General features: G+C 39.9%; 16 protein-coding genes and 1 long non-coding RNA gene across 51 annotated transcripts in view; 6 read left to right on the plus strand and 11 right to left on the minus strand.

Annotated features, from left to right (window-relative positions):
• Positions 1–523, minus strand: part of LOC108045875 (fibrinogen-like protein 1) — a 1460-nt gene extending 937 nt beyond the window's left edge. Inside the window, exon 1 of the mRNA XM_017125328.2 lies at positions 1–523. This exon is cut by the window's left edge and continues 458 nt beyond it. Coding sequence (XP_016980817.2) covers positions 1–504 — 504 coding nt within the window. The 5' untranslated portion in view covers positions 505–523.
• A 24210-nt stretch (positions 524–24733) lies between these two features.
• Positions 24734–29011, minus strand: LOC108052266 (neutral alpha-glucosidase AB). Of its 2 annotated transcripts, none has more exons than XM_017134631.2 (5): positions 28905–29011; positions 28351–28479; positions 27053–27802; positions 25481–26966; positions 24734–25415 (listed from the first exon to the last, which is right to left on the minus strand). In XM_017134631.2, exons 2-5 carry the CDS (start codon positions 28455–28457, stop codon positions 24984–24986), a joined length of 2775 nt encoding a protein of 924 aa, XP_016990120.2. In that variant the 5' UTR covers positions 28458–28479; positions 28905–29011; the 3' UTR covers positions 24734–24983. The 2 variants fall into 2 exon arrangements, with proteins under 2 accessions (XP_016990120.2, XP_016990129.2); XM_017134640.2 differs by having other exon boundaries at positions 28927–29007.
• A 566-nt stretch (positions 29012–29577) lies between these two features.
• On the minus strand, positions 29578–33934 carry LOC123037995 (tektin-3-like). The gene is made up of 4 exons (XM_044461248.1): positions 33190–33934; positions 31952–32304; positions 30829–31416; positions 29578–30293 (listed from the first exon to the last, which is right to left on the minus strand). Exons 1-4 carry the CDS (start codon positions 33496–33498, stop codon positions 29756–29758), a joined length of 1788 nt encoding a protein of 595 aa, XP_044317183.1. The 5' UTR covers positions 33499–33934; the 3' UTR covers positions 29578–29755.
• A 113-nt stretch (positions 33935–34047) lies between these two features.
• On the minus strand, positions 34048–35951 carry LOC108041740 (NFU1 iron-sulfur cluster scaffold homolog, mitochondrial). Its single transcript, XM_017119746.2, has 3 exons — positions 35822–35951; positions 35506–35762; positions 34048–34675 (listed from the first exon to the last, which is right to left on the minus strand). The coding sequence occupies exons 1-3, from the start codon at positions 35887–35889 to the stop codon at positions 34149–34151; spliced, it is 852 nt and encodes a 283-aa protein (XP_016975235.2). The 5' UTR covers positions 35890–35951; the 3' UTR covers positions 34048–34148.
• Positions 35952–36329: 378 nt separating this feature from the next.
• Positions 36330–39962, minus strand: LOC108041742 (double-stranded RNA-specific editase 1). Its single transcript, XM_017119752.2, has 4 exons — positions 39840–39962; positions 38014–38368; positions 37141–37727; positions 36330–37084 (listed from the first exon to the last, which is right to left on the minus strand). The coding sequence occupies exons 1-4, from the start codon at positions 39900–39902 to the stop codon at positions 36890–36892; spliced, it is 1200 nt and encodes a 399-aa protein (XP_016975241.2). The 5' UTR covers positions 39903–39962; the 3' UTR covers positions 36330–36889.
• A 331-nt stretch (positions 39963–40293) lies between these two features.
• LOC108041744 (double-stranded RNA-specific editase 1-like) lies at positions 40294–43772 on the minus strand. Of its 5 annotated transcripts, XM_044461438.1 has the most exons (5): positions 43625–43735; positions 43171–43186; positions 41983–42265; positions 41067–41671; positions 40294–40742 (listed from the first exon to the last, which is right to left on the minus strand). In XM_044461438.1, exons 3-5 carry the CDS (start codon positions 42203–42205, stop codon positions 40548–40550), a joined length of 1023 nt encoding a protein of 340 aa, XP_044317373.1. In that variant the 5' UTR covers positions 42206–42265; positions 43171–43186; positions 43625–43735; the 3' UTR covers positions 40294–40547. The 5 variants fall into 5 exon arrangements, with proteins under 5 accessions (XP_044317373.1, XP_044317372.1, XP_044317374.1 ...); XM_044461437.1 differs by lacking the exon at positions 43171–43186 and having other exon boundaries at positions 43625–43772; XM_044461439.1 differs by lacking the exons at positions 43171–43186; positions 43625–43735 and adding an exon at positions 42384–43147.
• Positions 43773–44467: 695 nt separating this feature from the next.
• On the plus strand, positions 44468–48353 carry LOC108041749 (solute carrier family 35 member E1 homolog). Its single transcript, XM_017119762.2, has 4 exons — positions 44468–45046; positions 45511–45719; positions 45790–45915; positions 47083–48353. The coding sequence occupies exons 1-4, from the start codon at positions 44716–44718 to the stop codon at positions 47539–47541; spliced, it is 1125 nt and encodes a 374-aa protein (XP_016975251.1). The 5' UTR covers positions 44468–44715; the 3' UTR covers positions 47542–48353.
• Positions 48246–50100, minus strand: LOC108041750. The gene is made up of 2 exons (XM_017119763.2): positions 49262–50100; positions 48246–48645 (listed from the first exon to the last, which is right to left on the minus strand). The coding sequence occupies exons 1-2, from the start codon at positions 49963–49965 to the stop codon at positions 48435–48437; spliced, it is 915 nt and encodes a 304-aa protein (XP_016975252.1). The 5' UTR covers positions 49966–50100; the 3' UTR covers positions 48246–48434.
• Positions 50101–51473: 1373 nt separating this feature from the next.
• On the plus strand, positions 51474–53425 carry LOC108041747 (protein tilB). The gene is made up of 4 exons (XM_017119759.2): positions 51474–51521; positions 51577–52423; positions 52834–53046; positions 53296–53425. Exons 1-4 carry the CDS (start codon positions 51512–51514, stop codon positions 53408–53410), a joined length of 1185 nt encoding a protein of 394 aa, XP_016975248.1. The 5' UTR covers positions 51474–51511; the 3' UTR covers positions 53411–53425.
• A 1299-nt stretch (positions 53426–54724) lies between these two features.
• On the minus strand, positions 54725–57860 carry LOC108041748 (DDB1- and CUL4-associated factor 7). 2 transcript variants are annotated; one of them, XM_017119760.2, is made up of 5 exons: positions 57074–57860; positions 56803–56995; positions 55806–56265; positions 55504–55685; positions 54725–55440 (listed from the first exon to the last, which is right to left on the minus strand). In XM_017119760.2, exons 2-5 carry the CDS (start codon positions 56991–56993, stop codon positions 55242–55244), a joined length of 1032 nt encoding a protein of 343 aa, XP_016975249.1. In that variant the 5' UTR covers positions 56994–56995; positions 57074–57860; the 3' UTR covers positions 54725–55241. The 2 variants fall into 2 exon arrangements, with proteins under 2 accessions (XP_016975249.1, XP_016975250.1); XM_017119761.2 differs by having other exon boundaries at positions 56803–57012.
• Positions 57861–58397: 537 nt separating this feature from the next.
• LOC108041741 (ubiquitin carboxyl-terminal hydrolase Usp2) lies at positions 58398–71512 on the plus strand. 5 transcript variants are annotated; one of them, XM_017119748.2, is made up of 11 exons: positions 58398–58472; positions 60330–60446; positions 60514–61168; positions 64743–65621; positions 69013–69229; positions 69859–70005; positions 70071–70284; positions 70348–70670; positions 70788–70937; positions 71018–71096; positions 71341–71512. In XM_017119748.2, the coding sequence occupies exons 3-11, from the start codon at positions 60659–60661 to the stop codon at positions 71411–71413; spliced, it is 2592 nt and encodes an 863-aa protein (XP_016975237.2). In that variant the 5' UTR covers positions 58398–58472; positions 60330–60446; positions 60514–60658; the 3' UTR covers positions 71414–71512. The 5 variants fall into 5 exon arrangements, with proteins under 5 accessions (XP_016975237.2, XP_016975239.2, XP_016975238.2 ...); XM_017119750.2 differs by lacking the exon at positions 64743–65621; XM_017119749.2 differs by lacking the exons at positions 58398–58472; positions 60330–60446 and having other exon boundaries at positions 61034–61168; positions 65057–65621.
• A 2839-nt stretch (positions 71513–74351) lies between these two features.
• On the minus strand, positions 74352–76319 carry LOC108041753 (uncharacterized protein C18orf19 homolog A). The gene is made up of 3 exons (XM_017119765.2): positions 75682–76319; positions 75476–75621; positions 74352–75159 (listed from the first exon to the last, which is right to left on the minus strand). Exons 1-3 carry the CDS (start codon positions 76095–76097, stop codon positions 75008–75010), a joined length of 714 nt encoding a protein of 237 aa, XP_016975254.1. The 5' UTR covers positions 76098–76319; the 3' UTR covers positions 74352–75007.
• A 490-nt stretch (positions 76320–76809) lies between these two features.
• Positions 76810–79360, plus strand: LOC108041746 (tRNA methyltransferase 10 homolog A). Its single transcript, XM_017119758.2, has 2 exons — positions 76810–77634; positions 78098–79360. Exons 1-2 carry the CDS (start codon positions 76899–76901, stop codon positions 78355–78357), a joined length of 996 nt encoding a protein of 331 aa, XP_016975247.2. The 5' UTR covers positions 76810–76898; the 3' UTR covers positions 78358–79360.
• Positions 79299–87973, minus strand: LOC108041745. 2 transcript variants are annotated; one of them, XM_017119756.2, is made up of 4 exons: positions 87859–87973; positions 86415–86791; positions 80620–80924; positions 79299–80026 (listed from the first exon to the last, which is right to left on the minus strand). In XM_017119756.2, exons 2-4 carry the CDS (start codon positions 86495–86497, stop codon positions 79299–79301), a joined length of 1116 nt encoding a protein of 371 aa, XP_016975245.1. In that variant the 5' UTR covers positions 86498–86791; positions 87859–87973. The 2 variants fall into 2 exon arrangements, with proteins under 2 accessions (XP_016975245.1, XP_016975244.1); XM_017119755.2 differs by having other exon boundaries at positions 86415–86794.
• Positions 87974–88872: 899 nt separating this feature from the next.
• On the plus strand, positions 88873–92044 carry LOC108041751. Of its 3 annotated transcripts, XM_044461293.1 has the most exons (5): positions 88873–89020; positions 89093–89276; positions 89341–90711; positions 91197–91430; positions 91694–92044. In XM_044461293.1, exons 1-5 carry the CDS (start codon positions 89007–89009, stop codon positions 91814–91816), a joined length of 1926 nt encoding a protein of 641 aa, XP_044317228.1. In that variant the 5' UTR covers positions 88873–89006; the 3' UTR covers positions 91817–92044. The 3 variants fall into 3 exon arrangements, with proteins under 3 accessions (XP_044317228.1, XP_044317229.1, XP_044317230.1); XM_044461294.1 differs by lacking the exon at positions 91694–92044 and having other exon boundaries at positions 91026–91314; XM_044461295.1 differs by lacking the exon at positions 91694–92044 and having other exon boundaries at positions 91029–91314.
• A 555-nt stretch (positions 92045–92599) lies between these two features.
• LOC108043780 (inositol hexakisphosphate and diphosphoinositol-pentakisphosphate kinase) lies at positions 92600–121199 on the plus strand. 22 transcript variants are annotated; one of them, XM_044461400.1, is made up of 16 exons: positions 92600–93197; positions 102010–102442; positions 102519–102761; positions 103606–104092; positions 104154–104425; positions 104480–104660; positions 104939–105136; positions 107721–108741; positions 108813–109128; positions 111734–113092; positions 113480–113713; positions 115647–116006; positions 118302–118374; positions 118449–118683; positions 119127–119706; positions 120617–121199. In XM_044461400.1, exons 1-16 carry the CDS (start codon positions 93078–93080, stop codon positions 120961–120963), a joined length of 6459 nt encoding a protein of 2152 aa, XP_044317335.1. In that variant the 5' UTR covers positions 92600–93077; the 3' UTR covers positions 120964–121199. The 22 variants fall into 22 exon arrangements, with proteins under 22 accessions (XP_044317335.1, XP_044317323.1, XP_044317331.1 ...); XM_044461387.1 differs by lacking the exon at positions 92600–93197 and adding exons at positions 94007–94109; positions 94833–94891 and having other exon boundaries at positions 103594–104092; positions 111734–113713; XM_044461391.1 differs by lacking the exon at positions 92600–93197 and adding an exon at positions 99896–101152 and having other exon boundaries at positions 103594–104092.
• Positions 95801–96744, minus strand: LOC108039139. Its single transcript, XR_006417715.1, has 2 exons — positions 96143–96744; positions 95801–96084 (listed from the first exon to the last, which is right to left on the minus strand). It is a non-coding gene; the product is annotated as an uncharacterized LOC108039139 (long non-coding RNA).
• Positions 121200–121896: the final 697 nt, after the last annotated feature.

A 121896-nucleotide genomic window follows, 5' to 3' on the forward strand; every position in this document is an offset into this window, starting at 1 on the left:
TATTTGATAAGTGTCGTTTGCTAGGTCTCTTCTACACGAACTGGGCAAAATAACATTGGATTCCGAGAGCTCAACTGATTCGGTCTGAATCTCAAGATCAAGAGGTGTTGAATTTGGTTCATTGGAGCTTTCATTTTCGAAATTTGTATTTGGCTCTTTCGCTTGTTCAACTATTTCCCTTATGAGATCATCAGTGGTCTTGATTTCTTCACCCTTTTTATTTGCAGGCACTTCTTTGATTTTTTTTTCAGTCTCAGCAATGGACAACATACTTTGCAGAGCTTTTAACGATTCTGCCAAGGTATTTGATTTGCCAATCACTTCCATATTCAGCTGCAAAAGACGGTCGAGAAGAGGCTTGACACTCGAATATTCAAAGCAGGGATTTTTAATACTCGAATTTGATGGCTCCAGATGAACATTTTGAACTGGGCCTGCTCCTGTTAGTGATAGCCCCTCCAAAATCCACAGTGACAGAAAAATCATTAAAAAACCCGACTTCATTATGTTGTACAACCGAATGGTGCAGCGACCGTTAAAAAACTAAATAAAGCAAACAAGAATACTTGATATAAATATGCACTATTTTACCCTCTATAGTCGAAGTCCACAGATTATATACATTGTACAGATATTCTTGTTTCCGGTGTTTGATAAGTTGAGAATGGCTTTGAGAAACGAAATAATAAAACAAATTTTAACGGCGAGTTTGTAAGCAGCATTATATACAATCATTAAAATACCGAATTTTATTATGAAAAGCTGGCTGTCACTGATAACAAAAAATTCTACATTTCCACTTCTATAGTTTTCAGCACTGAAAAAGAAAAGTACGCCTTAAGTGTTACCTTCAATACAATAAATTGAAGATTATAAATAAGCATTTCAAAATCAATTTTTGAAAATGCACTTAAAAACAATAACGACGATAATAAGTAGGACATTAACTTGTTGGAGCACTTACTTACAAGTAAAATTTATAAACTATTGTTTTTATAGGCCGAGTATAAGCTTTGAACTGTGTTCAAAAAAAAAGGCAAAGGTGTTGAAAATTAAGTATCATTATTTACGAGAAATGGTACTCGCCCACACCCACACTGTGTATTCAAAATATATATAATTTGAAACTGGCATTCTTGTGGTTTTGGCAGTGCGTTTGAGTATTTTCAATTAGGGAACCGCTGGCATAAGGAGTGCGTGGTGCCATGAGGTGAGCGGAATTGATATACACCTAATTGGCTGCTAATTAATTAAGTGTTTCGGTGGGTTGAGTTGTGGAAATGCCTCGGCAAATGTCTGACAATGCAACCGTTTGGGGTAAATATAACCGCGACGAGTGGGCTGAAAAGGGGTGAACTTTCCAACCACCCGGCTTTTGCGCCCTCTCCTTCTCCATATTTATGTTTCTGAAGAAAAACTTGCAACATCCTTTGACTTAATATTTATTGCAGTTGACTGCATGTCGCACAATACAAGCCAAACATGAGAATGCAACTGCAGCATAGGAATATCGAATGGAAAACTACGAATGCCCTTATTGAAATACATTCAATTTAATTCTTCTTAATAAAAAGCACTTAAACTTATAATGAAGTAATTGATTAGAAAGGAGGTAGAACACTGTAAAATAATAATCGTTTAAATTATAATAGTTAATATATTTAAATGATCAAATATTAGAAAGTAACTAACGAACAAAAATTGGCAACTCCTATGAATATGATTCAAATGATGGGTTTCCATTTGATTATTTTAAATGCTAAAAGTAAGTATAAATGTGTATTAGAAGAGAGTCAATAATAAACATTACAAAAATCTTTTGCTTACCAAAAAATAACTAAAATATTTAATTTTTGGTTTTTTCAGCGGAAATCCCCCCAAATAGCTATTGTACCCTAAATCTTTGAAATCGGGCAGATAACAAATGCATGCGAATTCGAATACAAGTGCATGTGACTGACATCTGTGTGCGTTACTCTGTTTACACGCGTGTGTGTGTGTGTGTGTGTTCGTGTTGCCAACTGAAATGACAAATGACTTTTGCTTTTGCTTTGGCTTCTTGTAGCTGTTGTTGCTGCCCCAAGTGAAGTTAAGCCAACAAGAAAGTTAAACACTGACAATGAGATTTATGAGAGAACTGGCTCACATATATATATATATTTAGAAATGTGTATGTAGAGGGGGAAATGTCCTGCCTGGCTGCACGTATGTTGATGTGCATTAAAGCATGACTAACCTAATTCAATTGTGCTCCAGGATATGCACACAGTGATGTGGTATCTCCTCCTCCTTTTCCCCCACCCACCGTATAAATACACATCCGAACGTTTGTGTTGGCGTCGTTTAAATAACGTCTAACCCCAATCAGGGCTAGCTGCCGTGCTCCTTCGTCCTTCGGGCCACATCCTTCATCTATCCTTAATGGCCGCTGGCAGTTGCCACATTAACCGCCTAGTGTCCTGCACAGGAATAATTTTAGCCTCCTGAAGTGACAGTACTTATGTAGAATCAATTGTTTCACATTTTTCCATTTCGCACTTTAACGGATTACACCGCTTAAATGGTGTATATATCACATTATTTGAGTCTTATAAAGGAATAAATATATGAATTCTTTATTCAACAAAAACTTGCCAAATAATTTAATAAAAAAATTCCAAGGCCAAAAAACCAACAAAGTAAAATATTGTATATTGTCTACAGCTTAGTTTGTTATTTTCGAGTTATATATTTTCTTAGAACATTATTAATTTTTAAATTCATCAAGAATTTTAAAACCCACAAATAGATCTTAATTACTTTATATGACATGGTCTACCGAAACGTCGGCTTAAACCCAGTCTTATTTATCTCTTAATGTATTTTTTTAAATAATTATACTATTTAGGCAGCTAGACAGAGTCAATGAAATGTCAGAAACCATTTGCACGATTAAGAACTATAGTTCAGATTCCCGACAATTAGACACCCACAACAAAACTTTACCGCAAATGTTATAAAAAGGGTAAGTTGAATAATTTTCATTGGGTTAAAAAAAATAGAAGTACCAAAAATAATTTATTTTAAGACCAAACTATTAAAAACGTAATTTTTGTATCAACCAACTGGAAAAACATTGGTGAAGTTCAAATGTCAATTTTTGTTTATACAATTGTTTGGTGAAAAAGTCTTGTTCATATGTAAGTAAAAAATGCAAATTCGAAAAAGTGGAAAAATAAAATGTGTTCAAATGTGACATAAGCAAAAGTAATAAGTTTTAATTTTTTTGTGGCACAAAAAAACAGACAAATACATAATGACATAAATCAGGATTTTACAGCAAAATGAATCTCTAAAAAAAGATATTTTTCTAAGTAAGTAATATAATTTCGATAGGCACATTGTTTACCATATATTAGTCATTGAGCTCCAAATTGTCTTGAATAAAACCGTCAACCCAAACGTGCTTTAGTCATTGTTTCGTGGTTGATTTGTTCCGATCGTGTTGGCTCTGTTTTTCTGTCCAACTCCCACAATATGTAGACGCTTGTAGTATATTGTCTGGCACTCAATCAATTGTTCAATCATATTTTCAGCAATCCCAGAGGCGCTCGAATAATCGACTTCATTTAACTGAAAAACAGTGGGCCACAGCTGAGCCACTCGGGTGCTTTTGGTGGGCGGACTCCCGCCGGAGTGGTTCCTTGCTGAATGGCATTACGATGTAATATTGCATTAGATGATAGATTTATTCCCAGCTCAATTTTAACTGCCACTTTTGCTGTTTGCCGTTATTTCCGATTCCCAATTCAGTATCCCCTTACTCCTTTCCCTTTTCTCCTTTCCCCTTTCTTCTTTTCCCCTACTTTCCACCAATACTTGGGCTTCGTTGCCGACTTCCTTCTTTGGCAGTTTACAACGTCCGCACAGTTTTTGGCCCAATGGCCGATTATGTCCTTTGGGTGCCTTTTGCCATTATTCCCCAATCCCTCACGCCTTTCCTCATTTCTCGCCGGGAGTTTCTCTCGTTTGGCTAACGTTTCCCACTTCGCCAGTTGGTTATTTCGGTTTTATTTTTACATTCTTTTTCCTTTTTTTTCGTTGCTTTATTTTTGCTACTACCACTTTATCTACTGGCCAAATCTGTATGCAGAAAATATTTTGTCCATCACCGACAACGTCTCGCCTTTTTTGCCTCGCTGGAAAAACTTTCGGAGTGAAAATGATAAACATCTTTGTGAAAATTCTGTGATTTTTTCCTTCATTCTCTTCAGTGATTTTAATACACTTGCGAAGGGTATTAGACAATAAACGAACCGATTTGAAATCGCTGATTATAAAATATATAAGAGCACACTTATACACAGCGTTATTTTTATACAGCATACTTTTAGGCACCATTTTAAGTGGCTTCAAATCTAAAGAGATTTCTATTTCACGGAATTAACATATATCAAGCAAGTATACCCAAAGAGTATTTGAAATTTCATAGCCTAAAATAAGCCTTATTTTTTTTAACAGTATCTGACATAGATTTAAAAAAAAAGTTTTTTTTGTGGGCTTCACAAAACATATAGCCATCTCGCTCGGCTTGTACATTCTGCGGCTTGTTTCTTCCTCTTGCGCCCCACTTCCGTTTCCCATCCTTTCGTCATCTGCTTTTTGGTCGCTTCATCAATGTTTTGGTGTGAAATGTAACAGCCACTTATTGTGATTGTTCGGGTGTGGGTGTGGGTGTAAGTGTGGGTGTGCTGCTGTGTGTGGAGAATAAGAGATGGAACGTCAAGCGTATCAGATGGCAAAGTCCCCCATCCAAAAATCGCCGCCTGAAAACCCTCTTCCACCCACATGATGATGATTCTGTTGGGTTGTAATTTTTGGTGTCCTTTTCTTCGATTGCAACATCATTTACACGCTCTGCCGTATTTATCAATCAAATTGAAATCTGTTTGTTGTTACCAACCAACCAACCAACCAACCAATGAATCCCTCCCGCCCACCATAAAATAATTGAAAAAACGAAGCAAAAGCTGATGAAGTTGAAAGCAGGGCGGATTTTATATAAAAAGAAACATGTGTGTTGCTCTGGCCAGCCGAATGAAAAAACGGAAATGGAATTGCCAAAGTGATTGTCATTTTTTAGGCTAGTACTCGGAGTTTCTTCGTCACTGAAGTGAAGTCCTTAAGATATGGATTCACAATGAATATTTCGTTCCAAAATAATAGTAGTTTACAGAGACTTCTTATTAATAATATATCAAGAAAGAGGACAAATATTTGTACGAATAGTAAGAATATAACATATATGTACATTAATTGTCTGGTGTTTAAAACTTAAAAAGTCTAGTTACGTATTTCTTAATATTCAAAAATCTCAGCATTCTTTTGGCCCTATGACCAGGATTTCCAATTACAAACAGAAAACCAAAAAACACAGAGCTTGCATATATGTATTAAAATTTAAATAAATTTTCAAAGCGCAATAGAAAATGTTGTTTTTTAGCTCTATAATTGCTTAAGCCTTATTAAATGTTATTCATGGCGATTTTTCGAATCCCTCAATTGAGTGTTGTATTTATAATTCTTTGGATTCACTGCAGATCCGTCCGTTCATTTATCTGTTTATTTATTATATATTTATTTATTCATGGTTTGTTTCATTTGAAATTCGTTTCTGGCTTTTGTGTGCCAATACCCCGCACCCTCCCTAGCCACGCCCCCAGTATATCTATGAGCAGGAGTGTGCGTGTGTGTGTGGGAGGGGGAGGTGGAGGTGTGTGCTTTCATTTGATTTTCCAAGCTGGCGCTTTCAGTTTTCATTTCTTTGTCAAACACGTTACGCAAATATTGTTCCAGTTCCCACGGCGACGGCCGTGCAAACATCTGGCGCTTTTACCGTTACCTGACCGGGGAAACGAATGGGATGGGACGGGGAACGGGAACGGAAATGGACATGGACATGGGGCGGGTGTACGTAGAACTGCGGACTGTGCCTAAGCCAATTGTTTACACAGTGTCCACGCTCGGCGCTGAATATTCTGGCTCGCTTTTTCCTACTCCCCAAAATGTAAAACAACGTAACGCAACTGTCATTGGGTATAGATATCTTTGACTGCGGCTCTATAGAATTTAAGCGCTTAGGTCCATTCGTATTTTACAAAACAGTGGTCTTTAACATTGTCAATTGCTAATTTAGCAGATTTCAATCTAATTATTTATATATCTGTTGATATGCACTTTATTACTATTATTTTTTTTTGTCTGTATCGCATGGCAGCGGACTGTTCTGCTTCAAGAATAATTGAAATCGTAAGCTGAAAAAAACCCGGTTTTCGAGATAAATAAAAATGGATTAAAGCCCTATGGCGGTTCTGGACAAGATAAAGCCTAAAACACCTATTATCATAACTGTTTTTTGTATACTTATTGTACAATTTTTCAGCACTTTTAACCTTAACCCTAAACTCGGTTAAGGTTAAAAGTGCGGCAATTTTAAATCCCAGTTTCACCTTGTCTACTCCGATTTCGATCGATTCTCCGGAGAATTCTCGTTTTGTGGCACTCGGCGTAGGCAAATTACATGGATGCCTTCGTACTGGGAGTTAAGGCTAGCCAGGTGCCCTCGAAATGCACTCCATTCGCGGCCAGACTTTTCCGCTTTTCCCGTTTGCTGTCGCTTTTCCCACAACGCGGTTTTTCGGCACGTTCCACGTTCCTCTCCCACTCGTTTCCGTCGTGCGCAGAAATGCCCGTTGGCATTTCTTTCTCTCTCCATTCCCCCGTTCCCCGTTCCTCGTCCTCCGTTCCAGGATCCCTCCATAAATTATTCCAACGCCCCAAATTAAGCGAACGTCATCGCCTTTTGATGGGCTTCTCGTTTTTTTGTAATACCTGGTACTCATAGTGTCCAAGGGTATATTGCCTTCGTGAAAATATTTGTAACAGATCCTCAGAAGAATATTTATTTTTATAAGCCTCTTGCTTACATGTAAAACATGAGTATGAACTAAAAATGTATTCTTTATTTATTATATTCGATCTTATAAAACAAGTGACTTTCAGATAACCTTGCTTCTTGAACTCAGAACTAAGCTTTTATTAAAAATGTATTTTTAATTATAATTATAAAATGTTGATTATAACAATGCGTTTCAAACAAAAGTACAAATTTATTTGAGCATGTGTCTGCCTGTTTAAGTTGTTTAAATGCAAAAATGTTTTAAAATAAATTCTAAATACCTTTATATTTTATTGTCCCTTAAAGTTCTAAATGATATCGAAAAGAATGAAAGAAAATGAGATTCTTTCAGGATTTGCGCAGCTATATAAGTTTGAAGCTCAAACAAGCACTTGCGGGGTATTAAATGGTCCCACCAATGTATTTTGTTTTCGTTTCTTTACCGAGTTTATTCTTATTTTGTGTGTGTGCTCGCCTGACCCCCTGGACATTCAACAATTTGATTTTTTACACCCACTCCAGACCCCCGTGTTGTCCATTGATTTTACATGCTGTGAATAAATAATGAATGAGCATGATGTGGTAAATTGAATATGGCGTGAAATTAGCTTAAGTAAATGGAATTAAGTGGATTTCACAGCCGACTGAGTGTCACACCCCGGTATCCAGAAAACAAAAAGCAAAAAAGTCAGGGGAGAAGGGAATCTGTTGAATGGACAGCGGTAGCAGTGATTTAGTGGCCTACAACGGCAACAGCCCTGACCTAAAGCCCCAACCAATCTTTAAAAAAAAGGAAACTCCCAGTGGAAGTCGTAAAAGTTTCGGCATGAGTATATCGTGTCAGTTGTCGTGTCATGTCATGACCTCCTGAAACATTTTATGGTGACTCCGGAAACGAGAAAAAGGGGCTGTCTTAAAATCCGCTCAGGCAAATCGCATCGTATTAACCTTCAACGTTTTCATTTTGAACATTTCCAGTGACAGGAATTCAATTCCCACCCCCTCACGAGCTCTCGTGCCACTTGATCCCCATTTGATTTGTCAAATGCCCCAGACATCAGAGACGTTGGTATGCAAACGCAAAAAAAAAAACACACAAAAACTCACACAAGTTGGAGTAAAGCAAAAAAAAAATTGAAAAAATAAAAAAAAAGGGTTCCCACATCGGCCTCACGAGCAATGACACTTGTAGCAGACGAAAAGGACGACTTCTGGGCGGGAACTTCGGATACACTCACCCTAAAAAAACCCCATTGAATATGCGAATTTGCTAAGCATTTAAATTAACTCCAAGCTAACATAATAATTAAAAATGTTAACGAAATAATTATATATATATATATAACAAAATAATACAAATTTGTCGTGCTTTTATTTGCATTGGGATTTTTTTTGTTGTTTTATTAAAATAAAGATTTTTAATAATTTTGAAAAAATATTGTTTCAAAAGGGATTAATTTAATATTTTTAGCAAAAAATAAAATGTTATTTGGTTAAAACGCTTAAAAAATCGTTTTCAAATATGCAATTAAAATTTTAAATAAAATACACTTACGCTTTAAATAAAATTCACCTACAAATGTGTATGAAGGTCAAATCTTTTATCTGAACTTAATCCAACAATTAATCCATCTTCAGTTAAATTCTTAACCTTGTAACTTACCTTTTTATATAGCTTTAATGAATTTAAACAATGCGTCTATTATTACATCTTAAAATAGTAGTTCTTGGAAGCATAGCTCACATTACCATGGCCCCTTTTTAAATTTCAATATTCTTTTAAAGGACATTTCCTTTTCGTTGTGCTGCAAATTTAATAATCTTACTTTAAGACCATCAAGCCAGATGATCCGACTTGTCGTGGAGCAGGATATGAGGGCTTTGGGGGTGCGGTGTCTGGATTCCGACCATCTAAGGATCCCTCTCCGCCTGCGACTCCGACGAAGCTAAAATGACATTCACTGACACTGAGCACTCGTCGCCTGGGAGTCTTGCAATAAAAATAAAACGTTTCTCAAATAAGCGCTCGGGGAGTTTGCCACCGGAGCTGTCTTTTCCCTGCCGAAAAGGCTCGCATATCCTTTTTGTCGGCTTCACCTGCATACATAGATACACCGGAAGTTATAATGAAAATAAGTTGAAAATTTTAACTTTTTATTATTAAATTACCAATTTTACTGGCCCATCTGTGGAATACCTAAATTTGAAGACATAACAAATATTTGAACTCCTTTTTATTAAATAATGTAATTTTCACATCAAGTTAATATTCCAAATTAAATGTATTCTTCATCAATTACACTTTTCTTTCATTTTTAACTTTGCCGTACTTTTCAAGACGATTTCATAATATGAGCAAAACAAATTGGGAAGAATTTGTACTATCTTTCCTTTTAGGCTTTGTATTTTAAAATCATGATTCATTTTTAATTAGACAAATAGCTGTCTAATGTATATATTATCTGCATATCATGTTTTATATTTTTGAATATTTTAAAAACCTTCTGGGAAAAGATAGCTACATAGTCAAACCCAACCAACATGACGAAGCTGTCAACTAGCTCAAAATTAAACGTTACAAATTTTAGAGTTTTTGTTGACGAATTACTTATAAAATTCATTAAGTACAAAAAGAAAGTGAATTTAAAACAAGAAAGGAAAGCTAACTTCGGGCGGAGCCGAAGTTGATATACCCTTGCAGAATATTCCATAAATTATATTCTCCAAAATTATTCATATGATGCATTCTTAATACTCATAAAAAGTCCCAACTTCCTAACTTTAAAAACACCAAAGTTATGACATTTCCAATCGTTCAGTTATATGGCAGCTATAAGATATAGTCGGCCGATCCTTATGAAATTTGGTGGGTCGGATTGATTGGCCAAAAATAAAACCGATAGAAAATCCCAACTTCCTAACTTTACAAACACCAAAGTTATGGCATTTCCGATCAATCAGTTATATGGCGGCTATAGGATATAGTCGTCCGATCCTTATGAAATTCGGTAGGTCAGAATGATTAGCCAAAAATAAAACCCATAGAAAATCTCAACTTCCTAACTTTAAAAACACCAAAGTTATGGCTTTTCCGATCGTTCAGTTATATGGCAGCTATATGATATAGTCGCCCGATCCGGCTCGTTCCGACTTATATACTACCTGCAATAGAAAGACAACTTTTGGGAAAGTTTCAAGCAGATAGCTTTGAAACTGAGGGACTAGTTTGCGTAGAAACGGACGGACGGACGGACAGACGGACAGACGGACAGACGGACATGGCTAGATCGACTCTCCTGGTGATGCTGATCAAGAATATATATACTTTATAGGGTCGGAAATGTCTCCTTCACTGCGTTGCAAACTTTTGACTGAAATTATAATACCCTCTGCAAGGGTATAATAATGCACCATATTAAGTTGGTTAGTGCCACCTTTAGTGTTATCCTTTCTTTAATGAGCTAAGCAATTTAGTACCAGCTAAGCTATTAGAATTGACCCTAGCTGTAGTTTTATTTTAAGGCTATGACGTTAATAAAGTATTTTTTAAAGATTCATAAAACAGAAAATTATTCTGGTCTCGACGGTCCAAAGTTTATATACCCTTTCGGCTATAACGAAAATGTATTAGTCATTATGACTCTCAGATGTAAAGTATAGATGAAAAGAATTACGAACTATTTTCATGACATTAAAAACTTATTTATGAATTGTTATTATAAATCAACAAAGTTACTTATGTCGTCCATCCCAGTCGCATCAAACTATTATAACTGTGAAAATTCTTAATAAAAAGTTAAAAACCTCGTTCATGAGGTGAATTTCGTGTTGCCAAAGTAGCACATCAAAATAGGATTTCTTTGGCGATCTTGGTCAGTTATTATCCAGGCTAAGAAGTCCGCCTCTACAAACTTTGCCACGCCCCTTAGCCCCAACACTTCATGTGTGAAAACGGGCGGAAAAGTGGGAAGAAAAGCGGTGGGGGGCTTGGCGCGCTTAAAATGCTAATTATTAAAACAATTTTCAGCTGATGGCGGGATGCAGGATTTGGCCGGTCTCGTTGCTATGCATGCGCTTTTCCGCTTTTAACAAGTTTCTTTAGCTAATTTGTCAAACACTTTGCATAATTTGGGCTCCAAGCCCCCCGCTTCTCACCCCGTTGCCGCACTCTTTGGCCAGGATAACGATGTGGCATAAGGAGCCTGGGAGCCTGACAACCCGAGATCCTGGGAGCTTTTCCCTGACAGCAGCGTCTTGTGTTTGTTAATTAATAATTTCCACAGCGCAATTTGCAGTTTGCTTTAACCCATATTAGACACCTTACCTTTAACACTTTTTATAGCTAACCACTTTAAGGGGACGCCCATTAAAGGATTTGTTAATTTAATTTTGGCCTTCAACTGACCATTCCAAAAAGTCTGAAAAATATAGCTTTAAACTTTAAGGCGTTTTTATTAAAACTGTTTTTTGTTAACAGCTGGCTGGTGTGTTAAATACAAATTAAACTAAATTATTAAAAATATGCAAAAACAACATATTAAAAAAATATGAGTACTATTTGTTGTTCTTCTTTAAATATTTATATTAAATTTTATGAAAAGTTTCAAGACTCTTGTGTTTATTTAAAAGACCATTGAAAATCTTACAAATTTTAAATCAAGAATGAAACTATATTTATAATTTATAGCAATTTTTTGATCTTAAACATTGATCTTTATTCGCCTGAAATATCTTTTAAGCGATCAATTTGTATAATAATTTCTGAAATATTTTATTAGCTATTAAACTCCATTTCCTTTGAAGCAATAAATAACCATATTAAACGAACTTACGTTAGCAATTAATTTAACCATTTATCTGAAATACCTTCAAGTAATTCCGCACCATCTATAGCCGCAATTCCTTATTAAAACGTTGATTTTTCCACTTCGAAAGCAATTTAAAAGAAAAATCGTTAAACTAACCTTCGTTAGAAATTCAATTTGGCATTAATCTGAAATACCAGCAAGTAATTCCGAACCATGTCTTTCTAGCCATAGCCGCAATTCCTTAATGAAACGTTGATTTTTCCACTTCCACCGAAAAGAGTTATGCCTCAAATATGCGGACAACAGTGGAAATGGAAAAGTGGGTGCCGAAAAGCCGCGCTTTACGTGTTAATGTGTGCAATGCCAGAACATTTTCCACTCATAAATTAGCGTGCGCGTGAACATTTATTTTGTTATTAAATTTAACAAGTGCCGGTTCACAGGCACCCCGTTTTTCACCACCCACCCTCCACGCCACACTCATTTTCCGGGAGTCTGTTATTAATTTGCAGTTGCCTTGTTGCCATCTTGGCTCAAAAGTTTCTGTCTTAAATTGTTCCCGCTCGTTTCGTTACTTTTCGCACTTGAATACAAAGTTGCCGCCCTGCGACCTTACACCCAGACCCCCCGAGCCTCTCTCCCCCCGGCACGCACCTCCCCCCGGAAGGGGTAATTGCCACTGTGTGTGTGTGTGTGTGGTAGGTGCGGAGTGCGGGGTGCGGGGAAGTAAGGTAGTCCCTTTGGCGTTATTAAGCAATTTACAAGATACTTAAACAAGAATTATGTGCAACATTTTCCAACAAAATGATTCGAGGAGCTGAATTTTAAAATAAACAAAACTGACTCCTGACAAGCCCCCTTTTCCACCTTATTTTCCATGTATGATGGTCTGGTTAGGTGAACGGAAAAATAAAAATAAATTCCTGCGCTTTTCATTTGACTCTTGGGTAAGCCGTTTTAAAGTCACTTAATTAGTCGCACACAAATTTGCAACGTCAACGAATATATTCCGAAAACTTTAAAAGCCTACGTTTTATTGGATAATATGCATGTAAGTTCTTTCAAAAAGCTAACTTCAGTATTATTTGCTCTATGTGAAGGCGATAAATAACATAAAATGTTATCAGAGCCAAATTTAAAATAATTATTACATTCTGCATCTAATATTTTATCCGAAAGCATGTGCTACGATATGGTGCATAGAAAAACAAATTAAAAGGAAATAATCGCTGAATTAAGTTAATAGGAAAAAATTACAGCTGTGTCATAAAATGATCTATAACAAAAAATGCTATCAATTATAGTTATTTTATTATTTCCTGTAAAACGACCTATAAAATGTATAATATTTTGTTATTGTTCATTGTGGTAGGAATTAAAAATGGATACCACTCGTAGCAGAACTCCTTGATTTCCAGGCCAAAAAGCAAAGGGAAATCTCTCAAGTGCGCTCCACAACATCCATCGCTGCACGATGAATCAATTACTTTTCTGAAGGCCCACAGAAGGTACAGCTGGCAGGTGTGTGCATGCATATGAACATGGCCATGTGTTTGAGCTATAAACAAGAAAAGAAGCTAACTGAAAGCCGAAGTTTATATACCCTTGCAGTTATTTCAAATCGACTACATTTCGATTTCTATGCCTATATTACTAAAAACAATGATGCTATGCGATTTTGCGCTGCATTTTGCCATCGTTTCTATGGCAGCTATATGATATAGTTGTCCTATTTAAATTTAATTAAAACCGTAATTCTATAATATTTAAATATTACCAAATCCCAAACAAAAAAAAAAAAAAAGGAAAAAAAAACAGCAAAGTTATAATTGTTTTAATTTTTTTTCCGATTGTTCCTATATGAGCTATATGATATAGTCGCCCGATCCGGCTTGTTCCGACTTATATACTACCTGCAATAGAAAGACAACTTTTGGGAAAGTTTCAAGCAGATAGCTTTAAAACTGAGGGACTAGTTTGCGTAGAAACGGACGGACGGATAGACGGACATGGCTAGATCGACTCTCCTGGTGATGCTGATCAAGAATATATATACTTTATAGGGTCAGAAATGTCTCCTTCACAACCTTTTGACTGAAATTATTATACCCTCTGCAAGGGTATAAAAATTGCGTGACAAAGGCTTAAAAAATCCACTTCTGGCTCCATAATCAAACTTCAGGCCAATTGTATATTCAAAAGCCGGAATCGCTTTGCGTATTTCATATTAAATGAAAGAAAATTCTCAGCCAATGCTGTTCGTTCCCGTTCACCCCCTTTCGGGGGCGCCACTGCTCTTCGCTTTTTTGCCGGACTTTACAGCGGCAATAAACCAACAATTCCCAGGTGAAGTGTACGTGGGCAACAATGGGTTAGGGTGAGCGAAAGGACCAAACTGTTGCATTCAACTTTGCCAACAAGGCAACTAGGATAATGTCCCATAAATTTAAATTTTATATTCGTGAGACATTTTGTGAGACACATGAAAACGCAGCTTATTATTCCATGTGAATTTATTTTAATTTCATTGTTTTTGGATTTAATAATTGATTTATTTAAAAGATAAACCAATAATTTCAATTTTGTAATTTTTATAAAACTACCTGATATCGATTTATATTTCTGTCAGATCGAAACTCGATCTACCTATATTTATACCTTATTTAAAATAAATAAAATAACTTAATCCAACAATTTTAATACTAAATGTTCATTATTTTTTAATTATCTAAATATTAAAATTTTTGACTGGTCTAATTGAATTTAATGTCAATTGTCTTTGGGGACCTACTCGTTCAATCTTGAAAAATAAATGCAACAAAAAAATGTTAAGAGTGTTTACCAAACCGAAGGTTCGAATTATTCACGAAATCACCATACCTAAAAAGAGTTGAGACCCAGAAACAATATATCTGGCATACGACGCGTTGTCTGCCAGCTTAAAGGTGTCCTTGTCGCCTGGCAGGACATCCAGGCACTTTGACAAAGTGCAGTAAGATGTGCAAATTCAATTTTGCCCTCGTCTCGAATGGGTGGAAGGGGGAAGAGCAGGGGCAAAAGGGCAGGACTTAAGGTGCAGACTTTAATGCCATGCCAAGTCAAACAAAGCCAGCAACAGTTCCAGCTGGAAACTCCGCAGCCGGGGCTCCATTTCCAACTCCAGCCAGACTGGGGCCATAACTCACATGAAATCTGTAAGGACACACGCATCCTGCAGCGCCCGGGCAGCGCATTAACATTAACCCGAAATGAACTCCGCCCGGATCCCGTCCTTAACCCTGCCCTCGTCCCTGCGGCAGCTCCAAATCACGCGAAACATCTTTTGCCTGACTTAGCCGGCTGGATAAACATTATGCTTCAGGAGTAAAGCAAGGAAAGAGGTACAGCACTCAGAGCAATTTCGTCCTGAATTCCAAAAATATTCCATCTTATAAACAAAAAAAAAATATGGGACTACAATTTGTTTTCTACACCACAAAAACGTTCTCAGAACAAAATTTAATTGTCATTAAATTAAAGAAACTATCAGAATCTCAAATCGCAAGTTTTTCCTCTCTTATGCGTAATATTTACGAAATTTAGCATAAATGTGTAACTTTCTTAAAACTCGTTGTGATCGAAAACCTTTTATCTGCTTTATTAAATAATGGTGTCAAAGAGTTTTAAATCATATGCATCGTATTATTAGTTAGTAAATATTTCGCATTACTTAAACTAATATTTTTATAAGCTTACGAAATATACATTTTATAATAATTTATATTTTTTACATACAATTTATAATAATTTGAAATTAAATCTAATTAACGTTTGAAAGCTATTTAATTTGCGAAAGTGACGCCTGCAATTGGGAAACTTGCCTTTACACAGCTCTCCCTATTTTTTTGTAGTGTGCCTGATTTTGTGATTTTGAGGGAGGCGGGGGGAAGTGGCTGCTTGGAGGATCCCGGCATCGACTTGACATGTTTGCTTATGCATAAAACGATGTCAGGCGACGACGAGCGTGAAGCTTGCCAGCTTGCCACTCGCGGCAAGGCGGCGACCAAGTTATCATCCGTGGCCCAGGCATCGGCATCGGCATCGGCATCCCCGGACATTTTTCGGGACCATGGGAACCACGAGCATCTGGAAGCCGCGAGCAGCCAGTTTATTGCATGTCGCCCCGTTGTTTGGCTTTCAATTTTTATTTTAGTTTTATTTATACATTATTTTTTTACTGACGCCAGCGAAAGAGATAAGGGAAGCGTCAGGCATGCTCTGCCATGGGGTGGTTTTTGCTTGGCCTTAAACTAAAGCCCTACTTCTAAATTTCACCAGAACAGTTTATAATATGGCGTACAAATTTAAAAAGTATTGACCTTAAAATCAAAGATCTACAAGAAGTTACAATAATTTAAACTTCACAAATAATTAATTTAATCCTTACACGCAGAGAAAATTTGGGATAGAAATTACTGAATTTTTAAATTATACCATTCTTATCAAATAACATTAAAGTCTTTACCTAACAACGAAATTTTAAATTTAACAAAATTGTACGGACAAAAAATTGCATTGAGAAAAAAACATTAAAATAGACCCTTCAGAAAATAAGATAATAACTAAAATACATTGAGTTTAAATACATAGTAAATACATAGTCAAAACATATTAAATTTTTAAATTGAATATTTATGGCATTGAAAATAGAAAATAAAAAGTCTGTGCTTACCTTAACAAAAATCCAACTTTTAATTTTCACATCCTCCCTTTACTTATTTATTTAGCCATTTTTCTTTAAACAATCATTGTAGACCCCATATCAAGGCATTTAAACTGAGAGCAGCAAATATCTTTATTTTCTCTTCCACTTCTCAATAACACTTCCAGTGAAAAAATACCAACCATTCAACTCACCGCCTGAAATTCAGCACTCCTCCACCCTACTTGCTCTGCAATTAATCAGAGTCGAGATCGAGCGGATATCAATAAATATTATTGCAAGGTTCGACTTTGGCTCCGTCTAAAGTGCAGTCTAAACAAAAGCCAAATGCTGCATAAACACGCCGCGCTCAAAGCGAAAGGTATGATTCCATGCCCCGTGTTGTCCGTTCCAGTTCCCCGTTCCCGTTCCACGTTCCCGTTCCCGATCCCCTGATCCTCTTCAGCGTCAGGGAAACTTTAGCATTTGAGTGGCAGCTCCACTGAACCATAAGGCAAAATATCGAGGGTATTAGACAGACAGGTTGACACACACAGAAAAAGTAAAATATTATTTCAGAATTATATTTATTACATACTTAATTCGCTAATTAATACGTTTACTATTGACATAAGTTTTTCAAAATTATATATGTTTAATACTTTGGGCGAAAGATTTATTTAATATTTATTTTCATATTTCAATAACCATTTCACAATAATTTAGAGAACTAAATTTTGATAAATTACCTTACACGTAATAAAATTTTTACTGTAAAAATATATACTAACTTATTTAGTTACTTATCAAGTGTTTTTTTTTCTGTGTATAGTAAAAGTACATCTGAATTACCTTATTGTTCTGCGTTTACATGGAGCATTTGTTTAAATTGGTCACTGATCGGATCACATCTTCATTATCTGCCGACTGAAGCCCCCTCCCCCCTTACAACCACATCCATGGGATGTTAACTTGGACAAATTTCATTCAAGTTAGTGCTCGGCAATAACAACATAAAGAGAGAGAGAGCTTCAATTAAAATAAATGCAACACAAGCGTAAAAAAAGAAAAAAATAAAACACAAAACTAAAGAGGAATGAGGGGACTGCAAAAAGAAAACAAAAAAAAAAGAGTGAAACAATAAACTTTGACTTGCTGACGGTGGCATTTGCGTGATGGTCCCGGGTTTCGAGTTCCGTGTCCCGTTTCCCCGTGTCCCATGTCCCATGTCCCGTGTCCCATATGTCCTGTGTGCTATCCTATTCTGGCCCTGTGTCTATTTGCACCTGCATCACAGATCAAAGTGACGGGTCCGCCCGCAGTCCCCTCCTTCAGCACGCCCCTGGTCAAGTGCTGCACTTGTGTGCGTGGACCCGTAATGAAAAAGCGCGACGTGAGTACTTCAACGGGGGATGGGGGTTGGGGGAGAGGGGTCGGCAAGGGCTACAGCAGGGGGTAAATAGGTGAAAAGGGGTCCATGAAGGCGGTAGGTAAGGGGGAGTAAGATGAGTGTTTGCCCGCTACTTGCCTTCCCCTTTATTTCCCACTTTTTGTTGCCACAATTTCATTTTCAATTTCAATTGCCAAATCCGGCCCCTCCGCCTGGCCATCATGTATAGTATAATATTTGTATTGCATCTCGCCAAGCGATGACCAAGTGCGCACCCCTTTACCCTGCGCCCCTTTGACCAATTGCAATGCAATTTGTGGGCTTTGTTTAATATAGAGCAAAGTCGCTTACATTTATTTACCGAGCCATTCGTAACCAATTTGCGGACAGCTTCAAATGAAATGAGCCAAGGCAAGAACAAATATTTCTGTTGTCTTTTTATTTTTTTAAATACAGATTTGAAGAGGTCAAGATACGACTGTTGCCAACTAATAAGCGATTTTATTTTTGGAGCAACATCTGATCTTTTGCAGCATTAATCTCCTGATCTACTCTACAAAGTTAAACCGATCACTTGTTAATGTTGCTCACCTAAAAAATGGTAAGAGCACGATTTGATTATGATTGTACGTGTTTAATGTTTTTTCTTTCCATACAATTTGATTATTTTTCGAAGGAAATTGGGTTCCGCCTAAAAGTAAACTGTTTAATATCGTTGTGATATACAACATGTAAGTAAATACATGTAAATATACAACAAATCAATTGATTTCATCAATTATAGCACATTATTTGTAAAATAGTGATATTTATGTCAATGTTTATATAATTGCTTAAAACCTTATTCCTTAAATAAGAATTTGGTATAAATATTATAACACAGTATATGTAAATAAAATTTAAAACAAATGATGATAGAAACATGAGAAAGAATCCCACATTTTTTCCCCATTTTCTTCCCCCAAATTGAGACTGCATATGCGGAATTCTGAAACTAATGATGGCCATATCCGACGCCTTCTAACAATTTTTCTTGTTATGCATTTGGTTGCCATTTTTACGCTTTTTTATCTATCTCTGTCTGCGTTACGTTATTTTTTCTTCGCCTCTGTTTTTCCATAAGAATTTTTTAATTTAACGCTCAATAAGCTTTTGCCGCGTTTCGTTTTGGTTTTCCATTCTTTGTTTTTGTTTAATGCGTTTTTTTTTTGTTTTTGGTTCTACTAGTTCTTCCTCTGCTTTTGGGATGCGCGTAATTTTTTTTTGCTGTCTGAAAACGCAGAAAAGACGGGGCAGACTTACTATACATGGGTTACAAGAGAGGGCAGCTACATTTAGTTGAGTGTGGCCCACACTGAAAGAAAATACCCCCTAAAGTGATTACCGAAGCAGATTTTCTTCGAAATTAATGAAATCAGTGAATCATTTATAAATATTTATTTTTAATGATATATGTAAATATAAGCAGGAGATGACTTCCGCTAAGTCAAAACTACTAAAGTTTTAGAAGTAACATTTTTATAAGGATTTCGAAAAAATTCCGTTATGAGACAAATTATCATTTTAATTACTTTAACATACTTTTATACTACGTCGGATAAATTAGTAAAAAACCAAAAGAAAATGAAAACATTATGACTTAGGTTTTTCTAAGTGCTGATGAAAATTGTGTGAGTAGAGGGAAAATCCCAAAATCCAAATCCCGAACGTGTACGTGTACGCATCTGCTGTGTGCGAGTGTTAGTGTGTGTGGCATTCTACCAAGATTGATGGGAATTTAAATTGAGCATTTCGTTATAAATATGCGCGCGTTTTACTGTGTTTTGCGGCAGGTCCTTCCGAAACTAACGTCCCTCCCGCCGCTTCAGCCACCCAATTTCCACAGGCTTAAAAATGGGTGGAAAAGGGGGTGGTGGGTAGGTCCCACTACGTGTGTGCATCCGCACTTAACTTGACAGTCAGCAAGTCAGCCAAGTGCTGTCGTCAGTCAGTCAGTCACATCCATCCCCCCCTGTCCCCCAATGCCTCCTGATCTTTCTCTCAGCATATCCCCCTCTCTCTAGCTCTGACTGCCCACACTTGGCCAAAATCAAACTGCACAGTGGTCAAAACATAGTCCTAAAAGAAAGAAGGTAAATATGGGCCATTTATTATATTAATTCCACAATTTTTAATTCAGCACAACAATTGCTACTGCAAAACAATATATTTTTTCTGTATATTTTATTAGTCCCCAAAAAAACTGCCAACGACGTCAATTTATAATAACATTACTCTAAGTAGTTTTTAATAAAAGCTAAGTATAGAAAATTAACGTGTAACAAAATTAATTTAAAAAAATTAAGTAATTCATCTTTAGCAAATGACAATACATATATTTTTAAATCAAGACCAAACTAAGTGCGTAAGGACATTTGCTTTTGGCTGCCACTGTGCCGGTGACGCAAATTGCACATGAGCATGACGCCTATAATTCCCAAGCCGCAGACATATGTACCACGTCCAGTTATTTCACCAAAGCCCCTAATACACAGAGATAAAAATCCCCACAATCACTATATTTACAATGTAATTTCAATACAACTAACTTGTATAAATCGGCTATATGATTCTTAAGAAAAATAATGGTTTTTATTAACAAGAATTAAATCCTGATGTATTGTATATATTGCTTATTTCTATTATTGATATTTTTCCATTTAAAAAAACATTTAAAAAAACATTTAACAAAATATTTATAAAAATTGTAGTATTAAGTAATTTAATACAATTAAATTTCTATTTACTTAAATAAATATCCATATATTACATAAAAATAAAGTGTAACAAATTCACAAACAGAATTTAACTAAAAACAATTTATATTTGTTTGGTATTTTAAATTGTTGATAATGCCAAAGATAATTTGCAGTTATTTTTCTCTGTGCAGCCACCTCTTTTCGGATCCACCCATTCCTGGTCGGGTGGGTTACTGCTGTCGGAAATCGGGGATTGGGAAGAAATAGGGGGGAAGGGTCCTGAAATAATGGGAGGCGAGACATTGCCGCTGACATTTGTTCTATTGCTGACGTTGCATTCAATGTTGCACACACAAAAACTGGATTGGTTAGGCCGTGACAGTTTCAAACACCGCAATATGGGAGCAACAACTGCGCTAAATAAACTCTAATCCAAATACTCGTATAATTAAAAACAAACATGCTAAAAAGTTAAAATAACCAAAATAAAAAGTCTGACACTGAAAAGTTAAGACCATGTTTTACTGTTTCCAAGATCACTTAACTAACTATTTCAATACGTAGGAACTTACCTTAGAGCAACTGTTTTCATTGATACATTTTCGAAAAACGGCTTTGCAGAAATGTTACCTAAGACCTGCTTTTTTAAACCTATAACTTTTTTTACAGACACCTGATTTTAAAGTGGCATATGTACATCTAAGTGATTGTGGTTTAATTCTCTAAAAAGCTGCAAGGAATTTCAGATTCGGCTTATCGGAGTTTGCTTCCTTTGGTTTAATTTACGAGTAATGGTATAAAACAATGTCACATTCGCAGATGTATTTTTTTTTTATATTTTAGCTTTTTGAGTTAAATACATCAAAAAGATACACCTTAAACTTTTCTCTCCAATCACTCTTCTCCCTCATATTGAAAACTCTCCAAAATCGAATGTGATAGAGCAAGAATATTTGCACTATAGGTGAGAGCGAGATACCCTGAAAAGTTTTTGCAGATCCATAATTATAGGAAAAATCAGATCATAAAACAGAGGTCTTTAGGCTGGGATAATATAATTTTTTAGAACAAGGGTTCAAAGCCTAGCCTAAGCCAGATTTTGTCTATTGCAGTCAAATAATATGTTTCACCATAAGCTATTTTTTCGGTTTTTATTAAGAGTCAATGGAAAAGCCATATCATGGAAATTTAAATCCTCGACTTATGATTAAAAGAGTGAAAAAAATATATACCTATCAGTCAAGCAAAATATAACAACTTGCATTTCTGTGGACTTCACTTTCAAAATAGAAAAAAAAAAAACTATGCCATCTCTTAATTTAATTCCACCTGTTTTGCATTGTACTTATACTAAAACAATTAAGAATTTTTGCCGTCTTGAATGGGTTTTCGGGTCAGTTTTATTATTTCCTTTGAGCTTTCTTTTTCGTATTTGTTCCTCAGGGTTGAGGATACAATCGGGGCGGGAAGTATGGACTGAGAGCTTAGCTAATTTTCTAATTTCGCAACGTAATGCTCGGTTTTTATTGGGGTGGCGACGGGGATTTAGCAGGACATGGAAAAGCCAAGGATGCCAGAAATGCCAAGGATGTGCTTGTTGCTATTATTGTTTTTGGCTCACTCGCGCACCCCTTTTCAAATTCTTGCAGAGCGCATTAAAAATAATTATGCTTATGCTGCTGGAAAATTTGCTGACTTCCATACAAGTGCTCACATGACCAAATGGGTAGCACCCCATCCGTTTAAATATACACACGCGTACCCATATAAACTATATATATGGCGAAATGACCGCAGAGAGAAAGTGCGAGTGGAAGGGAACTGGAGCCAAGCTGCAAAATATTTTTACAACATTCTTAAGCTCAACCGAAACGAAAAGTTATGAAAAATTTTATGAAAATTCATCTAAGGCTTTCGGGGGTCAGAGGTCAGCGAGTGGGCGACGCCACATCGCATTTTCTCGCCCTCCGACTTGGGGGCAAATTTTAATTGAAATAACTTTGATAATGTTGCCAACAACTGAACAACAAGAAAGAATAAGTTCGGGAAAACAAAACTAACATACCAACAAAATAAATTAATATTATTATTTATTAATAAACTAATATTATTAATGATTAAGTACAAACTTATTACAATTAGCCATAATTCCTTTACTCATAAGATCTACTAACTATATCAAACAAACATTTCGTCAAGGGAGAATATCAAAAAATAAACCTATGTCAATTTTGGAACACAATTTCGAATTGCAACATGAAGTCGAGTGCCTCGACTATGGGATACCCGTTACTCTGTTAACCAATTTTAGAATATATACGAATTATTCTCAACAGAAGGTGTCACTTTTAATTAATTAATAAAGATATGACTCTATCTGCAAGTATTTATACCCGTTACTCGTAGAGTAAAAGGGTATATTGTATTCGTGCAAAAGTATGTAACAGCTAGAAGGAAGCGTTTCCGACCCTATAAAGTATATATATTCTTGATCAGGGTCACTAGCCGAGTCGATATAGCCATGTCCGTCTGTCCGTCTGTCTGTCTGTCCGTATGAACGCTGAGATCTCGGAAACTATAAAAGCTAGAAGATTGGCATTTTGCATGCAGATTCTAGGAGTTCCTACGCAGCGCAAGTTTGTTTCAAAAAGGTGTCACGCCCCCTTTAACGCCCACAATCGCTTATATACGATTTTAAAAATTTAAATATTTCGGAAAAGTAAAAATGCAGTTTTATTGTGTTTATCAATACCTATCGAAATGTAGAAGAAATTTTTCAAATCGAACCATTAGTTAAAAAGTTATGCGTGATCAAAGTTTCTATCTCCATCTCCCTCGCACTCCCTTTACCTGAGTAACGGGTATCTGATAGTCGGGGCACCCGACTATAGCGTTCTCTCTTGTTTTATGATGTTTTTGACCATATTAAACTTAATTTCTTATTAATAGCTGAAACAAATTTTTCGATTTATAAAATTGTCGATGAGACGATAAATATTGACGGAATAAATAAATATGTCGACCAAAAACTTGTCTCTACGATGCCTCTACAGAATTTCTTTAATTATGGGCTTCATAAGTTTTTTAATATTTCTTTTCTATGGCAGATGTCTTTAACTGAAAGACGACTATATTTTGAATTTATAATTTGTTTCCATTATTTTTTCTAGTGTTCCAATGGGAGCTATTATAGTCGTCCGGTCTGGCCTGTTTGACTATAGGTGAAATATATACCTATTGCAGGTAAAGAAAACTTTGGGATAGTTTCATCCAAATAAATTTAAATCTGTGAAACTAGTTTGCGTAGAAACGTACGCTTACTTTCTACAAGTGTATACAAATTAAAAACAAGAATGGAAAGCTAGCTTCGGGCGGAGCCGAAGTTGATATACCATTGCAGAATATTATGTACATTATATTCTCCAAAATTATTCATATGATGCATTCTTAAGAGTATTAAGAACGCATCATATGAATAATCCCAACTTCCTAACTTTAAAAACACCAAAGTTATGGCATTTCCAATCGTTCAGTTATATGGCAGTTATAGGATATAGTCGGTCGATCCTTATGACATTTGGTAAGTCAGATTGATTGGCCAAATATAAAGCCCATAGAAAATCCCAACTTCCTAACTTTACAAACACGAAAGTTATGGCATTTCCGATCAATCAGTTATATGGCAGCTATAGGATATAGTCGGCCGATCCCGGCCGTTCCGACTTATATACTGCGTGCAAAGAAAAGAAGGGTGTGTGCAAAGTTTCAATTCGAAAGCTTTAAAACTGAGAGACTAGTTTGCGTAGAAACAGACAGCCGGACATGGCTATATTAACTCAGGAGGTGATCCTGATCAAGAATATATATACTTTATAGGGTCGGAGATGTCTCCTTCACTGCGTTGCACACTTTTGACCAAAATTATAATACCCTCTGCAAGGGTATAAATTAAATTAAATTAAACAAAATGTTTGGCTTAAATGGCTTAAATTATGTTTCGTTATTTATTATGCTATGTAAATGTACTGTAATTCATGTTATGTTTAAAATGTTTTTACATTAAATCAAAAATTGCCTGTTTTCTTACTTAAAAATAAATGTAATTCATAATATTTTATATATAATATTATGTCCGTTGTTAATCTAATTTTTTGCTAATTACCCAATTAAAAGAAACCCTTTTTACTTAAAAAATCGTCTATTTATTGAAACATTAATTAAACTCAACTCGAGTTGCACTCTTCGAATGTTGAGTTGCTGGAATTGGCGGATGAGAAGGGAGAAGGTGAACTTATCGAAGCCAGCTACATTCTGCCTGCAATTGGAGGTTAAGTGTGGAGCTGCGCTTAAACATTTTAATAGCAATTTCAAAGGTGTGCATATATATAGATATAGCAAAACATTAATACGTTGTGCCGGCGACTACAGACTACACATAGTTGAGTTTGATGGCGAAGTCGACGTCCATCTTGACGCCCGGCTTACGCACGACGACGGATAGGTCATGCTGTAACACCTCCAGTTGCTGGCTGACGCCATTCACCGTGACGCTGGCACTGCTTGGCACCTTCTCCAGTCCGGCGATTACGATCCGCTCGATCCAGGCATTGGTCTTGTACTTGGGCTTGCCCACAAAGTGGTTGACCAGCTGGCCGTTGCCGAACTCGTATTTCACATGGATGCGCTTGCCCTGGCGGTAGGCGTAGGACTTCTCATCGTCCAGGTAGAGGGAACCGGCTGCCTTGCCCTGCCTGTCCAGACAGATGATCAGGGTGTACGGATCGTGCAGCATCAAGGTGGAGGCTCGACGTTGGCGCTCCTTCTTCGGAACAATGCTGCCGCCACGCTGCCACACGGGAATCTGTAAAGATCATATTGAAGACATGATACGATTGTCCAATATAAAATTGTCCTAAGGCCTCTTACCTTGTTGTCATCTACTGGAACCGACACATAGCCGGAACGTTCCTGGCGCTGATAGGTGTCCACATCGTACCACCAGTCACCGTTCTTCTTATCATCAATGGTCGGGAAGTATACGTCCACCTTGCTGACGCCCTGCTGCATCACGGGCCTGACAAGCAGGCGATCCTGCACCAGCAGTTGGTTGTCCACGGCGAATGCCTCCTTATCCTGCGGGTAGTGGGTCAGCAATGGCCGGATCACCGGCTCACCTGTCAGCTCCAGCTCGTAGAAAGCGGTGTACCACAACGGCAGATAGGAGTAACGCTTGAGTACCGCATTCTGGATCACCTGGCGAGTTCGTTCTGGGAAAAGCCACGGCTCCCTGCGCTTTGTGTCGATGTGGGCATGAGCCCGGAAGAAGGGTAGGAAAATACCAGTCTGATACCAGCGCTCCAACAGCTCGCTATCTGGGTTTCCAAAGAACCCACCGACATCGGCGCCACAGAAAGAGAATCCGGCCACAGCCTCCGTAAGGCACATCTTAATTGAGTGCTGTAGATGCGACCAATCTGCCAAGTTGTCACCCGTCCAAATGGCAGCATAACGCTGGGACCCGGCAAAGTGGGAACGGGTGAGGATGAAGGGCCGCTGGTTGGGGTCGCGCTGCAACAAACCGGCAAATGAGCCCATCAGATGCATGTGACCGTACAGATTGTGCACATCGCGGTGCTCCCAATTGCCATAGTGCACCAGGTCCTTGGGCGCCGTAATCTCTGGGCCATTGAAGACAGACGGTTCGTTCATGTCATTCCACAGCATTACATCTGCGGTGACCGTTTGGAACTTGTCCAGTGCATACTGGCTGGCGTAGTAATCTCTGACCACGGGATTGAAGAAATCCGGATAACTGGCCGCTCCCGGCCAGCACCATCCCTCGTAGTCGTTACCGTCGCGCGTCTTTACATAGTAACCACGTTCCGTGCACTCCTGGTGGAAAAAGTAACCATTATCCCGCTTGATGTGCGGGTCGATGATCACCACCAAATGGCGACCCAGCTCTGTGAGGTTCTTGATCATCGTCAGCGGCTGCGGGAACTTGAACTTGTCCCAGGTGAAGTAGCGTTTTCCATCGGTGTACTCAATATCCAGCCACATGGTGTCCATGGGTATGTTAAACTCATCAAATTTGGCTGACACGGAGGTCACATCCCTTTCGTCATTGTAGTTCCAGCGGCTCTGGTGGTAGGCCAGTGAAAATAGCTGTGGCAACTCGTGGGTACCCGTCAGAGCAGCGTATTGCTTAAAGGTGTCCATGGGCTTAGGACCCAGCAGGATAAAGGCGTCCACTATGCCCGACTCGGACATGAAGTGGGCAGCCGGCGGAGGAGTGTTTCGCGAGCCGGACACAAAGTTCACCAGCGAAGAGACCACATTGGTTTCCGAGGTTTGGATGTCCACCCAGGTTTCGGCGGCATTTTGCCAGTAAACGCCGGCAGTGTGCTGTTGTCTGAAATGTATTGAAAATGATCGTTTAAACATGTGTTTACAGCCTAAATTAACAACTTATTTTACAAGATATAAGACATAACTCACCCATGACCGTAGATCACAGGCACTGCGCCATAAAGGGCCATCTTGCTGTCCACAACATACTCAAACACATCCAAGTTGTACAGACGATATGGATCCGTGCCGGAAGTGGACTTCAGTACGAAGCTATCAGCATGCTCTGGAATGCCAAAAAGAATTTCGGCGGCGGGGAACGAGAAGTCCAGAGCCACTGCTTCTGGACCGTAGGGTTTAGAGTCATGGTGGGACTTGAAGTTCTCCTCCCATGCACCGGGATCATCGATGGCATCGGCTGCCTTGGGAGTTTCCACAGCGGCATCCTGTTCCTGCTGGTTCTCGTTTCCCTCGGGCTCAGGAGTCTGCTCCTGGGCCTTCTGGCGCAAATGCTCGAAATACAGCCAGTTTTTGGCATTCACCGAGACCACCAGGACATCGTTCTCATAGAAATCGATGCGGAAGGGGTCGCCGTGGATTACGGCCTTGTTTTTCTCCGATGTGATGACGATCTCTCCGTCGGTTTCCCGCTGGACACGAATGCTTCCGGCCCGGGGTTGTCCCTTGAGTGCGTGTTCCACGCGATATCGCGGTCGGAGTGGCTGCTTCTCATCGATCTGCAGGCGGAAAGTGCTGCCCTCCAGTGCCTCCAGCTTAAAGGCAAACTGGTGGTGGTTCTCCTTATTTACCAGATCGGCGGTCAGCGAATCCGCATAGGTGTTCAGAGTGCCCGGAATCAAGGCGTACTTGCTGCCCGAACTCTGTACCTTTCGGGAGCGTCTAAAAAAGCGTAAAGACTTTATTTAATTATTCACAATAGATTGACTTACTTCGAAATATACTATGGACTCAAAAGTTTTGAAAATTAGATCTAGAAAATATATTGGCTGCATTCATAATGTAATTTTTATATAAAAGAGAGAGTTATTTTATGAAAAATGTAAATTCATATATATAAATGAAGAAAAGAAAGAAAGTTAATGATTGTTAATCATATACTTGTAGACGAATATAATGATAATTATAGAAGTTCAAATAAAATAAAATATAAAAAAAATTATAAATTATATGGACAGTGATTTTATAGAAAATAAAAAAGAAGTATAACTTCCATAAGCAGCTTACAAGAAACTTCGACTACCACTAAATACAGATTGCCATGGGTAGGAGCCCAATAATGGCTTCCTAGGTAAGCTTAAAAACGCTTTTAAATGCAGATTTGTACTTAGTTAGAGACCTACCGTTACCCTTGAGTACCTAAAACCGGTACCTAGCGATGTATTTAAATACATAGGTACAACCGAATTTATTAGGACAGTAAAACTCACCGGCAAAAACTGCTCTGTTCGCAGGTCTTGAAGTTCCCGGGATCCACTCCATCGGCCAGGACAAATAATGCCCAGATAATGGCCACAGTGCAAAGAGCAAATCGCATGGCTCCTTGACCTTTTTCGTACCTTAAACGGAAAATTTCCAGACAAAAATTAGGTATCAAGTTTTCCCACTGGTTTCTACTTTTTGTTTTTGTTGCTCCTAATGTCGGTGCCTACTCCAACTGTAAAGTTAATGTACACGTCAGTCGTGGCCCAAAAAAGATTGCAGCCAATCAAAAAGCTTTGGGGATGCAATTTGAATGCATTTAAATAACACAATTACCCTTTAATTAACCCCTGGCCCCGTATACTGCTGCAAATGCAGTGAAAATATCAGATGGTATCTATATTTTGCCTTTCAGCTGCTTTCTTTGGGAAAATGTTTGGGATATGGTCGTAAAAATATGCCGCCGGTTATTAATGCACTTTATGCTGACACTGCACTTTCGGGGAATTCCTCGGCTTCATACTACCATTCTCTATACATAAGTTTTTCGAATATAACAAACCTTTACTTTTTAAACAGCTTACTTTCGGTTAATTTATTGCTAATAAGATTTATTAAAAATTTTGCAAGGTATCCGCAGTGTGACCGCCGCTCGACCGTTAAAATATACCGTCTATATTATAAAATGTATAGGGTAAAATATACTTTTTAATACCATGGTTATCAAAGATCCTAACCCAAAAATGGTTGACGTCTCTAATACATATCAGCGCCATTTCACATTTTTAAAATTTAGTTCCACTTTATTTTATTTGTGTTTAGAGATGTTTTTACTTTAAATGGTATTTTATACAATTTTATAATTTTAAATGTAAGAAAGTAAATGTGTAACATGTGTCAACATTTCCTCAATTAAATTTTCTTCACTTCGACAATAGGAAAATGTTTTGTATTATTTTATTTTATATTTTCTCTCAAAAAGGCACTTTTCAAACATTATAAAGTGTTAATAAATGTATATTCTCGTGAACCATGATAAGTAGGTAAATCCTAACTCTGTAAAACCCAGGCTAGCAAATATTGGCGTAGTTTCCTAGATAATCCAAATTTTGTATTTAACCAAATGTACCATTTTTGAATTTTTTATTACCAATTTTTATGTACTTTTACGTACTAACCAATGCCTATAGGACGGAACCCCTTAAACTATTTAAAACTACAATTTTATCTTGAAGTGAAACTACCTTTTTTACTAGTTAAGATCGAGATTAAAATAATATTATAATTTTACTCCTTGGAGTGGACAAACAGAGACCGATTTATTGGGACCTCGTAACGACAATGTCTGGCGGGCAAAAGAGGGTGCAACGGTGCAAAGGCCCGCCCCACGTGTTTCCAGAGTCCGGACTGGGATCAGTACTTGATCAGATTGCTGACCGGGAAGGAGCGCCTCAGGCTCATGCACTTCTCCCGATCGATGAACAGTGCGTTGACCTTGTTGCGCAGATCCACCTCCAAGGTGCAACGCGTCTTCAGCAGACCCTGGTGCGTGGCCTCCGCCTCCTGCAGCTTGTGGTGCAGCGTCTCCACGGCGCCCTGGATGTCCTGCACCTCCAGGACGAGTCGCTCCTGGGCGTGATCCTTGCACAGCTCGACACCCTCCCTGTGGGATCGGGCCTCCAGCCGCGTCTGGGCCACCTTCAGCGGTCCGGACTTGTCCTGGATGGCCTTCTGCAGCAGGAACAGGTGCTTCTCCATGTCGAACAGCTCCTGCTGCACCTTCTGCAGGTGCAGCTGCACACGGTTCTTCGCCTCGGCCATCTCCTGCGACCGCCGATCGAAGGCGTTGTTGGTGTTGCTCCAGAAGTCCCACACGGTGGTGGCCACCGAGTTGACCACGCTCTGGGCATCGCTCCGCAGCTGGGAGAGCTTCGCCCGCTCCGCTTGGGAACTGGAGAGACGGAGGGTTAGGGTTACCGATTAGAATTGCAAATAAGAAGAGACAATAATATCTACTAGTGGATTTCATTTTTTGAACCCAAGCTGAATGGGTTTTGAATGTTTGTGTACCAAATACATATATAAACATTTATTTTCCAATATTGGTGTTATATATTCGAGTTATATACCGGTGCAGTTAACAAAAATTTAATATTCTATAAAACGATTTATTTAGATTTCTTTCTATCATTTCAATAACAGCCATAAGATATGGTTTCTTATTTTGACTGAAATTGTAATATCTGCTGGAGTATAAAAATATAGTAATAATATTGGGGTCACCGCAAAATTTGTGAGAAAGTGTGTTTAAAAGTATCTAAAGGTACTCATACTTTTCAAAGACTACTGGTAAGTTTTCTTCTTTGTTTTCAATTTGGCTGATTTGTATATAAAGTTGGTAATTAAAAAATAGAGTACCTTAGGTATACTACAAAATATAAGCATACTCAGATCCATAATGAGTTTGACCCTGGCACAGGACTCACCGGCGGACGTGCTCACTGCTGGCCTGGGCCCAGGATTCCTGGGTGCTGACCGAGGGATCGAACTTCTCGATGCCGCCGTAGTAGGTGATGCCACGGCTGTGGTTGTTCAGCTGGTGGCACATGGAGTCGATGCCCAAGGAGGACTCCTTGTGGGCCACGTCGTCCTCGAGGAGATGCTGGGCGCCGCGGCAGTCGAGTGCCTGCTTCGAGATCTTCTCGTGCAGTCCGCCCAGGCGGTCGCGCGAGTTCCTCAGATTGTTGATCTCCACGAGGAGGGCCTTCTCGACGATGTCGTGCACCTTCTCGGTGCCCTGGCGCGACTCCCGGTGGAAGAGGCACTCCTGGGCGATGTGCAGTGGGATCTCCAGATCGAGGAGCGCCTTGCCGCACTGCCGCTGCAGCTCGTTGATGTCCGACATCTCGGCGATCAGCTTCTCCAGCTCCGCGTTCAGTTCGTTCCGCCAGAAGGTCAGGTCGGTGATCCGCTCGCCCAACCTGCGACCCGCATCCCTCTGCCCCGAGGTCGCCTTCTCATCCGTCTCCCGCATCAGACGCACTGCATCATTGCGCATGCGCTCAGACAGGTTGCTAAAGCACAGGACAAAATATATCAAATTGTTTACTATTTAGGAAATGTATGGAGAAGGGTAAAACGGAAACCTTTTCAACCTAATTCGGTCGCAATTTTATTTATGCCATTGGTGCAAAGGCAGTAAAACAATATTAGCTATTAAATTAATTATAAAATTATACCATTAAGAGTATAGAGGAAAATGGGATAAATAAAAAAAAAGTGTATTTATTTATTTTTCTCCATTAAAATATCAGCATATTAGATAAAGAAAAATAGCCTTTAAGTTCAACATGCTTGTTATGCCAATAATTAAGTTCGTCACTGCATGTACATTCTAATAGAATTTGATTGGAAGTGAAACTATAATAAAAAATACAAAATGGCGGATTCATAACTATTTTCTATTCTTTAGTTACTTTTTCAAATTTTGAATATTCAATTAAAGGTATAGTAACGTTAGATTTCATTTTAAATTAATTAGGCATACTGGTGAATAATACTAAATACTTAATTTACTTAGATTGTTATGAATGAGACTAGGCCACTTACCGGTTCATGTTGGACTCGGAGTACTTGGTCATGTTGTTGTTGTACCACTCGTTGCTAGTGTACCGCGTGTAGAGGGCGGCCCGGGCGGCATGCTGGGGATTGCGATCGAACCCGGTGACCAGGTTGGGGAAGATCATCCCGTCCGTCTTCATGCCCTTGGGCAGGAAGCACTGCTTGGTCAGCTGGTTGGTCACCGGCTGCTCCGGCAGGTGCTTCACCTGGATCAGCTCGTAGGCCATCGCCGGTCTCCATGGGTGCTTCGTGGGCGTCTCGTAGGCGGCGCCAACTCTCGGCGGGATCGAGGGTCCCATGACGGGCTCCATGCAGGGCGGAGCGCCCGCCTGGCTCCATGGCTGCAATTGGGAATACATGACCGTGGTTTTCGGAATTCCGGATCCCCCGGCTCCGCCACCCGCCCCATTGTGACTCATAGTGTTTGGTGGCTTCGTGTGTAGTGTAGTGTAGCTTAGTGTATTCTAGTGCGTGCAACTGGAAATTGTGCCACTTTGAATTTTGAATTGCTGGAAATTTATAGAGAAAATCTCAAAAAAACACTGATATCGACGTAGATACGTGCCCTTTCACGGAGCGGAAAAACTTAACTGAGCTCGGTTTCAGAATCAGGTGACAGGTCCTAAATTTCGGTATAGCCTACTGGGATTGCTCATTGAAATGTGCAAAGTAAGTTAGAGGATGGATCGATTTTTGAACCAAAAACAACGAAATTACTTAAGATTTGCCTTTAAAAAGTTGACAAAAAAAATCCGATCTATCCTGATAAAAATGATAATTCTTGAAATTTGATCCTAAATTATTATAATGATATGGGTTATGTAAAACCAAATATAACGCTAAAGTCGAGTGCCGACTTTGAGATACCCGGTACTAGTTTCCCCTAATATAAATACATGTTTCACACCTAACAAGAGTTTATATTAAATGATTTTCCCACCATCAAAACTTAACGATTTTGAGTTAGTTCTTAGTTCCCGGAGTTCAAGCTTTCCCAAATCGACTTTCTTTTTCTGGTTCTCTATGCCAAAACCAAAGACCAATATAATTATATTGGTCTTTGGCCATATATGCACTACGAGCACCGGGTATAATTAAGTGATATTATGGTATGATATATGCTCTTGGGTGGTAATATTGCAGATGATGTGCTGTGAAACAAAGCTATGCATTATGTTATAGCAGTTATAGTGTATTGAGATAATGATATGGACTGTGGCCGGTACATAGGACTCCATGAGGTTGCGGTGGTCCTTGCGCTCGTTGTACTCGTTCATGTCGGCGGTGGGCCACTTGTCCAGCAGGTTGTCCTTGACCAGGCGGTGATCGAAGATGCGGTTCTCGAGATATGCGTGCTTGTGGAACTTGAGCACTTCCTGCCCTTTGAGTGGTGCCATGGTGCCGGCGGGATTCGAAGCACTCACTATCGGTACACTGGATCGCAAGAGCAGGTTCTTGAGCGTTTCGGGCGCCTTTTGCTGCGGATTCGGGTAGCGTTGGCTCAAATAGTGATCCTCGTTGGCCCAGCAGAGCATTGGTCGATGGACAGTTTATATTAGCAACTTGATTGCCTTGGAACTCCGTTCACTTTAGGTCTGTTCGGTCCTACGGCTCCTGTTAGAGTGGTCTTGGGCCTCCTGGTTCGGGCTCTTCTCCAACTAGTTTATTGATTAAACTCGGTAGCCTGGCAGCGGCATCGCTTGGCAATGGATTTCCTTCAACGACTTGTGAAATCAATGGCAATGACACGGGTTTATTGACCCACTTGCCAATGGGGTAAAACTGGGCCGAATTCATTCCCGAATTTTTGACCTTGCTCAGTGCGGAATTAATTATGCTTAGAATTGTTAGTTGACAATGTTGAAGGCCAGACTTTTTTCCATAAGAGGAACTTCAGTTGCTCTGCAACAGTTAACAAAATTCTAATCACAAGCTAAGTATTAGACATTGCATTCTACCAAAGAAATTATTATCATTAAATACAAAATGTTTAAGAAACACTCTTTATATAGCTTTAAAATAACCTTGTGAATAATTCCGAAAACAAATGGCTTAAGCTGGTTAGCCAATCAATGCATTAAGAGTTAAGCTTAAAGCCGTAGATTTAATAACACAATCAACTACATATACAACTATTGGTTTCACTAGAGAATTAGCAACGCAAACAGGAGAAAAGAACATCACACTAATTAGGGCCACCGCCCGTCGGCTCCTGCTGCTTGAGCGTCTTGAGGTTCTTCTCGAAACGCTCAAACTCGCTGTCGATCATCCTGTCCGCATCGTCGAAGACCTGCTCCACGGACTCCACCTCCGGGATGTAGAACTGCAGCATGTTCTGCACGCCGTTCTTCAGCGTCACAATGGAGCTGGGACATGAGGAACAGGAGCCCTGCATCTTTAGCTTGACAACGCCGGCCTCGTAGCCCATGAATACGATGTCGCCACCATCCTCCTGGACAGTAGGCCGGATGCGCGTGTCGAGCAGCTCCTTGATCATCATCACCGTCTCGTCATCGTCCTCGAGGATCTCGGTGTCCGCATTGGGCTGGGCGTCATGTAGGACGGGCAAGCCGCTGGCAAAGAAGTCCATGATGACGGCAAAAACCTCGGGCTTTATCAGACTCCACTCGGCGCCCTCCTGTTTCGAAATGGTGACAAAGTCGGCGCCAAAGAACACTCCTCGAACTCCCTCCACGCGGAACAGCAATTTTGCTGAGGAGAATTAAATATTTAAAGAGAATTTATCAATAAAAGGCAACTGTTCTTTAAAATGCATACATGAGGAAAGGAAACTTAATTCAACAAGCTGTATTCTGTCTTAGTTATAACAAAATTGAATTAGTCAATATACCAAGTTGCCAGTTTTTTTAAAATCCTTAGGATATAGATGTCTGATAATCTTATAAAACAGCTTTATCAATATTAGTTTGAGGATATGTATTTTAAAGCAAGTAAGTAATGCCTGCATCCGAAATTTCTAATATCAAAGAGGGATTTGTAATATTTTCAGTCAAAAAGCTGCATGAAATTATTTGTTAATTTATTAACAAATTATTTATGTTGATTTGTCTTACAAGGAAAGAAAGTTAAACTAGGCAGCTAACAAATAATGACATATTATATAAAACGAGCAGCGTATGCGTATATGTTTAAAAACAATGAAGTCATATCGGTTTTCCGAAATATTTGTTGATTTAATTAAAAACAAAATTCCAGATTTTTAAGAACAACCACATATATGGCAGTTTACCCGATTGCTTAAAAACGGCGAAGTTATAATGTTTTTCATTTATTTCTTTCGATTGTTCCTATGGTAAAGTCTTCTGATACAGCCTATTCCAACTTATAAACTACCTGCAATAGAAACAATACTTTTGGAAAAGTTTATGGAAATGAAACTTTGCTTTAAAACTGAGGCTCTACAAGTGAGAGACTGGTTTGTGTAGAAACCGACGGACATGGCTAGATCAACTCGCTCAGTGTAGAAAGTGCCTCCCTCATTGTGCTGCTAACTTTTAACTTTGTTAGTAGTCCCCACTTACCCAAAGGACTGTTGTGGGCGGTGGTTCCGTTGGGGAAGTCGTAGGTGTTGCCCTTTCCCAGGACCTCTACGCCGGGCAGGAACTTCAGGCTGTCCGGATTGGGGGTGTCCTGGGTCTGGATGAACATGCTCCTTCTGCCCGCCAGCGGTAGCTGCATCTGCAGGAGACCACGTCCTTGACCATGGCCAAATGTTGCTTTCAGTTGCGCCGGTTCCGTGTTGTTACGCGTGGAGACGATGCCCGCAAAATTGCGAACCCTGGAATCGGCCAAAATTGGGTTATTCCGGTGGCCAAAACATGTTCATGCTATACTCACAACTGCCGCGAACCCAAGCGCGTGTTACGAACCGTATTTAGAGCCGTTTGGGACAGGAATTTCGACATCCTGTTTGGTTTTGCGTTTGATAATGAAAACTAACGAAAAATCAGCTGTCACCGGGCAGTCTGGCAACCCTGCTGCTAGAGTGCTCAAAAGTACTCAGTGGTTGGGGAAGTTGAATAATGCAGCGGTGACTCAAACCTTAAGTCCAGAACACTTAAAAAAATGTTTCTCATTTTCTTTTTTTAAACAGAAAAAAGCGCTATAGTCGAATTTCCCGACTATTAAATAATTGTTACTCACTGGACACCATATATTGTATATTTTGAATTGTTTATTTTTTTAACGTCTCCTTATTGAGGCTAAAAACATGTTTCTAACAATAAAATTATGTGTGCCTTAAGTATGGCGTTATTTGGACGCTAATAACACATCAATATACTCTCATAAAATGAATGCTTCAATAATGTTTATACCTTTTTATTTTCCGAGAAAAACATTAAGATTGGTTTATTCTTTTAATACTTTTATTAATGTCTTTAATATTGCACCTATACATACCCTTACTTAACGGCTTTGTTGAAAAGTTCTTACTTAGGGGTAATTATACCCAATACTAATTTAAAATATGTGCAAAATGTTTCTAAATCTAGTTGAAGTCAAAAAGGATTTAAGAAATGTACGTTTCTAATCGTTGGATTAAAGGTTTATTTATAAATAACACTAGTGTTCAAAGTTTGACTCTGTCGACATAAATGAAACTGAACAGCGTTTCCAAATTAGCCTTAAAAATATGGTATTTGCCTTTCTGCTGATATTTTGTTCGTATAAAATAGTTTAATTAATCCTTCTTTTTTTAATCTCCCGCTAAACAAAATGTTAATTACATAATCAAAAATGGCCTCATTTCAAGCTAATATAAATTGAAAGGGGAATGCTGGAACCTGCTATTTTAGTCGTATAGAATAAGTTCTATAAATTTTTGCGCATTTGACTTTACGGCCGCAGTGTTTAGAGATGTTGCCGTTAAGCATGGTATGGGTGCGTTTTAAAAATGTCTTAAGCTTAAGTGTCACTTAACGCAAAGTTCGTTCCGAAAAGAGTGTTGCACACTTCCACAGCAACGTTGCGTCGTGCAATCTTCTTCGATCTTCCGCTGGCGGAGAACTCCTGGTTGTCCACCACGATTCCCAAGTCTTGCATCACATTGGGCTTTTCGCCAGAGGATCCATAGTCCACGTAAATGAGCCCCGGACGCATCTACAAAATAATTGATTAGCAATTGTACGCAACAAAACCGCTGTGGGATAACCTACAATGCAGAGAATAGTGGCTGGGTGCATGGTCTCCCAACCGGAGGGCAACTCGGTGCGCACTGGCGGCTTCTTGGGCTCCTTCGGCACCGCTGGAACTGGCGGTGCGGCTTCGCCTCCGCCCGGTTGAGCAGTATTTGCCGACGGATGCATCTCGGGCACAACATAGCCCTCTCGCTCCCACTCTGCAAACAGCTTATAGATGGCAAACGATGCCAGATTTAGCATTGGCAGATCATCCTCCGGTGCGTCAGGCTCATCCTCGTTGGTTTCCATCGGCTCTTCAGAGCTGTTTTCATTGTTACTTGGCTGCAGCCTGGACGGCTTAGGGGTCATTTTTGCAATGATGAAGTCGCGCCAGGCCTTCTCACAGGCCGCATTCTTGGCGGACATCTTGGAGAGACCCTTGCCCTCGTACTGATTGGAGTTCACCGTGACGACGGCGGTGAATCCTCCGTCTGGATTGCTGTCGATGGTGAAATCGCTTATAGTCACGCCCTTCACCTCGTTGAGGGCCATCAAGGCGTTCTTCGGCAGCATGGACTTACGCAGCTGGCGGTTCTGTCGCAGCTTCTTGTCCCGAGTGCGTTCTAAAAATTGGAAAATTTGATGTATATCAAACAAAATCAGAAAATGTTATGTGCAAAATAATATTGAAATATTTTATAATTTCTGTGCCAATTCCGTTACATAGCATATGTTCGCTGACTCTCTAACAGACTTTTAAGAGTCAGCTCTTTGGGCCATGTTAGGCAAGCCTAATTTCTTTGCTTGAACATTTTGACCATCTTTGCTTTTTTCATAGTTCCATGTGTAAAATGTGAATAAATGCCTCTGCACCGTTTACAACCAGCTTCAATGGTTTTCTTCGCTTACCAGACGACTTCTTGCGCTTCTGGAAGATCTTCTTAAAGGGGATCTTGCCGCCGATGCCGGTGCTGGTGCCGCTGCCATTCTCCTCGCTGAGGTCGATGGAGAGCTCCCCTGCGGTATCCGGTTCCTCATTAACAAGCTCCGTCGGCTCCTCCTTGACGATAATGGGCATGGGCAGCTTCCCGGACGTGGAAGCCGCATCCAATTGCTTTGAATTGGCAGGCGAGACCGCCACTGGAACGGCAACTGGGGCAGGAGCCGGTGGCAGAGAAGCAGCCACCGGAGGAGCCTGATACTCCTGGACATTATTGCCCTGCAACGGCGGTTGGATCAAAGGCTTGGCGGTGGCATTGGGATTCTGCGTTTGCAAAAGAGTTTCATTAGCGGATTAGTGGGTGAAGGGAACGAATTTTCGTCGCTTGGTTCCCCTAGACAAAATCACTTGCAGCGGGCTTATCCAGTGTGTTAACAAAAAAGAGACTCGCTGGCCAACGGAAACAATCAAGTCGTCAAGTTACACGAAAGCGTCAGGCTGGTCGGCTGGTCTACTAAAAACCATAGTTCAGGAACTAGCCATGGCCATTCCTGCGACCCGAGTGCTCCGAAACGAAGCTCTGCACCGACGGAGCCACGTGCCCAGCCACTGTGGATTCTCCGGTCATTGCATCCGACCAAGGACTCTGGAATGACTGACAGTAACACTATGCAACCCCATTTCATTTTTGGCCAATGCAAATCCTAGTTTTTTGATAAACCAGATACAACAGTTTGAATATTTTAAATTTGGTTACAGAAGGCCAAACAATTAAGGCAAATTTACAATTGAAATTTACACTGATAAGGTCCAAATTGTTTTAAAAATCTTACACAAAAAAGTTAATTTTACTATGACAAAAATAAATCATTTGGGCCATAAGTAAAAATTAAATATTACTTTTTCTGTATAGAATACAAAAAAGGTAAAAACTTACAGTACAATACAATAACTTGCAAAACAGGATTTAAAAAAAATTTTCAATTTTCAATTTTGAAATTTTTGGCATTTGAATTTGGTAAAAAAAAAAGTAGGATTGAATTGGGCTGTTGCATAGTTTTACTTGTCGATTGTCATGGGGGATGGGATCCTTCGGTCCTTGGTCTGTGTTCATTGCCCGCGTCTCGTTTCGGGCACTTTCGGTGGAGTGAATGGGCATTGCTATCTGACGCAAAACTAATAATTTTAGTTACAATTTCGGGTGAATGCATTTTCAGTAGCCATAAAAGTTAGCGATAACCGCAAGTCCAGCTTGAAACTATCGCAGTGCTGGCCATCTCTAGTTGTTCGAAAGCACGAGCAGAATGGAATGATTGGAATATGTGGGAGGTTTGGGAGGGGTAAAGTGTGGAGGATGGAATGTGGATGCTGGAATTCAAATGGATGCATTGTGGACCTGGACTGAATGCTGGTTGAATTCGGACAACGGTCTGCACTTTCGATTAACCCGCTTTTAGTGGCTATTGCAAATGGATTCACAATTGGGGTGGAATACACACATTTTCATATTGTGCGCTGCAAATTATAGAAACGAAAATGGAATCTTGTTATTTTATAGAATCAAATATGCATGAGTCAAACAAAATGGTTATTTTGCACGTCGATTTTTTGTATTCGTTTTTCTATTTATTCACTTGGCGAAATCGTTATCGTGACGTCAGGCACTCAATACATACACACACTTGCAAAAACAACCAATCAATTTGCAATGCGGCGCTTTTTGGGTGAAAAGTAATGTAAACGCAGTGGAAAAGCGATTGATCCAATGCCGGATTGACCGCTAACTGATTCTTACGTAAATTCCGCCGGAGACAAAGGATTTATTGTTGCCTGTATTTGGACGACGAGCTCGCTTCATCTTGACTTTTTCTTCCAATTTTATCGTTCAACTTCACGTAGACAACTGACAAGTGAGACCGTTGATAAGATGGTCAAAAATACAAGAGCTCTGAAAAATGCGCTAAAAATGGCAAGAAATAGCTAGAAGAAAATACCGCAACATAGATATACATATAAAAATACCAGTTTTCCATTTCAACATATTTTCGACGTGTGAGTGGCAAACGACTGGGCGGTTGGATTTGAATACCAATTGTGCAAATGTACTGCAATTTTGTCTGGTGGGAGTAACAGTACCTTTTGTAATAATTATAAGCCTTTAACCGTTATCCTATAAGCAGGAAAAATATTTTTAAGTTTGAAAGAATTAAAAATTCGACTCACACCATATTTATTAGTAAGAACAACAATTTAATTTCATGTTGTTTCAACATGCAATATATTTTCAATTGATAAATCAATCCGTTAAAATAAAAATACAAGTAAAAAATGCAGATATTTCTGCATTATGAAAATTTAAGTCATATACAATTTCAATTGCATCCCTATAAATGGTTTTTAGACAGTTTACAGTTTTGGTAATTATGTCGTCTATACTGTGTTACTTTGAATCATTTGTTCAGATTCAATTGTCTTAGGTGTGCTTATTTCAAACAGGAGCTGCTTATTGCTCCTCGCAGATGAAGTTAGTTTCAAACAACGCGTTGCACACAGTAGCGGCCACATTGCGACGGGCTATCTTCTTCGATCTTCCGGTGCCGATGAACTCCTGATTGTCCACTGTCACGCTTAAGCACTGGGGCATATTCGGCTGGTCTCCGGGCTCTCCAAAATTCACGTACGAGATTCCGGGGCGCATCTGAGGATAGTTTCGCAATTATGAAGTTTATACACTTGCTTAAAAAATACAGCAGTCGTTCCTTGACAAAACTTATAAAACCTTTAATTAAGTTAAATAGTATAATAAGACTATATATCGATTTCACTCGACTATTTTGGTTACATTAAGCTATGATAGCCAAAAGAGAAGGGTTTCTGAATTTATATGCTTTATCTTGATTGTTTGGTATACTAAAAAGTCGACTGTTTTTGAAAAAGAATAATCTGCAATAAAAAATAAAAATAAGAAACTCTGTCACACCGAAAGATATCTGATTGTATGTTTAAACAATATTATACCTACAATGGACAAAAGTGAGGCCGGGTGCAGAGTCTCCCAGCCAGCGGGCAGCTCGGTCCGGATTGGCGGCTTCTTGGGCTCCTTGGGCCCCACGGGCGCCAGTGGTGCGGTTTCCTTTCCATCTGCAACAGCAGTGCTGGCCGAAGGATGCATCTGCGGCACCGGGAAGCCCTCACGCTCCCACTCGGAAAACAGTTTGTAGATGGCAAACGAGGCCAGATTCAGCATGGGCAGCTCATCGTCCTGGGACTCGGCATCGCTCTCGTTCGTCTCCATTGCGTCGTCCTCGGCATGGCCGTCCGCAGTCACCTCGTCGCCACTGACGGGCTTTTGCTTGGGACTCTTGGCCTTCATCTTGGCAATGATGAAGTCGCGCCAGGCCTTCTCACAGGCCGCATTCTTGGCGGACATCTTGGAGAGACCCTTGCCCTCGTACTGATTGGAGTTCACCGTGACCAAGGCCGTGAATCCGCCGTGCGAATCACTTTCGATAATGAAATCGCTGATGGTCACGCCCTTCACCTCGTTGAGGGCCATCAAGGCGTTCTTCGGCAGCATGGACTTGCGCAGCTGGCGGTTCTGGCGCAGCTTCTTGTCCCGGATGCGTTCTAAAAATGGAAAAATGGCACATCGAAATAATGTCTTGTATATTTATAAACAAAATAAACAAAATGTCTGTACCAAGCTTGAGCTTAGGGTATAATTTTAAATTTAAAGGAATTTCCGAATGAATTTTTACGAGAGAAAAGCATAAAAAGAACTTGATAGATGCCAACCTTCTCGAACAATTCTCTGTTTAAAATGATAAGAATTTTTAAATTAGATATTAACTATACAATAGATCTTTTAATACATTATGATATAGAGTAAAATAATTATATTATTAAGGTTTATGATTTAGATTAATTGCCAAGCTTACCGGAGGACTTCTTGCGCTTCAAGAAGATCTCCTTGAAGGGGATTTTGCCGTTGCCACCATTCTTCGTGCTAATGTCTACATAGACATTCTCGACTATGGCATCGTCCATGGAGTCCGCTCTTTCCTGGTCCGTATTGTTCTCAGCCGGGGATTCCGTGGTCTGCGTTTTCTCGACTGGAGAGTCCTCGGCCATCTCGTCATCCTCTTTGATGGCACTGTTCATGGGACAGGCATCCGGTTTCTTGCCAGGCACGTTTTTTCCCGCTCTAACCGAATTTGGATTCTGTTTTTGGAAAAAGCGTCGTTAGTAAACTGATCAATGGATTGTTAAACTTCTGTTTCGTTTATTTTTTGTTTTCCTGGAGGAAAAAGAAAGGAAGAATCACGGATAACTCGTTTACCAATCGAACTCCTCGTGCAGGCCAGTCGCGGGTCTTCTACAGTCCCTCCAAAGGAGGCTCGCTGGTCTACTAAAAACCATAGTTCAGGAACTAGCCATGGCCATTGCTGCGACCCGAGTGCCCCGAAACGAAGCTCTATGCCCAAGGAGCCACTTGACCAGCCACTGTGGGTTCTCCAGTCATCGCTTTTGGCCAATGACACTCTTGAGACTGACAATTTCACTTTGTCTGATCAATTAAAAAAACCAATTGACAAAATGTATAAGGGAAAATCTTGTAGAAAAAAACAAGTTTTTTCAACTTTAACTAAAAAGTCAAGAAGTCAAGACGGATCGAAAAAACTGATAAATTTGAAGTTTTAGGTAGAAATGTTGATTTTTAATTCAACAGGACTATATATAAAACTTTCAAAGCTAACTATAAAAATCATTCAAATTTGTTTTGGCCTGTGTTCATTGCCGGCATCTCGTTTCGGGCACTTTCGGTGGAGTGAATGGGCATTGCTATCTGACGCAAAACTAATAATTTTAGTTACAATTTCGGGTGAATGCATTTTCAGTAGCCATAAAAGCTGGAAACTATCTCAGTGCTGGCCATCTCTGGTTGTTCGAAAGCACAAGCAGAATGGAATGATTGGAAAATGTGGGGGTGGAGTGTGGATCCTGGAATTCAAGGGGATGCATTGTGGACTGGATGCTGGTTGAATTCGGACAACGGTCTGCACTTTCGATTAACCCGCTTTTAGTGGCTATTGCAAATGCTTTCACAATTGGGTTGGAATACACACACTTTCTGATTGTGCGCTGCAAATCATATAAATAAAAACAGAATGGCCGTTAATATAGAAATTAATTAAGATGCTATGAATGTTAAAAATAGTTTGTGTAGTTTTGTTTAAGTTTTTCAAAGTATTTACATACGTATGTACATATGTACATATGTATCATAAACAAAATGTGATGCTGTCCGAAAAACATCAGATTGATGCACTTGCTTGATCACATGTAGACAACTACCTTTACAGTGAATACTCTATTATAAACATTTTTTTTAGTAAGATAATAAAATAACAAAAATGTAGAAATCTAAGGCAATTTATAATTGTTTTTTTTTTTGTATTTAAAATAATTCAATATAATAGTCAAAAGTTTATTTACTCTTTCTGCTGCACCCAGCGTTCACTGTATTTATGTATCTGGGACCCGCTTCAAATTTTGCGCCACCCTCAATAAAAAACTTACCTGAAGGCCGCCAGAAGCGTAGGCAGCCGATGTACGACGCAAACGGTTCATTGTTTTTATTTTTTTTCTCTTTTAAACACAGGTATTTTTATCGCCCTTCTATCAGGCAGAATTCCTTTACTGCCCAAATATTAGGGCTGAACCTGGACTGTCAAAAGGACTTCAAAAACATCGATATATTTCATGCTTTCAGTGTGACCCTTGCTTTTATTTATTTTCAGAAGCTTAATATGTTAATCTCACACAACACATCATTGAATTTGTAAAAGACTTATTGACTCTATTGATCTGTTTTAAAACCACTGTTCGGTTTTAATTTTATTTAATTCCATGGGATAATAGACATAGGGAGTGATCTGATTTTGAATTGTGAATTCCGCCAGAACTAACTCTGTAGGATTACCATATAATGTTATTTGAATACTGGCAGTTTTGAAATAAAAGAGGATTCTTACGCAGTTTAGTTTATCGGTATACAAGAGTAGAGGTTTATACTTTAGATTTAGGAGTTTTTCATCAGTTTGGGAGGAATAAGTTTTAGGGAGTAAGTTTAGTTGTTTTTTTCGTAAATTTGAATGTCGTTTTTGTGTAAAAACATGCAACTGTAAAGCTAGCTACGAAAATTTTAAATAAAGAATACGCCGAAAAATAACAGACAAAATAACAGCCCACTGTTGTTTCTTATTGTTATTCACAACTTTATTTTAAATTATTTTTATTACTTCTTTACCAATTTTAAACTTACCTCGCGTTTAAGCTTACAAAGAAAAGTAATTTTGTTTATTGAAAATGCATAGTTTGTTCAAAAGCGTTTGGGGGAAAACAGATGCAGCATCTGGTCACACTGTCCTTAGTACACGTCGAAAACAAACAGACCAGACGACAACGTTTTAAAGCAAAACAGGCGCAATGCAATAAGCCCCGTGCGTCGAACATTTATCAGACCGCAGGTACCAGGCCAGACCTACCATCTCCAGGATCAGGCCTTGCCTCTTGCCACTGATCCGCGGCAAAATCGGCACCCGCATCCGGACTCAAGCGACGAGAGCAAGAGCACGGGCAAACCCCGAGAAACGGAACTCGGACCAAAAATGCTGGGTGGCAAGCGGACGGGATCGCGGCACATAGCCGTTGTGCTGCTGATGTGCCTCTTCTGGTACGTGATCTCCTCCAGCAACAACGTGATCGGCAAGATGGTCCTGAACGAGTTTCCCTTCCCGATGACCGTGACTCTAGTGCAACTGTGCAGCATAACGCTGTACAGCGGGCCCTTCTTCAACCTGTGGCGCATCCGGAAGTACCAGGACATCCCGCGCCCCTACTACTACCGCCTGATAGTCCCACTGGCCCTGGGCAAGCTCCTGGCCTCCGTCACCTCGCACATCTCGCTGTGGAAGGTGCCAGTTTCCTACGCGCACACGGGTGAGTCGCGTGCCCGCCAAACTAGTGATTCCCAACACGTCAGCAGAATCTGTCTAATGTGTCTAAGAGACTAATGGGTAGCCCATCCAATAGGGGTACAACCGATAAGATCTTGCGACGTATTCATGGTTTGGTATCTGTTAAATGATCAAAACTTCAATGAAAAGATAAAATATTAAAATGTCAATGATGCTATGGCATTTAAAGTAACTTACCGTACAAAAATGATTATATCTCTAAAATGATAAAAACTATTTTGAATGTTGTAATTAGAACTCTGAATGAATGATCAATTACTGTGTTGATTGCGCATTGAGTGTTTTATAATTTATTTATTTAAAGTAGACAAAACGCATACCTCTTGAATATTAATGGTTTTAAATGGGAGCTCTTCGGTATATTAATGAAATTGTTGAGCTACTAATATTAATGAATAACATTTTACTTGTTCTCTACCCCTCCAGTCAAAGCCACAATGCCACTGTTCACCGTCGTTCTGACGCGCCTCTTCTTTGGCGAGAAACAGCCGACGCTCGTGTACCTGAGCCTACTGCCCATCATTACGGGCGTGGGCATTGCCACCGTCACGGAGATCTCCTTCGACATGATGGGCCTGATCAGCGCCCTCATCTCCACGATGGGCTTCTCCATGCAAAATATCTTCTCCAAGAAGGTACAGTTCTCGTTTACCCTGTGATTTGGGGCCACTCTAAATTTATTTGTTTCTTATTACCCCCTGGCAGGTTCTCAAGGACACCAACATCCACCATCTACGGCTCCTGCATTTGCTTGGAAAGCTGTCGCTGTTCATCTTCCTGCCCCTCTGGCTGTACATGGACAGCTTTGCTGTATTCCGCCACACGGCCATTGTAAGTGGGAAACCTGGAGGGTCGTTAGATCTGCGGAAACTTGGGGCAATCTTATCTTCATAATTGTCTCTTTCGTACAGATAAAATTCGATAGGGGGATACTTTAATTAACAGTAATCGGGTGAACAAGCTGGAAAACAAAAAAAAAGTCTTGCTTTGATTTAACCATTTCAAGTTATTGTATATTAACAAGAACTTCTCATTTTAAAGGAACACCAAACCAAAAATGTCTCAATACTATCCATTTTTTAGTGTCCACGTTTCCAAATAATTCATAATACTTATGCACGCAAGTGTACTAGAAATGTCTAGAAACACTTGTGTTTGCCTTCTTGTTTACTTATATAGTTTTAATAATTCTACACAGTTAAACGCTCAACAAAGACAGCGTGTTCTGTGGTTTATTTTCCATTGCCTGTTTTCGGTCATAGATTTATTTTGTAATATAAAAGCACTTGGGCAAATTAGACTGAAAGGTTTTGTTTCTTTCCAAAACTTAGAAATATTTTATTAATAGCAATTACGACAATGCTAAGTGCTTACGCTTAAGAAAAAATATTTTTTTTTGGGAATGGATTTAAAATTTTCCGTGTCGAATTTCCAAACTTAAACCACTTTTAATTTGATATGCTGATATTAGTTACTATTTAAAACTATTATTAATTTATCCTCCTAATTTGATTTGATAGTACATAATGCGTGCTGCGATATAGAAATTAAAGCCCAGGAAGAATCAAAAATGTTTCAATCAATTTTTGTTTTTAAACATTTTCACAGTATGATTCTAATAATTCATGTTTCTAAGTGAGATCATAGCCGTGATGGAAACATACTGTTGATTCATGCAGAGCTCTAATAAAAATGTACAAGCAACACGTTAATAATAAATAAGGCCTTAAAAACTAGGAGCAACAGACCATTTAACGATTGAAAGATTAACATCAAATTGAGATAAAGTGATTCCAATGAAGCCAAACTGCATGTTAACCTTCTCTGATAGATTACAAATACACCCTAAACATGGTACCGAGAAATCGGGCAATGTAACGAAATGACATAACTTATTATGATAAAATAGAAGAAAACTAATGAATCCAACAAATTATTAATTATTGCTTCCGTATTTTTAAAGCCTTTCCTAACACTTACGTGTTTTTCCTTTTACAGAAAAACCTGGACTACCGGGTGATTGCCCTGCTTTTCGCCGACGGTGTCCTAAACTGGCTGCAGAACATCATCGCCTTCAGCGTCCTGTCACTGGTCACTCCGCTCACATATGCGGTGGCCAGCGCCTCGAAGCGGATCTTCGTGATCGCCGTATCGTTGCTGATCCTGGGCAATCCGGTGACGTGGGTCAATTGCCTGGGCATGACGCTGGCCATTGTGGGCGTGCTGTGCTACAATCGCGCCAAACAGATCACCCGGGGCCGAGAGCAGCCGACACTGCCGCTGTCGCAGAACAGCAATGTAAAGTATTCGCCACTGTCGCAGCAGACGGATCCGTATTACCGGGGATCGGTCAACGGAAAACTATCCAATGGGCTGCACAGGGCGCCCGGGAACAGCCTGCTGGCGAACGGCAGCGGAATGCCAAGCGGAACGGCCACGCGGCTGCTCTTTGTTTAGTTTGTAGTTAGTAAATGTATCCAATAGACGGGTTAGCTGAATAGAATTAACCCGTGACCGCCACCACCCGATCCCCGACTCTCTCCCCTTCTCTCTTTCTATATGTATGTTTAATATATATATATTGAATACGTTTGACTAAAGAGGCACAACTCTAATTTATATAATATTAAGGACGAAGCAGGATTTTCAATTGTATATAACAAGGAACTTGTAAATTTCTGTGTTTCAAAACATTTGCTTCTATGCACAACACAATTAGAAGACAATTGATTTTTGAAACATATAAGTTTGTCTGTCTTATTAGATTGATATCAAAGAAGAAAGCAAGATCTGACGGTGCTAAAACAAAACGGCTAATGACTAGTATTTAAAGTAGATTGACTAAAAGAGTGTTTTAATATTGAATATTGCTGGAATACTTTACAAACTTCACTTCATGTTCTATAAGAGTTCCATGGAAGTCTCGAAAAGAGAAGAAAGACACATTCTTACACATTCTTTTAGTAAATCAACTCGCAGATGTTGTGCCGGTTGAGTCAAAGGTGCGTGATATATGTATTGTATGTTGATCCAGAACGCAAAGCATTGCTGTAAATTAAATGTATTTTGATATTGTTTCGGAGGCGAGGCGAGTATGTAAATAGGTAGTTTGAGTCCCCGTTTTCCATATCCCCCATCGTCCATCGCCCGCAAGTTTCGAATTTGTTTTTGAATTTGATTAAGCAGTAAAGTGTATTCAGACAGCGTGAGCGCATGTAAAATGCCGAAATAAAATTGTTGACCATGTACATAGGCATAGCAAATGCAAATCACCGTGTGTACTTCTTGACCTAACCTATTTGTCCAACGGAATGTCCACCACCGCCGCAGTCCAACGGTGGATGGAGCGCCTACGAGGGATTGGGCACCAGCTTGATCCATTCGTTGACCACCTCCTTCTGGTACCCGATCCGCTGGAGCAACGCCTCCGACCGCCAGTTGGTGGCCACTATCCAGGCCGTGAGAGTGACATCCTCGCCCCGGGCAATCCTTCGGGTCATCGCAGCGGCCAGGAGACCACCCAGTCCCCTTCGCTCCGCCTTGGGCAGTACTTTGAGCATGCTAGAAAGGTAGAACATAGATTAACAGAGTTTTGAATTTGTACATTGTTGCGGCAGCAACTAGTTTAAAACCTATTTAATTATGAATTCAATTTAAATTACTAAGTCTTAGAACAATGATAGAGATAAAGTTACCAATTATTTTTGATTAAACTTTTTTTCATATTTTGATAAAACAATTGGTGTGCAATTAAATTTATTGGTTATCTAAAAACGATTTAGACACCTTTGACAAAAATTAAATCTTTGCTTATATTTAATTTTCAAATATTTTGAAACTTTGTATCTTCTTTGTATCCAGTTTCTTGATACATTTTTGAGCTTCTGTATATAAAAAAAGATTAAGAAGATAGTTAAATTTTGAAGTTTTTAAAATTATAAGTTAATTTCCATATTTGAAAATAAAATATAAGCAAAGATTTAATTTTTGTCAAAGGTGTCTAAATCGAAAGGAAATAGAAAAACTCTATGAGTAAATGAATATGAAATGTAAGAAGACATCTCTATTAATCAAATAAATATTTGTAGATAACCTAAGCAATAACGAAGCAGTGCCAAGTAAAAGGTAAAATATTTTTGAAAAATAATGTGTAATATAGTATTTTAGGTATACGAACCCCAGACCGGAGAAGTCGTTCTGGAAGATCCAAGCAATCAGTTCGCCAGTGTCGCTGCGGCACACTCCCAGGGATTTGTTGAAGCGGATCAGAGCCCGGAGATAGGTGAGTGAGCCCTCGCCCTTGTTGGGCCAGGTATCGTGCACCATGGCCGCATCCTCATCCTTCAGCCGCCGGATGTCGAACTCGGAGAGCAGTTCTGGAACCTCCACACTCGAGGCACCCTCATGCGGCAGGACCATTCCGAAGCACTGGCGCGGCTGAATGGAGGTGACACCGCGTGCGGCGACCAACTCCTTGATCCGCTCACAAAAGCCCAGATCCACGTTGGTCAGCAGGGCGCCCTGGGTCCACTCGATGAGCTGGGTTTGCTCCAGGCACTCCCACAGCTCCGCAGCTCCATCCGGCTGCCAGCTGAAGAAGGAGACGCTCTGCACGATGTCCCGATGCAGACTCACATAGGTGCCCCACTGCCGGAAGTCCCCCTTTCGGTGGGTGAAGAACTGCTTCCGCAGGGATATGTAGTTGGGATCATCGCGCGATACCTTGGCCTCGTCCAACTGTCGATCCCACTTGCGCTGATTGTAGATCAATAGGTAGTGGAAGTTCTTCACCCCATATTTGGCTTTGTACAGATCGAGCAGTTCGTCCACTTCACCATCGCTAAGTGGCCGCAAGATATCACCGTCCTTATCGATGTCCATATTCAAATCCTATATCTGTCTGTCCGCCGATTTTGCTTTATTCTGCGTGTGGCTTCCGCCTGCCCGACTTTTAATGACTGGCGAGCCGACGGCAGTAAGCACGTCGCTATTAATTCGCTAGTTCAACTACTTAATTCTAATTCAGCTGATTAGATTTCTCTCGTTCGCCCAGGGGCGAAATTCATGAAATGAATGTAGCGAAGAAGGGCGCTAAAAAAACCTCTTGTAATTTTAACAAAAATTATTTATTCATTTGATTTTAACCTTAAGCGATAGTAACTCATTAATGAACATCAATCGTATCCTACTATTACTTAAATAATTACCAAGGATGGCAAATAATACTCAATGAAAAATAAATGTATACTTTTTAAAACTACTTAAAGTAAATAACTTTTTAACTTTAAACTTAGGTAATTTAAGAACTTACAAATAGATTACGTTCTTCGTTTAAAAACTATGCAAATGTATTTGTTGTTGATTCGTTTTTAGTGAGTATTTCAAAATTGTTTCGAATTATATTGTTCAAAATTTAAAGGTCCGATGCTTTTTGGGACGGCTGGTTTAAAAACTGTGGAGTTTTTAATGTGTTTCGACGTTTATTTGCTCAGACCTAAGAAAACCAATTTGTTAAAGCCTATTCTTCGGTTGGTTTTTGATCGCTTAGTCAAAGTTGAGTAGGTTTATGTGAAACCCACTTAATTTGGTATGGAATTTGCTTGAACGAGCATTCGATGACTCCCTGATAAAACCGGTAACTGAAATTTGGAGAATATGAACCATGTAGCTGTATAGAGCACTACATATATATAGCCGATCGATTTCAAACTACGCCCCTGGCAGACGGAACTCAAGCCGTTGATGACGTCGTTATCGATAGGCATTTAAATATATGCGCGCTTATCAATTGAGTGAACTTTGAAAATAGATAAAGCAAAGTAAAAAAATAAGTTACGCTAATGGTTATTAGTTGTATGGAAAACAATTAATTAAACTAATTGTTACTCTTAAATTTCTCTTACAAAAAACTCGAGAACAATTAATTTAAGTCAATCTTAAAAATAGTTAAAAAGGAACAGTCATATTTTTATCCTTGCATAGAGTCTATAATTTTAGTCAAAGGTCTGCAACGTAATAGAAAATTAAGGAAATAAAATTATAACTTTGTGTTTTCCTAATATATACCCATATACTCCGAGATATAGTAGTTCTTCACGATTTCCATAGGAACGATCAAAAATTGTTCGGATAATCGAACACCTTTATTGTCATTAAGCATCGAAATCAAAATACAGAATATTTAATATTTTGTAACAGGTGCAGGGTATGTAAACTTCGACGTGCCGAAGCTTGCTTCTTTTTTTTGTATTTCTTTTTTAATAAATTCCATGTAATTTATTAAGCAAGGATTGTTATCATTTATTTGTATGTCCTGTAACTCCAGAAACAATAACAATGAAATGTGAAAATGCCTAGCAACGGAGGTGGCTTTTGCCTTTGGTTTTGGACTTTCAATAGTTTTCCCTTACAATAAACACTCGTCATTATGGTGCTCAGTAAGAAGTTAAAATAGAAAACTATAATTATGATCTGATCCCTTTTATCCCATAGTCACCGAAGAGCTGGTACGCAAGAAATCGGAGCATAATGAACGCCTAATTAGCACTCTGGAGGAGATTTCTCTGCACCAGGAGGACATCGAGGTCATAGAACACATCCAGAACTGGTGTCGTGACCTGAAGATACTGCTCCTCCAATCCAATCTCATTGGGCGCCTGGAGAACTTGCACAAACTGAAGCGTTTGGAGTACCTCAATGTGGCCATCAACAATATCGAGAGGGTGGAGAACCTGGAGGGCTGCGAGTCGCTCAACAAGCTGGATCTAACTTTAAATTTTATAGGGGAACTAACCAGTGTGGAGTCGCTGTGTGGCAACCACAATCTCCGCGAGCTGGTGCTCATAGGAAATCCCTGCGTGGACTATCCACACTACAGGGACTACGTGGTGGCCACTTTGCCGCAACTGAATAGCTTGGACTGCGCGGAGATCACCCACTCGGAACGCCTCCGAGCTTTGAGGGAATTGCCCAAGAATCGGGCCATCATCGTCCAGAAACAGACCGACCAGGCCATAGAACGGGATGAGCAGCGCATCCGGGTGGCGGACCAGCAGTCCGCCCTCGCGGAACATTGTGCCGGAATCGAGGACGAGGAGGAGCGCATCAAGGCCTTCTGGCAGGCGAAGAGCGAGCACTGCCCGGAGATTCGCACGGAGATCGCCAGGCAGCATCGATTGGGCCGGGAGCGGCATGAAACCAAGTCTGCACTGGATCCTCCGAAGCGGGAGCGCAACCTATTCGCCCCCTGCGGCAGACCCTACAATCTAAACCAGGGCAAGCTGCCCTTCAACTTTCAGGACGAGGCTGATCACTACTTGCTCCAACTGGAGGTCTACAGGTGGGTCATTACTAAAAAATCGTTCATACAAGTGTCAGTGGGACATAATGACATATCATTAAGATTTTCCCTAACGTGGAGTTTTCATGATATTTGATAATAGATATTTACAAATTCTTTTAATGTCATTCAGAGTTTTTGCAAATTATCTTCTTGATTAAAAATTCAAATTACTGATACAATGAAAGTGTCTGGTTTTTTTAAAACTAAAAGATAAAAAATATTTTTCATAAATATTGGTTACGCAAAGGTTTTCAAATATCAATATATAAAAATGATTTTTTTTTTTTTATGTATGTTTAGGCAACGCTTTCTGTTTGGGATAGCTTTCCTATTTATTTTAGATAATTAAATAAACTTTTCCAATTATTACCTATCAAATAGAAAAATATTTATATCTTTCCCTGCAGACACCTGGATACATCTTTAATTGATGTGGATGTTCAAACCAATTACACTAGAGTCACCGTCAAGAAAAAGATATTCCAGATCGCCTACAACGAGGAAGTCAAGCCGGATGAGTCCACGGTGCAGCGTTCCCAGATCACGGGTCACTTGATGGTCAAGCTCCAAAAACTGAAAGTCAACGAACTGCTGACTGTCAAGAAAAGTACGGCGAAAAGGCGAGTAAAAGCTATATAAGCTTAGTACTTATTTGTATGTAGGGAGCTCACTAGCCCTGATTTATAAATATTTGAAAAATGTTGGATATTCCCTGAAAACTTAATCAATGACAATTCAACAGAAATTCAGCATTTGAACAACTCATAATTGTTCCTCTTGAATTATCAAACAGCATCAGTAACTTATAAATTAATCAATTCTAGTAATTAATTAATAAGTAATTATAATATGTACGCTTTCTTTTTCAGCTCTGGCCCGCCTGTAGTTACTGGAAAAAATGGTGGAAATCAAGAGGAAAAACTTCGTGGAGTCGTGGACATCAGTAACATTTGCCCGCCCGCCGATCTTCCCGACTTAATTTGAGACTGAGTTCATTATTTAAAAATGGTTTATTTAAATATTTGTTTGTTTTGGTTTGTTTTTTCCAACTCCTCATCGTTCTTCTGTTTTGTTTGGTTTTTGTGATCCATCCATCGATCAATCAATTAGCTTTTTAGTAACCTCTTCAGCCTGATCGGATGTCTATATATACGCGCTTGTGTTTGTGTAAGTGTGTGTGTGTACATATACATTACATATATAAATGTAGTTACATGGCCATATAACGTAAATCGGATAATGCAATAATGAGAACAAATGAAACGAAAGAAACTGGAGTATACCATATCCTAATATTCGTTTTCGATTATGTTTTTTTTTGCGGAAACCGTGTTATGCCAAATCAATGAAAATCTCTCTGATCGATGGCTACAAACGTACAAATATCAAAAAGGATTCAATTCGATTCGATTCGATTTCAGTGTTTTACTTTTCTGTGGCGAGGGGGTGGTGATTTGAGTTTGGGGCCTCTTAAATGGCTATACAAAATCAGGGCCTAAGTCTTGTTCAAAAGTTTTTACGGCTTCAGATTGTTGGTTTTTCGTTAAAAAGTTAGCCTTTCATGCTGTATTTACAATACATGATCATCGGGATTATCGGTATTGCTATCGTTTTCTGTATACATATCTATATATATATATATCTATATATATATATAAGTTGTGAAATTGCTATAAATTACAAGATACATAAAAAAATTGATTCGATTTTATCTGGAGAAGTCGCTTTTGTCCTGTGGAAAGTATGGGATGTGGTTGGGGATCTGAGATTATTTATGGAGGGTCCTGTCTTATCTGAAATGATCATAGTTTGTTTTTGTTTCGTTCGTTTGTTAAATGGATATAGCAACAATCTTGTATTCTCTCTCGCTCATATATTTCGGTATTTGTTTTTGCTTTTGCTTTTAGTTTGTATCTTTAAATAGTATTGTATTCTAGCTGTGTTGTGTGCAGTTTGTCTTCCGTTTTTTGTTTTGTTTCGGTTTTATTCTGTAATATATGTAAGTATTTTCGCTTATTTATTTAATTCATTTCGTATTTTGTTTGTTTTGCATTCGCGTAAGTCCATGGTTTTGCTTTTGTTTTTCTTTCTCTCTTTTTTTTTTTTGTTGGTTTTCCGTTTTTGGTTCTCATACAAAAATTGAACAAAGTAAAAATATTTCGAAAAAGCGTTGTTGCTGTCTACTTTCTTCCACTCTCTTTTTTCTCTATGTATTGCTGTGGCTGCTGCTGCTGCTTATTTGGCCAGACTCAAAAACTTGGTTAACAACATTCTTGGTTGAAAAAACGAGGTAGGACATTGTTTTTATAATGTGTGTTTTGTTTTCTTTCTTATTTTTCTCCATTCCATTGGGGTTTGTATAATCGAGATTTAAATTAAATAAAGCGCCTCAAATCGATTGGGGTTTGGGGTGGCGGTCTTGTCAAGTGTGAAATAAACTACAATTAGAAATACATATTTTGGTTATACCTTATAGACTTGACTTATATACTTGAATAATCAACTAAGCTAAGAATTCTAAAATACATGCTCCATCTCCTTCTTTTTCCCTTATATACCTCCCTCTCCCTCTCTCCTTCGATTTTACTTTCGCCTTTCTCCTCTCTCTCTCTCTCGACAGACAAAAAATTTAAGAGACTGCGGAAGCGTGATGCAGAACCGATCCAACATAAGCTCACTCCTTTCCGCCTCCAAATTACCAACAGCAAGTGTGAGTGTGTTTTTGTGGGTGGTGTGTGTTTTTTCTGTTGACTGTGCGTTGTTCAGCAATTGCAGCCAGGTGCTACGGCCAGGAACCAGACCAAAAAATGGACTCTTAGACCCGCAGGATCTCGCACGCTTTGTTGTAGCAAATAGCTATCCAGTCGGGCTGGGTGGCGCCCCACTGGATCTGATTGACTTCGCCCTCGGCAGCTGTATAGGCTAAAATTGGATCCTCGATTGCTCGTGGCATTTGTTGTATATCCCAGATCAGTGCTTGGTGATCATCACCGGCAGTGCAGATGTGACAGGAACTGGAATCCAACATTTACAATGAGTATCTGTGACGAGTTATTAGGTTTCAAAGGAAGTCTTACCTATGCGGCGCCCACGCAATACCGTTGACGCACGCTCTGTGATTGCTCAGTCTTGCAACGGGTGTACAAGGAACACGAACATCTAAAATTATAACTTCGCACGAGTCCATGGCAACTGTGGCTAAATAGTTCGGATCCTGTTTGTTCCAGGCCAAGCGCAGCAGCGCCGTGTGGGCAGGATCCTAAATTGGTAATATAAAATATGAGGTTTTAAAGTCTAAATATTTACAGTCTATGTATCAAATCCTGAAGTCTCTGCTGCTTAACGAAATATAAAACTACCAAACTTGCACTCTACCCACCTCGTAGATAATGGTCGAGTGCTCCAGATGCCGTAGATCAAACATGCGCACCGATCCGTCCGCTCCCACCGAGGCAAACATGTCCCGACCGCCGCCTGCCCGCGAGAAGGCAATGTCGTAGACCTCCTTGTCGTGGGCAATCAGCTGCGTCTTCACGTGTCCCGCCACATAGACCCGGGCGTGCGGCTGTCCGGTTTCCAGTCCCCAGATGGTGCAAGTGGTGTCTATCGAGGAGGTGCCCACCAGATTGGGATCCACCTCATTCCAATCGAACGAGGTGAGCGGGGCGCAGAAGTCGCTGTTCTTGTTGTTATTGAGCACGCACTCGAGCCTCGTGTCCGGTTCTCCGGCACGCCACACTCGCAGATAGTCACCGCTGGTAGCCAACAAATCCGGATAGACGCCCTTGGAGTCAGGAATCCACATGATCTTGGTTGTGGGATATGGATGATCAAAGGTGCTAGTTTTGGGAAGAGCAAAGCAGTCGTTGAAAATGGTTTATGGGAAAAGGTTTATGAGACAATTAAAATGGTCAAGTCCCTAGAATACAGTTCTGAAATATTTATTAAGTCCAATATTAAATATTAATTTAGATATTGATCTGAAAACCATAATTACGATTGTTAAATAATAATAATATTATCTTTTTCCGATTTTAACAATCGAAAATGACCACAACATAATTCCTTTTCAAAAATGTAATGTTTTAGCAATAGATGATGGAAGTAATTAAGTGTATCAGTTAAATAAAAATAAGCAAAGCTGATTCATATTTGATCGTTTTTTTACTCAATTTAAACAAAATCTATTTTTGGATCATTTTTAATGTTTTATTATGTAAAATTTTAATTTAATTAAGACTCCTGAATTAAAAACGTAAGCATTAAAATATGAACGAAATATTATTGATTTACAAGATACTTAGTTAATTTACCATGGATTCTTAAGGGATTTTACATAATATAGTTATTACTTTAAACTTGTGTACACGATCTACCTCTTGGCACTAAATTCGCTGGTGTCCTCGTCCAGGCTGATGATCTGCACCTTGTTGTTGTACTCCTCGATGAAGCTGCCCAGTGCTAGCCGGAATCTCTTGTCCGGCCGGACACTCCAGTTCATGGAGTACAGGGGCCATGGTGCGAGATATTTGTAGATCTCCTTGCGCTTGCCGGCGGTCGATGACATAACTATGGATAGCAAGGATCTGCATTAGGACACAAGCTTAGGACTGGGAATCGGATTCGGAATAGGGATCAAAGACTCACCTGAACTGTGTGATGGGATACCCAGATCAAGGCGGCGAAAATCAGGACTCAGATGACGAGATGCTGGCGGACGATTACCCTCAAGGCCGTTTCGCTGGTGGGTGGTTTTGGGTGGCGGGTGGCTAAATGACGACGACCTCCGTTGATGATGATAATAATGATGATGATGACTGATAATGATGACCACTCAGAGCAGCGGATAAATCAAGAAAACGTCATGGAACGGGAAACAAAGGTCTCCTCTGGTCACACGCATTTGCACAGTTTACCGGCTGGCTTTTCCTCTAGCTTTTCCTATTGCTTCGCCTTTTTTTTCCGAAACTCACTTCATTTTGTTCTCTGGCAGTGTTGCCAGCTCGGCCGCTTTCCGGCTTAAATCCGTCCTTTCGCCGGCGCTTTTCCGGCCAAACTGCAGACTGGAGACTACAGATCGGACTATCTGGAGTAAACCCAATCAATCGGGCATGCGAATCAGTCCAACGGTGTGCACATTTCGGCCGCAATGCGTCTGTTCGGCTTGGAAATGTTCCCGGTCCTCCGGAAAAGTTGGCAACACTGAAACGTAATGCGACGCGACAATTTGTTTTGTGCGGCCTTTTTAACTCGCGAACGGCGTTCGGTTTACGTAGTTGGCTAACGCAACTGGCCAAATCGCTGGTGAGGCACAGTAGCGGTTTAAAAGGGTTGCGATGAATTGTTGTCGCAAAAACTTTCAACAGAATCTTTTTCGCCAGAATTTTCACACACAAAAACTAGAGCTGGTAAAACTGTCAAACCCGATGGTTTGACTGCACCAGCGATAGTACCGATAGTTTTAAACATTCCGTTATCGATGTTACTGATCTAAAAATTTAATTTAATTTTAACAAATTTTTAGTCCAATATCTAAATAATTAAATAAAAGCTGTGAAAAAACGGAGTTTTGAAATTCTAAGGCGCTTTAACAAATAGAGTTCGTTTATTTTTGAATAAAGAACAATTAATATGATATTATGAACACAAATATATAGCATTTTTCCTGACAGTAACAATAAAAACGAGAAATGCAACTTAACATGGTTTTGAACTTCAATCATTTGAGACATTCCCGCCAAAGCAAAATCTTTTTATTCCATTTTAAAATAAAACTTTATAGATATATATGTAATTATTTACGTTTTGTGGGGAATTGGATTTCTGTTAACTATCTAACTAACTTTTTATGTTAAGTTTTTTAACATATGCTTAATAAGTTATATCGATATATGCACATTATTATCGATTAGAATCGCCGATAGAAATATTTTTTAAAATTAAATGATATCGATGTTCGAATAACTTAGACTTTTGTTCCAGCTCTAGTGCTGGTGCTTTCGCCGTGCGGTCACACTGGCCAAAATAAAAAATTTCCGATTAAAAAGTGAGTGCTGTGCTCTGTGCTGAAAATTGGTTAAAATCGGCCGAAAAAAAACGCTTTTGCAAAGCGAAACGAGGCTGGCGCCTGACGGGCATCAAAGTTTGTGGGCGTACGAATGGGAAACGGGTTTTTCGGCGCCGCGACCTCGTTATCCTCGTGATGTTCGTTTTGCGGTCAAATTTTCTTCCCTTTCCCCCGCTCGCTTTTACTTCAGTGTGATTTTCATAGGAACAATTTTTTTTTTTTTGATATGAGCGGATTGTTGAAAAATTCACAAAAGCCGTCGTCGTCGTCGTCACTTTTCCACTTTCCATTTTGAGAAAGATATTTCACTTTGCGTAATTCGTACGCTGCATGCCGTGTGCTTGTGTGTGTGTGACTGTGTCGCCAATAGTGCTATCTCGCTTGCTCACATGCTCTTGTCGCTGATTTACTACTACACTTCTCTCTCCCCCTCTCCCTCTCACATTTCACTGTCAAACATGCGCGTGTGTGGTTGTGTGCGCCTTTTATAAATAGAATTTCATTTCGTTTCGTTTTATATTTTGTTGTTGGATTTATCATAATTATTTCGATTTTTGACGTGCTTGGGATGTATGAATTTTTTTTCCAAAAAAGCTATTCAAACGTGGTAACCGTGGAAAAAGTTCAGCTGCACCTGTGTGCTTGTGTGTATGTGTGTGAACTTGAAGAATTTCATTTAGTTTTTTTAAGTGCGTGTGTGTGAATGGGTTGTAGTATTTTATGAACGAAAGATCGATTCGTGATAGTGTGGCCATTTTATAATAGTTAAGCCTACCCACCACCCACACAAACATGCATGGAAAAAGCAACGGTTTTCTCATAGGGGAACGCAGACTGCCTGGCGGCACACACATACTTAACTTCATTTTTAGTGTTACCGCATAAGGCCAACCACCCTCACCCCGCTGTTGCTGTTGTTGTTATGACAAACTTGAAAAACTTTTTTCTATTTATTGTTATTTTGCAATTGTAAACAAGTGACGCAGCAGCTGATCGGTTTTCCATTTTCCGCTTAACTGTTTATAATTCTCAGGGGCAATATGAAGGCCGAAACTGTTCGAGATGTAAAAAAAAACAAGCAGCTTGAATTATTCTTAGTGTTTAATTAATTGATTATTGAGTTTGTGTGTGTGCAAGTGTAGCGTTGGGGAAAAATCAATGGAGGGGAGGGGATGAGGAAGGGCGAGAGTTCGCCTTGATAAAGTTTAGTATTATCCTTGGAATCTCTCTGAATTTTAGATAACCTTGCGGCTTAAAGCCTTCACTTTTCCACAAGTTTATATGTAAATAACGGTCAAAAGTAGTGGAAGGCCTTGAAATTTATTTGCATTATTAAAGCATTCGAGGGAACGACCCCAAATGACTTGTATTGTGTAGTCCAAGTCGCGATCCGCCTAATTGCTTTCTTTATTTTTGTAAACTAATTAAATTTATTAAATTATTGGTTTATTTTAATTGAAAAATTATCAAGTTGTGATTTTTATGAATGAGATAAATTTAAAATCATTATAGTTTATTAACAGCAATTATTTAAAAACAAAGCAAAATAAAGAGTTTCTGGTTTAATCCAAAACTGTGCGACTAAAAATTTGTTTTTCTTTCGGAACCATTGATGGAGAATGTTTAAATATTGTTTTTTTTATTAATAACTAATGTTTGTCAAATATAATAGAGACAACATTTTTCCATTAAATTAGATGTGGGATTTGTAATGGGCTTTTTATTTGACCATAGCTGTAAGTGGGTTGCAAATGAAAAAACCAATTAATTCTAAAGGCCATTTGAATAGGTGTTATGAATAGAAACTAATAATTTCTTAACTTATTTTCTGTCTAGATTTGCTAACAACTTTAGCAGCAACAATAACGGAACTTAGATTTAGCAGATAAGCAGCAATTAAGTTTAAAACTAAACTTAAAGTAATACAAGGATAATGTAAATACAGGAACGCAGGTGCGTAGAGAAAGCTGTAAAAAACAAATTTGACATTAATGGAACTTAAATCCCCACATGTTAATAGCAAGACGAAAAACCGAGCAAACGGAAGCCAGACCAACAGGAACCAGCCGCTCAGCAATACTACGTGCTGCAATAAGAACTAATTAAGGATACTCTCGACTTCATCCTGAACCTGGGGTTAGATCACTGCCGCTGCTGCCACTAATATGCGTGTAATTCCGCCGCGTAGATCGTCAACGTCAGCGGCGGGCAGCGGCAGTCTTTACGGCACATCGTCGGCCGGCACCAGCGGCAGCACCACCAGCGGTAGCTCCACCAGCGGCAGCCACCACATTAGCAGCTCCAGCAGCACCACCAACGGCAGTGGTGTGGTGGATCGGTCCAGCGGAGGCGCCACAACGAACGGTTACAGCCGCTACTCGAGCAGCTACGATCGGGGCAGCAGCCTGTCCAAGTGGCTGCCCACTTCGACCGGCGGCTCCAGCTCGTCGTCGGGCTACGGCAGCAGCTACTATCCCAGCTCGTACTTGTCGTACTCCGCCAACAGCGGCTCCTCCAGCTCCTCGTATGCGCCGCGCTCCAGCCTGCAAAAGAGCAGCGTTGGGTCCACCTCGTATCTGAGCGGCGGTTCCGGCACCAGTTCGTCCGCCTATCGCACCACCTCTTCGTATCTGACTGGCTCCAGCTATGATTCACCTACGTACAGCCGATACGGAGTAAGTTTCACTACTACCTTTTAAGATTTACCTTGATTTACGATACACCCATCCTTACTATGGTCGATTACTCTTAAGTTTGGTGGCTGATCTCTCGGTTTTCAGTTATATCTCTATACGATTAAGTATCCTGTATGCTGGGCCCTTGGTATAACTCTACTCACTACCCAATCCCCCGAAATCATCATGCGTTATGTATTTGCATATATTTCAAGAAGTCGCATTTCATTTTAAAAGGTGTCCATCGTCTCTGTACAGTGAAAGCTCGTTAAATTGGTGTAGTCATTTTATTAGTATGAGGTAGTATTTCATAAGAAGATATTTATTTTATTGACATCAATGTTTTATGTACAATATAGTCAAATGTGAACCAATGTCGATTTAATATATCTGTTTAAATGTCCTTTATAGTCATTAGAGGGCATATACAAATTAATAAGTAAAATGTTTATTATATATTTTTTTGGTGTAAATCTGACAATATCCAGATCTTTTGTCATTTAAAAATTCCGATATTGAGGCTTTTTTCGATTAACAACTTAAGGATTTGTGTCGGTAAACAAAACTGTCTTTTGTTCAATATTTTTTGAAATCGCTGCCTTATAATTTTTATAAATGTAAAAGTCAATTGTCAAAAGAATAGAAGGCTAGATATATATCTCAATTACTCAGATCCCTTAACCCATTTCAAGAGCTTTCATTGGCACCTGCATCGTAATGCGTATATCTGTATTGTCAGCTATAAGCAGCTCCAACATTCCATTAGTTGGTAACCCGCTTACGGTTATTTGCATTCGATCCCGAGAATAAAATCCCAAAACTACTACAAGACTACACTCACTCATGGCTCATGGCTCATGCGACCACGCCCCGATTTGTGGTGATCCCTTTCCCGCCCCCAGAACTTGAACCCGACCAATCCGAAACCCCGTAAAAATCCCGCCGATTTTCCCGCCTCGTTTAGTGTTATTTTGGACCTTTTGATAGAATTTAGAATATTTAATTTTGGCATTTTCGTTTTGCTGATTATTTCGTTTGTGTTTGTGTTGTATTTTGTCATTGCAACAACGATAAACCACCCATTCAAATTCAAACACCCACCCACCCATGCACACCCACATAAATAAAGACAAACACTCACGCACTAGGCAAATAGGCAAATAGCGTGTGTCAAACAGAGGGACAATGCCGCATTTTATACTTGCGATAACGAACACCGGTACTGTGGTCGGCCTTTGACTAAACTTTAACGGACTCGGCCAGTTTATCAATGTTGTTTATACCCTTTCAATTTCAAGGCAATTAACAGCCTCTACAAACTACAAACTCGGTTAGGTGTAATAAGAAGGCATGCTATAGTTGAGTGTCTTGACTATCTGTAACCCATTATTCTATTAATCAATTTCAAAATAAATATCCCTTTATTTATGTTTTTCAAATCCTCCAGCAGATGGCGTACATCCAATTTTATTGGCTGATTCTGAACTTAATTTGTCAATAGATTATAAAATAATTGCTTGATTTGAACATTTTTTGTTGTGATCGATAGATATTGCCAATTTTGAGTGCCACCGAGTTTTGTGCGATTGGAATCTGCATGTTTATACCGGTGTCCTAGATCTTATGATCATGATGGTTTTCGGTAAAGTTCAAATATGGACTTTTATTGCCAGGGGTAGATGCAGTGGTGTAACAAAATCGATTTCTTGACACTTTTCCCAACCAAATTCGATTGTAATTTGTATGGATCAACCTCGAATATAGTGTAGAAAAACGAAATTCATATACATTTTTTCTAATAATAGCAAAGAGATACAGGCGGTGCGCCTAACCCAGGGATTCCTTATAAGTTAGTAATCACTGTAGACCCGTTGAAATGTATACAAACATGGCCAGATGCGTCATTGCCCAGGCACAGTCACATTCACAGTCACAGTCATATTCACAGTCACATCCCATGCCACATTCACACCCATAGTCCTAGGAATGGAATGCGTGTGTGTGAACAGAGCTGAACTGAACCGAGCTGCGAACCACTTGTTGGCACAGATCCAATAACAAATAAGAAAAAACCGAATGACAACAACTAAAACAACAGGAGTGTAACAACAAAAGGCCACAACACCAACAATTGTGTCATCCTCGGTCCCTCTTTAGCCCCCTTGAAAATTCGCAATAAGGTTAATGCAATGGCGTTATCGCCGTCTTTGTCTGGTTGTGCGTGTCCGTGTGCGGGTGTGTGTGCGTGCCCCAGAGAACACCACACCGCATGTGAAGTTTACTATATTTAATTTTTTTTGGGGTAAGGGTGAGGAAGAAAAAAGACAATCGGTGGTGCGTTCCCTTGACATTTCACACTTTTAGTCACAACTTTCGGTTAACATCTGTTGTTGTTTCATTGGCAAGAATCCGTAGGTGCGGAAAGTTCTATTAGCGCGCTAATTACAGTTTTCAAACGCACCTTTTACGACAGAAAAGTTCTTTCGAATCGAGTGTTTAAAATATTCTATACTTTTAATCCTTTTTTGGTTCGAAATGTTAACCAAATTTCAATGAAAAAAAAATTGGTTTCAACTGGTTTAATATTGTTGTTGCATTTTTTAAATCACATTTAAACAAAATAGGAAAATTTACTTGTGTTTTATTACATATTTTTCTTTTAAAGGACGAGATTTAATTAGAAATAATTGATTGATTAAAATAGTGTACATTTTTGTAAAGGTTAAAGCTTTCTCTTAAAGTTTTTTTAAAATCAAATGGCTTAATGTAAAGGATTCATTCATTGTGTCTTAAATAGCTTACACTAAAATCGAAAATATGCTGTTGTGTTAAGATAGCCTATATTATTTTAACTATTCGGTGATCATAATAACGTGTGACAGACTTATTTCGATTAAAATTAATTGTTAAAAAAAGATACATAAAAAATGTAAACAAATTGTTCACCTTAGTTTTTGCTGTTGTTAAATTTAAGATATAAATATAAAAAATTAAAATTTCCCCGTACCATTAATAGATATAATCGTCTTGAATATGGGTACCAAATTTGAATATCGAATCTTACTTTTTGAGTTAGGATGTGCTTAAAAAAAAGTAGTTTTGAGACGCTAAATTACCTAACAAGAACTTAAAACTTAAAAAAAACGATTTTTTCTATATGTTAAAATTGGTAACTCTTTTCACAGTAAATGAGTTGTGATTTTTAGTGCGACGCACTGACGCATTTCTAGGTCCCTCATCTTTGTGATTATTTTGTTTAAATCATTTGCTGTTCATTTGTGTACAATCCAGCCATTAACCATATCATTGATGTTTCTTTTCTTTACATTTTGTTTTTGTTGTATACTTTTTGACATTCAAAACATGAACATGAAACATGTTTTACCGTTGCCGTAACTGTTTACCGTTAAACGTTATCGCCTACCGTTACTCCAAATCAAAAAAAAACCTCCACCACAAATTCATTGACACCTGTTCATTGACAAATGTTTCGCCAAAAAACACTTGTCAAATATTCAAAATCAAAAATCCAACAAAAAAAAAAAAAACGAACACCGAAAACTGAAAACCAAAGTTACCGCGCAAATCGGCGTCCAAGATTACAACCAACGGCGATAGCTTGAGCGGATCGGCCAAGAGGGAGGAGTACGGCTTGCGCCGTGGCCAAGATCCCGCCAAGAAACCGCCAATCAGCGGAGGAAGTGGTGGCCACAATAGCATCAGCAGCAGCAGTAGCAGTAGAGACACCCAAGGCGATGGCAACAAGCGGCTGTCCAGTTCATCCTCATCCCCATCGCTGGCCCGTTTGGTGGCCACCTCCGGATTGGACATATACGAAAAGTACAGTCCGGCCAACTATAAACCCAACTGTGAACTGTCACGTTCCAGGTCGGGGCATTCTGAGGCGGATCTGGAGAATGGTAGCAAAAAGGAGGCGACGCCCACTCGCACGGTCACCCTGGAGAGGCCACGGAGCAGTAGCAGTCGCTATAGTCGCCTCTACAGCAACAGCAGCGATGCAGGAGGGGACTCCTCCACGGGCTCCACGGGAAGACCGGGCTCCGGGAGGTACTCGATAAACAGCAGCAGCAGCAGTGGCGATGTGCCCACGGCCACCTTCACACTCCGCAGCAACCGCACGCGCCGCAGCCAGGTGGAGGAGGCGCCCACGACCACACCGGCAGAGCCAGCGGCTGCTCCACCGCCGCCACCACCACCACCTCCACCTCCGGTTTCAGTTCCACCCACAAATGGTTACAAATCAAGCGAGTCGTCAAATGGTGGACTGGAGGCCAAGATGAATGGTCTGTCACTGCTATCGGCTTCGCCCAAAAGAAATGCCATTTACGAACGAAATCAGGACACCACCGACGATGCTGGTGTTAGCCAGGATAATGCGGACAATGCCGATGTGAGCACCTCGGCCACGTTTAAGCTAAACGACAGCAGCAAGGTAAAAACTTTGGCCAGAAGTTAAACGGAGACTAGAAGCGCTGCCCCCCGAAATCGAAAACCAAACTAATTGCATGTGCCACAACCCGAAACAATTAAATGGCGTATGCGAAAAAATAAGAAACCATTAATCCTATCCGCCCCCACCACCTCAGCATTAACCATTGACCCATGTACCTCATTTTATTCCACCCCCTGTGTGTTCGTCAGCCAGCCCAGCAAAAGCCGATCATTTAATCAAGTTTACATTTCTATGTATTTTTAGCTAAACTCTTGCAGATTGCGACCCTTCTAACTTAAACTAAACTCAGAAAAAAAAGAAACAAGTCCAACTAAACGCCAGGCTATTAATACTCCTAACTAAACTCAAATTCCCCAAATAAATCATCATAAGATCATCCCAAAAACCATTTGCTTAGGATAGAGTGTGGAGCAGGACAGGATCATCTGGTTAGTCGAGAATAGTTTAATCCTAGCAGGCGACGAAGAAACAGACAAACACAACACAAATATCGTATCCACTCAACCGTAGGCAGGCAACAAAAATAAACGCTAGCATACCACTGTCAGAAGAGGAGCAACTGCAGCAGTGAGAGAAGAAGCGTTCGGTGACCATACCGTCGAATGATGTTAGACATTAAGAAGACCAGAGGATTCCATAAGATTCCACAGGCATCCAAATTACAGCCAGCAAACGGAGCAGCGTCGGTAGTAGCAACATCGGGAGCAAGTTCAACAGAAGTGCCATTAGCAGGAGGATCAGCAGGAGCAGGAGCAGTAGCAACATCATCGTTATCGGGACGGGGTACTGGTACTAGTCTAGCCACTCGCCTGAGGAACCCAGTGCAGGGCAAACACTCGACAGTTCCTGGAAACTCGGTGGCTGTGGGCAAGACTCACGCCGCCCTGGCGGCAGCCAAATACGGCGGAGGCGGCGGAGTTGCAACACAGGTCCGCTCCACGCCGGCGGCCACGACGAGCACTAGCCAATCGAATCCAGTGCGGGCGGCCAATCAGCGCTATTTCCTAGTGTCCAGCTACAAGGATCCCACATTCCTGAAGGCCGAATGCGAATTGGCCCATGCCCAGGTGACAGCCAGCAAGGTGAAGACCACGTCGCAGGCGCACCGCCGGAGTCGAGCAGGTGAGGATTCGAGAAACAACAACCACAGCAACAACGGTAGCCGGGCATCAACGCTGGTTGATATGCGTCGCACGCCCATGTTCAATGGCAATCAGCAACCAACCGCCACCAGCAGCAGCAGCACCACCATCAACAACACCACCAGCAGGAACACCACCAGCAACGGAGTGCTCAAGTACAGTGCCCGCTCCACGGCAGCGACAGCAACAGCAGCAGCAACTTCCACGTCTACCAGGAGCTACGGCAAGCTGAGGCCGCTCAATAACAACCAATCGACCGGTGGAGTAGCTACGATGAATGGCCATACCACCACCAACAATAACAACAACAGCAGCAACAACCTCAACAACGGCGGCAATAACAACATGCAACGCCAGCAACAGCAACACGATGACATAAGCTACATAGACAGTGATGAGCCGCCGACCACCGGTGGTCCAGGTGGCCCAGGTAGCGGGGTATCCGCCGGAGGAGCCACCAAGGCGAGCATATGCTACTTCAAACCCATCACTCCGCCGCTGCCGCTGCGCCACCAGCAACATCAGTTGCAGCACCAGGACCAGCAGCAGCAGCAACCCGGCAGTTCGAAGCCAGCCAGCCATCGCTATCCGCGACCCAAGTCCACCATTATAGCCTCGGCCCACTCGAATTTCGCAGCCAGCTATGAGAAGTTCAGTGGTGGTGGCCATAGGCATACCAACGGCGAGGTGAACCCAGAAAGCAGGAACAGCAGCAATGCCCGGCGATATGGCATTGATTCGTTGAGTATTAAGGCCTCCATAGAGAAGTTCAACAATCTCAGTGGGCAGAAGAGGCAAACTCCGAGCTCTGGGGCGGGAATGGGAGCCGGCAGTGTTGCAGGGACAGGATCGGGAGTTGCAGTGGGAGTGGGAGTCGGAGCCGGAGCCGGCACTAGTCGCAGCAATCATGCCTCCCAGGCAGGCGGGAGCAGTGGCAACCTGCAGCAGCGCTACAGCAGCGACCTGGACAACATCCGAGTGGCGGCGGGCTACAGTAGTTCCCTGACCAGAGCAGCCTATAGGACAACGGCTACAATGAATAGCGTTAGCACGGCGGTGGCGGCAACATCCGTATTGGGGGGTCCTATAGGCGGAGGAGGAGCTGCCGTCACGGCAGTGGTATCGCCCATCAACAAGGTGTCGGTGCGGGGAGCCCACAGCGGCCGGCAGGCAAACGAATGCGAGAGCCTGGCCACAATCACCAAGGTAAACAACGATGCAGCAGCAGCAGCAGCAACGCCCAATGTTGCCAGTGCAACAGCAGCAACACCACAAACACCAGCCACGTCTTCCGTCTCCACAGCCACAGCCACAGTCACCGCCACAGCCTCAAGCTCCGCCAGTGATAGTGTAAGTCGGTCCTTGGCCAGGTCACCGATCAGTTCAGTTTAGTTTTATTTACCGTCTTCATTCCGTTTTCTTCTTATGTATATTAAGATATATGAAATTCTTGCACTTGGCAAGAGCAAGCAACTGAAATTGTGATAGCAATTTGTAGCTAGAACGTATATTTATTCCATTCATCTTTTGGATTCATCCCGCACACTATACTCCTCTGTTATCGTCTATCGTTTGATATGATTTCGCTTACAATATGTCGCGCTAAGGCACCATTTCGTTTGTGTTATCCTTTGCATGCTGGTCTTTTATCGCTGTCGCTGTCTCTTCTCACTCTTCTCATCCGCATTATGAAACACACAAAACACCTGTACTAACTTCGACTTTATTGTTGTTTTTCTTCTTTAATCTCCAACTGTTCAATTGCTAGTTGCTTTGATTAACTAACTTAACTTTACTTTAATACTAACCAGTAATTTAACGCCCGAGCCGATGTGCAGCTACCGAGGCTTTCAGTGATGGGATAAATATATACATATTGTTAATTATTATTTCGTGATATTTTTTTCCGATTTACAAATTAAAAGAGCGTTTAACATTGTAGCTACACTCAATACAGAATAGAATTCATTGTAAATAAATTATTTAAAGACTTAAAATAGATCAAATTATTAAAAATATTGAAAGATACATATCTTATTGAGAAATTCTGAAGAAACATGTTTTATATTTCCTTTCCCCACATTTCTAAATAACAAGAAGTCTTATCTAAATATATATTCAAAAGAATTCACATCACTGGAAAGGAATCGATAGGCTGCCATTCGAGTTCGGGAACCGCCATTAACTTGCAAATGATACTCAAATGTGATATTTTCTCTGTTGTGCAGACGACGGCGCGAAGCGGCACTGGGAGCATCAGCAGTGCCCGGAGCGTCCTGCCGCCCATGACGCCCACTTCGAGTCGCTACTATGATCGGGATCGGGACAGCGGCACCAGCCGCAGCAGCGTCAGCACCTCCTCCACCCTCAACTCGTCATCACTGAAGCACAACTCGGATGATGGCTACAAGAGCGCCTCCTCGTCGCGGGATGAGAAATCGGAGGGTGAGTTATCCAGGATTAAGTCCACATTGGGGGATATTCCAGTTTCAGTTCCCCCAGTGGTGCACAAGATATGCACTGTATACTACTATATAAGCAATTTTAAGTCCACACTTGTTGAAATCAATAAGTTTCTTTCTATTTATTGATTAAATTACATTTTTGATACTTAAAAAGAAATTACACTTAAGATAGTAATTTAATTTTTGTCATTTATATTGTGAGCATTGAGCAACAAGGCAATGAACTTTCTATACATATTTACAAGGTTTTGTACATAGTCAACGTTTTTTTTAATCAAAGTTACTTTTCATTTCTTTGTCATTTCAAATTTAAAAAGTATACAAATCAAATAGCTACCCACACCTAGTCTCAAACAGCATTCCCATTTTTCTAAAAGTCTGTAAACAAATTCTCAGTAAAAAAAAAGATCAAAAAAAAAAAAAAATTGGAAACTCTATTTACACGGAAAATACAAAGGAAGGCTGAGGATTGGGCGAGGATGGTAGAGCCTTCCTTTAGCGAATGCAAGCCCACGCATCCCAATTGGGGAGTAGTGACCGCGGCTGTGCCGTACCCTCTGTCTATTGAAATTAATCCGAATCCCCTTTCTCTTAAATGCCCATCCACAGGTCTGTGCGGACTGCGAAACATCGGGAACACTTGCTTCATGAACTCGGTCATCCAGTGCCTGAGCCACACCCAGGAGCTGACCCGCTTCCTGCGTTCGCACCATGGCTCTCGCACGTCCTCCACCAAGGATCAGCAGATACTCCATGGTGAGTTTTAAATATATTTCCTTCTTATATGTCTTCATATTTTAATATCCATTTGGACGCCGCAGAATTTGCCAAACTCATCCAGGAGATGTGGACCTCGAACGTGCACACGGTGACGCCCATGGAGCTGAAACGGGCCTTCTCCACCAAGCACCGCATGTACAGCGACTATAACCAACAGGATGCGCAGGAGTTCCTGCGCTTCTTCCTCGACTCGCTGCACTCGGCCCTCAACTCGGGCGTCAAGGGTGAGACGCTCAGCATTGACGATAATCTGAGGTGTGTCTTGCGGCAAAATTTAATGACAATAAACTCACCCGCTCAATGTTCATCTCCACGCAGTGACAATAAGAAGGCGGACCTGACCTGGGAGTGGTATACGCGGCACGAGAACTCGCTGGTCCGCGACCTCTTCGTGGGTCAGCTGAAGAGCACGCTGAAGTGCACCACCTGCGGCAACACCAGCGTTACCTTCGATCCGTTCTGGGATCTGAGCGTGCCGCTGCCATCCTCGTCGCGCTGCAAACTGGAGGCCTGCCTCGACCTCTTTATCCGCGAGGAGGTCCTTGACGGCGACGAGATGCCCACGTGCGCCAAGTGCAAAACGCGGCGGAAATGCACCAAGAGCTTCACCATACAGCGTTTCCCAAAATACCTGGTTATACGTAAGTATCTTATCCTTAAGTTATTTATATAATAGTCTGGTTAGATTGAATCTATATATTTAATAGGATTTCAAAGAAATTATTTATAATAATTAGTAATAATTGGTGTACTTACAGACCTAAAACGCTTTTCGGAAACGCGCTGGAGCAAGCTGTCGAATATCGTTGAGTTCCCCACATCGGATAGCGAGCTCAACATGGGCTCCTATGGCGCCAACTCCAACTCGAATGTGCATTACTCGCTCTATGCGATATCCAATCATATGGGTGAGTGCCCGTCCCTCCTCTGGGTTTGACTACACTGATTAATACATAATATACTCATATATATTTTATTCACCCGATAGGCTCAACGGCTGGCGGTCATTATGTGGCACTCTGCAAGCATCCCGTCTCCCGCAAGTGGCACGAGTTCAATGATAATATGTACGTCTAATATCCTTAGTGTTCAGTCCACATACTTGCCAAAAATACCAAAAAAAAATTATCTTTTATGTGTTTCTTTACAAAATTTTAAAGCAATCTTTTGGCGCTAAAAGGCAACGCTGTAAAAATATGTCAACTATGCTGATAATTGAGTCCCAGTCCTATATTTTTGGCAATTCTGTGATCTTGAATACTGAATTGAATCTTTGTAATCAACCTTTTTAAAAACCTTTTAATTCCCCAGCGTCAGCGATGCCTTGTCCGAAAACCATCTCGTTTCATCCAGTGCCTATATACTTTTCTACGAGCGTGCGTAAGACCTAATCCGTGCGCTACGGCCACCGTAAAGAGTTGTAGTTAGTTTTGCTTTGCTTTTAAATTGAGTTGAAGTAAGTAAATTGGAATACATGCAGTAACTGTTTGTTTAATGGCTGATCTCGGTCTTATTCCGCTACTTTGGGAGCAGGATGAGAGCGTGAGAAAGTGGAACAACCAACAAACGAACTCTAGAAAACGCTTTGTAGAACTGCATAACAAACAAGAAAGGAAAGCTAACTTCGGGCGGAGCCGAAGTTTATATACCCTTGCAGAATATTCTGTAAATTATATTGGTTGGCCAAAAATAAATCCCAACTTCCTAACTTTAAAAACACCAAAGTTATGGCATTTCCAATCGTTCAGTTATATGGCAGCTATAGGATATAGTCGGCCGATCCTTATAAAATTTAGTAGGTCGGATTGATTGGCCAAAAATAAAACCCATAGTAAATCGCAACTTCCTAACTTTACAACGACCAAAGTTATGGCATTTCCGATCGTTCAGTTATATGACAGCTATATGATATAGTCGCCCGATCCGGCTCGTTCCAACTTATATACTACGTGAAATAGAAAGACAATGTTTTGGAAAGTTTCAAGCAGATAGCTTTAAAACTAAGACGGACATGGCTAGATCGACCCTCCTGGTGATGCTGATCAAGAATATATATTCTTTATAGGGTCGGAAATGTCTCCTCCACTGCGTTGCAAACTTTTGACTGAAATTCTAATACACTCTGCAAGGGTATAAAAATTGTACTTAATTAAACTTAACTCAAAAGCAAAATAAAACTTAAAACAGAAACCAATACAAAGAAGGAGCAAAAGTACATACAAAACAAGGATGAATGTATATATAGAAAACGAACTTCGATGGCTAAAAAAAAACAAGAAAAGAAAACTCCGACGAAAACAATGAATCTATGCAATAACAATTTTCGGCAAACCAAAAAACCTCAAGACCCAGGATTAACGCAAGAGATACTAATACTAACTAGTGACAAGATATTCTTTTGTAAGGATACAGAAAGCAATCAGCAGAAGCGAAGATACAATGTTTCAATATTTCGGCCTTTTTTAATTGTTATTTATTAAAACGAAATTTGCAATTTGCATCGGCCGACTCTCACTGTCTCTTTCTTCTCCTTTCGTTCCGTCTCTCTCCTACTCACACTCTATTGGTTTGCCGAAGGATAGTGTCCTCTGGTTGTGTGTAAGAATTAAACAAACAAACAAAATGAAACGTGGGAAAGGAAAACTAATTATATATTTCGAATTCGTCTTTCTTGTGCAATATATTTCATAAAAAAATATTTAAACAAAATAACTGCAATAAATACTTAAAACTAAAGACGATTAAAACCAAACAAACCGCAATCGCACCACAAAAATCACACTAGCTAAGAGAAATGGCTTTTTAGCAACTAAAAATAGAATGTAATATTAAATAATTGATAAATGAGCAACAAATTTAATGAAAGGGGGACGCGAAGTGAAGCTGAAATCTGCATTGTGAAAACGTACTTATGATAAATGCTAGTAGTAAAATTTAAAAATTAAAAATGAGGAAACGATCAGTAACAACAACACCAAAAAACCATTGTTATCCTTTAGCCAAGACACCAATCAACCAACAAAACCATCCAGCCCATGTAATAAAGGGAAATTCCCCAGACAGAACACCAACCAACCCAGTTTTGGGAATTTCCCCAGGGCATAAAAGACCGTTACGAAGTTCGTTTAAAATTTATAAAATTTTTTGTGTTTTTTGATTGGCTTGCAAAAAGCCACCAAAACTAGTCTCAAAAAAAGAAGAGTTATGTATGAGAGCTACTTAACAAAACACTGTTTTTATTTGTTTGATTTTGTGCGTAATTTGTAGTTTAAGTCGAGCGTTTTTCCAATACCCTCAGCAATCCCACATATACTTGCTAAATACCTTTTTGTTGCCTATTTTGTTTTTATACCTACATATATAATATATATTATGTAATTTATTTATTTATTGTATTTATGTAAATGCTATATAAACATACACAGACACCCCACACAAACACCTACACTCAGCGAAACTTAATGTGTACATAATGTAACTTGTTTTCGCAGATCCAAAAACAGCTAAAGAAAAATTACAACCACGCCTACACTGCACCAAAATTTCGATGAAATATTAATAAAAATAAACAAGACACATTATTTATTTATTTGTAAATGAAAAAAAAATGCGACTTCTATATTTTTTCTGGCTTAACTATTAGTTACAAGTATAATTGTTGGATATTTTACTAACGTTAAAGAAAAACAAAATAAAGAAAAAATTAAAAAAAACAGCAAGAGAAAAAACTGAAAAATAAACGCAAAAATAAAATTGAAAAACGAAATTTTTGAAATTTGTTTTATTTATCGCTTCGATATCTTAATCGACCAGGGCTGGGATCAATGCAGGGGTGTACCAAACAGGGTAGATTAACCCTATTAAACAAGTCTTAAAAAATGTAATTTTAAAGATCTTACTGATATAAAGATTGGCTAATTTTGGTACCTTTCTAATTTGCAGTGCAAAATATACAAAATTATTTTCTTTCTTTTAATTTGCCGCTTTTTAAGAATGGTATATTTCGTTTTATTTCTATATACGTTTTTTCATATTTGTTTTATAGGAAAAACAGCCCACCAGCTTCTAAATTTGTGATTTAAAACCTTTAACATAAATTCCAGCTATTGTGCTCCAGAAATCTGTTTGATTTAAACAACACTATTCCTAATAGTAAAAACATTTGATTCGAGAATTGAAAAAAACTTGACCAGAATTGAAAAACTAGCAGATTTGTCAAAATTTGTAAACCAATTTGGTTATATAAATTTAAAATGGTTCTAATCCTAATTAAAAAAAAAAGTGTATGTCATAGTTTTCAATTAACGTAATAAAACATTTGATTATTTGTCAACAATTTGGACCCCCGTTCGGGCGATTCGGATTACGCCCTTGAACTGAGGCCTCTGCTTCTTTTTATTTGTATTTTAATATAATAAGAGTTAAGTTATTATTGTTTTGCGACAACTTTCTCACATTTACAAAATATATCTATAAATAACTACTACTGAACTCCACGTCCTACGGATCTGTGTTTTATGTTTCTTCGTGTATTATGTTTTGGTTTTTTATTGACGACGTCCAGCGGTTTCGTAACTGCAACAGAAACTATAGGCAAATTACATATGCAACTCCGAGGAAGTATCTGAATCTGAATCTGAGTCCGTGGGATGGGTGGGATTGTGGGAATTTAAATGTGGATTGTGGGCGTGTATGCATCGGCAACTCAGTGCGGCGGCGGCTGTTGCTTTTGTGATCGACTGTGATTCCGGACAAGAGTTAGGTTCGTTGAGCACCAGTGCCAGCAGGAGCGGCGGCAGTTTAACAAAAAAGACAACAGGTCAACTGCTCGCCGCTCGCCGGCGGCCGATCGCTGCTGGTCGCCGATCCTTTGGGGCATTGACAATGGCAGCAGCGGTGGCGGCGGTTTAGGATCTTGTGACTGTGGTAACGGCAACGACACCGCTGAATAGGCGGTGTCCTCGCCCGTGGCCGTGGATCATTTGCTTTCGTCCTTCTCGGCCTTGTCCGCCTTGGCGCTGGCCCGCGTGGCCTTCTTGTCCTCGTACATCTTGATCAGCTCGTTCTTGGTGGGCATGGGCTTGATGTATCCGTGCTGCACCAGGTACTTAATGGACACGGTGGTGCAACCTGCGAAAAGGTTGAGTCGTTAATATTTGCACTCTGAATTCATCTATCTATAAAGTAGATTAATTTAATAGCTTGTATGATTGGCTCACTATCTGATTACAGAAATTAATAATCTTCCTAAAGGCATTCTCTAGCTTAAATTTACCCTTTTAAAGAATTTAAATGATCGTACTCTTTTAGGTGGTAGATAACTTAAAGACTACACCTTTAGGTACAACTAAAAAACATATTTCACAAGTGGAGAACTGGAATCATCACTAAAAGTGGCACAGAAAGAGACTTCAGCCCGAAATAAACCAAACCGCAGGAACCTTACCCAACGTGAGGGCGTAGCGCAGGGGCGTGGCCACCTTGTAGCACAGATAGGCGATGGCGTAGTGGCCCATATCCGAGCCTTGCACCTTTTCGATGATGTTCTCGCTCAGGTGGACATACTGCAGCAGAGCGGGCACGTCGACGCCACTGCAAAAAGAGAGATTCATATTTTACTTCGATAGAAGACATCGTGTGCCGAGTACCCACCTCTTGGACAGGTAGTAGAAGCCTCCGAACCAGCCCACTGACGTGAGCACATGCACCGGGATGAGCACGTACCAGTACTGCTTGTACATGTGCTTGAACTTGGCGAACAGACCCATGTTGGCCGCCTCGCCGAAAAGATCAGTGGACGAGGTGCTACTGACGGCCTTCGCATCCTTGTTGTCCGCGGGTGATGGAGCTGCCGCCGCCGCCGGGTCCGCCGACTTGTGGCTGAAGCGATTGATGCGGGTGGAGGCGGTGGGCAGGAGCAGGCCTCGGTGATCCGCGAAGGGCCAGGAATGGCTTGGCGGGCTCGTAGTTCTGGGCATCACCGTCAGGCACCTGGAGTGGGCACCTCTTACCATCCGCAAGGAGCAGGCAAGCATGCGCTGCCGCGAGAGCAGGGCCACCGTTGCCATTGTTAACACGAGATCGGCCAATCTCCTCCAGAAAACTTATATATGCGGTGCAAGGTGCGTTTGTTGTTGCTCGCCGAGGGTGCCGGTTTACTCGCAGCAGTAGCAGGATACCTTAGTTGATTCGCTCGCTTCTCTGACCAACGCACATTCCCACGCACAGCCGGCAATGCAATCAAATAAATATCTCCTGATTTCACCTGGCCTGCTGACGAGTTATCGACAGCGTTATCGAAAAAGCTCTGGATGTTGAATAACAGGGCTGACGAACGTAGATTTGACTGTTGATATGGTGACTTCACTTTCAAAATCACGAAATCTAACCGATTAATTTGAAAACTTTAGGAATTATTTTAGGAAAAAACATATATGAGTTATAATGCAAATGCCAGTCAAAAGTGCTACATTCACGTTTAAGATATAAATTTGGACACCACTTATGTCCATGTATTGTTACTAATTGCATATAATCAATATTTGTAAACAGAATAAATAAGGATCAGAAATGATGATTACTTTGCTTAAAGTCCGATTGCAATAGTTGCAATGCTTAACGTTAAGCTTGATATTGCTAAACAATTATTTTGCTTAAAATAGCTGTTGTTTCGCGTGTTATTGGTGATAGTAGTGGAGTTAATGCATTCTCGATTCCAGTGTAGGCGGGCTTAAACGGGAGTGATTGTAACAGAGTGCTGTTAAATGCAGTGCTGTTAAGTGCAGCACTCTGACAACTCTGTCGAAACAGCTGTTTGAGATATTGGCATTTAATTATTTATTTAATATTTATCATTACAAACACATCCCATGGATACGGAGGAAAAAGAGCTAGAAGTGGTGCCTCCGGCAGTGCTCAGCCTGAGCAATTGCCCAGGCACCACGCCCGGCACGCCGCAAAGCAAAAACCAGCTGAAGAAGCAACGCAAACTGGCGGAGTTTGCGGAACTCCGGAAGTTGCGACGCGAACGGGAGCGGGAGAAGAAGAAGCAGAAGCGGCGGGAGGCCAAGGAGCAGGGTCTGCCCATCCGGACGGGTCCATCCCGCAAGGAGCTCAAGAAACGCCAGGCGGTGGACGGCGGCCAGTCGGCACTCTCCGTTGCCATCGATCTGGAGTACGATGACTTGATGCAGGAGCGGGACATCGCCAAGTGCGTGAAGCAGTGCCTCCGGATCTACACCATCAATCGGCGGAGTGCGCAGCCGGGCAAGCTGCACTTCACGGGCATTCGGCGAAACGGGCATATCCACGAGTCGTTTAGGAAGAATGACGGCTGGGAGAACTGGCACGTGGAGTACCACTTCGACCGCGGACACACTGATGTCTTCGACACCAGCCAGCTGGTCTATCTCACCTGCGAGTCGGACCAGGTGCTAGACAAGCTGCAGCCTGGCTGCACCTACGTCATCGGCGGCCTGGTGGACCACAATCACTTCAAAGGCCTGTGCCACTCGCGAGCAACCGAGGCGGGCCTGGCCACCGCTCGCCTGCCGCTCAGCGAGCACGTGGACATGAAGACGAGGGCCGTGCTCAGTACATACCACGGTGAGTGGCCGAATAAAGATGCTCTAACTTTCCCGGAAAGATGCATATTAGGGTTGATTAACCGTCTTAGGCTAAATTTTGTTGATTATGTGCAGCTTTTTATTGAATCAAAATGAGTAGGTCAAATATATCACAAATCTGAAACATATTTATGAACTACGTAATTCAGCTAAATTATTGTTGTAATCAACCTGCGTACTACATATCTGATCGAGTGTATTAAAAGAACCCGCATTAATCAGGTATTGCACATTTTTAAAGTCGGATTGATCCTTGTTTTTTAACGTAAAAATACCTAAAATTTAACTGGAATAATAAGTAAGATCGCAAATTAAATTTATCAGAATGTCAAAGGTTCTACAAAATGTGTAAATTGGCTAAAAAGGTTCCCAACTTGTTTATCTTTGAATGAATATTTCATACATTTTCGAACTCCATTCTATCATGACCGTTTTCATTTCAGTTTTTGAGCTGCTGACCAAGGTGGCTGCTGGCCAGGATTGGACATCGGCCATCCTAGACACGATTCCGATGCGCAAGGGAGCCAAGGCGAAGGTCACTAATGGAAAGGAAACGCAGGGGCAGCTTCTCGTGCAAGACGAGGATCTGGAGCAGGACGACGATGAGGAGCATGACGAGAAGAAACAGGAGGCTGAGGTGAAGGAACCAATCCCAACCGTCTCATCGGAAACCGAAACCGAAAACCAATTGCTGGGCAGTTGACAACAGTCGAGATCGCAATTCGAGGTCTTTTTGATTTTTATTTCAGTTTCTTTTGTTTTTACAAAATCACATTTAGTTTTGTTTCGCAAATTAAATTACAACTTAAAATACATAGCGCAAATAATAATTAGAATACAAAAAAAAAGTGTGTTATTTGATTTTATGTTTCAGTTATGTTCTACAACGTACGATGGTGGGCAGCGAAAAAAATCGCCGGTAAAACGATAGCGTCTTGTAATTTTCGTTAATTGTTTTGTTTGGTTTTTATGATTTGTGCACGTCATATGGCGAATGGGTTTAAAAATAGCACCGAACCAGATTTCTTCATAATTTCGTTTGTTTACTATATTTGTCATTTTTTTTGTTTTTGGTTTTTTAATTGCTGCTTTAGGCTTTTGATTTGGATTCAGATTAAGTAGCTTAACGCCCTCACAGCGACATCTATATAAACCATACATATATAGGTGAGTGTATCTGTAGTATATGTACATGTTGCATGCCGTCGCTCGTTGTTGTTTCTGTTTGTGGTCAGTGGATATAAACACAAAATGGCAAATACAATCTAGAGTCATACAGTAAAATAGGAATAAGCATAAGGATATATAAACACAATAATGTACAAAGCAATCGAAAGAAAACGAAAAACAAAGAAAACATCTTTTGGCTTAATTTTAGGGTAGTTTTGGGTGTTTAATTTAGTTTAGTTTCGTATATGTATATTAGCAGACCGATCACTAGTGTATAGCAGTATAGCAAAATATATAACTGATCTCCACCTGGGAAAATATAACCGTTTCAACTGTCCGTGTCGTGTCGTCTGTCGGTTTGTTGTGTTCCGTGTTCTGTGTGTGTGTGTGTGTATAGTGTGTGTAGCATATGTATGTTAAGATAATAGCTTTATAATACGACAAATCGGAGCGATCTCCGACTCGATCCCATCCTTACTTGAAGTCATCCGTTTCGAGTATCTCAAAGTCGCTCTCATCCGACGAATCCAAGGCGGTAACAATGCGCTGCTGCTCTCGATCCCTACTCGCATCGGTGGCATCTCCGCCGGAACTGGCTGCGGCCGCACCACCTGCCCCCCACTGCACCAGGCCGGAGACCAGGCTGGGCAGAAGCTTCCCGCTGTTGGCCAGAAGCGCCTGGGCCTGGGTTTTCACGGCCAGCGCCATAAGCTCGCCGGCGGGATCCGGTCCCGCGGTTATCTGACGCAACTGAGTGTTGCCACTGGCATCGACGGTGGTGTGGTCGGGGAACTGCAGCCCCTTGGACAGACTCTCCTCCGACGAGGAGGAGGTGGTGGACAGCGACGAGTCGCGCTTGAAGTGACCCTTCCGGAAGTTCATATCCTCGCTCTCCTCGGCCACCTGCTCCTGCTGATGCTGTTTCTCCAGCTTCTTGGCCGCCAGTGGGGCCAGCTCATCGTCCTCGTCGGTGGAGTGCTCATCGATCTCGGGTATCACGTCCGGAATGAGCAGCTCCGACGGAATGTCGTCGCTGCGCTCGTCATCCTCCTCGTCGTTCGCATCGGTGGGCGAACTGATGGTGGCCACATCGCTAGCCCGCTCCAGCACAAACAGATTTGACTCGTTCACGTCCGGCAGGAACTCGTCCTCCGCCTCGGCCTCCAAATTGTTATAGTTGAGCTTCTCCGACCACTGGAAGTCTGCAAAAAATACATTTTTCATTATTATTTTGTAACTCAATGTTATCCCCGATTATAATAGTGTTTTCTTAAAGGAGTTTCGATTCTGGTTATTTAAAGATATTTCCATAAATCTCCTCTCTCATATTACGTGATGCAGCTTCGAGCCATAACCCGATTATAAACCGAAACGGCTTAAATTAAATATAATTTGATTTAAGGGTCCTGGCTTCAAATAATGAATTCAATATATATTTTTTTAACGTTTATAGGGAATTTTTTTAATTAAGGATTTTGAAAAAAAGAATATTCAAAATTTGTATGACTAGAGCTTGGTTCTTAACTGATTTTTTAAAAGTTAGTAAGTTAAAAACTTGGAACTTGATAGAGGTTTTTTTATTTTTAATTTTTTATAAAATTAAATTTTTTTAAAACCAAAAACTTGGTTAAAAATCATATTCTTGGTCAACTGTTATTAAATTTTAAATAATATATTGTTCAAAATAATAGTTTAAGGGAGATCAAGTTTTGAAGTTTATAATTAAATTTAGAAAGTTCTATGAAAACTAAATTGCCTAACAATTCAAACGGACCACTAACCACTGACCACTCACCCTTGTGCTCGATCTTCAGCAGCTTGAAGTTGTACTTGGTGGAGACGAGGGCGGAGACGACGAGGATGGTGAGGACCAGCGTGGATCCGGAGATGAGGTGGCCGAGCACCGCGAGGGTGCCCAAGCAGCCGGTGCTGGCCAGGCAGAACATGCTGGGGCTGGTGTGGCGCCAGTCGTCGATCCTCTGCAGCCAGGCGTTGATCTTGTTGCGCAGCTCGTCCGTGGGCACAATCCGGAAGCTGCAGCGCGTCCAATAGATCCAATAGCCCAGCAATCCCAGGAAGAGCACGCCCAACGGTCGGATCCTGGATAAATCACAATGCAAGTGGCGGTGGGAGGTTAGTGCTGGTGGATATATTTATAGTTCTAGATGAAGCTGAACTGCAGGGGACCAAGGCTTAATGACGACTGCTGAGATAACCCCGAATCTTGGTGAAGTCTATTACGTTTAGGGCAATAATTAATAATCGCTGAGCGAGTGGCGAAACATGTTCTAGCAGGAAGCAGAATCATACCCAGTTCTTCTGCCCAGTTCCTCTCCCCTCCAACAAAAACAAAAAACCGAAAAGCTGGTCAAACCTGGTCAAACGGGCAAGTGTATTTTTGGACTTTTGATTTGCGTTGAACGCGAGAATGTTTGCACAGTGCGTCTCAAAATTGTAAGGCTGACACGTGATTTTATGAGTGTTTGAAATGAATTATTCAGTTAGTAGGTTTTCCGTCCCTTAATATGTATATAGTATAAATAGAGCATAAATGAATAAGTCAATAAAATATAACAATTAATATTTAAATTTAAAAAAAGTAAAAACCATTTAGAAAGTTCAACGAAATTTTACAATTGATTGCCTTAATTTCAGAATTTAAGTGAATTAAAATGTTTATTATTTGAATTATTTCGAAACAAATTTTTGAAATATAGTTTGAAATCGTATGGTGAAAAATGACATTTTAACTTTTGGATCATCATTTATTTTAACGTTTTTATCTGAAGTTGAAAAATACTTATCTAATCATTAGATACAAACAATAATGAATGGTTAAATTTGTATTCCTCATTTAGCATGTTTTTTTATCTTTACTCAAAGGGTTATATCTCTATTATTGTTTATTTGGAGAAAAAGGGTTATATCTCTATTATTGTTTATTTGAAGAAGAAAGAAGCTATAAAATGAACCTCTTTTACTACCGAAACGCACTGTCTCTGCTTAATTGTGCGAAATGAAATACAAACAAAACAGCAAACAAATTCCAGACAGCTGACGAAGGCAATCGATTGATCGGGTTCGTCTCTGCTGATCTTTAGCTTTATCGGCGCTATCTTATTACGCACCATCCGTCCACCGGAAAGAGTGACCACTGTGATTATATTAGACAGAAGTAGCTGGCTGATTAATTATTCAAGCACCGCACCACTCGGTTCTAACTAACAGGAACTTGAAATAAACTCCCAACCCTGGAAAGTATTATCGGCTTGAAAGCTACCATTTGATGATTTATGGTCTGGATGTAGTTTATCTTTGTCGTACATAGAGAAAAGGGCCTTAAATAATGATATATTTGCTATTAACTCATTAAACAAACACTGGAACAAAGGCCGTTTTGATTAGAGTAAATAAAACCCATGTAAAAAATTTTTTTTAAGTCATATTATTAAATTTAAATTAATTTAAGTGACTTTTAATGATATTTATATTTTAGATGAGATTAATATTTTGAATTTACTCTACAAATTTAATATTTTTAATATAACACAGTGTCTATCCAGTAAAGAGAGAATATTTTTTTGTGTGTAGCGCTTGTTTTTTGTTTTCGTTTGACTTGTGCTTTGCGCTGGTGTGTTTACTTTTTATTTGCTCGCCCTACGAAACGCTGACGACATGTTTTTGCTCTTGAAAAAACATATAATTAATTATCTCCCTGTTTTGTTGTTGCTAATTTGCACTTCGGATTGATTTGATGGGCGGGACGTTACGTGGGGATCTTGCGGGAAGTTTTGGAGTGATCAGCGGTTTTTTTTGGACAGAAAGTCGACTGATCTACAGCTTTTGCTGCAATTGAATGGCATAACACTCTTGTTATTGTTGTCGTTTAGTTTGCTTTTCTATAGTTTTGTTTTTTAGTTATTGTGGTTGAGATACTGAGCTGCAAGTGGAAAAGCTAAAGGCAAAAAGCAAATATCGCACAATTGTCCCGTTTAGATACGGAAACGGAGAGCGTTACATGTTCGTACGTACAGTGGATACCCGATAAAAGGTGCTGGTTTATATCTTAAAATATGTTTAATCCTTTAAAACTTTAGACTGCTTTGATAACTCAAACGGACACATAAAAAATAAAGTTAAAGAGAGCTAAAAATATACAGCAAATTCAAACACATTTGAACATTCCTACATTATTTTTATTACAAAATATTAGAAAGACCTTCGAACATTTTAGCTGCTTTAATATTATCTTTTGGCTACAGGTTTACCTTGTTACTGTCAACTAGTCTTATAATTGGTTATATATGTGAATTTGACGTCGATATGCAATAACTACATTGGGAATGATCATATAATCCCTTTTTTGGCTTGCCGAATTGAATTCCTAAACACAAATCCCTCTTCCGATTACATTATCCGAAACATTTATCCACTGTACATAAATACATATCTGCGGTAAGGCTGCGTGCATTCATTCTCTGTATTTCATTTAATTCTTTTTTGGTTAATTGCGCCACACAGAACGCTTTAAATGGACGGAGGAGGGTGTGGTTGGTGTGCATGGGCATGGAGTGACATTTTTATGTACGAGTGAGTATTTATATATAAAAAGGAAGGACGGCGGAGCGGTGGCGAAAGGTTGGGGGCCTTTACTCAGCCAAAACGAAGGTGTAAGCACGTACAAAGAGATCGCCGACATACACACAGCAAACTACAATGGGGGTTACGTTAAAAGTATTGATGACAGAATTGGATCAGTGTATTTTCCATCAAATTCGAAGGAATAAACATTATATAAATACCTCGTTATTACTGTTTTTAAAAATATTTGCCATGATCATAAATAAACTTGCATTTGGTTGGGCCATTTTAGCGCAATTTTAAACACATAAGTTAAGCATATTAAAGAGAACTGAAAACTTTCAAGTATATTTTATTTAAATTAGACATTTAAACATTTTCTGACAGTCATTTAGACTAGTTTTTCGAATCGCCTACTATTGTTTTGACCACAAGTGTGTTTAAATGGTCATGTGCATGCACATGAGCTTCGTTTCGGTGCGCTTTTTACATATGTGGAACAATCTATATGTGTGCTCACATATATTCCTAAAATAAAACATTGCAACTTTCATCTTGAAATTGGCCACGCGACGCGATGTTCTTTCTTTGATTCCCACAACTTGATTCTCACAACTTGACTTGTCTTAACGAATATACAATTTTACATAGTATAATTTTAATTTGCATTACGAAAAGGGGGCATTCTTTCGATAGGAATGGGATTAAAATGTCTACGAACAAAAGAGTCTCGTGACCCAATTGCCAATTTATTTTTTCAGTGCGTAGAGCAATTAAGGCGTCTTAATGGGAGAGCATTTTGGGCCCGGTAATTACGAAAAATCCTACGCTAATAATTTCTCTTGACAATTGTCATCTGTTTACTTAAAAGCTTCCTGACATTTATTTAAAAAAATATTTTGATTGTTATTTATAATGCATGCCTTTTAACGATAATCCTGATTTAAAGAACGAATTATCTGTATTAAACTGATTTTTCTTTTGGGTTTTTCGAGAAGCGTAAATTTGGACCATATTTTAAGAAAAGTATGAAATAAGTGCGATTCTAGAAATGCGGACTTGTATTTCTAGCTCGTTATTATACCCTTGCAGAGGGTATTATAATTTTGGTCAAAAGTGTGCAACGCAGTGAAGGAGACATCTCCGACCCTATAAAGTATATATATTGTTGATCAGGATCACCTCCTGAGTTGATATAGCCATGTCCGTCTGTCCGTCTGTCCGTCTGTCCGTCTGTCTGTCCGTCTGTCTGTCCGTCTGTCTGTTTCTACGCGAACTAGTCTCTCAGTTTTAAAGATATCGAATTGAAACTTTGCACACACCCTTCTTTCCTTTGCACGCAGTATATAAGTCGGAACGGCCGGGATCGGACGACTATATACTATAGCTGTCATATAACTGAACGATCGGAAATGCCATAACTTTGGTGTTTGTAAAGTTAGGAAGTTGAGATTTTCTATAGGTTTTATTTTTGGCCAATCAATCTGACCTACCGAATTTCATGAGAATCGGCCGACTATATCTTATAGCTGCCATATAACTGAACGATCGGAAATGCCATAACTTTGGTGTTTCTTAAGTTAGGAAGTTGGGATTTTCTATGGGTTTTATTTTTAGCCAATCAATCCGACCTATCAAATTTCATAAGGATCGGTCGACTATATCCTATAGCTGCCATATAACTGAACGATTGGAAATGCCATAACTTTGGTGTTTTTAAAGTTAGGAAGTTGGGATTTTTGATGAGTATTAAGAATGCATCATATGAATAATTTTGGAGAATATAATTTACAGAGTATTCTGCAAGGGTATATCAACTTCGGCTCCGCCCGAAGTTAGCTTTCCTTTCTTGTTTAAAAGAGAGTTTATAAGCTTTGTAGAAAGCACGTTTACATTTCCTTCTTTCTGGGCAGACTTTTCTCTGCTTTTGATCTTTTAATTGTTTACATTTTTTTAACAACTAATTGTACACGTAAATATTTAATTTCGTGCCTGAATGCCGCCCCTGCTTCCCTTGCCTTTGTATTTTCTTGTGTTAGCTCTGGATTTTTATACCCTTGCAGAGGGTATTATAATTTTGGTCAAAAGTGTGCAACGCAGTGAAGGAGACATCTCCGACCCTATAAAGTATATATATTCTTGATCAGGATCACCTCCTGAGTTGATATAGCCATGTCCGTCTGTCCGTCTGTCCGTCTGTCTGTCCGTCTGTCTGTCCGTCTGTCTGTCCGTCTGTCTGTTTCTACGCGAACTAGTCTCTCAGTTTTAAAGATATCGAATTGAAACTTTGCACACACCCTTCTTTCCTTTGCACGCAGTATATAAGTCGGAACGGCCGGGATCGGACGACTATATCCTATAGCTGCCATATAACTGATTGATCGGAAATGCCATAACTTTGGTGTTTGTAAAGTTAGGAAGTTGAGATTTTCTATAGGTTTTATTTTTGGCCAATCAATCCGACTTACCGAATTTCATGAGAATCGGCCGACTATATCTTATAGCTGCCATATAACTGAACGATCGGAAATGCCATAACTTTGGTGTTTGTAAAGTTAGGAAGTTGGGATTTTCTATGGTCTTTATTTTTGGCCAATCAGTCCGACCTACCAAATTTCATAAGGATCGGCCGACTATATCCTATAGCTGCCATATAACTGAACGATTGAAAATGCCATAACTTTGGTGTTTTTAAAGTTAGGAAGTTGGGATTTTTTATGAGTATTAAGAATGCATCTTATGAATAATTTTGAAGAATATAATTTACAGAGTATTCTGCAAGGGTATATCAACTTCGGCTCCGCCCGAAGTTAGCTTTCCTTTCTCGTTTTTATGGTTAATATTTTACTTTTGCCACCCACCCAAAACATAAGTTATATTTTTACGATGACATATTTCCGTAATCCATCTTTCAGTATAACTAAAATTCCTGTTTACCCTTAGGTGATGCAACTAGTTTTAACGGCGACTGAGTTATAGAAGATATATGTATATAGATATGGGACTTACCAGGCTATGAGGATGACTGTGACGATGGCTGCCGCTCCACAGTGCAGCGTGGACCTTGACGGCCGGGGCAGAGCTTGAAACATATTGAAATGACTTAAGTTTTGTTCCCTATTCTTATGTCTTTTGTCGGTTTTTTTGGATTCCAACTCCCGCGGTTAGCGGGTTGTTTTCCTTTCCGCTTCGCTATTCCAGGCGACTTCCGTTTCCGTTTCGCTTTCGATTTCCGCTTTTGGAGCCCAGAGACAATCAGTTTACCGTTAGGCCAGGCTCTGGATCAGCTGTGCGCATGGGCGGAGTAACTGATTTCCCACACTCCTCCTTTCTCCTTCCTCTTCGTTATCCTTTCTCTTTGTTTGCTCTTTGTTGAAAATACGCGACTGCTGCGTAGAAAATAAAATAATAATATTTATTACTGTTGCACGAGCAATTTTGCGGCTACATGGCAATTTACCAAAATGTTTTTACCATGTTTTTCTGTTTTTGAGGGCCTGTCTGACTCACACAAGCAAACTTGTTTTTGGCAAATGGAAAAACAATTAAAAACAAAGAAAACTGCGTTGTGCAGCATGGAAAAGGTGGCCATGTTATTGCGACTTTTCAACCAGTGATTAACCATTCAATTTGTAATACTTATTTTTGAAAATTGTTCCCTAGTATTCTTTATTTTTTTCTTTATTCTCTTGTTTTCCTCAATAGTTGTTGTTGTTTACTGCTTTGCTTACCGGCTGCGTGCGAAAGAGATGGCACTTCAGCGTGGGTGACGAAGGGAGCACGCGTAGGAGAGAGAAGAGAGCGGAGCGCGTGGAGAAGCTTGGAAGTAGTAATAATAATCATAATAACAAAAACAGAGCCAAAAACTAACGCCCAGCACCAACAACAACAAATGCTATAGGAAAAACGTATAAAAAACAAAGTTGTTTGGCCTTCGATGTCTTTTTCAATTGCGTCGCAGAATGATATACAAAAAAAAAAGCAGAAACACAACCAAACACACATACAACGTGTGTATATACACATATGTGCGAAACTTGGCGCTTTTGTTTTTGTTTTCTTTACACTAGTACCTTATTTTCATTAAGTAAAAGCAGGGCGTGGAAGAGAGAGGAAGGTTGGGGGTCATAATGACTTTTTATTACACTGAAAAAATTACAGACAATACTGACAAATCCTTTTTATTTTCGCAGAAATTATACCCCCTTTGCACACACACACATACACGCACTCACGCACTTTACACACATTTACAACGCAATTTTCAAGATAGATAATTTTAGAGCAACAGAAACCGCGAATGAATCAAAAGTCAAGTTACAACACGTTTTCCAGCACGTTTTAATCTAAAATGTTTTTGAAATCGTTTTGTAACTAAATAAAAAAATACACACAACAAACGCAAACAAATATTCAGCAATAGCAACAACGAACAGTTAAAGGTATCGCATACTTTTCGCTATAGCTGGTGGTATCCAAACATAAAACTCGTTCAAAAATCTAATGCCGATTTCCAAAATTCCAAACAAATTCGATCGCGCCACAACAACAATGCAATGAAAAACACATCCGAGAAATGGTGATGGAACAAAAATCGATTCTTCTTCGTTAATATCGATTCTTCCGGAAATTTCGATATTTTCTGTGCACCCATCAACTATTTTCACTTAATAGAACTTTCAGACATATCAGCATTTGTGGAAAAACCAAGACGGTATTCAAAATTTTTGCGAAATGAATTGATATTTTTAGTGGACAAATTTGGTCGTGGTAAAAAAAAAAATTTTTAAGAATTTCACTGTACTGACAAAGCAAAGTTTTATACAGTGGTTGAATATAAATTCATATTAAGCAGAGCAGGCTATTTAGCTTTTCGCACCAGTGGCTGCTTGTGTGATCGCTCCGTATCAAAATTGGCTCTATTGCGGGTTTAAATGGCTTTATTTCCACAGTTATGGTATTCAGTAAACTGTTGTGTTGCTTAGATTATTTCGTTAAGCTGTTTAAATCTCTTCCATTCAAATTGTACTCCCAGCAATTCAACAACAAATGCAATTTAATATATAAATTAATAATTAATTTACAAATCTATGATGTAACTATTTGTACTGTTTGGTCCCAATGATAGCTTCGACTAAATAAACAAAAGGTCAATAATAATATAATTTTGTATTAATATTTATTATCTGTTGAATCTAGAGAAGACAGTCTGTTATCGATAACTTAGGTAAGGGTTGCATGAACTTCTTTTCTTTTTTAAATTTCCGTTTGAAAAGGCTTTCTCTTTTCTAATATAAAGTCTTTGTAACTGGCTTTTGTAAGTATTTGCTATTGGCAATGGATAAATTGTTAACTGAATTCGAAATAAACAACATCTTAGGCGTAAAATGTTTTATTTGATAAGCTTTTCCAAGGTTTAATTGGCTTTTGGCGGGAAATCGATGGCTCGCGCTGTGCCATCATTAGATGTCATCTCTAATGGCAACTGAAACATAGGAAAAGTGAGCGAAGTTTTAACAAAACAAATAGGTTTAGCTTCCTTTTAAATAGGTTTCTCTACTTTTTGACGTCCCGACCGAAATTCCCCGTAGCAAAACAACAATGGATGCGACTTGGTAAGTACGAGTTTTATAGGTTTCATGTATGAATTCCTGGTTTCGCTTAAACTGATGGTTTCCCTATTTTAGTAAGGCCATGGAGCAGTTGCTGGCGGCCGTGGAGCTGAGCTGCAGCCACAGTGAGGCCACCACGCCTACGGCCACGACCACTGTATCGATTTGGAACACCCCCTCCGAGGGTACTGCCTCCAGTTCTATAGATCCCGCCTCCTTCCGGTTCCGGCTGGATGGCCAGACCATATTGCCACCGCTGGTAAGTTGAATTCTTGGGCAGGGAGTGGCATTCACTCAAGCGTAACCCTCACACGATGTTCCAGATGACGAGCGCCAAGAGACGTGAGGTGCAGCAAGCCCGTCAGATGGCTTTGAAGCTGGAGGAGCGCTACCGCCTGGCCAGACACTCGACGGGAACCGACATGGCCAGTCGAAGGAGGCTGTCTCAGCTACAGCAGACGGAGACCTTTATCTACGACAGCACACAAAGGCAGGCACGTCCCCAAACCCTGGTATTGGATTTACAGCTGCCGACCATACAGGTGGATCCTCCCACGCCCCACCCAGGGGAGCCAGTGAAGAACTCGTCGCCCAGGCGTCATAATCGCATTACCGATCGCATCCTACAGTTCGAGCAGTCGGGACTTGGAAGATTGTTGCCCAAGGATAAGGACAAGGGGATCCTGCGCTCCAGTACAAGTCCTTCGATCGCTGCAGCCAAAAAGCAACCACTGGATTTAAAGGAAAGGGAGCTAATGAGTTCTCCACAGCCAGAGCCAGCTGGCTTTCAGCGCTCCAGGAGCTTCACGCTTGAGGAGCCCTCTCTGGTTCTCGTAGAGCACATGCAGAGGCAGGCCCTGGCTATTAAGCCCAGCAAGAGTTTGGCCAACTTTCAGAGGCCGACCATCGAGTCGCAGGCCAAGCGGGTTAATCGCAGTCCCACCAACACCACCACAACCACAGTCAATGGCAGCTTAGCCAGCAGCAGCTGCTCTAGGAGAGATCGCGAGGTGGAGCGAATAATAGAAAAAGCGCTGGACCAACTTGCTCCCCTAGAGGCAGGCCAGAAGGCAGATGTGCGCAACTTTCTGCGTGACCATCAGGAGCAGATGAATAAGTTGGTCATCCATCAGGAGGAGGAGCGTCGTCGCATGCAATCGCAGTTTGACCTTCAGCAGCGCCAGCTCATCAAGGAATTGTGTGCGAAAATCGACTGTCCCTCGGGCACCGATAATCCTGATGGAATGGTGTCGGAGTGCACCAGTACGGGAGACCTACTGGATGTTACCCATGAGCTCGATGAATTTCTTACGACGGAGGACAGCTGCCGAATGAAGGCGGCTTCTTCCTCCGCTCGAAAAAGGTTGTTTAGTCCGAAACATTCGCAGGGCTACGAATCGGAACCGCAGCAGCGTGGTGAGTCTAGTGCGCTCAGCACTCCGCGATCGTTGCCACTCAGGAACAGCAGTCTGTCCAACAGCAGGCGAAGCGGGCAAACTGTGAGGAAGCGATCCCAAACCGTGGGCAGTAATCCGAGGAAATTAATAGGATCTGCGGTACGCGAGGTGATCAAGTCACCGGCAAAGGCTAGTGGTGGAGGAGGACGACCGAAAAGTTCCCCAGGAAGTGGCAGCTCTACTCAATCGAAAAAGGGCAATGTACCAGCACGGAGCATCTCACCGCGACTGAGCCATGTAAGTGGACCAAATGAATCTTAGCGATACTCTACATCCTTTCCTTTCCGAACCCCAGATGTTTTCACTTTCACAAAACTAAATTTATTTATTTTGAAATTTTGATTAAATCTATTGCAATTTTTATTTTTAAATTCAATTGAATACAAAAACTGAATTCTGCATTGTCTAATGTGAGGACAATTTAAGTTGTTATTAACAGAAAACAAATTAAAATCAGTAAAGTAGTTGTAAAGACAGTGAAAACTGGGGTTGTAGTATCTATAAAATTTCTATTCTATATTCCTATTCTATTATTTCCACTTACCCTAAAGAAGCAGCGCAAGAAGCCATAGCAAATTGGATTGCCAGCTAACCAAGTGCCTTAACAAAGACTGTCTGGAAATCGAGGGACCAAACCTCTAGCACCCGTAGCTAACCTAATTACTAACACATTCAGCAAGTGCCTTCGTTCTCTGTTTAATTCCCCCTTTGATCCTCGCCAGAAACTTACCGATCTGGAGCAGGAGGAGCGCCAATGGGCGGCCTCGCGTATTAATGCCGGTGTGCGGGGATTCTTGGTCCGCCGTCTCTTTGCAACCGAGCAGGTGCAGCGGATTGTCCAGACCATCAGGGACACACTGATATTCGTGCTAAACCTACATTTGGAAACCTGCGGTCATGGCCTGGATGCAGAGGAGCCCGCTAATCTGCGCCTTAAGGCGCGACTGCTTCAACAGGTGGGTTGTTTTCGTAGCCTAGTTGTAAACGGTGCAGGATTACATCATCCCACTCTTAAAACCATGTAGATATTTAATTGCAAATATTGCAAAACTGATATGATATAACTTTTCAAACATATCAAAAATGATATGTTAAAACATTAACTGAACTATTACGATTATTATAATTAAACCATATTATAATTAAACTATCTATGTACATATGTATGGTTGTGCTTGTATGTTTGATTGTCCACTTATTTTCATGGGTTTTCCAACAGCTCTGCTCGGCCAGCCGCACTCTGCACCTGATCTTCTTCCAGACCAGCACAAAGGAGCGCATGGAGATCATCGCTCGGGATCGCAAGCGGATCAAGACCAAGCTCCTTTTAAAACACCGGTGATCCGTTTCGGATTTCGAGGGTTATAATAAAGAGGAGGAAACGATAAACGAACATTCCCAGCCTTAAATTTACTAGCACCTATTATATCAAGTGTTCCTGTTTTCACTGTTTCCATATACTCACAAGACTCAGATTTAATTGTATTTATTCTCTAAAAAAACATCTTTAAAATTACATTTTATGGGATTAAAAAGAAAGTAAGAAATGTCACGCCTGACATTCAGAAGTTTTAAATCTGTTTTTTCTCAAATGCATGAAGAATATAAATATTGTCAAAGCTATTATTTATAATTATTAGCTTCCACACAAAGTAAAATTTTCATCAAACTAACAAAAGTCAAGGAAAATTTTTTTTTTATTTTTATTTTTATTTTTAATGTAGAACTCAAATAATAACGGTTATTTGTCAAGCGGAAAATGAAACTCAGTGAATACGTGTTTTTTGTTGTCAAGTTTTACTAAACCCTTATCTAATAACAACTATTTTTTAATTTTATTATAAAAAAAATAAAATTAGTTTTTTTGTGTTTTAAATACAAATTTTAAAAATTGCGGAAATGTGAAACACATTGCATAGTAGTTGTTTTGTATTTTAAAATATTTACCCAAATAAAAACATATTTACATAAACATTTGTATATTTTGTTTATAAATTAATCATTTCTGAATTTGAAAACTTGGAACTTTCGTTTTGCTGAACAGCTGTTTCGCAAAAGCTCTTCTAACAGCTAAAAGCTCTCTTGGTAAGTTAAGTGCGGTATTTATTGGTTCTCGACCAAACTACGGAATTTTTGCAGCGTGCGGACGTGTGTGCGTGTGCGTGTTCTGGCTCTAAAAAATAATATAAAGCGAGAGAAACCTAATTAATAACAATTAATTATTAGTAATAACCCAACCCGTAGCAGCAGCCCGCCCACCCCTCCACTCACCCAGCTTCCCGCGCGCTTCACCCGTCCACTTTCTTCCTCCCAGCGACGGCAAATTCAGGACTTACCAAATTATAATAAAAATAATAACAAAACAAATAATAAAGCCAAAGCGAAAACTGATTTCGTAACTCGTGAAATCGAAGGACAGTGAGAGAAAAAAAGAATTGTTATTAAAAATATATATACACACTGCTGTTTTAACACGCGGCAAGGTTTGCACGTGTGTGTGCGTGTGTAAAATGTAAAGAAAACAGAGAAGAAAAAAAAACATTGCCCAGTGTTGTTGTTTGCTTCTTATTTAACTTGCACTAACACCATCACACAAGATAACCATGTCGTATACCGAGTTGGAATCGGGATACCAGGATATATCCCAGCAACAGCAGCAAAATCCGCACCAAAATCAGCCGCAGCAGCGAGTCGGCTTCTACTTGGGACTACAGGATGGCAACGTATGCGCTTCACTATATTTTTTACCACTAACACCTATTCTAACAACTAAATTTATGCATTTTTTGATTTTTAAATGCTCTATATATGTACATAAGTACATATGTACATAGGTAGGATATTATGTATCTATGGTGGAGGTTGCTATAATAGCACTGAATGCGGATAAATTCGATGATCTTGATTAAAATTATGGAAAGGCGATTACGAATTTTAAAAACAAGTTTTTGTAGATTTCTGAGATCAGACTATACAAAATATTTTTAAATGATATTTACGAATACAATGTAGAAATGTTGATTAAAAAACAAGTTGTTGGTATTACAAATCACACGAAATAACTTACGTTATTTATAGAAATCAAGAAATGATTGAAATTAATTGTAACTCTAAACTATTATAAATGCTGAAAAAGCCTTAGTATACATTTCTAAATTTTCTGCAAAGAACAATAGTTTTTTAATTTGGAATATAAAGACTGAGTATGATTACAAAATCTTTTTCTATCCTGTGTGCTATTATGATACACTCTACTGTAGATTTTTGCATGCATGGGCTGACCCTGATTTTTTTGCGGGTTTCTTGCAGTGGCAGCTTCTTCTTCGTCACCTCCTTCATTATCTCCCTCTTCTCCCATCCCTTTTATTCAGCTTCTTCCCCCAACAGCTGACTATTCAATGTCAATGCCAAAAGCTTTCGCTCTCCTCAAGATTCTCTCTCTTTTTCTCTTTCCACGCGTGTGTTTGTGTTGTGGTTTTCGAATAAATATTAATTATGTTCTTATCGCAAAAAAATAAAATCGTAGTAAAACCAACAAATGGGCAACAGCTTCGATAAGTTCGGAAGCGGTGGGCGAGGCCCCTCGGCAGGACGCCGTTGGCTGACGCACGTAAATTCCACTCCGAATCTGGGCGGTGCGTGTCCTCCTACACTCGAAAAAAAAGCACCAGATAACCAGAAAAGTTACAACTAAATGTCTTAAATATACCTTAAACTCTGGTTCTCTGGTTTTACAACCTCGTCCTTGTTTCATACTATTAGCGTATATAAAAAAAATATAAATATATATATATTTTTTTTTTAAAGCGATACATAAGTGTTTCTTGATACAAGAATAAACTTTCAAAATAATTGAACTCTTTTCTTTTTTAAATATATTAAATCTTTTAAGAAGGTATAAAATTCATCGAATTTTTCCTCAACTTATTTTAATTTTCTAAATTTAATTTAAAGTCTGTAGTGCTTAGAGCCTCTTCACAGATTCTGATTTCTCATTTGAGATTTTGTCTAATTTTTGCTCAGAAGTGTAAAAACACCTGTCTGAGTTAAAAATTGTACATTTAAAACAGCATTTCAGCTGGCTGACCTGAGAAGACATTAAAAAAGCTAACATCAGAGTGTGTAAACAGGCCTCTATACACAACTGTGTTTAAAATGTGTTATAGTACTTTTAAACTCATTGGTAACATTAATATAAATGTTGATGATTATTTACGTAGATGATTGCACAATATCCAAACAGTTGATTTTCTCTAAGTGCATTGACTATTTCTGTGCGCAGCTCCCTCGTTCATTTTCTGTTATCCTTTTTCTTTCGCCCACCGGCTTCTATTTTTACCGCCCCCTCGAAAATCCAGAGACAGACGTCAGCGAGTTGGAGCCTCTGGAGCCGCGCTCTTCATCGTTCTCCCATCCGGTGATTTTTTAGTTCTTGCACTTGTTTTCATTTTCGTTCTCGTTATTTTGTATTCCTTTGCTCGCTTTATTAACTGATTTTTTTAACAATGTAGTTTTCTTTTGTATTCGTTACGTTTTGATTGTTTGCTCAATTTGCAAGCGCTCTAAATTTTAATTAAATTTTCGGCCTCTTCGCTGCATTAATTAATTACCCAGTTATACCAGTTATTTGTTCAATTTGTTTGTTTTTGTTTTGGCTCTGGAATCTCGGGTGGCCCGATTCATTTCCAATTGCATCTCCAGGTCCGCAGTTAATGTCCGACTTTCGAACGGTGTAGTAAAAGTATCCGCATTGGCTTTCCCGATTGGTTTTTATCCACTTTTTTTTTTGGTGAGCGTTACCAGAATTTTATAAATTTTCTTATAGAAAATTATTGAAATTCAACTGACTGGCGTTATGGAAACTATAGAAAGTTAATAAAGTGGTTGATTAATGTGTTAATCAAAATATATGTGATAGGAGAAAAAGCGGTGACTGGTCAAATTGGTTCAATAAATTGGCCAAAACAATATTGAAATACTACAAATTATCCTTTTTTACTAAATGTGTTATGGCAACAGCTCCAAATTATAGTTGAATTAATAAATATCAAAATATTAAACTAGTTTCGTATTCGATACTTATTTGCAAATAAACAGCGTGCTAAATTAGAAACTATTTTTTTGCAGTTTGTTATTTTCTAATTTAAATATATCCGTCACAACATTTAAAATCAGAAATTGTTAATGCTTGTTTCGATCCTTCCTCGCTAAGATGTGTTTTAATGAATATATAATTATGCAAAAACCCGCATATACGTAGGTAAAGGTATACAAAACTAAATACACTTATGATCAGATCGAGTTTGTAAAAGAAAAAAATGTCTGGTTCGTTGGTATTAAATACCCACCATATTTCCGAGTACATTTTTATTTGTATTGAACAGGTGCATATGATTTCAAGAAAATTCAGCAAACTATATTTGCTTTAAAAGTTTGTCATTGAAGTGTAAGCCTTCAGTTTAATACAGCTAACACCTAATTAAATGTTTAGAACATTACAAATGTTCCGAACACATTACTTTTCGGTTCTGTCAGAAAGTTTTGTCGCCGTAATAAATGACACCTGTATCATTGTACCCAGGAATCGTGATTCAGTTTTCTCATTTCCATCTTGAAATACAAATGGAAGTCTTAGAAAGATACGTATCTCGGAAAGATACATACATACATGTATATGAAAGGTGGTAATTGATCGGGAAGATCATTTCGAATGGCATTTGTTAAAAATCTCTATCGGTTGGGTCTATATATAGAGCAATTATTTACTTGGCCAATTGGCGCTTAGGCGGATTTCTGGGAGATCTTTGCTTCAAGACCCGCAGAACCCTTATCACTGGAAGTCTTATCGGCTCGCTCCGGCGCCCGTTACCGGTTATTGTCGCTGCTCTTTGTGTCGCCCTTGTTGTCTTTGTAGTCGCTTTCATTAACACTGGGCGATCGGCCGGACGTGTACGCTATATAAGGTTGTAGTTAAGTCGTGTCGTCAACAAATGAAACGACGATGATAACAAGACGCCTCCAGCATGTCGAAACAATTACACAAAGAGAACGCGCCCTCTCCATATTTCCCCCACTCTCGGTCTCTCCATGCACTGAAAATATAATCACATTAAATTTAAATAGGTATTACATGTGTATATTAATAGTTACACAACTTTGGTGGAATTGGTTCAATTGGAATCTAATTCCAAAGCAAAACAAAAAGAAAAAAAAACATATTTGATCCTGAAGCTAGAACACCCCTTGTAAATGTATATATATCCCGGATTTATGCTTGACGCACAACCTTTCAAAACGGCCTACTTTGTTAATACAAACGAGGACGGAAGCTAACTTCGGCAAGCCGAAGTTTTAATACCCTTGCAGACTTTGCCGAAGTTGCTAAAACTGAAAAAGTAGCGAAAGGAATAAGATATACATAAATAAACTAGATTTGCGTCGTTTGATGTCAATTGCTTTTATACTGCAAAAATGTCATATAAAAATGGAAAAAAAGGGATACTTTCGCAGCCTTTAACTATTTTTCCTACGGAAGCTATAAGAAATAGACGTCCGATCGGCAAGCGCTTTTACCCTAATCAAGATATGCGTAAATAAATAAGACTTGGAAAAATGTATGTCAGTAGCTTACACACTACGCGAAAAATTCAGAAAACCAACAAATTTGGACCGATTTCACCCTGTTGTTCCTATGGGAGCTGTAGGATATAGACGTCCGATCGTCACGTGCTTTTACCCTAATCAAGGTATGCATAAAAAAATACGATTTGGAAAGATTCATGTCAATTGCTTATATACTGTGCGAAATATCCTAAAAATCATTAAATTTTAACCGATTTCACCGTATTGTTCCTATGGGAGCTATAGGATATAGACGTCCGATCGCCAAGCGCTTTTACCCTGATCAAGGTATGCATAAAAAAATAAGATTTGGAAAGATTTATGTTAATAGCTTTTACACTGCGCGAAATATCTTCCATTCTTGAAAGTTATATCCGATTGTTCCTATGGGAGCTATAGGATATAGACGTCCGATCGCCACGCGCTTTTACCTTGATGAATGAATGCATAAAAAAATACGATTTGAAAAAATGTACAGCAATAGCTTTTACACATCGCGAAATATTCTGAAAAACATAAAATTTGGACCGATTTTACCCTATTGTTCCAATGGGAGCTATAGGATATAGGCGTCCGATCGTCACGCGCTTTTACCCTGATCAAGGTACGCATAAAAAAATAAGATTTGGAAAGATTTATGTCAATAGCTTTTACACTGCGCGAAATATCCTAAAAATCATTAAATTTTAACCGATTTTACCCTATTGTTCCTATGGGAGCTATAGGATATAGACGTCCGATCGCCACGCGCTTTTACCCTGATCAAGGTATGCATAAAAAAATACGATTTGTAAAGATTAATGTCAATAGCTTTTACACTGCGCGAAATATCATAAATTCTTGCAAGATATATCCAATTGTTCCTATGGGAGCTATAGGATATAGACGTCCGATCGGGGCGATTTTCAAACTTGATCTGCGTACACATGTTTTAGGACGATTGTGAAAGTTTCAGATCGCTAGCTTTTAAACTGAGCTCGCAAACGGTATTGAAACAGACGGACAGACGGACATGGCTATATCGACTCCCCTATTGATCCTGATCAAGAATATATATACTTTATGGGGTCGGAAACGTCTCCTTCACTGCGTTACAAACTTCTGACCAAAATTATAATACCCTCTGCAAGGGAATAAAAATTAAGTTTTCTATAATTATACATAAAAAAAAGATTAGCTATACGTAATTAATTTAATTTTTAAATAGCGGATGTAGTATGTACTTGTCTGATTGGCAGCAACTTTTACCCTGAGCAAGGTGTACATAAATAAAATAGATAAATTGCATAGTTTCATGCCAATAGCTTTTATACTGCAAAATTGTCATATACAAATAGGGAAAAAAGGGATATTTTCGCAGCCTTTAACAATTTTTCCTACGGAAGCTATACGATATAGACGTCCAATCGGCAAGCGCTTTTACGCTGATCAAGGTATGCGTAAATAAATAAGACTTGGAAAAATGTGTGTCAATAGCTTATACACTGCGCGAAATATTCTAAAAAACATGAAATTTTGACCGATTTCACCGTATTGTTCCTATGGGAGCTATAGGATATAGACGTCCGATCAGCACGCGCTTTTACCTTGATGAATGAATGCATAAAAAATACGATTTGAAAAAATGTACAGCAATAGCTTTTACACATCGCGAAATATTCTGAAAAACATCAAATTTGGACCGATTTTACCCTATTGTTCCTATGGGAGCTATAGGATATAGACGTCCGATCGTCACGCGCTTTTACCCTGATCAAGGTACGCATAAAAAAATAAGATTTGGAAAGATTTATGTCAATAGCTTTTACACTGCGCGAAATATCCTAAAAATCATTAAATTTTAACCGATTTTACCCTATTGTTCCTATGGGAGCTATAGGATATAGACGTCCGATCGCCACGCGCTTTTACCCTGATCAAGGTATGCATAAAAAAATACGATTTGTAAAGATTAATGTCAATAGCTTTTACACTGCGCGAAATATCATAAATTCTTGCAAGATATATCCAATTGTTCCTATGGGAGCTATAGGATATAGACGTCCGATCGGGGCGATTTTCAAACTTGATCTGCGTACACATGTTTTAGGACGATTGTGAAAGTTTCAGATCGCTAGCTTTTAAACTGAGCTCGCAAACGGTATTGAAACAGACGGACAGACGGACAGACGGACAGACGGACAGACGGACATGGCTATATCGACTCCCCTATTGATCCTGATCAAGAATATATATACTTTATGGGGTCGGAGATGTCTCCTTCACTGCGTTGCACACTTTTGACCAAAATTATAATACCCTCTGCAAGGGTATAAAAAGACACAAGTAGAACTTTAGTCTTTTTTTAATTTTGAAAAAAAAATATATTAATTTAAATATCTCAATAATTAAACATATATTATAGCTTTATTTATGATAAAAAAATATTTATATATTTTAGAAAGGTGATCCTTAAATCTCTTTTTATCAATTGGGTACTAAAAATGAGAAACAAATTATAACTATTCAAGAATTGGCTTGTTATCCGGGATGCAACAGAATCCGAATGAACAGAACGTCAATACAAATTCGGTTATAATTTAAAAAAAAATTATTAGTGAAAAATAAAGCAATTTTCCCCGGGTGTATTTTGCTATCTTTCTCTTTGTTCGACAACTTCTCTTTCTGTTTTTGTCTCTTGGTGATCAGATTCTGCTCCGACTTTGTGAGTGGGCGCACAGACCAATTGGCGCACGCCCTGAAACAATCCGATACGATCCGATTCAATCCCCAGCGATCCCAAGCGAACCGTTTTGTTCAGAACCGTTAGTCAGTTGGCCGCGTTGAACGGAACAGTTGTTATATAGCTGACCTCGTCGCTTTTCGTACGGTTTTAGTACGATGTTTGTTCGGGTTAGGTCATCAGTTTTGGGGGAATTCGCCTGACAAGCACGTACGACTTGGGTTATCGGATTCCCCATTAGTGTTGTCAGCTTAAGATTAATAAAGTGTTATCAAGCTATAAAAGTGCTGAAAATAGGATAACAGTTGCAATAAACCATTATAAACAATTAATATGAATATTTATTAAGTATTATAGCGACTATTACTACTGTTTTTGGCAGAAATGGGAGTAATTTCTCTAAAGTCGGTCACCTAACTTTCGATGTGCCTTATTTTTTTTTTGTAATGTTCAATGTTTTGGACTAAAAATTACAAATACAAATCAAATAATAGTATATACGGTTTCCCAGGATATGTACTTAAATATATGAGTGTATCTTGCGGATTAATTCTTCAATAATACAAAAAAAAACTTCAAATTCAAAATGATTTTTTATCTTCTCAATCTCGCTTTTCCATATAAAAAAGATTGAGCATTAAGCCGACCTTTTAAAATTTATTATTTTTTTTTTTTTTTAAACCATTGCTAACTGCCGAAGAATGCATTAAACTCGAAATAACGAAATTAACTCTAAAGGTGCTTCCTTTAAATCTTAACCTTTTAAAGTTTCGACCTTGAAAGCATTGCTAAAAGTGTTGAAGAAACAAAAGAAAAACCATAGAAAAACGTCAGAGTTAGCTAGAAGGCATCTGAGTTGGCAACACAATGGAGTGGACCTGGTTTAAGGACTGGTGGCGTCTCAAAAAGCTTCGATCGCGTCATCAGCGGCATAAAAAAAAACTCGAAGCAGCCGCGGCAGCCGCTGGAGCTGCAGTAACCGCTGCAGCGGTTTTGCCCGGTTCGGAGTGTGTGGAAAGCGCCGGTTGCAAAGATCCGCATACCAATCGTCGCCACAGTTTGGATGCGGTACCATCTGATGGATCAATAGCTAGACGTCGGCGAGGTCGTGGTCGCGATCGTTTGCGCCGCAATCGCTTGCTGCAACGCCAGCAACGAAGTCAAAGTGCCGGAGTTCGCAGTCAACCGGGCTCGGAGAATCCGATTAATAGAAACCAGGACGACGACGATGGGGAGTACGGGCCATTCAACGTCAGTGATTACGAGGATTACGGTCCGAATCATGGCAGCGACGAGGATAGCGATGACTTCTGCTTCTGCGATGTCTGTATGAATGTAGGTCTCTCTGGTTAGTTCGAAGATATTGATTGATCAGACTCTGAGACGCTAATGAGTCGCCGAACTTGGGGACAAATTGAGCGCTAATTGCCATGTTGGTCGGGCGGCACCTGAACCGGTTTAGTTCAATGTAATTTAAGGCTTTCGTTGTCTAACATTCTTAAATTTTCTAGTAAGTTGTTGTTTTGATTACGAAACTTGGCTTTCGGGGATTCTTAAATAAATGATTCAACTGATGCACGATTATTTTAATACCGCTACTTAACCGCTTCGTTCTAGCTTAACAAATTCAAAATTATATAACCGATTCGTTGCAGGCTTATAACCGTTTCCTAGGACAACCTTTGAAAACTATAAATTATAAAGGTGTTTGTTGTCTTTGCAATCCCGAAGATCTTAAGTAGGTTTCAAAAAGTAAATCAATATGTTTCAAAAAATATTAATTTATAAATATCCCATGATATGAGCTAATGCGTTTCTTAACTATTTTTGTGATTTCAAAGGTTTGCAAAAATTGTATATTAAACAAGTCATTCAAAACCGATGAAAATCACAAGACTTAACATATATTTATTTAATATTAAACTCAGAGTAGCTTAGTGCCACTTTATAATGCCCAGTTGTATTGCCGAGATGAGTAATTGCAATAAATCAAAGCTACCAATTCACTTGGGGCTGGATTTATGAGTGTGTAAAAACATGACACATTTAGGAAACTAAAAATAATAATACTCAAAAGATCAGGGAGGCGAGACTCCAGAGATTCCGCCCGCTGCCTGCTTCCTGCCTGCGCAAGTCGCTGTTTCAATCCGCCAAGCCAACTCATTAATGACCGCTTCTCTCTGTTTTCAAAGGGCGACACGGACTTTGGGGACAGTAATGACGGCATGGACTCCGATACGAGCACCTCGTCCAGCAACAGCAAGCAGGTGGTCGTCGGCATCTGCGCGATGGCCAAGAAGACACAGTCGAAGCCGATGAAGGAGATCCTCACGCGTCTCGGTGAATTTGAGTTCATCAAACTGGTGACATTCGAGGAGAACGTGATCCTGCGTGAACCAGTCCAAAATTGGCCCACCTGCGACTGCCTGGTTTCGTTCCACTCGAAGGGCTTTCCGCTGGAGAAGGCCATCGAGTATGCCCAGCTACGGAATCCCTTTGTGCTGAATAACCTGCACATGCAGTATGATATTCAGGATAGGAGAAGGGTATACGCCATTCTGGAGAAGGAGGGCATCGAGATACCGCGCTATGCCGTCCTCGATCGTGATTCCCCTGATCCCAAACGTATGTATTATATAGAGCAGGGGTGTCGAATGTCGAAGGCCCTACTAATCCTGCAATATGAATTTCTACCCAACAGATCACGAGCTGATTGAGTCCGAGGACCATGTGGAGGTCAATGGTATCACCTTTAACAAGCCGTTCGTGGAGAAACCAGTTTCGGCAGAGGACCACAACATATATATTTACTACCCAACTTCGGCAGGCGGCGGATCTCAACGACTTTTCCGGAAGATCGGCAGCCGGAGCAGCGTGTATTCCCCGGAGTCGAGGGTGCGCAAGACGGGATCGTTCATCTACGAGGACTTTATGCCCACCGATGGTATGCAACTTGCTCATTATGCACCCATGCTCTATGCAGCTGTAGGTACTACCCCAAAACTCCTCCACTTCCCGCTTAGTCCCCACGAATGACGGGAAGTATCTAGGTAGTTGTACCTACATAGATGCTTCTCCGAGTGTACCGATTTTTTTAAATTCAATTAATTGTTTTTTTTTCTTTGTTCGCTATTCAAACTAGTTTCTTTGCTGTTCATTTGCTTTGTGTTCTTTTAATATTTTAGCAAAATCTGACAATGACTTTTCCCTCAAATTTCATTATTAAAATGGTAAAATATTTTAGAAACTATCCATTTTAAATTTTAAACTTTTTTTAGTAAACAATTTCTAAAAAAAAAAAATAGTATATTATTTGTTCGGTTTGTATTTTGGTCTGGTGTAAGATTTAGAATAAAATTATATTTAAAATAATATTAATATTAAGTCATGTTTTCAATTCCCTTCCGCCAGATTTGCGTAAAAGAGACAAAATGTAAAGAATTTAAAAAAACATTTGAAAAAATTAATAATGGATTAAAAAAGAACTGTGTACCTTCTCCATCGCTACCCTTCCGAATACCCCGCTAATCCTCTATTTGCTCTGGCTGTCTGTTGTTGTTATGGCTTTGGCTAGCTCGAATCTTATAGACCCACTTAATCTAATCCTTCAACGAAGCATCGCTCATTGTGCCTTGTCCTGCGTTTCGCTCCGCACGCGCCGCTCATCGCCAAGCTCACAGAAATCTAGTAAATAGACAAAAAAAACCAAAAACACCGAAACACACCAGTGGCCGCCAGTCGAACGCACTGAATCCAGCATCACCTTTACAACTTAGTGTACTTTTCAGGCACGGACGTCAAGGTGTACACCGTGGGACCGGACTACGCCCACGCCGAGGCCCGCAAAAGTCCCGCTCTGGATGGCAAAGTGGAGCGCGATAGCGAGGGCAAAGAGATACGCTACCCGGTGATCCTCAATCATTCCGAGAAGCTCATCTCACGGAAGGTATGCCTGGCCTTCAAGCAAACCGTCTGTGGGTTCGATCTGCTGCGAGCCAACGGAAAGAGCTACGTCTGCGATGTCAATGGGTTCAGCTTTGTGAAGAACTCGAACAAGTACTATGATGACTGCGCCAAGATACTGGGCAACATGATCCTCAGGGAGCTAACGCCCACGCTGCACATCCCCTGGTCGGTGCCCTTTCAGCTGGATGATCCACCCATTGTGCCCACCACCTTCGGCAAGATGATGGAATTGCGCTGCGTGGTGGCCGTAATCCGCCATGGCGATCGCACGCCCAAGCAAAAGATGAAGGTAGAGGTGCGGCACCCCAAGTGAGTAGTTATCAGTAAAGTCGAAAACAATATTTACAAAAATCCAAACCAATCCATTCAGATTCTTTGAGATATTCGAGAAATACGATGGCTACAAGCTGGGCCACGTCAAGCTCAAGCGGCCCAAGCAACTGCAGGAGATCCTGGACATCGCCCGCTTCCTGCTCAGCGAGATCCACACCAAGGCCCATGCCGAGATCGAAGAGAAGGAGAGCAAGCTAGAGCAGCTGAAGAACGTTCTGGAGATGTACGGCCACTTCTCGGGCATAAATCGCAAGGTTCAGATGAAGTACCAACCGAAGGGTCGTCCTCGCGGTTCCAGCTCCGATGATAGTAAGTCCGGTCGCGTTCCCCCATATCCAAGTGCTCCGATTAACCAAAGCGAAGCCAATCTAGCAGCGGATCAGCCCGTGGAGCCATCGCTAGTTCTCATCCTCAAGTGGGGCGGCGAACTTACCCCAGCCGGTCGCATACAGGCGGAGGAACTGGGCCGCATTTTTCGGTGCATGTATCCAGGTGGACAGGGAAGATCGGATTACTCTGGCACCCAGGGCTTGGGCCTGCTCAGGTAAGATAACCTTTACTTATTTATGCTATTTTATTAATTAAATTCTTAAATTCGCTATTACTGTTAATCTTTGTTGGCCATTTCATTTGTAAGAGCCTTTTTTCGTTATTTTAATTGGAGTAAATCTCTACATCAATTTTAATCGATCTTTAATTATAAGTTTCAAGATTTACAAATAACCCAAATTCGTATTATTCTCATTCTCATTGAGAGTTTTCCCTAAATACTTGAATAAGATCTTAATTCATTTTAACTTAACCCCAAAAATTGTATTTCAGATTACATTCGACGTTCCGACACGACCTGAAGATTTACGCCTCGGATGAGGGACGTGTCCAGATGACGGCGGCTGCCTTTGCAAAGGGTTTGCTGGCCCTGGAAGGCGAACTCACACCCATTCTCGTACAGATGGTGAAGAGTGCGAATACGAATGGACTGCTGGACAATGATTGTGACTCCAGCAAATATCAGAACCTGTAAGTACCTTTATCTTACAAGACTTTTTAAATAATTGCGAGACGATCAACCACCATTTCTTAATGATTGCTTTATCAACTGCATCAGGATTATATACTTGGCTATTTAAACATCAATTGCTGATGGATCGCTAATTGATTTTTAAACAACAATCAATTTTCGTTTTTATATGATTTTCTTCGCTTATCTTTCACTGATCACTTGTTTAAAAATCTACGTTTAAATCATGATTTGTATTTTTGGATCGATTTTTTTTTCCGAGTTTTCGAAAAGTGACATATAGTACGTCGTAAGAATTTAAATGCAGAAACTATAGTCCAGTTCGGATTGCAAAAACTTAGTGACGCAAATAAAGTCGTTCTTTTCTGATCCATAATCACAGTAACATACACACATGATCTGGAATTGTAATTTAGAACATTTATTAAGTGAATATAATTTATAATAATATAATCCAGATACCTTGAGAGGTCCTTGATCCTTCATCCTGGTGTACAATCTATGTCAGATGGTATACCCATTAATCATCTGGATCCCTCAAAAAACACGCACATTCAATTAACTCGATTTATGGTGTGGCAACAACACATAGGTCGTAATTATACCCTTGCAAAGGGTATTATAATTTTGGTCAAAAGTGTGCAACGCAGTGAAGGAGACATTTTCGACCCCATAAAGTATATATATTCTTGATCAAGATCACCTCCTCAGTTGATATAGCCATGTCCGTCTGTCCGTCTGTCCGTCTGTCTGTCCGTCTGTCCGTCTGTCCGTCTGTCTGTCCGTCTGTCTGTCCGTCTGTCTGTTTCTACGCGAACTAGTCTCTCAGTTTTAAAGATATCGAATTCAAACTTTGCACACACCCTTCTTTCCTTTGCACGCAGTATATAAGTCGGAACGGCCGGGATCGGCCGACTATATCCTATAGCTGCCATATAACTGATTGATCGGAAATGCCATAACTCTGCTGTTTGTTAAGTTAGGATGTTGGGACTTTCTATGGGTTTTATATTTGGCCAGTCAATCCGACGTACCAAACTTCATAAGGATCGGCCGACTATATCCTATAGCTGCTATATAACTGATTGATCGGAAATGTCATAACTTTGGTGTTTGTAAAGTTTGGAAGTTGGGATTTTCTATGGGTTTTATATTTGGCCAATTAATCCGACCTACCAAATTTCATAAAGATTGGCCGACTATATCTTATAGCTGCCATATAACTGATTGATCGGAAATGCCATAACTTTGGTGTTTGTTAAGTTAGAAAGTTGGGATTTCCTATGGGTTTTATTTTTGCCCAATCAATTCGACATATTAAATTTCATAAGGATCGGCCGACTATATCCTATAGCTGCCATATAACTGATTGATCGGAAATGAAATAACTTTGGTGTTTGTAAAGTTAGAAAGTTGGGATTTCCTATGGGTTTTATTTATGGCCAATTAATCCGAACTACCAAATTTCATATGGATCGGCCGACTATATCCTGTAGCTGCCATATAACTGAACGATTGAAATTGCCATAACTTTGGTGTTTTTAAAGTTAGGAAGGTGGGATTTTTTATGAGTATTAAGAATGCATCATATGAATAATTTTGGAGAATATAATTTGCAGAATATTCTGCAAGGGTATTTCAACTTCGGCTCCGCCCGAAGTTAGCTTTCCTTTCTTGTTTTTTGGTTAGAACTGGTTGGAAATTATAAGCCTAGGAAGAGTAAAAACTAACAATGACGATGACAAGGGCAATTGTACATTTTTTTACATTTACAGAAAAGTGACCAAAAACCTGACCTTCTAACTTTTTCTACAGACATCCGATATCAAAATCGCATACTTCTAAATGATCATGTTTTAATTCTCTCGGTGTCAGGGCGGTGTTTTTAACTTGGTTTGTATTTTGGAGCCGATATTTCGTCATTTTTGTAACCCCTATCCAAATTTTACAGATATCCGATTTCAAAGTGGCTTACCTCAAAATGATTGTGGTGTTTTTCGGTGTTTTTACTTTAGTTTTTTTTTTTGGGTCGATTTTTCGTCATTTTCATTGTGATAACCAGTGCCAAAAACCTGCACTTCTAAGTTCATAACTTTTCTTACAGACATTCGATTTCAAAGTGGCATACTTCTAAATGATAGTTGGTTAATTCTCTGTGTTTGTCATTTGTATACCCTTGCTGAGGTTGTTATATTTTCTGTCAAAAGGTTGCAGCGTATATATTCTTGATCAGCCTCAATATTAAAGTCGATCTAGCCATGTCAGTTTGTCCGTTTCTACTACTACTACCGTTTCTACAAACTATTCTCAGTTTTTAAGGTATTTAGATGAAACTTTGCAAGAAGTTTTCTCTCTTGTCCAAACGGGCCGGATCGGCATACTATAACATATAGCTTCCATAAGAATTACTTTTAAAAAATCGGGCGACTATATCAAATAGCTGCCATAGGAGCAAACAAAATATTTATCGGAAATATTGTTTTAAAGCATCGAAATATAGAATATTTAATTTTTGTAACAGGTGCAAGGATGTATTAATATTTTTTCTTCTAATGTTGTTAAATCGTTTATAAATCTGTACAGGGCCAAAGGTCGCCTCCATGAGTTAATGCAAAATGATCGGGAGTTCTCCAAGGAGGACCGCGAGCTGATCAATCCATGCAATAGCAAATCGATCACCCAGGCGCTGGACTTTGTGAAGAATCCGGTGGACTGCTGCCACCACGTGCACCAGCTCATTCGCGAGCTCCTACACATCATCAGTATCAAGAAGGACGATCCGAAGACCAAGGATGCGATCTTGTATCACGGCGAGACATGGGACCTAATGCGTTGTCGCTGGGAGAAAATCGAGAAGGATTTTAGTACCAAGTCCAAGCTGTTTGATATTTCAAAGATACCGGATATCTACGATTGCATCAAGTACGATCTGCAGCACAATCAACATACTTTGCAGTATGATCAGGCGGAGGAGTTGTATATCTACGCGAAAAACCTGGCCGATATAGTTATACCGCAGGAGTATGGATTGACGCCGCAGGAGAAACTGGCCATTGGCCAGGGAATTTGCTCACCATTGCTAAGGAAGATCAAGGGTGATCTGCAGCGGAATATAGACGAGGTGGAGGATGAGTTCATGAATCGTTTGAATCCACACTATAGCCATGGTGTGGCCAGTCCTCAGAGGCATGTCCGTACAAGGCTCTATTTCACCAGCGAATCGCACGTCCATTCGCTGCTCACAGTCCTGCGCTATGGGGGACTACTCAATGTGGTCACGGATGAGCAGTGGCGTCGGGCTATGGACTATATTTCGATGGTATCAGAGCTCAACTATATGTCCCAGATCGTCATAATGCTGTACGAGGACCCCACCAAGGATCCCACCTCCGAGGAACGTTTCCACGTCGAGCTGCACTTCAGTCCGGGCGTAAATTGTTGTGTGCAGAAGAATCTGCCGCCGGGTCCGGGCTTCAGGCCCCATTCGCACGGCGACAATGCCTGTAATGTGAGTTTGCAGTCCTCGGATGAGTCAAATCCCGCCAGGATTGAGGAGGAGAACGACTCGAATTCAGGAGAGGAGCGCGAGGGCAAGAAGCGAGCGGTAAGTTTGGATTTTAACCCTTTTTATTTGGAGCTTAATTATGTAAGATATTTACTCCGTATTTGTTTCAGTCCACCGGGCAAAGGAGTTCGGATCGCAGCGCGGAACGCACATCCCCCGCCTTTGGATTCAACAGGTTGGAGCTGAGATCCAAGCAGTTCAAATCGAAGCCCATCCCCATCGGAGCCCATCACACGGTCAGTGGCCATGAGGCAATGGATCTGGCCAAGCGGCTGAACGAGGAGCTGGCCTCACAGCAGCAGCAGCAGCAGAACCAGCAGCTCCGGCCCATCAGTCCGGATATGCGGGCAGTGAGCCCTGACTGCGAGCCGCGTTCCCGGAGCTTCGAGCAGCGTCCCTCCTCCGGCGTCTGTGCCAAGGAGCCGGGTACGTATGTTTGGGCAGGGCCTGTCGGTCGATCGAGCAAAGCTTGCCGCCGCCGCCTTCGCAGACGCCTTTACCCCAGGGTCGGGATTTCACCATCCACCTTCCACCCCTCCCCCAGCTACCCAAAAATAATCCGAGTTCCTTTTTTGTCTAACACATCTCACAACCACCCGATTGGCTAATACCAATTTTAGACTAATCCGCACTGAAACGGTTCGGTTTCCCTACCCATAAATTATTATGTGATATGATTTGGCAGAGGAGTTTTATTGAAAAGCCATGAAGAGGATCAATAATGCCTATCTTTGGACCTAATGGTTAACTTTGTTAAAATAGCAAATATTTAAGCCATCATAAATTGATTACATTGATTTGTATTTTTGTCCTTTTAAACTACCATGTTAGTTCATTTAATGGCAGTTTGGATGCCAATATATTATATTTCCTCTAAAGAGATGGCTTTTACAGATTTATGTTTTAGGTTGTTTTATTTAGAGCTAGTGCTGTTGGCAAAGTTTGTTCGCCTAAACCGCCTATAAATATTTCCTTTATAAGTTAATATGTTAACATATAAATTTAGGATGATATATTAAGCTATCTATTCCCTCTGCCAGATAATCCATTCTTCGGTTGCCCCGAAGAAGCCACTCTATTAATTTATGGAAATTGTGCATAACTTCTTTTCTTATGGTTTCTACAATATATTTTTTGTGGGGTTCTTTGCATGCCGTTCTTTTGTTTTCTGTGTTTGCGTCTCACGGTTTCCCGTCCGCACTGCCAGCTAACACCACTGGGGATCCCCAAGACTAACACTACAGAAAGGAAACCCCTTCCCCAAAATCCTAAACTCGCTTTGATTTTGTTTTATATTTCCCTTACCCAATATATTTCGATGAGTTTGACTCTTTTTTTTTAAATATATATATAAATAGATATTATATATCCTTTAGCTAGATGCCTATCTATTTCGAATGGTAATCGAATATTATTCCGTTGTAATTTTTCATCATTTTTCACTATTGTTCAAGAAAAAGTTTAAAAGAATTTCCATCTGTATCTCTCCTGATCTGTGCCCAACATTTTTTGGTTTTCATTTTTTCTATTGTATAATGATCGAAATGACACACACACCCAGAACACATTACACACCTTTTTCGTTCTATATAAATATATCTCGATCTGTATTTAAAAAAAAAAAAAAACAAACAAAAATGTTTGCCGAGAAAAACTGAAAATCTATAAGCATCTGGCCGCGGAATCCCGTGTACTTGGCAATGCTGGTCACACTGTCTCAGTCACAAAAAAAGAACACACACACACACACCCAGCGACTCTAGCCACGCCCCCTGCACTCCTGCCACGCCCCCACAAAAGGCAGCTGAGCCCCAGGAAAGATTTACAACCACCCACTTCTTTGTTTTAAAAGAATTATACAAATTTTTGCTGGGGTCCAGCTACCAACGGTCACACAATGTTCTATCCCCCTTTGTTGCTCTCTCTCTCTATTTCTGTTTCTTTCTCTATCTCTATATCTCTGCCTGTTTGTCTGCCTCCTTTTGTCCTGCCTATCACCCTCTGTTTTTGTCTCAGTGCATGAAAAGCAAGGATTTGAAAAATATTGGAAAAAAACTGAAAAAATTGAATTTGGTTTTGTGGAGTTCTCTTGTCTTTGTCTGTACGTTGCTCGTTGTTGTTGTTTGCAGAACCACCCCCTCCCACCTATCCAAGCCCGCCGCCACACATTTACATACGTAGAAACACAAAAAGATCTACGAGGACACTCACACAAGGACCTAACCGGACTCTAGAACCCAATTACTCTCACGAAGCCTGAACTTTGTTATACTCTACTAAAAGCTTCTACTAAAAGCCTCTGCCGCTGCAGCCTCCAAGTTTGCCAGCTTAAAATTTGTCTAAATGCTCTTGCTGGGTATATTGTTAGATATTAGAAATTTCTTGGAAAAAATATAATAGTTTTGAAAGACAGCTTTAAAAATACACAAGTTCAAACAAGCGGTTAACATTATGTAAGAAAATAATTAAAGGAGTTAACCAAGACAGAATATATTACTGGGTTTTCAATTTGTTCTTAATAATACAAATTAATAACGGGTTCAGAGATTATCTTTAAACTTATAAGACAACTGGATCAAAATACAAACTTTCTTGTTGTTTATATATTATATATATAAAATTAAAAAAATGTTAATACTTTTTTTGTATTTTAGGGAAGTTTAGACAATGTAACGCTATTGCAAGAGCATTTTCCAATCGGCTTGCCGATTTTATTTTTCCTCCCTTTGTTTTCATTTTTGTTTTACAAATTGTTTTTCCTTCGTTTTTTTCTATCCCCTTGTTTTTACGAACCTTTGTTTCTCTACGAACTTTGCGCGATCTTCGACTTATTAATTATCTCGGCTAATGAGTTTTCTATTTGTACACACCATTACATACAACAACGCACGGACACTCAAAATATTCGAATTTATCAATACGAACTTGGCTGACTTTGGACTGGAAACTTGAATCCACCATCATGCCTAACTAATTACCCTTCATCCTGGCTTCATTCGGCTCTTGGACTGAAAATGACTTTGATCTTTAGTAGCTGATTCTTCCGATTTGAAGGAGATTGCCGAGGCTCTTACTTCTGAATTTGAGGATATTGCCCAGTCTCGTACTTCAGACTTTGCCGAAATAACACATGCCCGAGTGGGCGTGGCCAACAACTTGGATGGCGGAGCTCATCCAAAGGCTGGAAATCGCACGGCTTTTCAGATTCGGGTTACGAACAGTTTATCCTTCTTTAAAATTGACTCATCGACGAACGAACTGCCGCTGTCGGACATTGATTTCTCGCTGAACCCAGCGACGCCCCAATGCGGTCCAATGTCGCACAAACGTCTCCATGTGCTGACCATGCGGCGCATGGAGAGCTGTGACGAGGGCGATGATCTTGAGCAGCTGCGGCACCTGCCGCAGATTTCGCCAATGGCCACCAATGAGCGACCCCTAAGCTCTTGCAATTGCAGCAGCTCGACGGTTCAGGCGCACTCGCACTCCAAAAGTCTGATGGATTTGGGACAGGCGATTGGTGCGTCGTCTCCTCCAGAAGCTGGGCAGGATTCGGAGACAGGCGGCGAGCCGTCGACGGCGGCGGAGGTGAGTGCCAGCAGTTTCGATGATGACTTCCAGTTGTCCAGCTCGGCACCGGCCATCCTGATGAGCTCTCACTTTGGTCAAAGGCCTTTGGTAGCTGCTCTTTCGCCCATGACGCATGCCACCACCTCGCCCACAGCCTCGACTTTACGTCTCTGCCAGGATATGGACAAGGCTTCGGCCTCGGCCTCATCTTCTGCTCAGCGCAAGGCCACCAGTAGCTCCTGTGGCCAGCTGTCCATGCCGGCTTCGGCTCCTGTTTCGACGGAAAATCCGTTTCGCTTCACCGTTTCATCGGTGGGCTCGGCAGCGTCTAGCGCCTGTTTTGTAAGCTGCTTCGAGCCTATCGAAGAGCAGGTCACTCCCACAATGGAGGTCGATCCAAAACCATCGCAGCCACAGCCTCAAGTGGTCTATAACCTGCCCACGTTGCTGATTACTGGTGCAGCAAGTAACGTGGAATTGACGAGCATAAAGGACGACAAGAGAACGACTGTGACACCAACAGTTACAACCATTTTTGCACCCGTAGATGGGGAAATATCTAAAGACATAGCTCTATTAAAAGAAACAGAATTAGAGACAGCAGAAGTTAAAACAACAGCTACAGCAACTAAAATAGCAACAGATATAAGAACTGATACAAATAAACATATAACAATAGATTCAACAACGGTTACACCAACAGATACAACAACGGTTACACAGGTAGTTATATCAACAGTTACAACAACCGATACAACAGATATAGAAAAATCATCACCAACGGTTACACCAACAGTTACAACAACCGATCTTACAAAAGGTATACGAAATGATACACCAACTACGTCACGAACAGCCATCCCTACATCCCCACCATTTACACCATCCACCATTACAACAACAACAGCAGCAGCAGCAGCTTTGTTTGATAATACAACAACAATGTCTTCTAATCAACCATTTACTAACCAATTCCAATCGATCGATCCCACCGCAAACGACGCACCACACCAACATCATGAACATCAACATCAACATCAATACCAACATCACCACCATAACTCAACAACGATCACCGATCAACAACAACAACAAATATCATGCACCTTCAATAATACACTGAACGAAAACACCACCACCGCCACAAATACAAATACAAACACCACTACCACGACCCCGTCTTGTTGTACCACTACCATCGCCACAGATAGCCAAGTCTCGGTGTCGGTTTCGGCCTCGGTGTCATCGGCCAACTCGTCCACGTCGTCGCGTCGCCAAAGACACAGTATTGCCGGCCAGATGTCCTATATGAAAATGTTGGGTTTCGGTGGTTTTAGCAAAAAGATGGCCACCAGCGCAAATAGCCTTTTCAGCACCGCCGTCATCAGCGGCAGCTCGTCCGCCCCCAATCTTCGCGACATGATACCGGTCTCGTCATCCGGTGAGTACACCATAAAATAGGGAACTCTGTGGTAGTATTATTTTACAAATATTGCTTAAGTTAGTTAATAGTTATTGATGCTATTTCTTATTACTGCTTGTAGTACACTGGTTAATTAATAGAACTTTTGATCTCTGATCAGTTATTCTTCTGCTTGGAAAATATTTTGATCCAAATATTTTCTAAACTTATCTCACTTTTATCTGAAAAGATACTGTACTGTTTTTTATATTTGATAAGGGCGGTGATTCCTAAAATATACATATCTCAAATATTAGATTAAGTAGCTGATCCTAATGCATTTCATTATTATTATTATCAATAAAACTTAACTTGTCGTTACAAAGTACTTAAATGTTGGCCTTAAAACATTTTTAAAACTTAGGGTAGGAATATAACTTGTTACTAATAATTATTTGTAGGATATTGAATAACCTATTGTGATTCTTAAAATATTGTATATTTTAAGATAGTATAAGTTTAAAATATCGTTAAAATGTTTTATGATTTCTTGTATCAACTTAGACGCTAAACTAGGGGCTTATCTTTTTGTTATGTAGGAAATGGATAAGCAATGGTAAACATATCAAAATAACATGATTATAGTTTACTACTAGAGTCTCACAAAATATTAAAATTACAGGTTACCTTATTCACGTATAAAAAAGTTACGGACAATGTTTTTATACCCTTGCAGAGGGTATCATAATTTTGTTCAGAAGTTTGTAACGCAGTGAAGGAGACGTTTTCGACCCCATAAAGTATATATATTCTTGATCAGGATCAATAGAGGATTCGATATAGCCATGTCCGTCTGTCCGTCTGTCCGTCTGTTTCAATACCGTTTGCGAGCTCAGTTTAAAAGCTAGCGATCTGAAACTTTCACAGTTGTCCTAAAACATGTGTACGCAGATCAAGTTTGAAAACTGCCCCGATCGGTTGTCTATATCCTATAGCTCCCATAGGAACAATCGGATATAACTTTCAAGAATGGAAGATATTTCGCGCAGTGTAAAAGCTATTAACATAAATCTTTCCAAAACTTATTTTTTTATCCATACCTTGATCAGGGTAAAAGCGCTTGGCGATCGGACGTCTATATCCTATAGCTCCCATAGGAACAATAGGGTGAAATCGGTTAAAATTTAATGATTTTTAGGATATTTCGCTCAGTATATAAGCAATTGACATGAATCTTTCCAAATCGTATTTTTTTATGCATACCTTGATTAGGGTAAAAGCACGTGACGATCGGACGTCTATATCCTATAGCTACCATAGGAACAACAGGGTGAAATCGGTCCAAATTTGATGATTTTCTGAATTTTTCGCGTGGTGTGTAAGCTACTGACATAAATTTTTCCAAGTCTTATTTATTTACGCATATCTTGATTAGGGTAAAAGCGCTTGCCGATCGGACGTCTATATCTTATAGCTTCCGTAGGAAAAATTGTTAAAGGCTGCGAAAGTATCCCTTTTTTTCTATTTTTATATGACATTTTTGCAGTATAAAAGCAATTGACATCAAACGATGCAAATCTATTTTATTTATGTATACTTTATTCCTTTCGCTACTTTTTCAGTTTTAGCAATTTCGGCAAACTGCAAGGGTATTAAAACTTCGGCTTGCCGAAGTTAGCTTCCGTCCTCGTTTTAAGTGTAGTTAGGTACTAAGTAAAAAACATATATATAGGATATGAAACACTTTATATTTTAAACATTGGGTTAGTTTATGAGAGAAGCTTTTTAGCATGATAACAATCGAATTTTCCAAGAACTTTAATCTTAAGAAAACTAATTTTTTTGTATTGCGTACTTTGAAAAATAGACCTGAAAAGAAGCTTTAACAATGAACTCCCTATTGTATCCTTAAAATATGAAATAAAACAGTTCAACTTAATCTGTTCTTGATAATGACAACTATTTCCCGCAGGATTTGGCGATGTGCCACCAATCCGACCACTTGAGACGCTGCACAATGCCCTGTCGCTGCGCAAGCTGGACAGTTTCCTGCAAGACATGATCCTGGCGCAGATCTTCAAGACGCCGACGGGATCACCGCCGCGTGGCTTTGCCAAGAGTACCTTGCCAGCGGTCTCCTCGATGGCGCTGACCGCCACCAATCAGCCGGAGACGGCCATGCCCAAGCCCGTAACGCCGACCTTTGACCGCCGTGGCAGCGAGTCCGGATCCACGACCGATGCCCAGCCGCAGATCCTGCCGGAGAGCCAGTGTCCCGTACTCGACGACTGCAACTCCGTGCTGCCGCAATCGCTGGCGGGAAAGTTGCAGCGTAAGTGCAGAAAAAAATCCCTGGTCGAGTGGCAGTGCTGAGGTGGACCAGATCTGGTTTACCTTTTCATTCGATTACCCATATCCTTATGTACTTATTTAGTCCAACCAAATTCAAAATTATCAAACGCAGAAGTTTTATTTTATCACATTTTTCAATTTTCAAAATTTCCGAGCCGCATAAATTTAGTTTAATAAACTTATTTTATTGTTATATATGTATATATGTTTGCCTGCTGATGTTATGCTTTTTAAATCTTTATTGTGAGCTCTTTTTAAAAAACATAATATATTTTGAATTTTAAAATTGTTTTTTTTTAAAGGGAACAAATTATTTGTAGCATCTTCAATAAATTTAGGTAACTTTTTTTTATTTAAAAAGAAACTTCCATTTATCAGAATGTATTAAATATAAAACCATTTTGTGAATTTGTTCAAGTCTTTAATGATGACAAAACTTTTTTTCACATCGTTTTTCGTTTATGAAAAGGTTTTTATTTTTATTTGTATACCAATAAAACCCTTGGAACTAAACTCAAATTTGTAACTTCATAATAAAAACGTTCCAGAAAAAAGGGTGCGAATATATTTATTTTTATTTACTTTTAATTGATTAATTTTTTTATTATTTATTTATATTGTTTCAGAAAATCCAACATAGCCAAGCATTTAAAGCAAATGCTGACCCTTGTTTTTACCTCTTTGTGTATATTTATAACCAATCATTATTGATATTTATGCATATATGAATAGATACATATTTATGTCATTGTGTCTTGAATTCTTTTAGTTCTTAAGCCTTTTGTTCAGAACTGGAATAAATATGGCAAGAAGTGCAACACTATGTGTTTATTTCCTTTCATGAACTTACTTTTAGATAAAAATTCTCAGTCTTAACCTTTTTCGCTATTTAATCATGACTTTTTTGCACGCATCTGCCTAAGTATTTTTTCGCACTGAATCTGTTTCGAAAAATTGTTTAAGTATTTCTAATCCCTTTATTTTCTTTGCCTCTTCATTATGGCTTCTTAATTTATGCATACATTAGGGTGTATTAAAAATGGATTAATTTATTTTCTTAACTTTTAATAGTATTTGTAATTAATTTTCTTTGTAATTCTCAAACGCTTCGTTTTTATACCCTATAAAAAATATATATATTCTTGATCAGCATCACTAGGAGAGTCGATCCGATCTTACGGATGAAAATTTCCCAAAAGTAATGGTATATAATTTGGAACGGGTCGATTCGGACGACTAAATAATGTGGGTCCCCCAGGACCCTAAAATAATTTAAAACAAGAAAGGAAAGCTAACTTCGGACGGAGCCGAAGTTAATATACCCTTGCAGAATATTCTGTAAATTATATTCTTCAAAATTATTCATATGATGTATTCTTAATACTCATAAAAAGTCCCAACTTCCTAACTTTAAAAACACCAAAGTTATGGCATTTCCAATCGTTTAGTTATAAGGCGGCTATAGGATATAGTCGGCCGATTTTTATGAAACTTCCTAACTTAACAAACACAAAAATTATGGCATTTCCGATCAATCAGTTATATGGCGGCTATTGGATATAGTCGACCGATCCTTATGAAATTTGATAGGTCAGACTGATTGGCCAAAAATAAAACCCATAGGAAATCCCAACTTCCTAACTCAAAAAACACCAAAGTTATAGCCTTTCCGATCTTTCAGTTATATGGCAGCTATATGATATAGTGGCCCGATCCGGCTCGTTCCGACTTATATACTACCTGCAATAGAAAGACAACTTTTGGGAAAGTTTCAAGCAGATAGCTTTAAAACTGAGGGACTAGTTTGCGTAGAAACGGACGGACGGACGGACAGACGGACAGACGGACATGGCTAGATCGACTCTCCTGGTGATGCTGATCAAGAATATATATACTTTATAGGGTCGGAAATGTTTCCTTCACTGCGTTGCAAATTTTTGACTGAAATTATAATACCCTCTGCAAGGGTATAAAAATCGGATGACAGTTTCATAAAGAGCACAGGAAAAATAAAATTTTTTTTTTGAAAATCAACAAGTTTCATTCCATTTAAGCATAATCGAATAATAGAATACTTAATTTTTGTAATAGGTGCAAGGGTATATCAACTTTGGCCTGCCGAAGTTTGCTTTCTTCCTGTTAATTTAATTTTTTTTCGCTGTTCCATTAAGTTTTGTTTTCTAATCGCTCGTCTCCATACCTCCTCTTAATAATTTATTGTTAAACTAACATCTTGAATCACTTGATCACCAACCTCACACCCGTACCCAAAAAGTTTGGCCGCAAGATAGTCTCCAGGCAGCCGAGGAGGAGGACGTATCCTTACCAGAGTTGGAAATGAAGCCAAGGTGACACAAAATATTTGTACAATACATCTTTTTACATTCTTAAATGTTCCGTTTAAATGTTATCTTTTGTCCAGCTTGGACCTTACAATGGAGATTATGGAGCAGGGCACGTCGGCAGCTTCCGCCTCCTTTGAGCCAATGAACAGGGACAGTCTGGAATCCGGAGAGGGAGCCGTGGGCGGTGGAATCTTTCTAAACGTTTGCGAGGAGCAGGGCAGCGGCAGCACCTGCCTCACTCCAGTCAGCTTCGGCATGGATCTGGACCTCAGCATGGTGGCCAACAAGGGCTCAATGACGCTGTCTATGGATGTGAGTGCAGTTTGTCGACTTTTCTTAGGTTATTTATTTCGGTATCTGTACTTGGAAAAAATTTGTTATGATATGGATACCATACATTTGATTTAATAAGATCTTCTAAATAGGTTACAGAATGGTTTCAAAACCAAGTAAAGTTGTTCATTAATGATAATTCGACTTGTAATATTATTTATTAAATATATTTACGTCAATTTGGATTCTTTTCAAATTAAAGATTTTTAGTAATATAATTTTTGACGAGTTGCCAGTATTAAAGTTGTATAAGTTAACAAAAACACGTATTATTTCAAATAGTTTCATTCTATATTTTAGTATTTAGAAATATTCATATTTCTTATCAGCAGACTAGCTCGATTAAACATATTTAAATTTCCTTATTTCTATATATTTTCAAATCAAAATCTTTCGGTTTATTATTTCTTGTTTCCCTACAGGGATTTGAGGATGATGAGGATGCCACTTTGTCGGCGGCCACCACACCTTCTCTGCCGGCCGATTGTGAGCCGCGACTGGAGACCTGCTACTGCTGCCCCAGCCATGCGGAGGGTCCTCCGGAAGTTTCCAGCGATGATCCGCGCTTTGGCTTTGCCCTGCCCGTTCGCGTCACCCAGGCCTCGCCGGAGCACGTGCGTCCCGTGCGCCGTGCCCATGACCCGGTCTCGCCCAGGATCCAAAAACAGATCAGCCTGTTCGAGGGCAATGCCGCTCAAGCAGCGGGTCAGGAAAAGTGCGAGTCAAGCGGATCGGTTGGGGGCGCTGCAATCCTTCATGCCTCCATCAATTTACCGGCGGCGGGGCCACAACATCTACGCCAGGATGCACGTCTACGCAAATTCGAGAACCTCACGCAGTCCACCTCGAACTCGAACTTTCCCTTCGAGAGCAACACACTCAAGCGGGTCCCCATGCAGACAGCCGATGACTATGCCAACGTTAGCCACACCCAGAGCTGCATAAACCTCAAAAGCGGCAGCAGCGGAGTACTCGGAGGATCGCCGCAGCATCAAAGAGGAGGTGCCTAAAAAAACTATTTAATTCATGTGTTTTGGTTGACTGTTCACCTTTTATTTCACGTTTAAGTTTAGGGTTTGGTTTAACTTAAAACTAGGTATTTATCCGCCCTACTCGGAAAAAATTTGAGTTTTTTTTTCCCAAGAAGCGATTTAAAAACCATTCTAATCAATAGGATCGATATACATTGATTTTAATTTTAAGTACTAATCGTATCTTATATAAGAATCCGACTATAAAACTTCCTCCCCTTTTGTTTCTTGTAAATAAACTATTTTGTAATGAGCATTGCATTGAAATTAGAATTGAGCCGTTTGAGGCATTCTCTTAAAAACAATGTGCATTCTCCTCCACCGGCTTCTTTTTTTACTTTCACCGCAATTTTCCCAGAACAAATCGATTTATAATGAGTCTAAGTATGATAAATTAAAGAGCATAACAATACTTTTCGGTCCATATGGCTACAATTTCTTTTGACCGAATTTTTAATTCTGCTCATGATGCTCATTGATGATCATTTAAAGATAGAAGGGCTCAGTAAAATATAATGCACTTTTTAAGCCAAGATCAATATATTCTCAAAATAAATAATAAATAAGTAAATTAGATATGGCTACATGTCGTGATTTAAATCTTTGGATTCAAATTAATGCTTTGTTTTCTTTTAAGCCAAAGAAAAATGTTTGGTTTTCTAAGATTAAAGGAGAATTTTCTTTTGAAATATGTGTTAGCTTATTTAATCGTTTAACTTTGTTTTACTGTTACTACAAAATGTATTACTTAAGCTGTTATATTATTATTATATTCATGCAAAAGCTAGATTTGTATAACTTTTATGAAAGTGTTACGAACCCTAGTTATATGGAATTTGAAACACAAAAGCTTACCATACATTTTATGTTGTTCTCTGCAGGATCCGGTGGAGCAGGTGTAAGTGGAGTCCCGGCGGAGCGGGAGCCACTGCGAGCCCACTACGGACGGATGATCAATGCCTGCTGTTCCGCCTCGGCCTCGCCGTCCCCCTCACCATCCCCCTCGCCGGGGGCCCTGATTGTCAAGGAGCGGTTCATCGAACCGCCGAAGCGGGGCGTCGTCCGCGGATACCATGGCAAAACGCAGTCCATGGACGCCGACTTCCTGTTCAACGAGTTTCTTCTGCTGCCGGCCATGGCGCCTGCCAAGCTATCGTTCGATATTAGCGATATCGATCGAGCCAGCGATGACGAGGCCCCTAGCACCTCGAAACAGAGGCACTCTTAACTTCCAATTCAACTAAAAATCTTCAAAGCACTCGCATTCTTAAGCCACGCCAACCAAACTCGTATAAGATATCGTTATTGCGGGCCTTATCGTAAAAATCGTAATCGCTATCGTTATCGCGAGAGCTATCGCATATATCGACTTGCTATCGGACTCTTTAATCTTAATCAAACTGTTTGTTGTTGTTGGGCCAAGAAATTACAAATAAAAGGCTAATCTCTATTTTTTGTCCAAAAGAAGGTGGATTTTATTGCAAAATGCTATTAAAATTAATTATATTTGGATATATCATATATTAGTTTATTTAAATTTGTATAATTTCAGAATGTAATATTTTTTCTTAAATTGTAAATATTGTTCAATCATTTAAATTTTTTATCCTTGTCTCTAAAAGATGTTGTATAATTTTTCGAAATATAATGATTTTATCTTTACTACTGCTTGCTATATTTATTCTTTTCTTACAATTTGTTATATATTTTTGAAAAAATAAAGGTGAAACGCTTTTTCTACTTTTCTTAACACATGTCGAAGTCTTTAAAACATCAGGCATGCAGAGCGATGCGGGCCATTACTCTACCACCGAAAACCCCTCTACCAAAAGACCAAACTATCTGTGGGTGCCGTATAACACTATACATATGTATATCTTATGCAAACGTGCCTGGCATACGCAGTTTAGAATTCGCAATGACACTCTAAATGTGGATCGAGGTTGACAAGTGAAACCGCTGGCCATAACCACCATATCCGTAGAACAGGTGGGTCATTGACAGCCGATCGCACTTTCACTTGGCCCGATCATTAGCATGGCATCATCGTCTCCATCCCCAGCTGCAGGCCATCACCATCGCCATCACCCCGCCGTCATCATCTTCATTACCATCATCATTGTTACCATCGGCCAGCGATTGTTGTCGCTGGTTGAGTAAT

Source organism: Drosophila rhopaloa, unplaced genomic scaffold (genome assembly GCF_018152115.1).
Source record: "Drosophila rhopaloa isolate 14029-0021.01 unplaced genomic scaffold, ASM1815211v1 contig_3, whole genome shotgun sequence".
Classification (NCBI taxonomy): domain Eukaryota; kingdom Metazoa; phylum Arthropoda; class Insecta; order Diptera; family Drosophilidae; genus Drosophila; species Drosophila rhopaloa.

Excerpts from the sequence above, each read along its gene's own strand:
- LOC108052266 (XM_017134631.2), bottom strand. The coding sequence starts at position 28,457 with ATGCGATTTGCTCTTTGCACTGTGGCCATTATCTGGGCATTATTTGTC. Across the intron at positions 27,803-28,350 it reads GAACAGAGCAGTTTTTGCCG|ACGCTCCCGAAAGGTACAGA; the intron begins GTGAGTTTTACT and ends ACGCTTTTTTAG. Across the intron at positions 26,967-27,052 it reads CCTGTGATCTACGGTCATGG|ACAACAGCACACTGCCGGCG; the intron begins GTGAGTTATGTC and ends AATACATTTCAG.
- LOC123037995 (XM_044461248.1), bottom strand. The coding sequence starts at position 33,498 with ATGCTCTGCTGGGCCAACGAGGATCACTATTTGAGCCAACGCTACCCG. Across the intron at positions 31,417-31,951 it reads TCCGAGTCCAACATGAACCG|CAACCTGTCTGAGCGCATGC; the intron begins GTAAGTGGCCTA and ends CCTGTGCTTTAG. Across the intron at positions 30,294-30,828 it reads AGCAGTGAGCACGTCCGCCG|TTCCCAAGCGGAGCGGGCGA; the intron begins GTGAGTCCTGTG and ends CCGTCTCTCCAG.
- LOC108041740 (XM_017119746.2), bottom strand. The coding sequence starts at position 35,889 with ATGTCGAAATTCCTGTCCCAAACGGCTCTAAATACGGTTCGTAACACG. Across the intron at positions 35,763-35,821 it reads CGCTTGGGTTCGCGGCAGTT|GGTTCGCAATTTTGCGGGCA; the intron begins GTGAGTATAGCA and ends GGCCGATTCCAG. Across the intron at positions 34,676-35,505 it reads CGCCCACAACAGTCCTTTGG|CAAAATTGCTGTTCCGCGTG; the intron begins GTAAGTGGGGAC and ends AATTCTCCTCAG.
- LOC108041742 (XM_017119752.2), bottom strand. The coding sequence starts at position 39,902 with ATGAAGCGAGCTCGTCGTCCAAATACAGGCAACAATAAATCCTTTGTC. Across the intron at positions 38,369-39,839 it reads TTGTCTCCGGCGGAATTTAC|AATCCCAATGCCACCGCCAA; the intron begins GTAAGAATCAGT and ends TTGCAAACGCAG. Across the intron at positions 37,085-37,140 it reads CAGCCACTATTCTCTGCATT|ATGCGTCCGGGGCTCATTTA; the intron begins GTAGGTTATCCC and ends ATTATTTTGTAG.
- LOC108041744 (XM_044461437.1), bottom strand. The coding sequence starts at position 43,675 with ATGAACCGTTTGCGTCGTACATCGGCTGCCTACGCTTCTGGCGGCCTT. Across the intron at positions 42,266-43,624 it reads ACGCTTCTGGCGGCCTTCAG|AATCCAAATTCGGTTAGAGC; the intron begins GTAAGTTTTTTA and ends TTCCAAAAACAG. Across the intron at positions 40,743-41,066 it reads CGGCCTCACTTTTGTCCATT|ATGCGCCCCGGAATCTCGTA; the intron begins GTAGGTATAATA and ends AACTATCCTCAG.
- LOC108041749 (XM_017119762.2), top strand. The coding sequence starts at position 44,716 with ATGCTGGGTGGCAAGCGGACGGGATCGCGGCACATAGCCGTTGTGCTG. Across the intron at positions 45,047-45,510 it reads AGTTTCCTACGCGCACACGG|TCAAAGCCACAATGCCACTG; the intron begins GTGAGTCGCGTG and ends CTACCCCTCCAG. Across the intron at positions 45,916-47,082 it reads TATTCCGCCACACGGCCATT|AAAAACCTGGACTACCGGGT; the intron begins GTAAGTGGGAAA and ends TTCCTTTTACAG.
- LOC108041750 (XM_017119763.2), bottom strand. The coding sequence starts at position 49,965 with ATGGACATCGATAAGGACGGTGATATCTTGCGGCCACTTAGCGATGGT. Across the intron at positions 48,646-49,261 it reads AACGACTTCTCCGGTCTGGG|CATGCTCAAAGTACTGCCCA; the intron begins GTTCGTATACCT and ends CTACCTTTCTAG.
- LOC108041747 (XM_017119759.2), top strand. Across the intron at positions 52,424-52,833 it reads CTCCAACTGGAGGTCTACAG|ACACCTGGATACATCTTTAA; the intron begins GTGGGTCATTAC and ends CTTTCCCTGCAG. Across the intron at positions 53,047-53,295 it reads AAGAAAAGTACGGCGAAAAG|CTCTGGCCCGCCTGTAGTTA; the intron begins GCGAGTAAAAGC and ends TTTCTTTTTCAG.
- LOC108041748 (XM_017119760.2), bottom strand. The coding sequence starts at position 56,993 with ATGTCATCGACCGCCGGCAAGCGCAAGGAGATCTACAAATATCTCGCA. Across the intron at positions 55,686-55,805 it reads ACTCGACCATTATCTACGAG|GATCCTGCCCACACGGCGCT; the intron begins GTGGGTAGAGTG and ends TTACCAATTTAG. Across the intron at positions 55,441-55,503 it reads ATTGCGTGGGCGCCGCATAG|TTCCTGTCACATCTGCACTG; the intron begins GTAAGACTTCCT and ends GTTGGATTCCAG.
- LOC108041741 (XM_017119747.2), top strand. The coding sequence starts at position 66,245 with ATGATGTTAGACATTAAGAAGACCAGAGGATTCCATAAGATTCCACAG. Across the intron at positions 70,006-70,070 it reads GGATCAGCAGATACTCCATG|AATTTGCCAAACTCATCCAG; the intron begins GTGAGTTTTAAA and ends TGGACGCCGCAG. Across the intron at positions 71,097-71,340 it reads CACGAGTTCAATGATAATAT|CGTCAGCGATGCCTTGTCCG; the intron begins GTACGTCTAATA and ends TTAATTCCCCAG.
- LOC108041753 (XM_017119765.2), bottom strand. The coding sequence starts at position 76,097 with ATGGCAACGGTGGCCCTGCTCTCGCGGCAGCGCATGCTTGCCTGCTCC. Across the intron at positions 75,622-75,681 it reads TTCTACTACCTGTCCAAGAG|TGGCGTCGACGTGCCCGCTC; the intron begins GTGGGTACTCGG and ends CTCTTTTTGCAG. Across the intron at positions 75,160-75,475 it reads GCGCTACGCCCTCACGTTGG|GTTGCACCACCGTGTCCATT; the intron begins GTAAGGTTCCTG and ends ACCTTTTCGCAG.
- LOC108041746 (XM_017119758.2), top strand. The coding sequence starts at position 76,899 with ATGGATACGGAGGAAAAAGAGCTAGAAGTGGTGCCTCCGGCAGTGCTC. Across the intron at positions 77,635-78,097 it reads CGTGCTCAGTACATACCACG|TTTTTGAGCTGCTGACCAAG; the intron begins GTGAGTGGCCGA and ends TTTTCATTTCAG.
- LOC108041745 (XM_017119756.2), bottom strand. The coding sequence starts at position 86,497 with ATGTTTCAAGCTCTGCCCCGGCCGTCAAGGTCCACGCTGCACTGTGGA. Across the intron at positions 80,925-86,414 it reads ACAGTCATCCTCATAGCCTG|GATCCGACCGTTGGGCGTGC; the intron begins GTAAGTCCCATA and ends TGATTTATCCAG. Across the intron at positions 80,027-80,619 it reads GCTGAAGATCGAGCACAAGG|ACTTCCAGTGGTCGGAGAAG; the intron begins GTGAGTGGTCAG and ends TATTTTTTGCAG.
- LOC108041751 (XM_044461293.1), top strand. Across the intron at positions 89,277-89,340 it reads AGACCATATTGCCACCGCTG|ATGACGAGCGCCAAGAGACG; the intron begins GTAAGTTGAATT and ends ACGATGTTCCAG. Across the intron at positions 91,431-91,693 it reads AGGCGCGACTGCTTCAACAG|CTCTGCTCGGCCAGCCGCAC; the intron begins GTGGGTTGTTTT and ends GTTTTCCAACAG.
- LOC108043780 (XM_044461380.1), top strand. The coding sequence starts at position 100,685 with ATGGAGTGGACCTGGTTTAAGGACTGGTGGCGTCTCAAAAAGCTTCGA. Across the intron at positions 101,153-102,009 it reads TCTGCGATGTCTGTATGAAT|GGCGACACGGACTTTGGGGA; the intron begins GTAGGTCTCTCT and ends CTGTTTTCAAAG. Across the intron at positions 118,684-119,126 it reads CAATGACGCTGTCTATGGAT|GGATTTGAGGATGATGAGGA; the intron begins GTGAGTGCAGTT and ends GTTTCCCTACAG.